Source organism: Macaca mulatta, chromosome 2 (assembly GCF_049350105.2).
Source record: "Macaca mulatta isolate MMU2019108-1 chromosome 2, T2T-MMU8v2.0, whole genome shotgun sequence".
In the NCBI taxonomy this organism is placed as follows: Eukaryota; Metazoa; Chordata; class Mammalia; order Primates; family Cercopithecidae; genus Macaca; species Macaca mulatta.
This window is the reverse complement of record NC_133407.1, coordinates 175,531,430-175,675,608: the sequence shown is the minus strand read 5'-3', so window position 1 is coordinate 175,675,608 and position 144,179 is coordinate 175,531,430. Positions and strand designations below refer to the sequence as shown.

Here is a 144,179-nt window from a genome sequence, read left to right as displayed (position 1 = left end):
TCTACTGCCAGTTTCATTACCAAGTCTCTCCCAATCTTCTTCCAATGTGTGATCCTTGTTTCCCCTCCTTTCCATACCAAACATCTCTCTCTGAAATGGAAGAGAAGAAACACCCCTTCAAGGTATACCGTAAGTAAAGCAGTGCTGTCCTGTGCCTTTAGATGTTTTTTGTTTGCATGTTTCTTTATTACTGCTGTTATTATATTTTGCTCTGTATCACAGAGCCGTTTCTCCTTATAACTCATGGAACTGGTCCAAATGAGGCTGGCTTGGTAGCCAATCTGGCATCTGCTATTGAACCTGCATACTTAAGGAAATTACTGCTTACCTCAACTCTCCTGCTCCTGCCTGGAGGGAACACTGCCTGGCCTGTACACTGCTGGAGGCTGGGTGAGGGGAGGGTGTTTAGAGGTAAACTTTGTTTTCCTCTGGCTTAAGGATTTTAGAGCCATGGCTCAGTGGTCATCCTCAAAATGTCCAGTCAATTTCCCATGCCGCGAGGCTCCTTGGTATCCCACCCGAATGATGGCTTGAAGTTTGCCCACAGGCCTAGTAGACATCCCTGAAGTTTCAACTTGTATAGACCGTAAGCCCTTCCTGGAGACTCAGTTATGGACCGTTCAATATAAAACATGTAGTGTGGTTTTGATGTTTAAACCCAATCCCTTCCTCCTAAGAAATAGTAAAACATCTCTTTTCCTATCTTTTCTTAGGGATTGTCACCCTGATTCTCTGTCTTTTGCTAATCCTTTTGCTTTTCATTCAGTTTGTTTCAAATTAGTCGTTTCCATTGGTCAATTCTGGGAATTTACATATATATATAAAATAAATATGTATATATAAAATAAATATGTATATATACATGTATATTACATTTACTGTTTTACTATAAAGGATGCTACATCTCTTCCTACATGAAGAGATGCATAGGGCGAGGTACAGGGAAGGGGTGTGGAGCTTCCATGCGTTTCCTGGGTCCACCACCTGCCAGGAACCTCCACATATTCAGCTATCCAGAAGCTCTAGGAATTTTTATATTAATTGCAAAAAGTTCTCAGTCTTTCTGTCTCTGAGCTTCAACTATCTGAATTCAGCAACATGTGAAAGGTTTTGATACCTCCTCCTTCACTGGCCGGAAGAGAGCAACTTGAAGGCCGAACACAGTCTGAAAAGAATTCCCTGTTGTTTAAAAATCATGGCCCTATGATGAACTCTGAGTCATAACATCAATCATTTCTCTAGGATGCAGCTCCCTAAAGATTTTACTAACTGAGCGAATTGTCAGGGAGATGTTCCCTATACCCCGGTCTTAGAAATTCTGGGTCTGGAATGATGACAGTCCAGCTGATAAGACAAATTGCTGTGATGTCCCTTTTGGGTTTTCAGTTTTCTTTTTTTTTAAAAGCCCATCCATGAAGGTAACCCATATAGGTCTCTTTCTTGCTAACTTAAAGACCCTACTTAATGGACTTGAGGATTAAATTAAGTTTATCTGTTTTTAATTTTTTCCTCATGTTATAAATGTAATTCAGATCTATTACAGGAAATTTTAAAAAATCAGTTAGCAAAAAATAAAATCAATAAAAAATTACCTGCAATTTACCAAGATAATTTTTGCATATATTCTGCCAGACATTATATATATATGTGTGAATATGTATATATATTTAAATGAAAATAGGATCCTATGGTTTGGTAATCCTTTTTCTTTTGTGTAAAGAGTAATGTCTGCTTTGGATTAACATTAAACCTGAAAGTGACAATTCTTCAATTTTCTCCATAGTGAATAGAGTTTTCTGAAAGTCAGGCAAGAACAAACCAAAAATAAATGCAATAGCTTATAAAATCTCTAGGTTGTGTGCATGTTGCACTTCTTCTCCTCATTTTTCTAGTACTGGAAAATAAAAGTAAAGACGAGATGACAGGGAAGAAAGGAACCTATACCCTGTCAGGTCATCATGCTACCTCTCTCTACACTGGGTCTTGGCTTATTTATTTTTGACCAAGAAAGGAGCCTCCTCTGGGTAGCATGACAGGCCTTTTGTAGCTTTGGGCTCTTAGGCAGGCACCAGTTAATCATCACATAATAACGGGAAGTGGGTCCTACGGCTGCCTCATGTCGGGGTGCCTTGTTTTCACTCAACTGGGTGTGGTTACAACATGGAAGTGATGACCAGAAGCTCCCACCAGAGTAGGGGTCCACCCTCTTGATCCCCTGACACAAATACTTCACCCACTTTGTATGTTGGAGTCCAAGACTTGACAGACCCTTTTAATTAAATATTTCAGTTATTTTAGTGAATGTTCTCTGCTATCATTTTAGGTGGTTTATAGAGGTGACCTTGCTACAACTTCCTACTTCATAATCATCACAATCCATATTAAAAAATATTTCCACAGCTGTATGCATGAGACACAGCTTACGAGTATTTTAAATACTAATATTTTGGGGTAAATTGTGACACTCAGACAAATATAAAATGAATATATGTTATTCATTTATTCGTTTTGTATTTATATTTATAAATAAGATTTTATTTATTTAGCTCTAACTAACGAATAAGCAGTAAGATGTTACAACTGGTTCCAAGAAGAAGCCATATATATATATATGGCTTCTCTCTCTCTCTCTCTCTACATATATATATACACACATACATATATATATATGCAGGAATGCTGAAATAAATAGGTAAAAAACTAATGAATATGCTCAGTGCAATAATCAATTGCATTTCAGCAGACACAATTCACTGCTTTCCTTTCTGTAGATAATAATATTTTAGATGATCAGTTTTCTATAACTTACAGAGTTGTAAAATAGCTCAAAGACAATGAAAATTAGAGATAACCCCTAGACAAGACACCCAGTGATCCTTTTTACCCATTTAAAAATCTTTCACATTTACATTGGAGTTTGTGCGCCCCTGCCTTAGCTGTAAGATTCTTTTCCATGTAGCTATTTGCCATTAAGCAATGTGAATGCAAGCAAGGGAGTAAATAGTACCCAATGGAGAAGCTGCTCTCATGCAAAAGTTTATTGCCACACCCTCTGGATCACCAGCTTGTCCCTGAGAGATTGGGTAGAAGAAACAGTAAGAGGCTGGCTTCTTGAGTGAATTCCCTTAATACCAGTGAAGTATCTGAGCAACCAATGGGATTCCAGATAACACAGGGATCAGAAAGCCTAACTCAGATCATCCTGATCCAAGAACCTCATTGTCATCAGGGTCGGAATCACTTTCCATGGAGTGAAGCTGTGAGGTCAGGTTGCCCTATTAGATTGAGCCAGAGGGTGACTACAGAGTGAAATCAACCAAATTCACACATCTTTTTAAATACACATTTTCCTACCACATAAACAATTTAAATATTTAAATCATTCCCATCAGCATCAGCTTCACTGGGATTGTTACTAATACATCTTCCAATTCTACTACTGCAATTAAAATGCATTAACATAACCTTCAAACAGGCCTGCCAATGCTCAATTTAAATCATCTCTTTAAAACTGTGTGTTTACAGAACTAGCCAGAGTAATGCATGGCCTCTGGAAACCAGCAAGGGGAAGCATTATGAAATTTTCTGTTGTTAGCAGCAGACCAGCTCTCCAGGGGATTTCCCAGACTGCCCAATAAAATCAGGCCTCCTGGACAGGAGGTGAAGTCCTCATAAAGTACAGTAGATACTTGTTTTGGCGACAGTCCAGATACCATGAATGGTTTTTTCTAAGTCAGTTTGATTCTAGCTTGACTGGGAGAAGACACCCTCCCTGTCTACTTTGCCTAAATGAAAGGCATGAAAGAGGTGGGGCAGAGGAGAGGCCTTCTATCATTCTCTAAGACCTAGAAATCTACTTTCACAGGAAGACACAGACTTCACAGAAGAATTGAGCAAGAGCCAGCATGGAAATATTGGACAGCTTCCCAGCAACTCTTGAGTCAGGTCATTATTGTGCAGTTTCATCACTTTGTTTGAAGGGAATTCCCAGGACTATAGGCGTATTCAGGTTCATATGTTATGCAGAAATGCATTCCAAAATTAAAAATACAGTTACTGTGATTTGGGACTTTCTACCCCTCTACTTCCTGCTATCCACTAATATAATTATGCATGTTTTATAATTAGAGTATGTTAGGATACACATTTGCATCTTGTATGTGGTTGGGAACACATTCTCAAATCTATTTGTGGGCCCAATAAGCCATGTGACCATGGCAAGTTTCCTCATGGCTCTGTATGTCAATGTTCTCATCTGTGAGCTAGAGGCAGGGGTGCCAGATGGTCTTTCAACTCCCTTTGACTCTGCACATACATTTCCATCTCCAAACTAAGTCTGAGTTCCTTTAGAAAAGGTGTCAAGAGATTTGTGCCTGGCCAAGACCTTGAAGGATGATGGTGTTGCACTTCGTCTAGTTATTCAAGTAAAAGTAATGACTACTTCTATATATTTTTAGGGTCTCTCTGCTAGGGTTAAGCTTCATGAAGACAGGGATGACATCTTTCTTGCTCAGCACTGTCTACCCAGTGCCTAACACAGTGCCTGGCACATACAAAGCACTTGGTAATTATATGTTGAATGAATGAAGGTCACCAGGGGCCTGGATTCTTGTCTGTTCAACCTAGGTGGTGAAGAAGCCTGGCAAGACTAGAATTGGGAAAGTTTCTCCAGCTGCTCTGAGTTTAAAGGCAACGGAAGAATCCAGACAATGGTGACCACCTTCCGGGGCCTCTTCTGGCAGCTGAGCCTGCAGGATCTGCAATGCCCAATCCCTAAACCTTCCTAGCCATGTCCTCACACTCCAGGACTCACAATATTAACACATCCCCTGCAGCTCTATGCTTGCCTGGTCTTTACCTGCAGAGATGGTGGGTGGGACCACGTATGTCAATGCTTAGGGGGTTCCTACATGATTTTGGTGCTGCCTCTCACCTCTGCAGTTTGAACCAGGCCTGCCAGACCAACTCTGGTTCCACTCACAGAGCTCCACATGCATCGCTGCAGCCCTGGGCACTCTCCTGCCAATCCCGATGCCACTCTGGCAAGTCCAAGTCACTGTAAGGATCACTGCAAGGACACTCAAGACAAGGAAACAAGTGACGCCTGGAACCCTGCTCAAATTCCCCTCCCTAGCAGTGAGCCCTGCCTGGCGTAAAGTTTTGCTCAGCAAAAGGAAAGGCAAACACGGAAGGGTGGGGTTAGAGAAAGCCGTAATCCAGATGAGTCACTTTTAATACTTTGCATATAGGCAGCCCTGCCAGAAGCATCTTTTTTTGGTTTTTCTTTTAAAAAAAATCTAAATAGTTAAGTGTCCAATATATGCTGGTGGGTCAATACATTTTATATCAAAGTGCAGGATTTGAGTATTTATGTAAAGTGCAGAGCTTGCTCTGTGTACCACCGCCATGTGGAAGCAGGGCTGGTCCATTCCCCCTTAGTTACGCTTGAAATTTCTTCATCCGGGCTCAACTCAGAGAAGGAGAAGCTGGGAGAAAGCTCTGTTTTCCCTGGCGTCTTGGGGCAGCCCTGTTTGCCTCGCAGACAGAGAAGAACCAAGCCCTGTATGAACACGCGTGGCCTCTCCCCAGCATACAAAGCAAGATATTTTCACCTAATGTGAAGCTGAATTTTGGTAACAGTATCAAGCTTTACAATGTTCCTTATGGCCTCCACATTTTGTGTCACTCTTTTGAAATCTGTGATCTCCACTAGAGATCTCTAAACATAACATTCAGAATTTGGAATATCAGCAATTGGAAGTCCCACTAGCATTGTGATTGAGTTGGGGCTGGGTGGCAGAGTGAGAGTTCAGTTGTACTTGGGCAGGCTCTCTGCTTGTCTACAGGGCTTTAAAATTTCCCAGGACTAAACCATTTGATCAGTATATGATTTTTCCATAAACATTGTCCATAGATTATGATCAAAAGTAATGTGCACTTAAACAAAGATATGTGAGAATGAACACACTTCTTTTCTCTCCTTTGCTGAGTCTTTCCTTAGGCTCACAATCCTAAGTCTTGGGGGATGTTTGACGATGTCAACATCCATTTTTAAATGTCCAGCAACTTCTACACATCATTCAGATGGGATGACAATTAACAAAATGAATCTGTTTTGCAAACTGCTGAATGGAAGATTTGTAATCATAAGATATCTGAAGTTCACGGGTTTTTTTTTTTTTTTTAATTTACTAAAAGTCTACAGGGAAAGGAAAACATTGAATTTTAAGTGTGTGTGCATGTTGTGTGTGTATGTGTATGTAAATTGTGCAAAGGATGGGGGAGGGCAAAAGAACAAGAGATGACTGAAAGTGCTTCTCTTTTAATAATAAGAAACAAATGGAAATGATTTGGTCTGGGAAGTCTCACTGTACTTCTGCAAAGTCATTTGTATATTGGCTAAGTGATTTGCATACTGCTGGGGCTACCGGCTCCCTGAACTGCATTCCCCCCAGGCCTCTCTTTTTGCTCCTGCTCCTGCCTTCTTCTTTCCACTAGGAATATGGTAATAATTAAGCTAGCAAGGAAACACGAGAACAAAAGACTCAGTGGCAGGCGTTCAAAGTCACCTCTTACTTTTAACTCCATAAAGATCTGGGGACAGATCTGCCCTGTCAGCTTCTCAGAAGAAGAGTCAGACATTAATTTCTCTCTTCTAGAAAGGAAACCCATTTGAGGGATTATGAATGTTACTCCCTGTCTGGGTCTGAAGTTTAAATCTTTCCAAGCATGCAATTATTAAGATGCCAAGTTGCCTCACTTAATTACAACCTTTATTATAGTATTGAATACTTTAAATGCACTATTTATCACACCTCAAGAGAAGAGCAGTGCTGCTTTAATGGACCACACCCAGTGGGCCATCTATTGATTATCTTCTCTACTGAATTAATTCCTAGTAATCGCCTAGTGAGCAGTCATTAAAGGAACGTCTTCCTGGGCATCCAGGGTTGGGGTGGATGGGGTCTGATGGGCCTTTCAGATGGTAGCAGCTTTTGTCCCCCTTACTGCAATTTTAGCCGTGCCCTTATTGAACTAAGTTCTTGAGACTACATGGTGTCTTCATGGTAGAAAGGCTTTGTTCATAGGGAGGCACCAGACAGAGCAGGACAAACCAATTCCTTCCCTGTGAGTGGCTTTTAAGCAAGCACACCTGCACTTCCCTTGCTCCCCACTGAAGATCGCTTCTGATATCAAAACAAGAGACTATTCTGTTGAAGAAAAGTCCAGCCCCAGTAGAAGGATAGTGCTTCGGGAGTTTTCATCGTGGGATGGGTGTTACCTGACATACGCGCTCTCATTTCACTGAATTTAATTCAATCATTGAATGAATTTCCTGTTCAGAATGTAAACTTCCAAGTATGTATGATGAGTCCAGTATTTAGTTGAGCTGCCTGAGGTCCGGAGAGGTTATAGATGTCGTCCAAACAAATAGGTGGTAGGTGGCAGCCCTGTCCAATTTCAAGGAGGAAACCGATTTAGAAAAGCAGCATGCTGAGTTTCAACAGGGACAAGGAAACGCAATCCAGAGCTGTGATTTTGCCTTTCGCTTGGGGAGGAAAGAGGTCCCTGCAGACCCATCATCTCCCAGGTGACCTCGGTTCTCTTGTCCTTTTATAAATCCCATTCAAGAGTCACTTTATAGCACTCAGCAGAGCCTGCTTGTCACAGACACTTCAGTCTTTTACAAATGAACTGCCTCCTCTAATTTAATTCCACTGCAATGCCCAGCGGCCAGTGTAGAGGTAGATTTGCAAAGCCAAATAATGAATAGTCTGGTTGGCTTTCTCTTTTCAGACTTCTCTTCCCTGTGCTGGACCCTAGGCCACCTGCTCCCTTCCCTGGCCTCCTCTTCCCGAGCCAGGCCACAGAGGGTGGCAGAATAGGGAGTGAGATGATTTTAGGCAAGCCACCAAGTCAGGGACTCTGCGGTCCCACAGGCGCCACACTCAGCCTAACACAGAAGTTGGTGGAGTTAGATTTGGCCCCCCAGAATGCCTCTAAGCTTGTGTTCATGACCTCCAATCTACTTCCATGCATCCTTTTCTTTCCTTGTGATATCTTATAATAGCAACAATAATGATACTTTTTCAAAATACCATTTATTAAATGCTTATTGAGAACCAAGCACTATGCTTAATGCATTACATGTATTACTTCATTTAATTCTGACAACAACCTAATGAGTTAGACATGGTTGTCTCATTACTAATGAGAGTCTATGACTGTCAGCCCTCGCCGTACATTATAATCACCCAAACAGTATTTTAAAATGTAGGCTGCCAGGCCTGCCCTGTAGAGGCTGTTTTAATTGCATGGGGGTAGAGCCTAAGAATAAATGCAGCTCCTAACAGGTGCTGCATATTGGAAACACCTGGAGAGCTTTAGCAACATACTGATCCCTGATCCCACTCCCACATAATTCTGATTTGGTTGAGCTGGGAGGAGGTTCAGGCACTGGGATTTTTAAAGTTTCCCCAGGTGTGTTTCATGTACAGTCAAGATGGAGCTCCCCTCTACTGGGTTGAATAATTGGCCTAGGATCTACAGACTCTGGGGAGTAAAGCTGGGATTAAGACTGGCCAGCCCCAATTTGTGTGTGATACCTGTCCCTTTCACTCATCATTACAACACCTATTATTAACCTCTACACCGATGAGTTCTTATTATTACACCCCTACACCCCTTTCCTATTTGTAGAAGGAAACCACTATATATATTATACTCCATGGAAATTATTTAAGGATCCTGGAAGCTGGTGGAAGCATTTTAGAGGTTAGAGGGAGCAGAGCCCTGCCCACTAAATTTCCACACCTGCCTTTACGCATAATACCAACGCAATGCATCCTAAGGGTCGCTGTGCTCAGTGGCTGCTAGGACCAGAGCAGAGACTACGTGTGCTTCAAGTCCAGGTAAAAATGTCCTCTGAGACCACCCTCCTGCTCCTCTCCTCCTGATATGATAGTTACTCTCACTTTGCAGCTTAATTCTCACTCAAGGAGGAAACAATTTTTAAAAAATTCTAATAGAGTGGGCCAGGCGCGGTGGCTCACCCCTGTAATTCCGGCACTTTCGGAGGCTGAGGCAGGCGGATCATGAGGTCAGGAGATCAAGACCATCCTGGCCAACATGGTGAACCCCGTCTCCACTAAAATTACAAAAAATTAGCCAGGTGTGGTGGCGTTCAGCTGTAGTCCCAGTTACTTGGGAGGCTGAGGCAGGAGAATAGCTTGAACCCGGGAGGTGGAGCTTGCAGTGAACCGAGATCGCGCCACTGCACTCCAGCCTAGCGACAGAGCAAGACTCCATCAAAGAAAAAACCAAAATCGAATAGAGTTAACAGTTGAAAAACTCTCATCTCAAACGTTTTAACCATTTGAAGTCTCCCACCCTTGATGTGGATCTCCACTATTGTTTTTGTCCCAAATTTAGCATATAGCACTTGTCACCCTGGCCGTACTTGGGGCTGTCCCAGCTGGGCATGGGCTGCCAATCCTATTCCAAGGTCTGGTGGGATGCCAGGTTCTCTGGAAGCCACTGCTTAATGGAAGACCTACATAGTCCCTGCTGCAGGCGTGGTTCCCACCAGGCATTTCTGGGAGTTCCCAGCAACTGTCCTGCATTTCCTCACAAAGGAACTCTGTCCAACCTGTTTTTCTTCTCCCCAGTCCTGTCCTTCTCTGTATACACCTGGCAGCCCCCAATAGGGTGGCGGGAGAGGATGAGGCACAGGCACTGGGACTCCCACGCAGTGTCATGGCTAGGTTCTGCTCAGGGCGGGGGCCCTGTAGAGATTTTAACAAACACTGCTCTCTTTCAGGTGTTATTCACATCATTCTTTCTCCCTGGGACCCAGAGAGAAGTCAGTAGAGCTCTGGGCTGGGGACAAACCCACGGACCAGGAGCTGCCTGTGCTGACTCGGCAAGTTCCCCACCCCTTCTGTTACTAATGACTAAGTAGTCATCAGTCTGGTGACTCTTACTCTCTTTTCCCTTGGGGAAAGTTCTCTTCTGGGAAAGGCTTCAGTTCCGCAGAAAGACTCCTAGGGCCCACGCCCTAGTCTTTGCCCCCCTCACCCTGTGCCTTGGGTGCACCAATTTGCTGAAGCTCATACTGATTGCAGCTTAGGCGTGCCCAGGGCCAGACCCTAGGGACACTTTTTAAAAAATACTTTCAGTTCTGGGGTACATGTGCAGAACGTGCAGGTTTGTTATATAGGTGTACACGTGCCATGGCACACTTTTGAAATTGCCCTGTGACTGAGAAAGACCCTGCCTGCATATTGGTTCACTGAGGCTGTATCTTTATAACTCTCAGAAAACTAATAGCTGAGAACTTTACTGAAAGAATAAATTAGATAAAACTGGGCACATCCGCTGCATTCTTCCAGTTGCCCATGATGCAAAACCTTAGCCTTACCCTTCCCTCCTCTCCCACCCCACATTCCACGGGCCAGCAAAACCTGAGAGTTGGTCCTTCAAATCACATCCAGAGTCTGACCATTTCTCACCACCTCCACTGCTTCCAACCTGGTCCAAAACACTATCTTCTCTTTCAACAGCTTCCAACATCTCCTTTCTTGCTCCACCTTTGCTGCTCTGTGGTCTAATCAATGCAGTAAATTGATGCTGCCAAAATTAAATCAGATCATGCCACTTCTCTGTTTAATACCCTCCCATCAATGGCTTTCCAGCTTGGCGGAGTAAGGTCAAAGTCTCTACAATGGACAATGGCTGCAAGGCCCTCTAAGGTCTGGCCTTCTGGAACCTCTCTGAATTCCTCTTCTGCTGCTGTTCTCTAACTCATTACATTTCAACCACAGGACCTCTGCACTAATTGCTGTGCCTGCAATGGTCCTCCCCAAAGTACAGACATGACTTGCTGCCTACTGGGCTTTATTCAAATAATTACTCCATTGCATTGCATTGAATTCTAAATCCGGGTATTTGACTTTAAGCTTTTGTTTCTCATTAATCAGTCAAACCTGTGTAAAAGACAGAGGAAAACTGCCCATAAATCTGCACAGGTAACTCCACTCCTCCCCTGCCCTCCTTGTTAAAGATTTTGCATTTGGCTACATGTGGTTTATATATTATGGCACATGGAAGAAATAGGTCCACTTGATAACAAGAATATCTCAAGGGATATCTGAATGAACCCTGGGCAAGTTCTGACAACCATTTTTGACCAACAAGAACTAACTGAAGTGTGAATTTATTTTGAAAAATGGCTATTAGTAATGAAAATGTCAAGCAAATTCTGACTTTCTATAACTGCAGTAGATGGATTCACCTTTTCACAAAGCTTCAGCAAGCAAAACAGGTTCTGATCTTTCACAAGGATAAAAACCTATTCAAGGCTATGGCTGGAAGCCCATGGCAGTAGTAGGAATTTAATGGTTTTTAAATTATGGTTTTGGATGCCTCTAAATTATTCTCAGAACCTGGGTAAGGCCAGCCTGACCACTTGAATGTATTCATTTTCAAGTTAGAATATTTCACAGATTGGCTGCAACATGGAGATACAAAATTCATACACATATGTGAAGTAAGGAATTCTGTGCCATCTCAATTTGTAACTGTCTATATTATATATGGTTAATCTATGATTAAGCAAGAAGAAATTTAGAAAATGCTGGCTCAATGCCAGCTTGAATTATAGACTCTAAGTTAAAACAGAGTTTAAAACTCAAAGTGTCTTGGACCTATCGTCCCACTCAGTAGTTGAGTATTTCTGCATATTTCCTCAAAATCTATACTCTAAGTCTTCAGAATCTGGCACCAGAATTTGAATCTATGATGGTTTCCTTTTATGTACCAGTTGAAATTCTTAAAACTAACAGTCTCAATTATAACCTGAGGCAATGAATAAACACTTGACTTCATTTATATTTACATAATGGTACCCTATAGTTAACCATGTAATTAATCAGTCTAACAGAACTGTACATTCAAAAGGAAGAAAACAGAAGTTTCCCGCATTTGTTTCATACCCTACCTATCACACAGACAATGTCCTCCTTTGACACAGCAGTCATGCTGCCAACAGAGAGTAGTTTGAGGAGGAAGGCATGCTGTCCTCTTTAGGATAAACTACGTCAAATGAAAGAACCAGCTGTTTGCCTCTGGCTGGGCTGAGGAGAGGGGAAGTTTAAATTGCAGTTATTTTTCTAGCTTCATCTGTCTCTCACCTCTTCTTTTTGTTCTTTACTTTTACCTTTTCCCTCTTCCAAATGGGGGTAAAAACGGGAAAGGCTTGAAATTAGCTGGAAAATCAAAGGTCTTGAAAAACTGAAACATCAAAAGAAAGGAAGATTCTACATGTCAATACTGCCTTTGAGGTTATTTCTAAATTACCTCTATGTCCATCTACTTGCTTTTCTTTCACATTCAATTAGTACCATCATTTCTATCACCTACCATGTGCTAGGCACAATGCCAGTCACTGGAGATGTTCCAAAAACCGAGACAGGACCAAGAGACGCATCATGATGTAGGGACACACATGTGAGCCATCATGACATCATGGGAAATCACCAAAGACACACAAAACTCAAAATCAGTCAAATTCCCATCGTTTTAAAAACATTATATAGTAAGAGGTAAAGTGAGCGTTTCAACCCACTACTGACAATTAAACATCTTCAACGGTTGTAGACGTTTTCCTGTGCCTCTGCATAAATAAAGCCATGTGTTCATGCATTAGGGGCCCTCAAGATCACTGCCAGTTTCTCTGATTCGCTAGAAGGACTAAAGGACTCAGCATATAGTTTTACTCCCGCTAAGATTTATTACAGTGAAAGGATACAGAATGAGATCAACAAAGGGAAAAGGTGTGTGGGGCAAAGGCTGAGAGAAACCAGACACAAGCTTCCAAGGTTCCTTGCCCAGTGGATTCACATGGAACATGCTTAATTCCCCAGGCAAGGAGTTGTGACACATGTTAAATGTCTACCAGGGAAGCTCCTTAGAAACTCAATGTCCAGCATTTTACTGGGGACTGGTCACACAGGCAGCCTCTAACTGGTATATATCAAAATTTCAGAATCTGCCACAGGAAAGCAGATGTTCAGCACAAACCACGTGGTTCCTATAAACAGTTTGGGCGCAGGGAGCCGCTTTTAACAGTTGGTAATGGCAGGAACTCTCCTAACTTCCAAGTTCCCAGATGCCAGCCAAGAACCTTTCAAAGGATAGCAGTCAGGCCTCCTGTGTTAACTCTTTCTTGCACAATTTATCTGTACATTTTATACAAAATGCCGTTATGTTCTGTCTACAAATTTTCTTTTAAAGATGACACAGATATCTTTCCACGTTAGTTCATATAGACCTTCCTAATTCTTTGTCATAGTTACATAATATTCCATTCATAGGCAATTTAAGCATTCTTTCATAGGTAGATATTTGGCTTGTTTCCAATTCTTAAGCTACAAATTATGATGCAATGAGCATCATTAGACATATATTCTTCATGTAGTCATGTTTATTGTTTCTGTTACATAGGCTTCTTGAAATGATACTCCTGATGTCATTCAATTTGTAAAGGAAGGCCACTGTATTGAAACTTTAGCATGTATAGGCCAGGCACAGTGGCTCATGCCTGTAATTCCAGAACTTTAGGAGGCCAAGGTGGGTGGATTATTTGAAGTCAGGAGTTTGAAACCAGCCTGGCCAACATGGTGAAACCCCGTCTTTACTAAAAATACAAAAATTAGCTGGGCATGGTGATGCATGCCTATAATCCCAACTACTCGGGGGGCTGAGGCAGGAGAATCACTTGAACTGGGGAGGTGGAGGTTGCAGTGAGCCGAGATTGTGCCACTGCACTCCAGTCTGGGTGACAGAGTGAGACCCTGTCTTAAAATAAAGTAAAATAAAAATAGAAATTTTAGCATATGTACTAGATGTAGACAGAATGTCAGAAAAGAGGACAGTGAGGAGGCTATTGAAATAATTTGGCGACAGTTGATCAGGGCCAACAGAAAGCTGTGGCAAAGAGCATGGTGAGGAGCAGAAATAGTGTAGATTTAGAAGCCAATATAACAGCCCCTGACAATGGATGAGAAGAGGAGAATGAGCAAGGAGGAATTAAGGGTGATTCCTAGTTATACCATCTGCTGGACAGCAGCTAGGTGAAATGCAAGGAGAGCAATTATGAAGCAGTTGGAATAATTTAGAGAAGAAATAGTGGGGGCTAAGATTAATTCCTCTCTGCTCACTCTCCTCTTCCTGTCCATCATCAGGGGCTATTGTATTGCCTTCTAACTAAGTCTACAGCATTTCTGCTTCCCCGCATGGTCCTTGCCACAGCTTAGTTCAGGCCCTGATCAACTGTCACCCAGATTATTTCAATTGTTCATTCATTCACCCATCCATTCATAATACGGAACATCTGTTGTGTGTCAGCCACTCTGTTAGTTGCTTATCACTGGCGCAATTTTTTTTTCTTTATTCTTCTTGCCAAAAACATTGAGATAGAAATTTGATGCAATATAGATTCCAAGTAACTTCCAACTAATTTGGCCATTAATTAACTTCACTGCAATTCTTTTGTGAATGGCACAAAGCTTAATAAAAGCTGCAGTGAGTGATGGTGCATTGGGTCCTAGATGCTTGAATAATTTGCACACACTTTGGAGTAAAAATATGAGAAGAGAGAGAAAAGGAATCAAGAAAGCAAATAAAATCTCTTTTATGTCTAGGTTTGAAGACAGACTCCCTCCCACGCATCCATTTCAAGCAAATGCCCTTAGCAAACGTGAGCAGGTGATCCACCTCCTTACTTCCACCAAAGAGTCTTCTCTCCTGCACAGTTCCAAGTATCACTTGTGTGGGCCTTCAGTGTGATGTGAAAGAGAAAAGTCAGGAATCAGTTCTCTTTATTTTTTTTTTTTTACTGACTTGCTGTGCCCAACACATTTGCCCTCCTTCTTACCACATGAACCTGAATGGCAACTTCCCATCATTTGAAGCCCAGAGTCATAAAATTGCAATTTGAATGATAAGGAGAGTTTTATTTTTATAGGATTTTATGTAGTGTTTAATAGAAATTCATGTGCTTTAATGCATTTTATTTCACAACTTGTTTGAGTTTATATTGGAATCTGCCTTTTGATTAAGTTTATTTGACTAGGCAGAGAAGTCCCAATCTGCATTTGTTCCTACCCAATTTATGTAAGGAATGTGATCTCACACATTCTTTACAAATTTTTTTTCATAATTTCTGAGGCCCCAATGGAATCACTTTTTCCCCTTCCTACAGACTTAAATTTCTTTCTTCTTTTTTTAATTCATGTAAAAAGTCAAGTTACATTTTCCCAAGAAGATATATAAATGGCCAATAAGCACATAAAAGGATGTTCAACATCACTCATCATTAGGGAAATGCAAATCAAAACTACAATGAGATACCACTTCACACCCATTAGAATGGCTATTATTTAAAAAGCAGAAAACAACACCTGTTGGTGAGGATGTGGAGAAATTGGAATCCTTGTGCATTGCTGGCGGGAATGTAAGATAGCACGGGTGCTATGGAAAGCAGTATGATAGTTCCTCAACAATTAAACCTAGAATTACCATGTGATTCAGCAATTCCACTTTCATGTAGAATTTTTTTACCCAAAAGAATTGAAATCAGAGACTTGAAAAGATATTTGTACATTAATGATCATAGTGTTACCAAACAGAACCTGGATCTGCCTGCCTGGTGCAGTAGAGTCAAACATCCACATGGAGGTTTGCAGCGAGAAGAAGGAGGGCATTCATTTGCAGGGCACCGTGCAGGGAGAACTGGGAATGTTTAAGACCTGACCTCCCTCATAGCCTACAAGCAAGGGTTTTTAAAGACAGGGCTACATTTTAGAAAAGCAAAAGTCACAGGCAGAATTGTAAATCAATACATGAGGGTCATATATTGGTTTGGCCCAGGAAGGCAGGCTACCTTGACGTGAGGGCTTACAGGTCATAGGTAGATTCAGAGATTATTTGATTTTCAATTGGTTAAGCAAATAAAGCCTTGTTTAAAACTTCAGGTCATCAGAAAGGAATGTTGAGGTTTGGCCTGTGGGCATGACTCTCCAGGCCCATTCTCTCCAGGGAGAAATTTAGAACAAAAAAATGGCACTCAGAGTTCAGTCCTCAGTGCCCTCTTACCTGAGGTCTATGTGACCGTGCTCAGCATTTTCCATCTGGTGGGGGTCCGGCTTTGTGAAAAACAACTCGGGGACATATGTCAAGATATAAAGTTAATTTCTTTATATCTTATAAGGAACCAAACAGCCTGTGGCTCTAACCTTTTTGGGTGACTATTGTTTTGTAATTACTAACCTTCATGCATATGAAGTTGCTCATTCCCTTCACAAGGCTAGTTAGGTCCCTGTAATTTCTCTTGAAGAAACTCAAGATTTTCCTTTATTTCCATCCTTGGGGTTGAGGAGGGAGTGGCTGGCAGGGCCCAAAGAGAGGTCCCTGCTCCGTCTCAACAGTGGCATTATTCACAATAGCCCAAAAGGTGGAAACAATTCAACTGTCCATTGATGAAAGAATAGAGAGAAAAAATATGGTATAAACACATAATGGAGTATTATGCAGCCTTAAAAAGGAATGAAATTCTGACACATGCTACAACATGGATGAACCTGGAAGACATTATGTTAAGTGAAATAAGCCAGACACAAAAGGACAAATTATTGTATGATTCCACTGATATCATGTTCCTAGACTAATTAAATTCATAGAGACAGACAGTGGAATGGTGGTTGTCAGGGGGTAGCGGGAGGGGAAAATGAGGAGTTACTGTATAAACAATGAAGAATTTCAGTTTGGAAATATGTTAAAGTTTTGGGGATGGATAGTGGTGATGGTTATACAATATGAATGTGCATAAGGCTACTGAACTATATACTTAAAATGGTGAAAATAACAAAATCTATGTTATGTATATTTTACAAAAATTTAAAACATTAAAAAAAGTCAAATTATAGTTAAAGCTGCCTGGGCAGGCCTGCACTTTTCTCCACTGATACTTTTTCCTCAAGCTGAGGGCTTTTCTCTCTTTACTGTTTCTCATTACAGCTTCCTCCTCCTGCCCTGTTGCTTTTAGCACCCTGTCCCCTCTTCCTCCTTGACACAGAAAACCTTCTCTAAGGACAGACTCTGATACAATCAAATGATTCCCGGTAAGTATCTGAGCAAATATGATAGCTATCCCTGGCACATTTTCATTTTAAGCTTATCTGTAATTGAGAATATAAGATTGTATTTTCTGGTGAAGATGGCCTTCTAGAGCTCCTAAAATCTCTATGCCGTGGCCTCTGTGCTTTGCAGAGGACTGATGTATTGGTTATGGATTCATTCAAGAAAATAAAAGTCTCTCTAGGTATTTCAAGCAAGGAGGGATTGAATATAGGGAGTGAAGTTCCCAAGTTGTTATAAGGAAAGGAGGAACACAAATGGGAGTGAGGGTAGTATTGCTGCCCGGAGATCAGGCCTGCAATTTACCTGTTTGATCCCTGTGTGAAGTCACTTGCCCCTGAGCTCATGGGACTCTGCATCCCTGCTGCCTGCTCAGCTGCTTCAGAAGCCAGCTGTCATCAGCCACGGCCTGGAGAATCATGCTGCTGCCACCACCCACTCTGCAGGAGCTGGCATTAGACTGTCACTGCCCAGGCTGCAGTCAGAATGAGAATCCCTCTGCCTGCCTCCTGCTCTCATGCCAGTGCTTTCCATAAGCAAAATCTAAACTGAAACCCTCTAGCAGAGAAGTCTGAGGAATGTAGTTTGCAGGTTTCTAGCCCTTGTGACTGGAGGATAATGCAGAAAAGTAGAGGTTTATACATGGCAGGTAATTTCCTGTGCAAATCAATGTTGTGTGGCCATGGAAATGAGCACCTTCTCAGAGATAGTCTGAGCCCTGCATGATGAGTCAGCCCCAGGCTCTAGAAGGATCACAGTTCCCAAGGCAGACAGGCTTGTCTTACCAGTCCTGTAATCTTGGGCAATAATAGCAATAGCCATTTCTCAAGCCCTGCCAGGGAGCCAAGTGCTCTGTGAAGTGCTGTGAACTTTACGCCAACAAGCTTGTGATGTAGGTTTTACAATTTCCATTTTACAGACAAGGAAACTGGAGTCAGAGAGGACAGGTCACATAGCAACTAAGTGGTGGAGCTAGGGTTTGAACGAGGGTCTGATCAACTCCTCGGCCATTTAACTCTGATCTTCAATTTCCAACTCACAAGGGGTGTGATGAGACCCTGGATATCCATCTACAGTTTTATGTTTCTGCTTCCTTATCCCTAGGAGTGTTGCACTTACCTCTTTCCACTGGCTCCTGATTTCAGCAAGCACCTCTATCCAGAGCATGCACTGTGTGGTCTCCTTCTCCTCTGAGATTCGGCACTGTCCTCTGCACAGATCAAGTGCCAGACAATACCATCGCCTTCCTTGTCTGACTTAAGAAAAGTCATAAGAGTCAAAAGACCTGGTCCTGGACTTAAGAAAAGTCATAAGATTCAGAGTTGCTTCTGCCACTGGGCAACTTCTTCGCATGACCACCTGTATTAGTTTCCAGTGGCTTCTGTAATAAATTACCATAAACTTAGTGGCTTTAAACAAAATCAGTGTGTTCTCTCCCAGTTCTGGAGGCCAAAAGTCCAGAATCCAGGTGTGAGCAGGGCCACATTCCCTCCAGAGGCTCTCGGAGAGAATCCTGCCTTGTCTCTTCCAGCTTCTGGTGACTCCAGCATTCCTTGGAGGTTCTGCCTCCATCTTCACATCGCTGGCTCCTTCTTTGTGTCTGTTAAATCTCCCCCGCCTTACTCTTCAAAGGCTACCAGTGATGACTTTTAGACCCTTTCCCCAAATAAGATACCATTCACAGCTTTCAGGGATTAGGAAGTGGTAGTGTCTGTGAGGATCCCATTCAGTCCGTGCCACCTTCTTGCGACCTGGAAGAAAAGAAAGGCTTTGTGTTTCTTCCTCCTACAGGAGCATCTCTTTAGATCTAGGTCTTTCCCCTTCATTCTGTAGTTTCTTTCCTTTCCTTCAGTATCTTCTAGGCATTGCCCCTGCAAAAATGAGAAACTGAGGCACACACTAAAAAGGTGGATATTTACCAACGCAGGTGTGTGGTCCTCTTTAGTTGGGTGAAGTTAATGAGCTCAGTCCAGGATTGTTTCCAATTCAGGCCAGACAACACTTCTAGGAGCTCCCTGATCTCGTGTCAGAAATCCCTACATGGTCCTCACCTCGGAGGAACTAACCAAATTAATCTTTCTTCTTTCTGGCACTCTGCTCTGGACAAAAATGCAAGAGAAGCCTCTCCAACTAACTATTTCCCTCTGGCTTCTTCATTCTAGACTCTATTTCACTAAAAACCGTTTCAGTGTTTTCTCGTCAGTTTCATCCTGCATGGAGCCCTGCATTCAAACTTTCTGTTTCCTCCCTTCCGCATCTCCATCCCCAGCCTCCAGTAGCAGAAAGCATTCACCGCATTTTTACTTCTTGTTCTCTTCCCAGGCTGTCATTAATAAAAGTGTGAAACACAAGCTTTGGGCAACTCAGTGACATTTTCTTGACCGAGGAAGAAGTGATTACTTTGGTTTCTCATGCAGAATTTGAGAGAAGGGGTTTCCGCTCTGAAACTTCAATGGCAAAATGATCGGCAGGCTCATCTCTCTGCTGTCTCTGCCCAGAAACACTAGCCGGAAGCACAAGGGTCATCTTTCCCTATACGGGGTCAATTCTATAAGAAATGAGATTTGCAGGCTCTCACACAATGTGGCTCCCAATCTGAGGGGGGGGTTTTGTGGGCTCCCTTTACCACTTGGTAGACGTTCCCATTCACTGTGACCTGGAGGCCTGGCCTTTTGATTCTCATCTATCCACATGACTTGTATAGACACAGCTCCTGTAAACACCATTAAAGGCCGAGTGTGGTGGCTCACACCTGTAATCCCAGCACTCTGGGAGGCTGAGGCAGGCAGATCATTTGAGCTCAGGAGTTCAAGACCAGCCTGGGCAACATGATGAAACCTTGTCTCTACTAAAAATATAAAAATTAGCCAGGCGTGCTGGTGCACACCTGTAGTCCCAGCTACTTGGGAAGCTGAGGTGAGGGACTCACCTGAGCCCAGAGAGGCTGAGACCCAAAGAGCTGTAATCCTGCCACTGCACTCCAGCCTAAGCAACAGAGCAAGAGCCTGTCTCAAAATTAAATTAAATTATTTTTTAAAACACTATTGAATAATAGCTTCCATTTGCAGACATTTTCACATATATTTTTATTTGATCCCGGAAACAAACCAGTGAAGCAGTTGGCTGGATCCCACTGATACACGAGCAGCGCGGTCAGGGAAGAGAAAGGCGGGTCCCTGGCTCGGGCTCCACCCTTGGGCCTATGCCGTGGACCTAGGTGAAGACAGGCACTCTTGCTTTCGTGCCCAAATGTTGCATTTTCCAAGACCACCCTGGCCCGGTACAACCCCATCATGTGCCTATAAAAACCCTGAGACCCCAGCGGGTAGACACACAAGCAGCTGGATGTCCAGAGAAACGCACCGGCGGAAGAAGGCACAAGTGGCTAGACGTCAAGAGGCGCGCGGCTGCGTAAGAGCACACCGACAGACCCACGGGCGGAATGAGCCAGAATTTGAACGGTGCTGTCAGAGAAGCCCCCAGGCCGCTGAGCAGCCTGACTCCAGGGGAAAACCACCTTTCTATTCCGTCTCCTTTCTAGCTCCCTCATCTGCTGAGAGCTACTTCCACTCAGTAAAACCTTGCACGCTTTCTCCAAGCCCACGTGTGAGCCGATCCTTCCTATACACCAGGGCAAGAAAGCCTGGAATACAGAAAGCCTTCTGTCCTTGTGATAAGTCAGGGGGTCTAATTGAGATGATAAACAGAAGCCGCCTACGGACGGCTAAACTAAAAGAGCACCGAGGTGTAACACATGCCCACTGGGGCCTCAGGAGCTGTGAGCATTCAGCCCTAGACACTGCTGTGGGATCGGAGCCCCACAGCTTGCCCGACTGCCTGCTCCCCCTAGGGGTTTTGAGCAGAGGGGCACCAAAGAAGCAACCACACCCTCATCGTGTGCCCTGCGAGGGGGATAAGGGAGCTCTTCCCATTTCATTACTAACCTCATTTTACAGATTAAGAAACTGTGGTTATATGATTTGTACCAAGTCACCAGCCTGTGTGTGGCAGAGCTGAGGCCCCAGGGCAGGAATTCCGGTTACACAGGCAGCTTGCTTTCTGCTCTTGGACTTGTCTTCTTGTTCCCTTTTTTTCTTTCTCTTTTCATTTTCTCTTTGCCCCCCAGACTCAGTTTCCTACCATGTAATCTTCCTCTCTATTCTAATTCTTTCTGCTATCATCCTATACTAGCTTCACTACTTAATAACTGTGTGACCTTGCACACATTTCTTAACCTCGCTGAGCTTCAGTCTCCTCATCTTAAAACAGGAATAATGTTGGCTTCTTCATAGGGTTGTGGTGGAGGTTTTATAAGATTATATATAGAAAGCCTGGTGCAGTGGCTCACGCCTGTAATCCCAGCACTTTGAGAGGCTGAGGGGAGTGGATTGGTTGAGCTCAACAGTTTGAGACCAGATTCAGCAACATGGCAAAGCCCCGTTTCTACAAAAAATACAAAAATTAGTGAGGTATGGTGATGCACACCTGTAGTCCCAGCTATTCAAAAAGCTAAGATGGGAGGATGGCTTGAGTCCAGGAGGCAGAGGCTGCAGTGAGCCAAGATTGTGCCACTGCACTCCAGCCGGGGCAATAGAGCCAGACTTTGTCTCAAAAAAAAAAAAAAAAGATTTTATGTATAGAGAGAGATAAAAAAGAATAAGATAGAAATGAGAGAGTGAGAGAAAGAGGCAGAGAGAGTAATTAATAGTCTCTGGCACTTGGTTAGCAATCCGCAAAAATTTTTGTCCTCCATTTTTTTAATGGCGTGGACTCATGGCTACACCTGTATGCTTTTGTCCTTCATTCACCTGTGTCATCCTTATCATAGAACTGTTGGATTTGATTTATCAGGAGACCCTGGTTGTGCCTCTGTGACTATGAGCCGTGGCCAAATGAGAGAAGCCTGATAGATGTGGTCGGAGTGATTAATAGCGACCTGTCTCCAGAGCTACGAGAGTGGTGAGTGAGACGCACTGCCCTGACTCCACTTCTCATTCTGTGTTGTTCTATGCGGCTGTTTGGCCAAGCAGAGGCCCCACACCCACAGCACGGTATCTGGCTACAAGCCCTGGATTTCCTGGGTCACCAAGATAGATTCTTTCCGTGGAAAAGAAAATGATCCGGGGCAATGGTATTTACCCAGAGCAGGGTGTGAGCACAGGGCGCATGTGCAGCTGCACTTCCATCCCTGACTGATTTCATCACTGGACAAAGTGTGAGCTGGAGAAGTCACAGCAAAGGCATGTTGGTGCAGGTTTCACCCCATTCCTGCAATGCCATTATCTGGTGCTTTCCCAGTGAGAAATTCATCAGTAGGACAGGATGCCCAGGAATGTGAGAGCTGAGTCCAGGGAAGTGGTGTCTGTTTTTAGACATTATAGTTGCTAATCTTCACCATCTTCTGCAAATAAAATAGCATTACTTTGCAAAGCCAGGTACTTACCTACTTCTGTTCTGCAGATATCTAAATGTCCTAGCATAAGGAGGATTAAACAGAAAAAAATCTCCGGATATATCATTGTGACTTACTAATGTTAGGATTTTCTTCCCCCAGCAACATGTCTTCAACATTGTCAGAGCACTTACTGATTGCATTCAAGGGAAAAAGCAATGGTGACTATATCTTCCTTCTCAAGCCAGTTACTAAATTCTTAAACAGAGCTTCCGGGACTGTCATCTGTCAGGAAAGGGGAAATCGAGGTCCTGGTGTGCTGGGCCAGCGGCCCTGATCTTAGCCTAGCAGTGGAATTGGAGACAACACCACAGTTCCTATTTGAAATTATACAGTTGGATGATGTTTTTCTTGGCTTCAACTATAAAAGCTGGTGCCCAGAGCCAATTTTTGGCAAAACTGAGAAGTATGAAGTTTTTTTTTCCTTCGAACATTCCCAGCATCCTTCTTTAGCACTTTTTGTCTTGATCTTCCTCCAAGTTCCCCAAGACTTCTTTCTTCCTTTACCTCATCCACATGTGAACAGTGAAGGCTCAGAAACATATTGTCTCTATCTGTAAGTGGTTGATAAAATCTGGAGCAGTGCTTCACAACTGGATGTAGGTATGAACCTCCTACTTTTTTTGTTTGTTTTTGTTATTTGTTTTTTTGAGATGGAGCCTTGCTCTGTTGCTCAGGCTGGAGTTCAGTGGTGCGATCTTGGCTCACTGCAAGTTCCACCTCCTGGGTTCAAGCTATTCTCCAGTCTCAGCTTCCCAAGTAGCTGGGACTACAGGTGCCTGCCACCATGCCCCGCTAATTTTTTTTTTTTTTTTTTTGTATTTTTAGTACAGACGGGGTTTCACCATGTTGGTCAGGTTGGTCTTGAACTGATGACCTCAAGTGATCCACCCGCCTTGGCCTCCCAACATACTGAGATTACAGGCATGAGTCACCGCATCCAGCTCCTATGTTTTTAAAATGCAAGTTCGGATCTGGGATTCTGGAGTGAGGTCTGACTGAAGGTCTGCCTTTCTAACCAGCTTCCAAGTGATGCTGATGTTGCTGGTTTGTGGACCACACTTTGAGTAGCAAAGCTTTAAACCAATCCTAAGGGGAAAAAATGGGAATGGGGAAGGTCCCTTTGTGGTTTAGGGAAGTACGTGTGCGTGTGTGTGTGTGTGTGTGTGTGTGTGTGTGGTGTGTGTGTGGTGTGTGTGTGGTGTGACTTTTTATCCTACTGACTAGTTATATCCTTGTTCTGTCTCTAGATCACACAGTATGATTGGTTTACTTGATCAAAATTTTAAATTAATTGCTTAGGTTTCAGTTCTCAATGCTGTGATAAATACAATGATCACTTTTTAGAAATGTGTTTTCCCTTGAAGAGAGACAAATCAAGAGATCTCAGACTTAAAAAGTTTCTTCCAAACCTTGTTTTCCTACTCTGTGTTTGGGGGTAGAGGTGAGTAGAGAGGAGTCCCTGGCTAAGGGTGAAAGGAAATGGCCCAGTTGATGCCTGAGCTTATGGACCGCTGCCATTCATTGCATCTAGTGAACTGCCAGAAGAAACAATTTGCCTGAGACACTGAAGAGCCTTCAGATGGAACTCATTTTGGAAAGCAGAAAGAATCCAGCCCACAAACCTGATCTAGGACCAAAGCCACAGTCCTCGGTGATACAGATTGATCCTCATCCCAGCCTTCCACTGACTCAATTATGCTGTTACAGGGAGAAAGAAGCCTGTGAACCAACACAAAAAGTTTTTTTTCATGATGATTCTGGCTTTAGTACCCTTTTACCAGAATGGAATGCATAAAAGAAGGAGGTCAACCTTAGACAGAGCCTTCCCATCTCCACGGCCTTAGCGGGGATACTCACTGCAGAAGGTGGCAGCAGACGTGCCCAGCAAAAGCAGTAGCAATGCCTGTTGGATTTACCAGCATAGACTCCACCCTGCATGGAGTCGAGAGGGCAACAAAGGCAGGGGAGATGGTGCTGTGTGGGGAGCTGGCCAATTTCATTCATGATCATAGGTGACAAATTCTCTGGAACCTTCCAAGAAGATTCGGGAAGAGGTGGCAGTGAAGGGGGATTTCGCAGGGACAGAGACCCCACGTTCACTATTAGGAATTAAAGGCTAGGGCTATGAACCCAATGTATTCAAAATCCCAGGTGGTGTATAAAACCAGAACATAGGCTGAAATCAGTGGTTTGAAGTCTACATATATGCTTTAGTCGGAGAAGCTCTGTTCTTTCTTATGGGACTTCCATGTATGATTCATTTGAGGAAAGCATTCCTAGGCTAAATACCCTGAGCAGGATGCTCTCCAAAGGTCCGTCCACCACTAGGACTCTATGACTCTCTTCCTCTATAAGTAAGGAAGCAGTGGGCTTGTCAGAGCCAGGGAACCAGGCCAGGAGAGATTATAGTTAAAGAGGCGATTCCCAGGGTCTGTGTTCAAAGAAGGGTTTTGTGGTCAAAGAGGAGATTCCAGAAGTCTGAGCCCTTCAAAGCTCAACAGCTCTAAGTGCTGATGAAGTCCAGTCCCCTGTAGACACAGAAGTCACCCAGGACCATTGTGGCACCATTTCGAACAGGGAGAGAATCTTCAGGACAGGGGCCAAAATCCCTGGAAACAATGGTGACGGGCAAGGCCCCAGGCCTTGCAGGCTATTTTAAGCCAGGAATTGAGAAGCTATGGCTCATACTCCTAGCTTTGCAGTATTCAAATTCAGGCCCCATCACCAGCTGGCTTCAGCCACTCTAAATGTCCCCAGGGAGAGAGGCCATTTCTAAATTAACCGGGACCCAGATCAGAGACCTCATTCCACTGTGATTGAAATGTTCCGAGTAATGGGATTGTTAATAAATTAGTTATTCATCATGGAAGAGGTATTATAGATAAATACCATACCTTATTGCTATTCCAATCTGTCTACCAGCCGTCTCTTTTAAGGAGAAAAATAGAGGAATTAATGTCTTTCCGAACAGTGATCTGCTTAATGATTTCAAGGTTTTTATCTGGAGAGGATTTCAATAAACTACTTTAAAAGAAGTGGAATGCAAAAAAAAAATTGTGTGAAGGGCTTGTATAATTGCTGAAAGGTTGGTTCTCTAGGGCTAGAAATCAACAAAAAGGGTGAATGTTATGGAAAGATTTTTAAGTACTTTTTCAGGAGAAACTAAATAGAAAATCAATCAGGAAAATAAAAAATTCATAAATCCAATTGCTTCTAATTGGCTCAGAACATAGTACAGAATTCGAAATGTTTGGCTGTGAACAGCTCAGTCTCTTGAAATTTTAACTCTTATCATAGGAGAGTACATTTGGGTTATGCTTTTTTTCCATCAAAGAAAACTCATCAAGGCCAGAGCAATCCTACAAATGGCTCAAGCTGAAAAACTCTTCATCTTGACTATTTATGGAGAAATTTCTACTAAAGATTTACTCAAACCAGGGGAGAACATATTCTTATTTCAAGTCTTTAAACATTGATTAAGCCCCTATCATGAACACAGCACTAGGCTGGGCCCTGTGGAAGGTACACAAACTAATGAGGTATGATTCCTGAGATTTCACAATTTAGAAGAGGAAATGAATGGGCAAATGTCTAATTAGTCTTAGGTAGGACGAGCACTAATGCAATCAGCCTTAATAATAGACATATCACTGTATAACATGAGAAGAGAGAGGGGGCACAGACTATTTCTGACTAAGGGGATCCGAGACGTTTTCTTGGAGGAGGTAAAATCTATTTCAAGGGGTAAGAAGATATTCCACATGGAGAAAAAACTTTGAGCAACTGTTCAGTGGAAACGTGAACTAGGCTCAGGGAATTCAGAATATTTTATAATAACTTAAAATAGTTGGTACAAGGTGAAATCCTGAAGAACGCGACATTTACATTCAGCACTGTAATCTCCGCCTCTCCATCTTCAGCTTTTGTGGGCATTTATCATTTGTGTACTGCGTTTGTTTCTCTTGTTGGGATGAAAATATCCCAGTAAGCATACACACCCTTAAGTGTTACTGACTCAATAGGTCACCCCTCCCAAGGAGTATTTGCTTTTTACAATCAAAAAACTTTTAAAATGTATTAGTTTAAGGTAAAGAAGATTCAAGATATAAAAGTATTCATAATTTAAACAGTAAGGACAGCTTTAAGAAGCTGCTGGTCCCCTTTTCTTTATTGTAAGCATTTTCAGCGTTTTGAAGCTTGCCCAGTGTTTGTTTTGATAATTACAACAGGGGCATGGGAAAAGAACCACGTTATTTTCTTCTTCTTTTTTCTTTTTCTTTTTAGTTTACTTTAAGTTATTGGAATACGTGTGCAGAATGTGCAGGTTTGTTACATATGTATTCATGTGCCATGGTGGTTTGCTGCACCTATCAACCCGTCATCTAGGTTTTAAGCCCTGCATGCATTAGGTATTTGTCCTAATGCTCTCCCTCCCCTTTCCCCCAACCCCCTGACAGGCCCTGGTGTGTGATGTTCCCCTCCCTGTGTCCATGTGTTCTCACTGTTCAGCTCCCACTTATGAGTGAGAACACGCAGTGCTTGGTTTTCTGTTCCTGTGTCAGCTTGCTGAGAATGATGGCTCCCAGCTTTATCCATGTCCCTGCAAAGGACAGGAACTCATTCTTTGTTATGGCTGCATAGTATTCCATGGCATATATGTGCCACATTTTCTTTATCCAGTCTATCACTGATAGGCATTTGGGTTGGTTCCAAGTCTTTGCTATTGTAAGTAGTGCTGCAATAAACATATGTGTGTATGTATCTTTATAGTAGAATGATTTATAATCCTTTGGGTATATACCCAGTAATGGGATTGCTAGGTCAAACAGTATTCCTGAACTATGTTATTTTCTAAGACCTAACCTTTCTGTGGTGGATGGGTTGCAGTCATCTGTGTAAAGATGGTATTTTCAGACAGGAAGTTTCACCTAAGAAAACCTCTAGGAGTTACCTTAGTCTTGAGGAAAAAGCACACGTTTCAGGGACAGACAATCCTGGGTTCTAATTCCAGCTCTGCCTCTCAGAGTGTTGAGTCTGGGGCAAGTTGCTCTGCTTCTCAGAGACTAGACCTCCACGTGTGCAAACTGGAAGTGATCACAGATGACCAAGACCAGAGTGTGGCACAAAATTCCCTCAACTCACAGCAGGATGTGGCAGCTGATTTCATCTCTAAGCAAAGCCACCCCTAGCACAGATGTAGTAGAAGAGATCTTCTGGAAGTGCCCAGGGCTACAGGCATCCCTCAGAGCAGCTGCAGGTTGAGGCCAGGAGCACGTGCTGCTTGAGTGCAAAAGAGCTCCCATACCCTTCTCCCACGGCCCCTGCTGGCCCCCACGCTCCCTCTTCCTAGCCTGTTTCTCCCAGCTGATCTGCTCATTTTTCATATCTCCAGGGATAATTCTTTCTTCCAGGGCACCTTCTCTCATTCTGCAGAAATGGGTTCGGTCTTATCTCTTCTTACTCCCATGGCAACTTCTAATTTACTAACACTCAATGTCTGTGTTCCTAGCTAGATTGTAAGAGTCACAAGAGTAAGTACCAACTCAGTATGGTTTACTGCCTGGCCTGTGGTAGATAGCCTTAAATATCCTTGAGTGAATTAATAAAGGAAAACAGAAATGAAGAAAGAAAGGGAGAGAAAGAGTAAAGGAGGGAAGGAGGGAAGGGGAGAGGAAGGAGGAAGGACCCTGTTAAAATTCATTCCATCATAACCAAATAGACCACGCAGAGAACTGAAGGATGGTGTGTTCAGAGTGCTGTGGCAGCCGCCGAGGAAGAATCAGAAGTCGTTCCCATTAATATGCTATGATCTTTTTGAAAGAACAAAAAGGCAGCACCGGGGCCCACTCATTCCTATATATGTCAGCTTTGCTTTCAGCGCTATTCTTGCTAAGGTTTAAATGCCAACATCATGACCCCAAGGCCCTAGGAACTCCATACAATAAATTCCCACGAACTGACACTCTGCTACTGTTCAAGAGTGAGCCTCAAAATATCGTTCACCTGCTTTGCAAATCGACCCTCTTTTACTAATTAGGGTAGATGAATATTTTAAAATAGTCTTTCAAGAAAATATAGCAGAGTATTCCATCAGAAAACATTCTGCTTCCGTTTGCAATTCAAAATATTTGATGGGATCTGGGAATGGAGAATTTGGTTGTTCTTTTCATTCTTATCTTGACTTCAGATGAGAAGTTCTAGCAAGGGGGAGAGTGAGGTTAGAGAAAGGTGAGGATGAGGTGATAGGAGATTAGCAATGGGATTTAGCATTCAATTCAATGCAAAGAACATCTATTAAGTGCTTATTGGGTTGAGTGGATTAAAATAATTCCAAGTGTCAGACACAATGTTAATAATAAAAATGTTTTATGCAATTATGGTGCCAGGTAATAAATGATCTCATTTAATCCTATCAGCTCTGTAGTTGGTATGGCACTACTGTTATCCCAACTTCCAGATGAGAAACCAGACACAGAGATTAATTTTAAAAGTGCAGAAAAAGCCCACAAAACTTCAGAACAACCTAACAAACAAAAAACACCATTTCCAGGGACTCTTACTTATTAAATGGTGAAGCTGAGAATCCAATGTGGGCATCTGACTCAGCCTGTGTTCTTGGCCACTGTGGGAAGGGGCAGGGCAGATGGAATGGGAGGACAAAGGAATATGGGTGTGAAAGGAAAGACAGACAGAGAAGGAAGAAGGAGTGAGCAAGGCTAGACAGAAACACGTTGTCTGATGATTTGGCACCCTTTAAAACTTTGTTCTTTAAATATTTATCCAACATTTGCTTAAATGAGAGGCTGAGCTCTGCCTGGGGAAAGGGCAGCAGACAGGCTGCACTCATTTGTGCCACTGTTCTAATTTAGCTCCAACCTCAAACATCATGGCCAACTCGGCAAAACAGAAGGTCTATGGGAAACAGGGTCTACCACCTCCAAGTTGTCCCTCTCAACCTACCTCACGCCTCACTCCAGCCACCATCTATTGTTCCTCCAGCATACCCCTTGGGTGTCTCATCCCCTCACCCATCCCCAAGTATCTTAAGCTTTCCAAAAACATGCAGAAATCTCTGAGAGGAGATATTTCTCTGCTAACAATTTGATGCCAGGTTACATTTGGTGTTTCTCAGAGAAGCTGCTCCAGTGGAATGGTTCCAAGCTTATCCTTGGCCTACTTCTGAGATGAGGACAGGTGAATTGCAGAGGGTCAAGTTCAAAATCACACAGGGCATTGGGAGTCACTGAAGGTTTTAAATGGAAGTGATCTGGAGACAGTTCACAGAATCCTGCATGGGGCATGATTGGTAGGTCTGGAGAGCTGAGGGCAAGAGAAGTGGAAAGAACAGTATTAGTATCTCCCAATCTCAAGGCTGCCTAAGTGCCTGACTCCTTTTCAAAAATAGCAATCATTTTTGTCACTGTGGTCACCACCATCATCATAATTTGCAGGACTCAGTACAAAATGAAAATGCAGACCCCTGAGAATTTCAAGCCAGCCACAGCAAGTGGTGGCATTTCTCAGCACAGGTCACATGCCCATGAAGCCAGTCCTTCTAGGAGTCATCTTTTCTCTGTCCTAGAATTTTCTTTCTTTCTTTTTTTTTCAGACTGAGTCTCATTCTGTCACCCAGGCTAGAGGGCAATGGCGCGATCTCGGCTCACTACAACCTCTAGCTCCCAGGTTCAAGTGATTCTCCTGCCTCAGCTTCCTGAGTATCTGGGATTACAGGCACACGCAGCCATGCTCAGCTAATTTTTGTATTTTTAGTAGAGACGAGGTTTCACCATGTTGGCCAGGCTGGTCTCGAACTCCTGACCTCAAGTAATCCTTCCAAAAGGCTGGGATTATAGGTGTGAGCCACCACACCTGACCATAATTTTCTGTAGTAACTCAGCCACTCCCTGTTTCAACTTCTTGTTTCACTGTTTGTTGACTTTACTCTGCTTTTTTCTGCTTTATAGTTTCTGCTCACTGCCTTCTTTCTGTATGTCACCTGGCCTCTGACCTTGCTATTGACTGATGATTGTCTCTGAATATCTCATTTTCAGACTCCACATAAAAGAGGGTCTGATACATTGAAATAGACACTCTAATCTAGTGGAGATCATTTTTGTTGGCAAGAGCTCTAGCAATATTTAATCTCAAGGTCACAGACTGACCTTGACTAAGGTGTCCACTCCTGGCCAGACTGGCAAGGCACCTGGGAAGATGGAGGTCCTGGGTAGGGCAGGCACAATTGTAGGAGCCTCTTCTCCAGTGAAAAATGTAGGAGTGAGTCCTCTTCCAGGCTTTAGAGCTATAAAGAACGAGAAAAACGTGGGGGCTGGGTGTGGTGGCTCAGGCCTGTAATCCTAAAACTGAGTACCCTATTTTGAAGGTTTCTTATTTTCTTTTCCTTCTGCAGCTCTTTGTATTAACCTTTTAGTAATGCAAATGTAATCTCTACCTTCCTTTCTTTCCACCAGGTACTCCCCTGCAAGGACTGCTAGCTTACCTAATTATATGTTTGCTTAGAAGTTCCAGGGACCAAATCTTAAGACAAACAAGGTACATTCAAAATTCTCCACCAGGAGACTGCCTCAAGACAATGATTAATTTACAACCTGGTCATGCCCACAATGGTGCCAGCCAGACCACCAGATGGCCTATCGCTCAAGATAAGTCCTCAGAGCAAATCTTCTAGGCGCCACACCTCCATGCCCTTCCTGCATGCCCTGCATACCAAAATGTCCCTTCTTAAGACCCTGCTTTCTGCCCAGAAATCTGAAGTGGTTCCTTTAGAGGTGAGTCTGGTCACCTCCCCACTGCTAAGCTCTGGAATAAAGTAGCTTTCTTTTTATTGAATCTCATCCTTGTCATTTGCTTGCAAAGCTGCAAGCGGCGAGCAGCCAAGCCTGCCCTTGATAACAATCTTAGTGCTTTGGGAGGCTGAGGAGGGAGGATCACTTGAGGCCAGGAGTTCAACAGTATTGCTCACTAGACAACAGACAAGAGATAACAGAGTGAGACCCCATCTCTACAAAATATAGGAAAAAAAAAAAAAAAAAAAAAACAATTAGCCGGGCATGGTGGCTCACTCCTATAGTTCTAACTACTCGGGAGGCTGAGGTGGAAGGATCGCTTGAGTCTGGGAGTAAGAGACTGCAATGAGATATGATCTCAGCACTGCACTCCACCAGCCTGGGTGACAGAGAGAGACCCAGTCAAAAAAAAAAAAAAAAAAGGAAGGAAGGAAAAGAAAAAGAAAAGAAACACTGTAAACACTGTAGTCTTTCTTCCTGCACTCACAGGGCTTATGCCCTTATTGGGGAGATAGGACATGGCTAAATCATGCTAGGAGGCATCAGGCAGAACAGAAATGAGAAATAAGAAAAGCAGCTCACTGGTTATCCCCACCCTTGAGGCCATACCCTCTCCTCCCGTGCTGGCCAGGAGGTCGGACAGCCCATGCCACCACATTCCTGCCCCACCACTTGATTGTGCTGTGTCTTGGGCATGTTCCTTCACATTTCTGTGCCTCAATGTTCTCATTTATGCAATATAAAATTAGGATATTAAGAGTACGGTCCTGATTTCACAGAGTTCTGTGAGGTTAAATGAGATAATCAGTTCCTAACTCAATAAGTGATTAGACCTAGCATTTTCTACCATAAGCCATTCTCTCTTCCTTTACTCATTTCTCCCACTGCTCTTGAAAGGGCAAATCTTACCTTTTTCCATCCAGAAGGTCGATGCTCCTTTCTGCTCCTGGGATTCTGCTCAGGGTTCATCTATCACCTAGTGTGTCCTCCCTTCTCTCAGCCCCCTTTTTAAGCGTGGTCTGTCTTCACAGCTCAATTTAAGTCCCAAGACTTTCATGAAACTTTCCTTGATTGTTTCAACCCACATACAAAGACTCATGGGGCAGGACGGGGTGTTGAAAGCACTGAGACCTCAGGGCACAGCCCCCCTTTGTAGCTCAGGAAATGGAGGCTGACAGCCTCACCTCTGTCTCTCCCCAAATCTCCTGCTTCCATCACTCATTTGTATCACCCATCACGGCATTTAATCATCCATTGCCTCGCTTCCTCCTTCTTCCTGTCATAAAAACTTCCCATCTTAGGCATCAGGCCTCAACTCAAATGACTCTCAACTAAGTCTTCCTCTCCCCAGAATAGATCAATATTACCAGTTATTCTTTCTCATCACCACCTGTTTTTCCCCTCAGCAGACTTCATCAAAAGGTGATTTAAGAATTACTGCTGTAATTAGTTGCCTAAGCTTTGGTTGTCGTTGTTTAAAAAATCAAACATTTACCAGATGCCTAGGTGCCCACTATGTGTGTGGCAGTGTGCCAACTGTGGGGATTTGATGGTGAACTGGACAGATCTGGTCCCTGCCTTCATGGATTTTATATATAGCTATGAAATTAAGAAGTGAGAATGAGCTCCTAAACCTTTTGGGAACCCTCATGGACTAGAAGGAGCTTTAAAAAAAAAAAAAAAAAGAATAGTACTGGGAATTTCCTCTACACTAACTTGAAGCCAAGTAGTGAAGTGATTTCTATAGTCAAACATAAGCTGATAGAAATATTAAGTGTTCCATGTAGCATAATAAAGAAAATGAAATACCATCTTCCTTAGTCTAGGGTCCTCTTTCAAAGGGCAAGAGTCAACATTTGTTTTAGTCTTACTTGTCTACACTGATGTAATGCTTTGTTTTTTTCCAATTATTTGTTTCACAAGAAACAATCTAGGTCTTCATTATGAAGGTGGCATGACCGCTGAACACCCAAGCAATTGTCTTCCTTTGTTAACTAATCTGAGTGCAAACAAAGCCCTTCATTTGAAGGTCAAGAGTTTCTTTTGCCCTTTATTTAAAGGAACTAACTCCATCTGAAATGGCACTAAATTATAAGCACCCGATCCATTTAGTGTGAGATTAGTAATTTTATAGGCTCCAAATTGTCCACTTATGGGGACCTCCACCTTCTGCTAGCCTGTTTGAAAATACCCTCCTTAGAGATTACAATGTTCACATCCTTCAAATGTTATGAGGTTCCAATTGCCTAAAGGGCATTTCTGCTTAGCTATCTCCACAGGCACTTCAATAACATGTCTCAAATAAATTACGATCTGGTTACTCTCTTTTTATTCTTAATATCTGTTAATGAAACCTCCCAACTAGCAATCCGAGATGCACTTTTGACTCCTTATTCAAATACAAAATCCTGCTGTTTTTACCTAAACATCTCTCACCTCCCAGCCCCTAAACTTCTCAGCCCCTTCCTTTCAACACTCTTTCCTCTCCTGCCATACCTCCTTCCCCTGCCCTGGCTGAGACTGTATTATCTCCATTACCCTTGAAAGTACTTGAACTGTGGCTTCCTAATTTTTCTCAAGCCTTCACTTCTGTCTCTCCAATCTCACACTCCCATTGCACCCGAATGATCGGTTCGCAATTCCTATCTTGTCACTTCTTTCTTTAAACCCCTTCGGTGGTTCCAATCATCACCCAGCAGTTTTTCTCAAGGGAATGGAGCTCTTTTATAATTTGGGGAGGGACAAGAACATCTTGCTTGTGCTGGACTGTCCATCACACTGAAAGACAGTAAGCTTGCCTGGCTGCAAGGCCACTAAATGCCGACACACAAATTTCCAAACATGCCCTACGCTGCCTCAGCTGATAATAATCTCTAAGAGAAAAGTGTGTGCTTCCTAATATAGCCTGCAAAGCCCTCCAACACCTGGCCCTTTTCTCAGCTTCCAGCCTTCCTCACTCTTGCCTCACACTGATTCCCTGTGAACAGTGGACTGCTGTGCTGTTCTCCCTGCCTGATGCCTCGTCCAGCTTCCTCCCCCAGATGATGTCTTCTCATTCTTCAAGACTCAGTTCTTGGTCTCCTTGAACAGGTTCCCTTTCCTTGTCTCCATGACTGCCCTTCCTCCCACTACCTGAGCACCGATTAGACAGGTGTGTCTCCCAGCTCATGCTAACTTCTAAATGCCTCTAAAGGTTCATGTTAACTAAACTCATAAGGCATTAATAAATATAAATCTGCATAGCTGTTTGTTAATTTTCATGAGAAATTAACATGAGAAACACCCCTCATGTCAAGTAACGATGCCCTGTTTATGCTTGAAGGGTCCACGGGTATTTCTGAGGAAAGTGTGGCAGAGGCAGATGCACTTTTCAGGTGTGGCATCAAGGAGGTACTTGCTGTCTGTATTAGCTTCCTAGGGCTTCCATAACAAATTAAAACAACCATAACGTATTCTGCACAGTTCTGGAGGCCAGAAGTTGGAAATCAGGGTTCAGCAGGGCTGTGCTTCCTTTACAGGCTCTAAGGGAGCATCTTCCCTTGCCTCTCCCAGCTTCGGTGGCTCCAGGCCCTTGGTTTATGGCTCTACAACTCCAATCTCTGTCTCCACATGACCTTCTTGCCTTCTCTGTGTCTTTTTTTTTCTTGTTTCTTATAAAGACATGTGTCACTGGATTTAGGGCCCACCCTGATGATGATCTCAACTCCAGATCCTTAATTATATCTGACAGGACCCTTTTTCCAAATAAGGTCACCACGACAGGTTCTGGGGGTTAGGAGGTGGATCTATCTTTTTTGGGGGGCACTATCCAATCCACTACAATCTCCAACACATTTGTGGGATCCTCTTCATAGCAGAGCTGTGTTAGACCAGGTGACCTGAATATTGGCTTGAATATTGGGATGGGTCACTGAGAATTAGGCTACCTTGTCACCTGGCAATGATTGGAAATACCCATGGCCAAGCTCTTTGTCTTTTACTTTACTTTCCCTATACTGGCACAGCTCACTTTCTCTCTGAGTATCCTTCAGTGTTAATTTATGGAGAGTCTTTTAAGCCTCTCCCTGAATGAGATGCTGAGGTTGCTATAGAAGAAGCCTAATGGATTTCCTCATCTTCCTGGGGCCAACCTTCCTCTTAAGAAAGATGATGATTACTTGTCATAATGAATGGTAAAGAAAAGTGGTGGCTTCAGAAAGGGAGCATGGCTAGGCTTTGTCAGACTCAATTTCCTGAGCGGTAAAGGGAGGCTGCACCCTGAGGTCTACATGTTTTCAACACCGGGTACTTCTCTGCAAGTCTCTCTGTGTGAATTGAAACAATCAAGGAAAAATTTCACGAAAGCCTTGGGTCTTAAGCTGAGTCATAGAGTTAGATCAGGCTTCAACAGGGAAGAAAGACAAGGAAAGCCAGTCCATCCAGCCTGAACAAACATATGGGGACAGGAGGGGGAGGGGTATCTAGAGGAAAAGGACTAGAATTCATCTGCTCTAGAGGAGGAGGCAGAACTGGTTTGGGAACAGAGGGGCAGGGTTAGGATATGAAACAGTAGGAGATAAGGATGGAAAAAACCACAGATGCGCAGGGCTTAGAGGCCAGTCTGCTGCAAATGTGGAGTCATAGAGCCATTGAAAGAGTTTCCAGACAGGAGGAGAAATAGGAGTCGAGGTTATTAAAGTGGTATTTGTTTCTTCAAAAAAGTATTTAAGGCACGAAGAAAGGGTGAGACCAGGAACGAGAAGCCAACTCAGGATACTGTGACAGTTGCCCAGGTGTATGACAGGGTGGGACTTGGAGTAAGGTAATGATAAGGCTAGAAACCTATGTGAGTTGTTGATTTATTAATTGGTCTCTTTAAAGAGAGAGAAATCTCAACTCGTGAGTTAGGAGGCTGAGGGACACCTAGAAATCGGGACATTTGGGAGTCGAACTTGAACGTGTTGAGTTGTGGTAATGTCAGGACATTCAAATAGAAATGTCCAGCTGTTTGTTAGAGACAGCTCATTGCTGCCCTGCCACTGCCACAGCAGTGTCCTGTCACAGTCTGTCCTGATGGGCTGTCTCTCCATTGCTCCTGGGAAGACAGCCTCCTGTTAACTCCACGAAGGCATTCTCTGTCTTATCTTGAATGTGACCTTTTCCTTAATTTATAATAGTGGCTCCTGAATCTTTTGTTGTGTTAGCATCCATTCTCCACTCTCTAGTGGTTGAAAAAGAGGCACAAGGGGAGGTCAGGGCAGCGTCCATTTATCTATTTGTTCAGCAGATATTTATTGAGTACTTCTTACTTTGTCTCAGGTACTATGATAATCACGGGGCATCTAAGAGTCAGTAAAACCAACCTGGCCCCCTTCAAGGTGGGGCAGATAGATGGCAAACAAGGGTGAAAAGTGCAAGAAAGGAAAGTGCAGGATTCTTAGAGCATAACACAAGGAAGCCAAATAACTCTGGAGTGGGGGGGCTCTTCACTCTGCAGGTGCCTGCTAAGGAAGCAGAATTTAAGTGGAGCCCTATGGAGTTATTCAGGGCAGGGCTGCAGGATGGCACAACTCCAGGGGGCACCTCATACATCACAGTCTGTCAATGGGCCCCTGGAGATGTGCAAGAAAATGGCCTAGAATAAGGGCTGGGAAATAAGGTGGGGCATGGGGCAGGGTTGGACTTTTTGACCAGAGGAGAATCTTGGGGAACTCATTGCAGCTCAAGTCTTACAGGGACCTCTAAGCTGATCAGAGTTGATACCAACTCGTGCTAACTAAACTCATAAGGCATTAATAAATATAAATCCGCATAGCTGTTTGTTAATTTTCATGAGAAATTAGAGTATATCTGTCATGCAGACCAGAGATTGACAGCTTTGAGGTGCTGACTCATACTAACTAAACTCCCAAGACATGAATATATGCAAACCAGCATGCTGGCTTGTTAATTTTCCATGAGAAACAGAGTCTATCTGTCAAGTAGACCAGAGATTGACAGCCCATCCTCTCCCTGTGTGAGGGGCTCCCTGGGAAGCCCAATTATCCCAGGGTTTCGTGGTGAGCCTGAAATCAGAGGAAAGAGCAGTTATTACACGACCTGAAGATTTACAAACCTAAGGTTCTGTGCCTGATGCATCCGCCGCCTGCTGGGGACAGGCTCAGGGGGCTTGTCAGGGGAAAGGGGCAATGTGGGGTCTCTGCTCACAGGAACCTCTTTGTGCCCCTCTGTGCCAAAGCTCATTTAGTCTCCTGATTCTCATACTCTTGAGACAGAGTAGGAACAAGACTTGGCCTTGTTACCGGTGGTGAATCCGACTGCTCTGCAGCAAACTCGATCCTTGCCTCCTCAGAGGAAGGAATTTGGCCAAGGGGCAGAAGTAGGTTTAAGGCAGAGGCAGAGACCGAGGCAAGTTTTAGAGTAGGAGTGAAAGTTTATTAAAGAGTTTAAGAGCAGGAACCAAAGGAAGTAAAGTACATTTGGAAGGGGGCCAAGTGGGTAACTTGAGAGATCCAAGTTCCCTGTTTGGCCCTTGACTTGGGGTTTCATACATTGACATGGTTCCAGGGTTTTCATTTCTCTTCCCTTGATTTTTCCCTCGGGATGGGCTGTCTGACTATGCAGAGGCCTGCCAGCACTTAGGAGGGGCCGCACATGCAGTGTGTTTACTGACACGCCCACTTGAGGTGCTTTTCCCTTAGCAGCTGAGCATTCCTAGAGGAAGGTCATAGACCAGTTAAATTCTGCCATTTTGCCTCTTAGTGCACATGCTTGAGCCCACTTGCCCAGCTCATGAGATCTTAGCAGGAAGCTGCTGATCGTGAGCATCAGGCATTTTCTATAGGGAGACTGTCTTTCCTTGTCACCAACTACCTGACCATCACCTGATGATCACCCAACATTCCTTGCGGTGGGGGCCTCTCCTGCCCTGCTCCTGTCTGCCTACCTACCTAGTCTAACAGCTTCAGGACACTTCCACTAGAGCATTCTTGCATGCATTCCCACTGACCACAAGCCCTACACCACTACCTCACTGCCTTTTACTTAAAGATGTCTGGGAACTGGCCTTAGGAAATCCAGATACACAAACCAAGGTTGTGTAATGTTTCACCTCAGAAAGGAATGCTGAACAACTTATTTACAGCCTTGTTGCTGCTGGCCAGACCATTGGGTGGCCCGTTACTCAAGATAACCATTGAAACCAAATATGGTGACCTGCATACCCTACCCTTCAGTGCTTTGCCCTTCCAAGTCCAGCCTGCATACTCTACTCCTGATGTCATTTCCTGTGTTTTGCCTAATAAAAAAGCCCAAGCATCTCTTTTTGGAGAGCCAGAGAATTCTCTCTCTCCTGTGCTGCCACCCTTATGTCCAGACATAAACTCCAATGAAGTCTTGTCTGAGAAAACTCTTTTGGCTTCATGTCAATTAGTGCACTGAGAGTCCAAGAACCCTCGTTAACACTCTTCTTTTCAATGTGTGGATGCTAACTGGAGCCTGGGATTAGCCTATTGACCTCACACAACTGTATAAAATCAATGTTTGTGTTGATTTTAAGAATTTAAAATTAACAGGGGCAACTCATTGTTCAGGTTCTTGGTGGCACCTTCCTGCTGTCCTCAGTCCTACCCACACTTACAAGCTAATTTGGTATCATGGATTGTCAGTAACAGCTTTATGGTTTTAGAGAACGCTGAATGCAAATCAGCCTGTAACCAGGTAAAATGCAGGGTAGCTTTGGCCATTGTGTAAGTCATTTTGCTAGGATTAGAACTCACACCTACAGACTTCCTGCCCCGCTCTGCTGGTGCTGTGAAGGCCTGACTAAACACTACCCTACTACTGTGGGGGCAGGGTGCCTAGGCTCTGGCCTGATCTACACTGGTCCCTCCTCAATCTGGATACTCAATGTGGTGGCAGAGTAACAGCCCCCCAAAGACCTCCACATGCTAATACGAACCTTATATGGCAAAAGGACCTTGCGGATGTCATTAGATTAATCAAGTCTTGAGATGGGGAGATGATTGTGGATTATATGGACCCAATGTAATCTCAAGGGTCCTTATAAGGGAGAGGAGTTAGATGAATGAAAGAATGAGATGTGAGGGTGAATGTCGAGGTCAGAGGTTTGAAGATGCTATTCTGCTGGCTCTGAAGATGGAAGAAAGGGCCATGAGCCAAGGAACATGGCAGCCTCTAGAAACTGGAAAAGGCAAGGATACAGATATTCCTCTAGAGCCTTCAGAAGAGACACAGCCCTTCTGATGTCTTGATTTTAGGACTTCTGACCTACAGAACTGCCAGATAATGAATTTGTGTTGTTTTACCCGCATCTCAACAATTGGAAATGGATACAGTTGGCTTCTCCTGTCTTCAGGACTTACCTAGCCATGTTCACCTTGCTCTTGAGAGCCCCATCACTCCATACACATGAGAGTCTGTTGGTGGGAGACAAGTCATCAGAATTTGTGCAGCGTGGAGAGTTACATTTCTCACAAGCTGTGCAGTGTTAAATGCCCCAGCTCATTGCTCCTCATGCATAAGTGGTGATTCCATGCCCTGGGCCAAAAATACAGTTCCATTGTCACCGCCTGTGTCCAACACAGCTCTCCTGGGGTGCTGATGAAGATGTTGGCTTTCTTTGAAGCTAGTCATTCAGATCAGCTCTATGGGGGCCGTATGCAAGATGAGAAATAGATCCAAGATCCTCATCATCATGCAGGTTTTGTATCAAAATGCACAATGAACTGACTGGAACAGGAAATAATTAATCAGGACATTACAGAGCAGTTAAGTATAATTAATTCATACAAAAGAATGTGAGTGTGCAGTTTTAGCTGCTAGAGTGATTTTATTTCCCTGCAAATTTAGTTCAAGATAAACAAACATCAGAATAGTCTTTTCAGGTTTTTCATGACTCATGGGTTATTTCCTCCTTTCTAGTTACCAAAAATATTATTAAACTTATACACTAGCACCGCCAAGTTGATCATATTTTAGAAAAAACTCCTTGCTCATAGTAAATGGGAAATTAACTCTATCATAGAAGTCACTTTCCACATATGTTAATATCTGTGTGAGTATGTGTGCGTGAGGCAGAAACCTAGCACTTACTGCAGAATAAAAACTGGAGGGAAATTTTGATTTCTGCCCAAATATCTTAAAATCTAAGCAGAATGCATAAAAAATTATGTTGTGAAAACACTATCTGAGAATGCAACTTAATCTCAAGGGTAAACTTTATTGATATTGTGTGGGTTTTCCTTTCCTCTTTTTTTTCTCTTCTTGGAGCTGGGAGCTCTTTATAAGAAGAGAGGTGAAAAATGTCAGGCAATATGGGTTGGTGATAGTAGCAGCATTATTGGTCTTCTACCAGTTCTCCTGTCATAGTCGGGACACTCAAAAAGCCAAAAAGACATGCCCTGTGAGCAGAACTTAATGTAGAGGTAGAAAAATTCATCATGCAGGAGTGTTGGAGGGAATATTTTCTTCTCTTTGTGGCTCCAGAGAACACAGTGTGTTCTGTCGAGCTAGAAAAAATAGAATTGGGCTGGTGTGATGGATGATGAGTGTTTGGAAGTGCCAATCCATCAAGGCCACAATAGAAAAGGCAGGGCTCCTGATGGCTTTCATCAGGCCAGTGTGCTTCTCTCCTCCAATGGATCACTGTAGGATATTGATTCACTTCCAAGATTAACCGGATCACACATTACAACCAAAGGGCTGTTTGACTACCTATGTCACATAATGTTTTATTATGTGACAAATATAGACATGCTCCAATTTCTGATCTAATTCACAGGGTAATGATGCTCCAGTTTCTTAAGCCATAATTCTTGTATTTGGAATCAGTCTAGTTCCCAAGAACTTCAGTTTGATGCTCTTCAAGTTCTACCTTCACTATAGGATGTGGTTTTCAAGATGAAAGTTATGACCCACCCATGGGTTTTGAAATAAATGTAGTAGGCTACAACCAGTATTTTTTTTAACAAAGGAATAGAATAGAAAAGAAAATATCAGGATATATAATACATGGAAAGCATGATAATATGTAAAACTTTGGTTTCAAAGATAATATGTGTGTCTATTTATATATCTATTTCATACCATACATGCTGACTACATACCTACATGTTTGTGTGTACTTGGTTATGATAAAAATTTATTAAATGATGGTAAAAACATGTTTGAAAAAACAAATAATTCAATCTAAAAATGAGAAAAGCATCTCAATAGACATTTCTCAAAAGAAGACATACAAATGGTCGACGAGAATATGAAAACATGTTCAACATCTCTATTAGGGAAATGTAAATCAAAATCACATGAAATATCATCCAACTCCCATTAGAATGGCTGCCATCAGAAAGACAAAACAACAACAGCAACAACAACAAAAACCAAGTGTCAGTAAGGATGTGGAGAGAAGGGAATTCTTATATTACATTTTTGGTAAGAATGTAAATTAGTACAGCCATTATAGAAAACAATATGGAGGTTTCTCAAAAACCTAAAAACATAACCGCCGTATGATTCAGCAATGCCACTACTTCCCCAAAGGGAAGGAAATCAGTAATGGAAAAGACATCTGCATTGCCATGTTTATTCCAGCACTATTCACAATAGCCAAGGTATGGAGTCAACCTCAATGTCCATCAACAGAAGAATGAATAAAGAAAATGTGGCATGTATACACAATGGAGTACTATTCAACCATATAAAAGGAATGAAACTGGGCGGGGCATGGTGGCTCACGCCTCTAATCTCAGCACTTTAGGAAGCCGAGGTGGGAGGATCACCTGAGGTCAGGAGTTCAAGACCAGCCTGACCAACATGGAGACACCCCATCTCTACTAAGAATATACAATTAGTCAGGCATGGTGGTGTATGCCTGTAATCCCAGCTACTCGGGAGGCTGAGGCGGGAGAATCGCTTGAACCCGGGAGGCAGAGGTTGCAGTGAGCCGAGATCGTACCACTGTACTCCAGCCTGGGCAAGAAGAGCAAAACTCCATCTCAGAAAAAAAAAAAAAAAGGAATGAAATCCTGAATCCTGTCATTTGTGACAACCTGGATGAGCTTGGAGGACATTATGTTAAGTGAAATAAACCAGGAACAGAAAATATATGTTCTCTCTCATACATGAGAGCTAAAAAAAGTTGGTGTCTTGGAAGTAGAGAGTAGACTAGTGGTTATTAGAGGCTGGGAAGCATAGTGGGAGAGGTTGGTTAACAGACACAAAATTACAGATAGATAGGGGAATAAGTTCTAAGTGTTCTATAGAACTGTAGAGTGAATATAGTTAACAATAATTTATTGTATATTTTTAAAAATCTAGAAGAGAGGATTTTGAATGTTACCAATACAAAGAAAAGATCAATGTTTTAGGTAATAGATACGTCAATTACCCTGATCTGGTTATTACACATTATATACATGTATTCAAATAGTGCTCTGTATCCCATAATATCTGCAATTATTATATGTCAACTAAAAATAAAAGGAAAAACATTTGAAGGCTTGCACTGTATGTTTTGAGCCATTCTAATGCCTGAATCACTTACAGAGAGATGCAGAATGTGATGAAGCTAGTCTGAACTGAGAAAAGAGATGGCTAGAGCCAAAAAAAGAAAGGGACATATGGAAGCATACTCACAGTGGCTACTCAGCTCCCTACCATTGCCTCTGACGAGTTGAGGTCCCCAGGAGGTCTCCTTATACACATCGTTCTTCCGTGATTGCCTGTGAGATACCTCTTTCCTTTCTTTCCTATCTGTATACACAGCATGAGTTTCCATATGCTAAATGGGACATAACATGATTGATTAACTAGGAGACATGTGTAGACCCTCTTATGACCCACACAGAAGTAGAGTGTGTGGGCAGAGAGAAAGGCCTGTTGCATAAGTGCCACAGCCTCTTTGTTGTGCTAAAAGTAATGGAAATGTCTAAGAAGTATTGTGATGGCCTCAGACATCATTCCTGAGCAAGAGCTAGATGGAATCACACTCCACATTTTTACGTTTACAATTCCAGTGTTCTAGCTATATACTTGAAACTATAAACAATGCTTTTGTTATAGAGATTCCTGCAGTCCCCCTGCCCCTCTTTTTTTTTTTTTTTTTTTTGGTTAACTGAAACAAAAGTGTGTATAATGCTGTTTTTGTTAAGGTAAGGTTGCCTGGGCACACCACCCTCACATCACTGCAGAACACACTATACTAGCGCCTACAGTCGTTTGGGCCAACCCAAGGGAATTGCTCTCCCTTGTAATCGTAATGACCTAAAAGTGAACAGGTAACATACCCAACATCTCAGATTCATTATTTTTAATGTGTTTTTTTTGGTAGCTTTAGTATGGGGCAGTCACATCAAAGGTGCTTGTTATAACCTAAGCAATCATCCTCAATAGCTGATAACATCCAAAGAGAGAGACAACCAGACATCATGTACCTCCTGATTACAGTACCAAAAAATGCAAACTAAGTCTGCACAACCTCCGGCTCTAAGTACCAATGCCCAGGAAACACAGGAGAAAAGGAAACGTCCTAAACAATGTTATTATGGGAATGCCATTAACCAAAGCCAACATGTGGGAGACTACCAGACAAGATTTAGTTCCTTTAACAACATTAACAACACAGCAAACAGGGAAAAAGAGGATGGAGCTTTCATGCCTCAGGGATACTGAGGCAAATAAACTGTCAGTAAAGAAAAGACAGCAAGGTAGAAAGAGGCTATCTATAGGATAATTAGGAAAATGTAAATACTAAATGAATATCTGACAATATTACAGAATTATTAATATTGGTTTTTAGGGAGCTGTGATGATTCTTAGAGAGCTGTCATGATGCTGTCATAGTTGCTTTTAAAAAGGCCACTCTTTGTCTTTTACAGATCCACACTGAAATGTTTACTGATGAAATGCTCTCTAACATCTGGGATTTCCTTCAAAATTATCTGGGGCAGAGAGGGAGTGGGTAGGGGCAGAGGAAATAAGATAGGACGTAAGTTGAAAATACTGAAGCTGAGTGAAGGGAGTTCATTGTAATACACTCCACACTTTGGTATATGTTTGAAGATTTCCCTAATAAAAAAAATTCAGTGTCTATTTTACAGATGTATTTGTCATTTCAACAAACATATATTGAAATCATGTTGCACACTACGGATTGGAGACATATAAACAAATTAGCATTCTGGCCAGACTGTTTATCATTACTTCTTATTTCCTCTTTGTAAGATGCCACTTGTCTGGGCAAGGTAGCACATGCCTGTAATCCCAGCTCTTTGGGAGGCTGCAGTGGGACCATCACTAGAGGTCAGCACTTGGAGACCAACCTGGGCAACACAGTGAGACACCATCTCTACAAAAAGTAAAAATAAAAAAATTAGCCAGGTATGGCATCATGTGCCTATAGACCCAGCTACTCAGGAGGCTGAGGTGGGAAGATAACCTAGTCCCAGGAGTTCGAGTCTGCAGTGAGCTAAGAAGATGCCACTGCACTCCTCCCTGGGTGACAGGGCGAGACCCTGTCTCTATAAAATAAAATAAAATGCCATTTATTTTAAGACACACAATTATATTAATTGCAGCTTTTGAAGTCTCCCGAAGGTCAATGCTCACTTAGAGTGGGAGAGGGGAAAAAAAGACCACCATGTTCAAATTAAACATTGATTTTAAGGCACATCCTAGTTTCAGACTATCCAAACTATGTATCTTGAGATCAAGGAAGAATGGTGATTCTCACTTTCTTTTGGATCTATAGTAAATATCTAGTTATAAAATCCAAGTGTATCCTAAGGGAAAATATTGTGTTCAGTGTAACTGGGGTTTTGATCCTATAGTTTTTTCTTTCTTCTTTTTTTTTTTTTTTTTTTTTCCAATGTGTCAGAATCTAGCTATCAAGTTGAAATAGGTTAATCTGAACTTATCACCAGCAGATGCATCTCAGTCATCTGGAAGAAAATGCTGTTATAAGAAGTAACTCTGGGTATGTGCTTCAAGAATGCAGTTGTGGAAACCATGTTTGCAGCTGTTTTAAACTGTTTCCCAGGAGTCAAGGAAAATTCAAGAGTCTGAGACCAAATGGTACCTTCAGCACAGTCTTCCTTGGCACAGCTGTGGAGAACAGGGCCAGGGCTTTGAGTCAGAGGAACTGGGTTGAAACCTGCGTGTATTGGTTGCCAACCTGGTGACCTTGGATATCCTTTTAATTCTCTGAACCTTATATTCCCCCTGGATAAAATATATCTGATGAAACCTGCTGTTGCGTGTTCTGGGATTTAAATGAGTAACACCATACCTAAAGCATTTGGTGCAGTGTTAGGACGTGTAGAAGCTTAAGTTGTTATTCTTCTTAACATTTTCCCGGAACCAGGGTGAGGCTCCCTGAGCATGTGACTTTTTAGCTCCATCTGATGACTGGTCCCTGCAGTTAACTGATCGTTCTACAAAGCAACCATTTGCTGAATTCATTGCCAAAGAATCGATACAGGTGAGATCTCAGCTCAAGCTGCTATATCAAAATACTATCGACTGAGTGGCTTAAACCACATTTATTTCTTACAGCTGTGGAGGCTGGGAAGCCCACGCTGAAAGTGCTGGCAGATCCTGTGTCTAGTGAGGGCTGTCTTCTTGCTGTATCCTCACATGGTGGAGAGAGAGGTCTCATGTTTTTCCATTTCTTTAATGAGGGCATTCATCCCGTCATGAGGGCCCCACCCTCACCCTCATCACTTAATCTAACCCGGTGACTCCCAAAGCCCCTACCTCCAAGTACCATGAGGATTAGGGTTTCTACATATGAACTGAGGGGAGGAAGACACAAACATTTAGTCTATAGCAGGTGAACTGGCTGCTTCCATCCTGGCTTGGAACTTCAGACACAGAAGCCTTGGGACTTTCTCAGGACTTTCTCCAGGTCTGACTCATGCTCAGCAAACAAGCATCTCTGTGGATCATGTGACCTTAGCCAGAGATGTTGGTGTAACTGTGTGTTGATCTAGGTACCTAGCCCATGCTAGGTGCTCATCAAGTAGCTTTAGTGAGTGACTGTGACTGAAAAGGCATCCTGGGCTGTGCTTTCACACCACCGGTGCCAATGCTGTGCATTTGTTCTTTTTCCAGGTTTTTTTTTTTTTTTTTTTTTTGAGATGGAATCTTGCTTTGTCTCCCGGGCTGGAGTGCAGTGGTGCGATCCTGGCTCACTGCAACCTCCGCCTCCCAAGTTCAAGCAATCCTCCTGCCTCAGCCTCCCAAGTAGCTGGGATTATAGACGTGCACTACCTTGCCCTGCTAATTTTTGTATTTTTGGTGGAGATGGGGTTTCTCCAGGTTGGCCAGGCTGGTCTTGAACTCCCGACCTTAGGTGATCTTCCTACCTCTGCCTCCCAAAGTGCTGGGATTACAGGTGTGAGCCACCATGCCTGGCCTCTAGGATGTTTATATGCTCTCTATGCACCATGATATTAGCGCCCTGGCAGAGCAGTCTCAGTTCCACTTCTGAGCTGGGATGAGTATTTAACTCCTTCCCCATCCCCTCCCTGAAGGGAACTAGGCAGCACTACAGGGCCAGAGGCAGAAAATGGGGAGGGCTTCTCACCTGTCCTTGTCCATGAATAGCCAATGCTCTGCTGAGGACTCCAGGAACCCACTCTTCATGATCAGCCTCAATTGGCAGTGGCCATCTCCTCTGGCAGCAAGCACCAGTGGATTTCTCTTCCTGCCCACATCTGCTAGATGAGGATGACCCCCTGGAGAGAGGCTGGGAGAAGCTAGCCAGCCTGTAACCAGTGAGCCAGTGTGTGTGCATATTGTATGCATGCTGGGGGCAGAATTGGGTGTGGGGAAGGGCACCTTGCTTTCCCCAGGTGAAGAAGCAAGGAAATGTGTCCTTCCCAACCTTCTTTCTAGACCAGCTAATACTCCACTTCCACCCTTTGGGCAAGACACTTATCTGTCTGAGCCTGAATTCCCTCATGTATATGAAAGATGGAGAAGACCATCATAGAAATTCATGTTTATTAGTATTCCAAGCAAAAGAGCTAAAGGTTAGTCTCTCAAATTCCTACCCCTTTGAAGACTGATGGATAAGAGTCTTTAAGTTTACTGCAGGTGATTAAGCATGTAAGGGCTAAAGACAGCAGAACTTTTGCCAAAGTAGGTGCCACGGTAATTCTGCCATGACCTATGTAACAGGAAATGGGTGGATTAATAGTTGCAGACTATCTACAGATTTCCATCCTCTAAGTCTTCCAGGCAGAGGCTACAAAATAAAATACGCTTAAGAGCCAGGCAGGTAATGAGAGTGAGTGGTGCATGCCAGGGGTTTGCATGGTAAATATTAGCACTATTCCTTGCTTCCACAAAGGCACTTTCTGCACTTGCTGGTAAAACACACAGTCCTCTGGGTATATGTTTTGTTTTCTCACATTTTGTAGATTCATGAGCACAGATAAATATTTCTCCACTACTAGCAAAACACTAAAATATAGGCTCAAGTAGCAACTGTGGAAGGAGCCCTGGAGAATTGGGAAGCATATGCACTCTACCCAAAGAGGACCGAAGCTGTGCAACTCTAGCTCACCGTTAGGGGAGGGGAGTAATGTGGGCCCAGTGTAGCCAGATCCTCTACTTCTTTATTAACAGAAACTGGAAATTCAGATTTTTTAAAATGTAGAGTCTCCTGCTTTTGCTGTTTTTCTTCTTTTTCCCTTTTAACGGTGCACATGTATTTTTTTAAAACTTTGTGCACACCAAATAAAACCCACCTGCCGGTGGCCTGTCAGCCTCTTACCTTCCACACAGCACACTGAATTTTGAAGGGTTCTTGCTGAATCGCTCTGAATCTGACATTCTGGGTAACCTCCTCATGCAACTGGGAGCCTTTGGAATCTTCACAACCAAGAGGGCCGTGTCTTTGACCTTGATTTAGGCCTCGTGTCTTCAGGGCATGCCAAGGGGCTGGTGCAGGCTGGACAGAGGTGTGATCTCCTTTTCTCAGCATAATAATTTCCTTCCTGGGGTTTTCATATCACTCTGAGGCAGGAGCTGGGGTGTTGGCTTCTTCTGAAGGTCACTTTCTGGCCTTTGCCTGGGTGGAGATTAGAGAAGAAAGGCAATCCTGGAAACCTGATCAGCTTCCCGGGAGAGATGATAGGCAAGTAGCGCTGGGCGAGCCATTGAGGCATCTGGGCCAAGTCCTTCATTTTACAGACAAACAAGCTGAGATGCAGGAAGCCACAGCATCTTCTCTGGGTCCCCAGTTCATCAGCAACAGCTAAGGGGTGAGATCCCGTGTTTCCCGCCCCACCACCCAGTGCTTCATCCACTGTGCTTTTTGGCCTCTGCCTCTACAAAGCACACTCAGCCCCTCCCAGCCATCTCTGGAGTTTAGTTGGGATTTGAACTGACTGAATGATGGGACTTCACTACTAAGCCTGGGGACCTAGGTAAGGCCAAAGGAAAAGTTGAGGAAGGGAGAGGAAGAAAGAATTGGAAACACTCGTTTTCCTCTGGCTGTGAGCAGAATTCACCTGAGATCCACCCAGAAAAGGGTCTGTTGCTTATTTTGTCACCAGGGTCTGGAGTCGCCCATGTCCAAAGTGCCTATCAGGTCATGAGGGACAGACCTGGCAGTGGCATTTCCATGGCTCTCCACCAATTTTCATTGGCCTGTTGCTTGATTCAAACGAGCACCTTTCTCCCTGCCAGCGAAGGGTCTGCTCCCCTCTGGCAGGTGTCCTGACAGAAAAAGCTTGGCTGAAAGAATTGTTTGTCCTGTGATTTCTGACATACGATTTGCTATTTAATCCTAAGTAGCTATTTTTTTTAATCAAAAGTTTCAGGTTTCTCCCAACACCACCCTTAAAAAAAAAAAACTCTTAAAAAATGGGGAAATGTATGGATTTAATATTTTTCTTTTCCTGCTTATGACTGGGGGAAAAAAAGTTTAACATTTGTTGAGCTCCTAGTTATATTCCACTAGGCTCTTTTATATACATTATTTTATGTAGTCTTCAAAATATTTCCAGGGCCAGGCATGGTGGCTCACACCTGTAATGCCAGCTGTTTGGGAGGCCAAAGCAGGAGGATTGCTAGAGCCCAGGAGTTTGAGGCCAGCATGGGCTACATAGTAAGACTCAGTCTCTATGTCTCTACAAAATGTTTTTTAAAAAATTAGCCAGTATACTGGTGCATGCCTGTAGTCCCAGCTACTTGGGAGGCTGAGGCAGGAGGATTGCTTGAGCCCAGGAGATCAAGGCTGCAGTGAGTCATGATCATGCTATTACACTCCAGCCTTGGTGACAGAGCAATACCCTGTTTCAGGAAAAAAAAAAAAAAAAAAAATCCAGAATGTATGTATCACTATTTAAAAAAATGTCCTATGTAATAAATGAGGGGATCAAAGTTCAGAGAAAGTAAAAAATGTACTAAATTTATATCTCCCATCTTGGAGGGACAGTGTCTGATCCTGACTGTCTTCTTAGGCCTTGCATAGTGCCCAGCACAGAATAAATGCTCAACAAATAGCTTCTGATAATGTTATTTCCAGGGTAAGAGAGTCAATAAATGATGAGCCTTTCATGAAAGATTAAAAAAAAAAACACACAAAAAAACCTTGTGAGATAAAGAAAAGAAAGACATTTGCATCATTACTAGTGAAATAAGAAATGACCGTGATTTGTGGACCATCACATCTTTCTTTCAAGGATTTGGCTTTATTTGACGTGGTATCTCACTTGTCTCTTTCACCAATCCTGGCAATATTCCTGACAAGTGAGAGGAAGTGAGACAAGAAATGATAGAGTAACGGCCAAGTATGCAACTCCAGGGCCAGGCATAGTCATTGTCTGTTTGGGCCCCAGCTCCTTCCTGCACCCCCGGGGTCATCAAAGCACACTGTCTCTTCAGATTCCTCTGGAGAGAGGGGTTTCTGCCTCTTACCCCATCCCCTTCACCTAGGAGAGAATGGTCATTAAACTCAGCAAGCAAGATTATCTTACCTTGGGTTTTTAGTTAATGGGGGCAGACACAAAACAACTAAGGAAATTGACTGTGGTAAGGTATTTAGACAAAGCAGGTAGAAACAACCCCTGCCCCCTAATCTGACTTCTGCACATCTGACATTTACTGTGTACTAAAATTTAGTTGAAAAGAAGCAAAATCCTAAGTCAACGTTTTGCTGAGCATTTATGTATTGCTTTTATTGCCAGAAAAAAATAACACCACACTGATACTTTTAGCTATAGCTCTAGATACAAGCTTTGCTTATATTAGCCCAACATGGTATCTTTTCATCAGAATCACAGAGTAAGTTATAGAAGTGGCTTTACAGTCACATTCTTCTAGAAGATTTCTATACTCCAACTGGAGATCTACAGACCTGTCCACTGCAGGGCAATGGGAAGTTTGCATGAGACTCCTGCTTACACTCCTACTGCTACCCATCTTAAAAGCTTGTGTGAGACACGGAAGTCTTGATTAAATGCAGACGACAGTGTCCTGAGTTGATTTTTCTCATTTGACATTAGACTGTCTCGATTTAAGTAGCTCGGTAAGAAGTGAGACATAATTGGGTCTTGCTTTTAATTAAACATAGACATATATTTATTTACTAGTACCACTGAGATACTGCTTAATTTTCATTAATGCTGTTGACTTTTTCCTCTCCTTAGAACAACATTCTTGTTAATCGTGCGGCTGCAATTAGTTGTCCTGTGTTTATCTTTCCGGTTCCACAGCTAATTCCAGTGTAGAACCAATTTATTTATAGTTTTCACTGCTCAGAACATCCTACCCACTAAAAATTCATTGATAATGCCATAACTGAGTGTCCTTTTATTTTTGGGTGGAAGGAAGCAGGGATTGGTTCGGAGGCAGAAGCAAGAGGGAGGTGTCAATAAGATCCTCTTCATTTGGTAGCATAGAATGGCAATGTTCCTAATGAAGGACACAAGCATACGCTTTCTGATATAATTACGGTGTTGAGATTGGCTCTTTGCATCACTTTCTGTTCCCTGAGAAGCAGACGACAGCCTAACAAAGAACTCTAGTATAGTTATTGCATTTCTAAACACCAAACAAACACAAACAGGGAAGCATCTTTTAATGGAATGTGACATATTGATTCACCACACATCTCTGGCCAAGTTGGGAGTCAGGAGCTAAAATGCCTTCATATTAGGACAGTTGAGTTCCCTCTATATGGAAAATATATACTTCTGTAGCATTAAAGGCTTAATAGAAAACCATGCCTTCAAATGGACTTGGAGCCTTTAATCAGGCTTTCTTAAAGCAAGTTTCTGTGCTCTACTCGAAGGACTTAGGCCAGTTAGCCCTGCATGGTGTTTTATTCCTGCTTGAACTGGGCACCATCCGTGGCCATATGAGTAGGTGGAGAAGAGGTAAATAGAAGCCACTTCCAAATCACAGCATGTCACCAACTGCCTTTTCTGCGTTCCACAGCCACTCAGGAGGACTGATGGAACAAGGACTCTAATCATTTTAGAGAAGAGAGCAGGCTGATTACAGTATAAACCTAAGCCTTATCAAAACCCCCAACTGAAATACTTCCATTTGCTAAATAATATTTACTAGGCCTCAATATTTTCAACATCCATCTTCACTCCCAAATACTTGGATTTAGTTTCTGCTGGTTATTAGCCTGAAGACAGCTCTAAGTTCCTAATCATATTCTTTCTGGTGTGATTGGAGAGCCTGCTCTTAACATATTTTCAGAGGTCTTGAGAATCTGTCACTGACATGAATAAATAAACGAATGAGTTGGCAGGAGGCGCCGGGTCCGAAAGCCTCTTCGTGTGCTACAGGAGCGGGCGCCTTTCCTTCCACCTTCTTTGCATTCCAGGAAAGGGCAAATAGGATTACCCAATGCCAAATGTCACTTTCTGTCCTCTGCTTTCACTAAGGGAACCAGAGGGTGGCCTAACGTGAATATTGTGCTTGGAGTGAACATGTCTGCAACTTAGCTGCACTTGTTATATTATTTTATATTCTCAGTCATTTTGTGTCCTGTTTGCTTCTTTGGCAATAATCTAGCATAGGAAAATACATATTCCAGCATATGTTATGTTCATTGTTAGACTGTGTCATGGTAAGCTTTTTCACCTTGGCTAAAATATAATAAGAGGACAAAGACAAACAGCTTACATGTATTGAGAGCTTACATTGAGCCAGGCACCATGCTACCCACCTGACATGCTTTCTCTAATTTAATCTTCACATTTAATCTCCATTTTACAAATGAAGACATTGAGGCACAGAGAAGTCAGGTTATGTGCACCAGGTCACACAGGTGGGGAAGTGCAGGCTGGGGCACTCAGCTCTGTGCAAACTGCCTCTCTTCTAAGCGCCTGCACCAACAGCCAATGTCTTTCATCAGGTGCTCAGAAGAGATGAAACCTGGGAGCACAGGAAGCACTTCTACTCCGTGGAAAAAGAAGCAATTATCAGAAAACATCGACGCTTCTGTGGCTGTCTCTCAAGGGCAAGAATAAATGTGCTGAACTATCCTCGAAGGCACTAATAACTGGGCTGCTGAACACCACCATGGCGATTATTGTTTTCCGGCTGACACTTGGCCAGTTCTTTCTCCTTTTTACTTTCAGGCTAATAATTAGATTTAAATCCCTGACAGGACTCTAACCATCTCCTCAGGGGGTTCTGGATTTCTTTACTATTGCTTGCAAAGATTTCATTTTTAAAAAGCCCTTTGAAACTATAAGTAAGTTACACTAGCAACAGCTTTTTAAAAAATCTATTATCTTATTGAGTCTTTTGAAGAACATATGCTGCTCTCCTCCTCCTAACCTTGAGAGACCAACCCTTATTTTTATCTCCAGTTTGAAGAATAAAAAATGCCCAGGAGGACGAGTAAAGGCAGACTCATAAAATGTGGTTTCCACCAGTGCTGGTGTCACTGCCAGGCTGATTTGGACAGCCCTTGGAATGTGTTGAATCAGGAATTTCGTTTCGTTTTTGATTAAAAAAATTTTTTCCGCCGGGCGCGGTGGCTCACGCCCGTAATCCCAGCACTTTGGGAGGCTGAGGTGGGTAGATCACGAGGTCAGGAGATCGAGACCATCCTGGCTAACACGTTGAAACTGTCTCTATTAAAAACACAAATAATTAGCCAGGCGAGGTGGCGGACGCCTGGTCCCAGCTACTCGGGAGGCTGAGGCAGGAGAATGGCGGGAACCCGGGAGGCGGAGCTTGCAGTGAGCAGAGATCCGGCCACTGCACTCCAGCCTGGGTGACAAAGCGAGACTCCGTCTTGGGAAAAAAGAAAAAAAAAAATTTCCTATAGATAGTGAAAATCATTATGGTGGCTTTGCTTCTCAGGGGTGGGGGAGAAAGAACTGTTCTTTCTATGAGTAAATGACACTCTGGACCTCTGCGGCGGGTTGCTTTGAGCAAGGCAGTTAGAGGCGAGGTTTCGCAGACAGCGTTTTACCCTCCACGGCCCTGCGCTCCTTGGACGCCCATACCGACGGCCGAGTGCACTCACCTGGCTGTGACCGTGGAACGCCGCTTTTCTCCCTGTGAAGACACCTGGCCCAAACAGGGCACTTTCAAGCCTTGAAGAGTAAGATGGAGTCATATAAATAAGTAACTGGGTCAGGTGAGGACCCACTGGCAACCTGGCCTCATTAGCACTGTTACAGCAACGGAGTGGCCTCCCTGGAGGCTCTGGCACACACGAAACATCTGTTCTGGGGCCTGTCACCTTATGACTACTCTGGAGAATCCCAGTTGCTTCTGAGGAGAAGGCGGAGAGCCTGTTGGTCTCTGTACTGAGTCTGATCTATCCACACAATAAAGAAAAGCGATTCTGCCCAGAAGGCCCAAGGATGAGCTATGGGAAACTAGTCCAGCCAAGCCCTTCAGCGAAGCTTTTTCCGGGAGAACGAATTTAATACCTTTCCAGAGACATAAAAATAATACAAGAATATTTAATTTTACTCGGCTGGGTGCGGTGACTTACGCCTGTAATCCCAGCGCTTTGGAAGGCCCAGGCAGGGGGATCACCTGAGGTCAGGAGTTCGAGACCAGCCTGGCCAACATGGTGAAACCGTGTCTCTACTAAAAACGCAAAAATTAACCGGGGGTGGTGGCGGGCACCTGTGATCCCACCTACTCAGGAGGCTGAGGCAGGAGAATCTCTTGAACCTGGGAGGCAGAGGTTGCAGTGAGCTGAGATCCTGCCATTGCACTCCAGCCTAGGGGACAAGAGTGAGACTTTGTCTCAAAAAAAAAAAAAAAAAAAAATTTAATTTTACTAGAGTGTTTTTGAAAAAAACTAAAAAAAAAATTTCGATATAACTTCAAGGATCATTCTTTTAGGCAATTAATAAATGCCCCATCTTCTATCATCATCAGCTTAAAGCAGAAAGGTTCTGTAATTTTCTGACCACTTTCCTTGAGCAGAAATGAGAAAAACTGATTTTTGTGGATGCTTTCAAACATATTCTCGCACAGGATCCATGGTCATCTTTTCTGTTCCCTGTGGTAATAGTTGTTAGCAGACAATTCCCACTGCCACTGATAGCTAGGCATATAGCTAAAGACAGGAAGAGACGTGGGCTCTACTGAATTCATGATAATCAAATTTAAAAATCTAAGATATGTACCTAACCAATTCAATTGTGAGAAGTGAATACTTGATAGTATTGCAATAAAGGTTTATTCGGGTTACCAAATATATACAACTTGCCCAAGTGACACTTATAAACATCACATTCCAAAAACATTAGGTTGAGCTGTGGATGAAAACTCTGCAGAGTATACGGAGCATTCCTAGAATGAGCTGCCTGGGAGGCAGGGGCTGAAGGCAGCCGACACAGGGCTCTCATCCCATATGGTGGGGCCGCTAGTCCTGCAACTGCTGGGGGAGGAGGCTGCAATGGTAGGGAGAGCAAAGGGTCTAGTTGTTCCCAGTTAGCATGCCAGAGACATATTTCCTCACAGAATCTGTGACATATATGATGATTGGTAGAGACACAGGGGTTCACTCTGCCCACAGTGCAGCTTAACCACAACACCCTTCACAAACAGTACTTTTAATAAAAATGAGTAAAAATTAGAGAGCTCCACAAAAGACATATTCCATGCTGTGTTATTTTAATTATTATTATTATTCTTTGAGACAGGGTCTCGCTCTGTCTCCCAGGCTGGAGTGCAGTGGTGTGATCATGGCTTCCTGCAGCCTCTATCCAGGGCTCAAGCGATCCTTCCACCTCAGCCTCTCAAGTAACTGAGACTACAGGTGCCCACCAGCACCCCCAGCTATCTTTTGTATTTTTTGTAGAGATAGGATTTTGCCATGTTGCCCAGGCTGGTCTCAAATTCCTGGCCTCAAGCAATCCACCTGCCTCAGCCTCCCTAAGTGCTGGGTGAGGCAGTGAGGCAGTGTCCGGCTTGTGTTATAAACAATATGTTTAAATTTTTTAAATAATCCATTTGTTTAGAAAGTCAAACCACTTACAGGCTGTTAATCTTGAAGAATTTCTTAGGCAACCCAGAGAAAAGTAGGAAGCAACATTATAGTTTTGCTTTTTATTAGGGGAGGCCTACGATCAGATAAGATTATTTTCAGTAGAGGCTTCCAGAAAGCCTGTCCATTAAGTGAGGAATGGTAGCAGTCTTGCAGTCTGGCTTCAAAACTGACATAAGACTGCCGTCTTTAGATTTACAAATCACTTCTCTCCAAACTGGACTTCTTACCAAGCATTTCTCATCATCCAGATTTGGAAAATATGCCTAGTCTTTCACAACTGGCTATCATCAGAGCTGAAAAGTTGCTGCCTGCTATTCAAGTGATTAAATACTTGCTAAGTACATAGAGTTCCAATCATTAGCCCCACTGTTCTATGTAGTCATAGATACATAAAATAACCAGGCCAATTATCCCTAACTTAGGAGTAAGTACTTCATTTCCCTCTGATTTGGTGAATGGGTACTTAGTGTGAAGCTTACAAAAGATAAAGATTACTTCTAACACCAAACACTGCCAATTGTGCTTAAATCTCTGAGCCACCGGTAAAATCATGTCTTACCTGCATAGTGTTACCGTAGCCATTATTTTCTAAAGCTATCAAAGCTAAGGCCTTGAGGTGGACAGGTGCTGCACCAAAATGAAATTCAGTTGCGTTTGGAAGCCTACCCCTCCGTGGGAGTTCAATCAAGTTGAGTACAGTTGTGTGCTGCACAGAGCAGCTTTCAGTGCAGGAGGCAGGCCATTAAATGCTTTCTGAACTCCATTAGTTACCCCTGCTGAGAGTGAAAAGTTCTCATAAGTGCATAAAATTTAAATTGCCTATGAGGTAAGGAATGAGACGGTATTTTGCTGCAAATATTACTTTCTGTTCAAATGGTCTACAATCACACATATAATGCAGAATCATAGAGTACAGACCTGAAGGAATGAAGCGTTGACTAGGAATACTGTGCCTCAAATCAAATCTCATCATCTGGAAAGACCCCCCGAGTTTGCTTCAGGTGAACTTCCCTCCGCCTGGCACCTCCAGCCAGGTACATGTGCTCCAATGGAGGCCAGAACTTCCACTCCAGTCTAGACTCAGGAGTCAGCCAGGCCCAATCAGAGCACCAGAGACGCTTGGCCTCAGTGACTGAAGGAGGCATGGCACATGACTCAGAGCACTGAGGTGAGGTGCAACCCAGGGTGGACAGGACTATTAAGAGAGAGAGACATGTGCTCTTTTTCACCCCTCTACTCTCCCTGAACCTGGGAGAAAATGGGTTTGGGACTGCCGCTGGCCATTTGCCATCACAGGAAACCTGGGAGAGTAAAGCCACATGAAGGACAGTAAAGCTGAGAGCTGGCAAGACATCGTGTCCTTATCACACTTTTCAGAGGCCCAGGATCCAGTTGCATGTCTGAATTTTCAGGTTACGTTAGCCAGCAGATCCCATTTTTCTTAGATTTAAGTTTTCTTTCACTTGTAATCAAAACAGTCCTAACTGATAATTAAAATGGAGAACCATACATTTCAGTCTTGAAGAGACTTATCTCATTCTACAGGTAGAGACAGACACTGAGATCCAGGGAAGTAGCTTTCCCAGGTCCTCTGCTAGCTGGTAGTGTAGCCAGGACTAGCACCCAGGTCTCCTGCTTTCTCATGTGATGTTTTCACTGTGCCATGGAGAAAATTAAAAAATAATTATGAAACACATTGGACTGGTTTAAAACTTTTAATTAAAACTCTGCTCTAATTAAAAGCTTATTGGATATTATACTCAAAAAATCCATAATTAATATTTTAAATCATTCTTTACATTGTTACCTAGAATATAAGCAACTTAAAAATACATTAATAAATTAAAATTTTCAGAAATGTGCTTGTGGTCTGCTGTAGCAGCAATAGAAATAGCCCAACAAAATAGCTTAAAATGTTTTATTAAGTATATATAATATTACAGGGTAATATTTACAAAGTTATGTTTTTTTTAAATAAAAAAGTACCTTGGCAAAGATTGCAGATATTCAAAGCTTCAAACAGTGATAAATTGATTTAATACATATAAAAAAAAAAAACCTTTAACGGTAACACAGCTGTTAAACAACTTTGGTCTTCAAATCACTGCAAAAAAATGGCTACTGACAAATAGCACACCTTTAATTGCTATGCAAAAAAGCTCTCTAGAGAGGATCTTGCACATAGCAACACTGGAGTTCTCTTTATTTAGAATGGTTAATAGATATTTATACGATGTGGGATCTAATTGTCAACAATGGCTTTTTGTAAATAATGCTCCATTTAATAAAAACAAAATGTTTTCTTCTCTCACCAGCCATGGTAACAACACTTTTAAGATTTAAGATGTTGTCTTACAGAGGAGCTTAGTACAAATGCTTTCTTTTTTTCAAAAAGAGAAATTTATGAGAAAGCTGGTTTTTGATGATCATAATTAAGAACTGTCAAAGTTAAAGGCAGAAAAACTTCCTGGTCACTCACTGCTCATCTCTTCAAAGTTACCTGGATTATCCCTATTAGTCACTGAAAATGACTTAACAAAGGACCCCCAGCAGGTGATGGCAGTTAGTAATTTTAAAATATGACACAAGTAAAACTGTTTATAAAAAAATCCCTCAACCAAATAAAATACAATAAAAGATAAACGGTTGCCCGACAATCATTTCTCCAGCTTCCAACAACAGGTAAATTAAGGAGTATGTGTTTCCACACACACACCACAGATCCCCCTTTTTGAATACCATTTTAAGACAAGAGAAACCTAGAAGGTTGATTACAGCTTAATTTTTATTATTGAGATGGAGGAGTAAACTTATCGTGTTTTGAGCTTTGTTAGTGCAAATAACAATTTGGTGGTCACTTACTAAATTGACTACAGCATCCGGAAAAAATAAATATTTCCAATTATGGGAAAGACCGTTATTTTAATTCTGACATTCTTAGGGATTTAAACAGAATGGACCTGGAGTTTCCAGGAGAAAAATAATCACCTCTGAAGGTTTTTAGAGCATGTGAAATTCGTCAAAAAAAAAAAAAAAAGACAAGAAAACTCTCAAGCTCATCCTATTAAAAAGTGATAAATCTAAATACAGCCAACTCTCAATCATTTAACTTATGTACCTAGCTTCTGATGTATGCAAAACACTGCAGGAAGAGAGAATGGAAGAAAGAAAAGCTCTAGCTATAGAAGGAATTTTAAAATCAAGGGAGAGGAGCAAGACCAAAAAACTAATAGAACTAAGCAAAGATGCATAAAGTACTGTAGGAATGGTAAGTTAAGAGATAAAAGAGCAGCTACACAGATGGAGAGAGACTGCAAAGGAGAGCTGGGGGAAGGGGCTGCAAGGCTGGAGAAGAATGTTTTGAAGGAGAAGACAAATAGAATTTGGCAAAAGCAGCTGGAAAGGTTGTTGCAGAAAAGGACAAATGGTGTCACTGTGAGAACAGACAATAAATAAAACTGAATGGAAGAGTCGACAGCAGAAACTGGGATCAGGGAGTAAAAAGCATATTATGGGACAAAACAGATACATAATGTGCAAAACATTGTCTGCAATTTAAATGTAATGCGATGGAATTTGGGAGCCATTACAAATCTGATTTAAAGAGAAGGAACTGGCCCAATGATGCCCAAGCAGGAGGACTCCTGCTGCTGTGGTCCCTTATCCAGAGAAGCTGACAACTAGTTAGAGCAAGAGTTGGTTTCATCTGGCATTTCCCCCACTACCTCTGGTGGCATTGTCTAGGGCAGTGAATGCCTCAAAAGGCAGGCAGCATTAAAGAGAACACAATGGATGGATGAGATCCAAGAGTGAACCCCAAATAAATGAGAGTTTACTACATAATAAAAGGTACAACTTTAGTTTATAAAAGATTTTACTATAAAGATTTTCATACGTTTCCTAATAGGAGTTTGGATGTTTTTCAAGTCCATCTGCTTTTCCCTCGTTTCATCAAAACTGATTTTTAAAGTAACAAACTATGTTAGCAAAGTGTAAATATTTTCAGAAGGAAAAAGTGCTGCAGGAGCCATCGGATTTGTATAAAGGAATACAGCTCCCTCTATATATGTTATTATTTTGGACAGCTACACAATCAGGGAATAATATACATGTGTGTATAGATATACGTATATATAGATATACGTATATATTTGTGTATACATTTCTTTTTTTCAAGAAGCGCTGTCTTGCTAGTATGTTCAGTTTTCCGAGAGGCTTCAGCAGGTCATAAATTTAGGTTTGCCGTCGGCAAACTACTTGGTCCCAACATGGAATATGACCATTAATTTGGCATAAAAGAGGCACACGGGAACATCTGATGGACTAAGAAATAACTATTATTAATGCAACTACAAATATGAATATCTCATTACACAAACAGGAAGAATTACGTATTTTTACAGGGTATTGGTGAGCAGTCAAAAAGCGTGGCGAATTACCTAGAAGTTTTAAAAGTTTTAAGTGATCAAATATTTGCATCAAATATAATTCCACCCAATAAAGAACTTTGTATTTAAATGTTTTTACTAAAAGCACAAAATTAACCTTTGCTCTCCTGTAGGTACCCCACCTTTGTCCATACAGAAGATGCATGTGCCCTTCTCATACATATGCACATACAAACACACACCCACAAACAGGTAAAAAAACGAGTGCTAAAAGTCTAAAAGTACTCCAGGCGATCACAACTGTCAGAACGTTAATTTTCTTCTAACCAGGATAGGAAATGTGGGTTTTGTTTACTTTTCAATCATAGGGGAAGGGGAGTACGAGGCAGGACTACAGGAGGAAGGTGATGAATGTTTATCATGCAACATAGATACAACAGTAATAAACCCCCATTCAAGGGCTGGCCCATTGGCCTGATGGTGACACACATTTTGTTGCCATGCAGGAGACTCATAGTTCAAATTTCAATCTTGCTTTTTCATGCCCCAGATCAGAAAAGAAGTGAAGAAACACTGTAGATTTTTGCCTTCAAATCAGAGGAAGGGAATACATATGTTACAACCATAGCTATTTTTGCTGAAAAGTGTGAACAAAGTGCTCTGAGAACACGTCTGGCTCCTTCCTGCAACTGGTGCTACCGTGTCACTAGACCATGTTCAAAGAGGAGAAAAGGTGCTACATCTTGTACAGCAGAAGCAAGTAACAGGAGGACAAGACAGAGTTTCAAGGGGTTATGTGAATAAAAGGAAAACATATCCATCAATAAAAGTACCCTAAATCTGGGAAGGACCTGTTACACTGTTTGTTGAAGGGGAAATGTGGGAATGGCAACCCCCAAGAATGAGGACCACTATCTCCATCAATATCACATCATATAGAGATGGCATACAAGATGCTCCCAACCAAATTCCTGCCTGTACTTAATTTATTATTCCCTTGACCCAGAAGTGGCGGACACATCTCGGCTAGTGCCATACTGCCATAACTGCCCAAAGCTGCTGTGAACCTGAGTTGGCAAAGGTTTGATGGAAGCCACTGGTTTTCATAGCTATCTCTGGGTAATCACCAGGGCAGTGCTAAGTAGTTATCACCCTGAACCAATTTAAACTGGTTACCTAGAGACCAGAGGCCCTAGGATCTGAAAGGCATCATTCTTGGAAATTGTCCATTTTACTTTTGCCCCTAATTGATGAAAAATAACAACAAAAAACTGGATCTCAATTGGGCAAACAACAAAGATCATAATTATTTTATTAACTAAATTACAGCTGCTTTGAATAAAAACTTAACTAACAATCACGTAAGGGTCTCATAGGTGACAACCAGTTACTTTTCTTGTTTCTTCTCCCCAACAGTGAATCATCAAGGCCATGGTGCTTAAACACAAGTGTATTCCTTTCACGTCTTACTACTCTCCAAATCGGAGTCCATCACTTCACTTCAGTTATTCTGGAAAATTGAAAAATGAACATATAATCACTATTCGTGTCTATTTTCTAGCCATTAAAAAGTTGATGCATTAAAAAATAGTTTCAGATATATAGTATCTAAAAATTAAGAAAATACATCTGCAAAGGTCAGAGACAGAAACCAGGCGGATCATTAGCCTTTTTAATTTCAGTAAGAAAAAGGCCAATGCCAAATCAAAGTGAAAAGTCAACACAGTCTGATTATCTCTGTTTGCTCGGTTGGCTGAGGAAAAGCCAAGAGATGTTGATTTTTCAAAGCAAAAGACATTGATCCTAGAATAATATTCTATAATATTCACTTTGGATCTCCACCATTCAGTTAATGTAAGTAAAATAAACATCTGATCAGCTGTAGATGAAAGAGAAAAACGGTACTGACTCTGATCCCTGGGAAGCACCTTGAACCTCATTCATTGACAAGGCAGACACACTGTGAGCACTGAGCAGCTGTCAGTGGGAAGCACCCGCCAGACAGACATTTTAAAAACAAATGCTGATCAGGTGAATATTAGCAAAATTAAGGGAATCTTGAAGATCATCGTAGATTTCATCACAAATATTCAAGGCAAAACTGATTTACAATATTTCCTGATGCAGTAGTTTAAAAAAGTCACATCTTAAGAGAAATTAACAAAGGAAGAGGCACTCAAGATTCTTAGATTGCTTTCCTGAAAATGGAGAAAAGTTTAGTTTCTTCATACAACTACAGAACAATGACACCACCAAGGAAAAGGAAAGGACATAGAAAAAAAAAAAAAAAAAAAAAAGGACATCAGACTGTAAACATTAACAAACCATGCCACAGTTACTGGAACAAACCATGCCACGCCACAGTTACTGGAACAAACCATGCCACAATTCCTGGTACCAGTTGTTTTTTGTTTTTTTAATATCTTTTAGTTTATTCCTGTGAATTTATTCCTTGAAGTCTTTTTTAGGAGGGTAATGGCTTACATAACAAAACATGCTTTTAAAGGCTGTGACACAAACGTACAAAAGTAGGATCATTCTGTGACTCCATTTTGAATATACATGGTTTTAAACTTTGTTCACCAATGCATGAAGTGTTTTTAATCTTATGCAAATATTAATGGTACTTGGGGGAATATAGCTTCCTGAGTTAAATGCTGCACTTTGCTACAGAAGTGGGCAGGTAACGTCACAGACTTTAAAACAGTAAAATATAAAGCAAACTATTTACATGACCGAGGAGTGATTATAAATATCAAAGGTAAGAAGATGTTTTTGATACTAAATGCCAACAAAACTGAGGAATCATAATATGTTAAGGTAAAACCAAAATGAACGCTTGTAGCACTCAATATCTCAAACCTATGTATCTTTAAGAACAAATATATATCTTTGAAATATTCTATAAAGATTAGAAGTTATTAGCCCAGAGTCCTTAAAAAAAAAAAAAAAAAAAAAAAAAGCAGCAGCATCAGCAGCAAAAGCTCAGGACAAAACATCTCTCTTTCTCTCTCTCTCGCTCTTTAATCATCTCCCAAAAGGTTAGAACCAAGCTCCTGATTGGAAAAGCAGAGATGTTAAGTCCCCATGGGTTAAAAGCAACAAAATCACCAACACAAGCAAAAAAGAAACTTTGTCAAAATGATAAAGATCTGTGGCAGATTATTTATGTGCCTTATAAAAGGCAGTTTACAGTCACCAGACACTGAATCTGAAAAACGTTTTACAAAAAGTGGTAATTTCTCTTTGCTGAGAGCCATATGACTGGAGTCTGATTCGTGACACCCTACAGCTTTTATAGTAGTAGTTTTGCAATTTTTAGCGAAGTAGATTTAAGTTATATACATCAAGAAATGTGAACCTTTATTATCTGACAGTGTCCCTTTTACTAAAAAAGAGCCACATTTTCAAGAAGCTTTTTTGTTTTTCAATGTCCGTGTTTTAACTGATCTATAATTATTAAGTGCAGTTTATACTTACCATCATTCATCATTCCTTTTGATTCTTTGAATGCTAGGGATTAGTAACAAGCCAAGCAGGCAGTTAGTAAGGTTCCACAATTGGAAATCATTTCTAAATCAACAAATATGCCATGATATGCTAACTAGTCTACAACTCTACAGCCAAATTAATTGTAAAGCTATCATTTTATTATGTAGCCTTTTTGTGGATCATACCCACAGCATTCACAAAGGAAACAGACTTAGCTGGGAAATCAGATCTAGGTTTACAAAGAAAGGAAATGAGATGTTTTGGTCTCACTCTGTGGCAACAGCGTGTATCTTTCTAAAACGTGTAAATCAGAAATTGGAAGTAATTGGGATCCTTCTCTACTAGGGGGTGTCACACTTCATCTGAGCCAGTACCAAAAGGCAACGATCTCCTTGCCCATATAGCACTTGGCTAAGGTAAGCAACTACTTAGACACAGAATGTGCATTTTTCCCACAGGTGAGAATATTATAAAATATTCATAATTCTTTTTTTTTTTTTTTGAGATGGAGTCTTGCTCTGTCGCCAGGCTGGAGTGCAGTGGCACGATCTCGACTCAATGCAACCTCCACATTCTGGGTTCAAGCAATTCTCCTGCCTCGGCCTCCCGAGTAGCTGGGAATACAGGCATGCACCACCACGCCCAGCTAATTTTTGTATTTTCAGTAGAGACAGGGTTTCAACATGTTGGCCAGGATGGTCTCAATCTGTTGAACTCATGATCTGCTTGCCTCGGCCTCCCAAGGTGCTGGGATTACAGGTGTGAGCCACAGTGCCCAGCCAATAATTCTTGATGAATAATCAAGAGTAGAGATGCCAAGGCAAGAGGAAAAGAGGAAAAAACTCTATATTCTTCCTAAGGCATAGACGGGGCATTCTACAGTTTTGCGGGCCAGTTCAAATTATGATCTGGTAAGGGATTAAGAGTGAAATAACCACATACCATTAAGGGGTTCCTCTACAGCTTTCTGAAAAATATTTAAAATATATTTACATAAAAATATAATTTGTCATGTCCTTTTATAGTAAAACTTATATATGCTAATATTTAAACTATGTAGTAAGCAGTAAATCCTACAGTCCAAAAAAAAAAAAAAACCATGAAATAAGGCTATAAATGTTAAAGCAAAGCTTGCCAAGTCTGGTTAATAGTTTAGTAATAATTGCATTATTCTCTTAATATTATTTTTCTCAACAGAATTTCCCACTTCACCACTCTCAGCTCAAGAAATTCTAACTTCTAAAAATATTAAAGTGCAAGCATAAATAGCAACAACAGAATAAATAATACAGTGAAGAGGTGGAAGCAAAACAGAATCATCTTTAAGTATCGCAAAATTGCGCTCAGTAACCAGGAAAGAAAATGTGTTAGGATTTACAGGTCTGGTTAAGTTGCTGGCCTCTTGTGACCAACGTAGCTATGGCACCAATCTTTCTAGAATATACTCCTGTGGTCGACACACATACCCGCCCCACCTGCCCTTTAAGCACACTGAGGCTTGTCAGAAGCATATGTGACCTCTACCTCCGGCCACAGACAGAAGACTCTCTTTGGCATTCCAGATAAATCTATCATCACTCCGTAAAAGGAAGCTAAGTACAATATAATCCTTTCCAGAGCTTATCTCCACAAAATAGCCGTTGGGCCTGTCACCGTGATAAGTCTATGTTTATAAACATGCTTTTCTCTTCATTTATGCCCTCCTAAAATTACTCCTTTCTTGGAATTTTCTCAGATGGCTTAATAAGGTATCTAAGGTACAATGAAACCTTAAGCACAGTTTTAAGGGAAAAAATGTGTAAAACATTTGTATGGGAGGGGATCGAATCATAACTCCGAATAGATGTTTTCAGCAATATTTACATTTGTTTTTATAATTATCATTTTTAATGATGTCAATTTAGTATGAATTTCTCCTCATTTTTAAGCCTGAAATTGTCATTCTGTGTATGCATATCCAATGAATCCAAGAGGTGAGGCGATATATTGGAATCAGCTTCCTTCTGATTGCAGAGATAATATAGCCATTATTCCTACTTTGCAGTTCTGGGTGTGAGAAGTCAGTACAATCTTAAGAAATCATGTATTCCATCCCATTGATACTAAAATGACCAAACACAGGTTTTAAAATAGAACTGGGCCCATTCATGCAAAGGTCATGCAATGACTTCAAACTTCTCTTAATTTGATGTGACACTAAACAGATAGCAAAATATATCAATTACCAATTTCCTCAGTCTAATCCCTCAAATGATCATTCACAATTCATTTAATAAACTTTAACTTACCCTAGGAGGTTGTATAGTCTTCTGATTGGAAGCTGATATAAATAACAAATAAGAATATAAATTTAATAAATGAAATAAACTAAGGCATTTGGTAATGTTTAATTTTAAGATAAAATGTTCAGGGCTAAAACTAAAGGTGCCAGAGATGTTAATGAAAGAGTTCCAGCTCTGTCTATTCAAACATGCTGAATATTCTTGATTATATATACTGATTTGAAAAATGAAGCAAATAACCCACCTACATCAAATAATAAACACATTCTCTCATTTGTTAAGCTCATCTTTCCCCCAAATCAGCCACTTGTTACACTGGTTGGTGGGAAAACGCTGTCACCAACATACCCCCACTGTGGGTGCTCCATCCTCCCTCCTCTGTCTACCCAGAGTGTGGACAGAATGTGCCAGAATTTGTCCCCACTACTCCATCTCCCTTAGCTCACTGTTCCTGTTTCTTACTGCTCAGTCTCTTTCTTCACACCACTCCCTGGGTCTTTCCAGTTTCAAAGCTCCAAAGAGCTAACAAACTAAAGAAAATACTCAGATCGCTCTGAGTATTCCTGCAGGTATTTCTTTTTAGCTTTCGGACTCGCCTTCTTCACTGCTTCTAAATGGATCCATTAATGAAGCTGAAGGAATATAGGACATGAGCAAAGTGGCGAAAGGGAAAAGAAAACCCTTAGTTGGGTAGGGAAGAAGAGATAGCTTCCTTATAAAAAACAAATGAGAAGGCCGGCCGTGGTGGCTGACACCTGTAATCCCAGCACTTTGGGAGGCCAAGGCAAATAGATTGCTTGAGCTCAGGTGTTCAAGACCAGCCTGGGCAACACGATGAAACCCTGTCTCTACCAAAAATACAAAAATTAGCTGGCATGGTGGTGCATGCCTATAGCCCCAGCTGCGTGGGAGGCTGAGGTGGGAGGATCTCCCTCGGCCTGGCAGGCAGAGGCTGCAGAGAGTTGGGGTCACGCCACTGCACTCCAGCCTGGGTGACAGAGCGAGACTCTGTCTCAAAAAATAAAAGAACCCAAAAAACCAAATAAATACAGAATTAGAATCCTACAGATGGAAAAGCATCGAACAGAAACATGCCATGAACCACGCAGCAGGAGGGGGATCCTACTGAACAGAGAGGTCCATTCCACTGAGACCTGGGCTGGATGACAGCATTGGATTTTCTCATCAGCAGATCGAGGCACACCTCTAGGACTGCTCTGTGTTCCTTACTATTTATTTACCACCACTGCACACCTGCACTCTGTTAAGCTTCTGAAGCTGGCAGGGAAAAGGGCAGGTCCTGACCCAAGGAAAGCCAATCTGTGAGCCAGCCAAAAGCTGACGAGTCTTTCTCCAACAGGAAAAATGGCAAAGGACTGGACTGACAAGTTTCTCCCCACCACTGGACTCTAAGGAGAAACAGAAAAAAGACCAGAAAGTTGGTGATGGGAAGGGAAAGTGAAAAAGAAACAGAAAGGAGGCAAGGACGAGCTCAAAGCTGTAGGTAAGAAAAGCTGTCTGTGAGAAGGCATGAAGAGGATAAAAAACGGGGGCATAAAGGAGAGGGTGAGCTAGCTGGCTAACAGGCAAAGAATCAAAGACAGAGGAACTCAGGAACTATAACCGACAGGAGCATCACCTTACTCTCGCGGCTGAGAGGGCAACACGATGCTTCAGCTCTTTGAGATGGAATGGATCCTTCCAATTCCTAGACTACATACTGTCCCACCCCTGTGAGGCCCAGTTATGTATCTGAACTCATAGGAGTCCAGTCTCTGTTAGTGCCATGGGTGGCTTTAAATAGACCTCCCTTACTGTGGAGGAACCTGGGGGAGTGATCTGGTCCTTGCATCCAAACAAGAAGCCAACCTCTTTTTAAAGTAGAACGGGGTAAAATGGGTTGGGATGCACTACATTTAGCAGCTTCCCCAATAAACCAAGCAGAAATATAGAGCTTTATTTGGCAACATCAAGATAGCTACATGTATATACAACTGAACTTCAATGAAACCATGCCTTATATCTATGTTCTACAAAGAAAAAGAGAACTAAACAGCTACCTAAATTTCTGATGATAATATATAAGGTCAGAGATACGGTTTTAGAGTTACATTTTTGAGCTCATAAATTTACTTATCAGAATAAACATTGCCAGGTGTGGTGGCACATGCCTGTAGTCCCAGCTACTTGGGAGGCTGAGGTGGGAGCATAGATTGAGCCCAGGAGCTTAAGGCCAGCCTGGTCAACATAATGAGACCCTGTCTCTAAAAACAAAACAAAACAAAATAGAATATTGCTAACTGCCAAGTAACTCATTTTCTTCCCTAATAATGTGTAAAGAATAGTTTCTAGTTCTAAATCTCACATCCAAGGGATGTCACATTTGGCTGTCCCATTCTGAAAAAAGAGATTTATGAAGAACGGTACTTCAAAGGGACATCAGTCAGTTGTGATCCCTCTAAATATTATAAAACCAAATAGTGTAGAAGTTAATTTCACCTGAGTTAATTCTCTCCAATATGGATATAACCCATGTGACAAAAGAATTATTATGATTCAGCTGCTGCTATCATAAGCCTAAGACATTGACAGCCATATACATATATTTTTTTTAACCACAAGCCTTAAGCATTCCATACGAGCTTACTTGCAGAGCTTTTTGATTTGTTCTTCTCTCCCTGAAACATCTGACTCCATGCCATAAATGTATTTCCAGGGTTTAAATTTTTCAAAAACATTTTTTCTACTGATACCAAATTTACCTCTCAAATTGAACAAGAAAATATCTGAATTTATACCTATACATACATATAAATTCTACATATACATTCTGCATCTGCATCATTCTAAAATATCTGGGATGTTGTGGTAAATATGGTTCTTACTGCTACTAGATTGATTTGTATCAAAACACTATATGCCCTTATATTGAACTAACTGGTAATAGCTTTAAAAATGAGAAAGTATTGACCCTTATAATCATATAAACGTTCTCTACAAACAACAAGCCCAACTTTAGTGAGTTTGGTTAGTTGCTTGTAATCTTTTCTATGCTTTCACATTAAGTTATTGTGCCCAGTCCTTTGTCTCATCTTATAAAACTAAAATGCTTCCAATAAAAGAAAAAAAAATACAACAGTTTAAAAAATTAAAAAATAGAAAGTGAAAGTCACTTTCACAGAAAGTTGTAGAAAGTGAAAGGCCTACTCTTTAAAATAACAATTAAGGCTACAAATTTAAAGTTGGAAATAATAAAAATTATAAAAGTTAAAAATCTCATCGTGACATTAACTTCTTCTTGAAGAGAAAGCTTGGATTTTTAACTATCTGAGGATTTTATTGCATTTAAATCAAAGCACAATCATTAGAGTTTTCTAAAATAGAACACATGCAATGAGTAAAAATTGTTTTGGAGACACTTAAAATTTTAACTTCCTAATACAAACGCTCAAATTTGCAACCTTAATGTAACATAGATTCAGATTTACACAGTCAGATTATATAAGCAAACCATATTAATGTTCCTCCTAGTCTACCACATTATCTAAAGAGCAACTTTCCTGTACCTTGTCTCTTCTTGCCTTTCAACTGACCGTAGGTGTCCCTCTGAACTCTGGCATCAGACAAGTTGATTTAAAAAGTTAACTTAGGATACTATCAATAAAATTAGGACACTATCAATAAAATTGCACTAAATTTTAAACATATAGCATAAACTTTAGCATATAGTATACTTATATGCTAATCTATGACAAAGAAAAAATAATTTGGGGTACTTGTCAGGATTTCAGTCATTTTAATTTTAATGTCAGAACAGTGACAGGTACAGTAGAGTGGTTTCACAGGCTTGGAGGAATGTAAGTGATGGAGAAGGCAGGAGAGTGAGGTTAAGGAGGTGGCAGATAGACAATGCTTAGTTCCACTTGAGGCATTGTCACCAGACCTGCTAGCAACTGTACTGAAGATCATTCTATGCTAGATATGGAAGGTATGGGGTGGCATGGGAGTAAAAGGGAGGACAACCCAGATAGTGAGGAAAAAATAAGAGCATGCTGCCCATCAGCCAAAGGTATCTAATACTAATTAACCAGAGTTGTATGGATACTGCAAATCACATACTATTCTCAGGCATTCGTGGGGAGCAACAAAACCAGGAGTGTCATCTTCCAGAACCAGACACATGGTGATTGGAAGATGTAGCAAAAATAGAATATGCACCAACATTCAAGATGTTCACTGTAGCTACCACATGGATTCCATTCTGCTTTAGATGTCTCCATTGTATTTTATGGCATTATGTGGTATAAAATTAGAAAATTTCATTGAGCAACAACTAAGACTTATGAACTCATATGCTAAAGATAGGTAGATTTTGGTTAAGTATTTTAATTATCTAATAAGCATTAATTAAAGAAAGACACAGAATATATGACAGAATTGAATTCAATTACCAAGAACCAAAAGTTCAGAAATAAAGGTAAAATTTTTTCGAAACTATTATGTGAGTCATATGGGAAATTATTCGACTGTAACAATTCAAGTTTTGTATTAGTTTTTAGAAACACATACAGCAAAGTTTACCTACAACAAAGCAGAAACACTATTTTTTTACTCCATTAATTTATAACTTTGGATTATTAAGAGTATGTTTTATTTCATAAAAAATATAATTTTTTTTTTTTTTGAGACGGAGTCTCACTCTGTCGCCCAGGCTGGAGTGCAGTGGTGCGATCTCGGCTCACTGCAAGCTCCGCCTCCCAGGTTCACGCCATTCTCCTGCCTCAGCCTCCCGAGTAGCTGGGACTACAGGCGCCCACTACCGCGCCCGGCTAATTTTTTGTATTTTTAGTAGAGACGGGGTTTCACCGTGGTCTCGATCTCCTGACCTTGTGATCCGCCCGCCTCGGCCTCCCAAAGTGCTGGGATTACAGGCGTGAGCCACCGCGCCCGGCAAAAATATAATTTTTTTAAAAAGGGAAACTAATATAAATGACATTATCGGGAATATCTTGAGCTTAGGTAAGATGACATTAGTTTCAGGCACAATTAAAAATATCTCTCTGTGTGCACATATCTCAATAAAAATAAGAATTTATGCAGAAACACTACTTGAAAATTGGCAGATTAAATATAAAAGTTAGAAACAATGAAGTAAATTCCATACTTAATAATTGATTTTAAAAGGAGTAAGTCTACATTTTGAAACTCAATGTTTTCATAATTTGGTTTTAACTAGAACTGTTTTAAAGTCATGCATTAGAGGTCACTGTTCTTTAAATGAACAAAACGGATAGATTGTGAATCTTCATTCCTGTCTAGGGGTGTCTATGTCTGCAAGAAAAAGAGCAAGTGATAAACAAACAGGTCTCTGCAGGAGAGCTCTACACAGAAACACTGCAACAATTACAACTCCTATTCTATTACTTAACATGGATCCTCAAAGATAGCTCCCCTTTTACTTAGTATAAAAAGATACACATTCTAATAGGTAAAGCCATTTTCTTTAAACTAGTTTGAAAACCAAACTTTTCATTAATCCTATATGTCTTCCACCCTCTTTAATTACCCTCAAATCATTCCAATTGTATTTTCTGATTTTTGGTCTTAAACTGGAAGAACAAACTAAAAAGCATTTTCTAAGTGTTATATCTGAAATTACTGGCATAGGTTAATGAAAATAAGATTGACTTACCCACAAATTTCATATAAACTAGTCCAAGTAATTGTGCTAGAGCTAAGATACTCAAACCTGAAATCAGAAGAGGGCCATGCATTGGTATACACGCTGTAAAAAAAAAATACAATTCTGTATTAGAAAAGCATATGAAACAACTTACTAAAAAACAGTAATGATCCCAAGTTTTAAGAGTTATTCTAATGATCAAAAAACAAAAAGTATCCATATATGTTTATTAACTTAACCAGTAAAATGACTCAAAATTATTATAAGAACAAAGCCCTCCTTTGCATAACACATACCTTATCATATCAAGAAATGGGAACCAGTGTTTCAAGTCTAAGGCTCCAACCAATTTGAGCCCAGTTATTTTAAAAGTTCTTCCATAAATACAGGCATATCAGTTTGGGTGCTAGAACAATCAGCCACAAAGTCATAAATACAGCTAATATCTTTGTAGCAAGGAGGAAAGCACTATTACCACTGGGGTAAATTGGAAGTTTAAAAAGAAAAGCTCAGAATGCTAAATGCTGTCAAGTATATGAATAAACAAAAACTCTTATTTATTGGTGGTGATAATACAAAATGGTACAGCCATTTTGATACAGAGAGTTTGGCAGTTTATTACAACATACTCTTAACATACAGTCCAGTAATTGCACTCCTTGGTATTTGCTCAAACAGAACTGAAAACTTATGTCCACACAAAAATATGTATTTGAATGTACTTTCCACTCAATTTTGCCATGAACCAAAAACCGCAATAAAAAAAAAAATCAAGTCTATATATTTTTAAAACGAGAGAAAGAAAAAGAAGAAAAAGGAAGAAGAGCTCTGTCCAAGAGTAACCCAAATTAGGTCTACAGAAAGATGACTCTTACCCGCAATACAGAGACTCAGTCCAACCACAGCGAGGATATAGGCTATCACCTGAATAACCAATATGGCAATGACGAAGGAGGTTAATCCAATCGCTGGAGGAAGGAAAAGGATGTAACAGAAGCGTGTCAAGAGTATTTAAAAAGCAATCACCTCCACTTGCATTTGGTATAATCAGGGATCTCCTAAGACCAAAGACTGTTCATTGTCTTTGGTCTTAGGACCAAAGAGTTCATTGTCTGATGGTAGATGTTAGCTCAGTGATCTAACCATTCCACACAAGTAGTCAGCTCCAAATTCACACATTCAGCAGCCTTTAATTTTCACAGTCAGCTAAGCTGGACTGGAAGTTTTTACCCTAAATCTTAGAACAATGCTGCTTTTACCACACTCGTGCATTTTACAATATGAATGGCTATTATGAATGGCTTCTCCACATGCACACAGAATTGCTCTTGCTGAGAGAACCATTATGCAAATCCGTGACTGTAAACATCATGCTCTCTATCTCTAGATCTGTCATTTTATAACAAACTAATACCTTTCCAATGTACAACAAGCCAGAGATAGGCTCTAAGACCAAGTGTTAAATGTGACTCTTTAATCGTAATAACTAAATATGGTAGTGATCTACTTTCAAAATGCAGTGTAAATGATACTGATTATAGTTTGGATATCCATACCATCTTTTAAAACTACAGTATTAAGGTTTGCTAATAATTAAAACAAGTATGTTTCTACTATTTGTGATTCATAATTCCATTTCATAGAACCAGTCTTCTTAATACAGAAGCAGAAGCTTAGCAAAAGAAGAGAAAGACTGTTTAGCATCCACTTATAACTTCAAAAAACTGAAATTAGAATATGAAAATAATCATTAAGAAATGATATGGCATAATTTAAAATTATGCTGATTGGCATCAAATACATACGAAAATCACTTTTTACAAAATAGCTAACCTAGAATAAACTTAAAGTTAATATGAATGGGAAAATGTCACTAAGAATAGCATGAAAAATCTTTTAATAAACCAACTCTTATTGAGTTGTAAAAAAACTATGAGTATTTTCACCAAAACTACTGTTTTGTAAATGAAAAAGGTAGGCAAAGTCATACTGTAACAACAAATACTCACCTGTACTAAACACATAGTAGTGAAGTAATATTAATATCCCTGTAGAAGTCACAATTAAACCAAGGCCAGTAGCATTCTTTAATGAATATTCACCTGTCAATAAATAAAAACATTTAAAATATTTTCCTGCATACTTTTTAAATGTACTAATCTAAATTCTACGCTTAACAACTGTGAAAATTTAAAAAATATACGTTTCCCTGAAAACCTCATACAAAATTAGTGACTATTTTTTCATTAAGACCAAACTTAAAACATCTAAATCTCAACACTGAAGTTTCAACATGCTGAAACCATGAATTGGCTCTGCCTCCTTCTTAACTAGCTTACAGAATTCCAGATGAGAAACTGGTATTCATCATTCACCGTTCCCTTCAATTGCTGTGTTCAGTATGTCCCAAAGTCAACTCAACTGTTCTTTCAAGTTGTCTTCTGAATCCACCTCCTTCCTCCCGTTGTCTTCACTAACTTCAGATACCAACAGAGCTGCCAAGCCCATGTTCCTAAGCATTACATCTGTACTGCATTCTTCTCCAGAAACGATGGTGTGCTATAGTTATCAGGTTGAGTCCCAGCTTTCCTTTGCTTTTCTTGTGCTACATATCCTCATTTCCCACTCACATTCCCATTCTCCAAATGCAACTGCCAATTTCCACCTTCATTCCACTTTCATGTCTTGGCCAATGGAGTTTGCCTCTGTAGTGAGTTGAATGATGGCCCTAAAGTTATTTCTACCTCCTAATCCCCAAAACCTGTGAATATTACCTAATAAAGCAAAAGAGTGAATACTGCATTATATGGCAAAAGATATGATGAAGTTAAGGATGTGGAAGGAGGAGCTTACCCTGGATTATATGAGTGGGCTCTAATTCCAATGACAAATGTGCTCGTAAGAGAGAGGCTGAGGGAGATTTAACAAAAACACACAGGCAAAGACATAGAGGAAGGAGAAGGCAATGTGACCAGAGAGGCAGAGGGTGGAGTTATGCTGTCACAACTAAGGAATGATAAACACTGTCATTCGTTAGCAAATTCCAGAAGCTAGAAGAGGCAAAAAATGGATTATTCCCTAGAGCCTTGAGAGGGAGTATGGCCCTGATGACATCCTGATTTCAGACTTATGGCCTCCAGCGTGGAGAGGGAATTGCTATTGTTTAAGCCACCCAGTTTGCAGTCATTTGTTCCAACAGCCCTAGGAAACTAATGCAGCCCTCCTCACCTTGGCATGCACTCATCTACCGCCTGTGTTCCTGCCTAGGAACTGCACATCTTACCTGGGACGAAAAGAATGGCTCCAACAATGACAATGACAGTGATCATCAGTCCAGCAACAAGTAAAGCAATCGTTTTCTCATCCATACCACCGGATCTATATTTAAGTGCTTAAAAAAGAAAAACAAAGAATTACATGAACTCAATCACAAGTGAAGCCATTTTAATAACTTATACAGAGACAAAGTGACAAAAGTACTATAACGTAATAACTTCTGAGGAACAACTCCTTCATATCATCAAGTCACCTCACATCTCTTTCACAAGCAAATGGATACTGTCACGGCATATAAATATGGATGGTGAATTTATAGGTGACACTTTATTTTCCTACACTAACAAATGAGGTTCTATACATCAGTCTTTCTCGGTTGATGTATTACTAATATCTTGAGCTAGATAAGTTTTCTGGGGGAGGGGGGACACTGCTCTGCATAATACAGAATGTTTAGGAGCATCCTTGGCCTGTACATACTAGATGCTAGTAACTAGATGCCAGTTATGTCAATCAAACTGTTTTCAGACATTGTCAATATCCCCTGACGAGCAAAACCACTCCAGACTGAAAACACAGCACTGAGGTACGTAATACTAATGGGAAACAACAGGTTAATTAACAATATTGAGAAAAAGAGAATTTTGTTCCACCTTATATAAAATTAGTAAACCATCTGGAAATCTGGTTATTTTGTTTTGAAAAAAATGACAGAATAAAACTGGGCAAATTACACCCTTGTGAAATCCTGATGAAGAAAAAAAGCTTAAATTGTTCAACTGAAATATTTTAATAAAAACAAACTGCAAAGACTCAACAGGAATCATCATACATGTTATTGTTTCTGCTGCTAGCTCTACTGTCATGTATCTCGTACCTCCTCTGAAAGACAAATGGCATAGATCAATCTGCAAATATTAGTTCTTTTACTATATATGAATCTTTGAAATTTTGGTTAACACTGAAGTTGATTTTTTCACTAAGGAAGTCGTTTAAGGTAACCTAAAAGCAAACTGAGTAGCAGAAAGAAACAGTGTGTGACTGAAATGCTTCTGTGTGTTATCCACATAGAGATATTCTCCATGCCAGTAATCAATGGGTGACTGTCATGAAGGGAAAAATATTTTAAATGTTATATTTAGCATTTAGGTTTTTTTTCTTCTGCAGTGACAAACATTAAATAAAGTAAAAGCAATAAATAAGCCCCTAAATGATCATGATAAAAATCTATGTTTAAGGTATATGACACAGGTACCTAAATATTTTTGGAATTTCTATCTACCTATACTTTATAACCTCAATTTTAGTCTCTTTACAGGGAGATAAGTCCTAAGCAATAAATAAGCAATAAATAACCAATTTATTAATGTGGATACTCAGAGTAACTGAAATCCACATTAATAAGAGAAGAGAATCCATATTAATCAGAAAACATCCAATAGCAAGTTCCCCAAGTTTTTATTTGATTCGTTACTTCCGCCCAGCCCTGGGATTTATGTGCCTAATAGTCATAGCCTTGCCTTCTTATAAGGCACAGAGTTTTTACAGCTTCCCTATTTTCTAGGCTAAAATGCTGGCTAGAATGAAACTGAGTGTGTAAGTCACAAAAGGCACACACACAGAAAAAGGAACTTTCTCTAGATATATGTCACATTTTCCATTTTAATCCCATATATATTGTGATCTAAATAGAGCTTGAAGGTTCTGCAAAGGGTTATAAAATAGAAGCTGTTTCAAACGCACCTCACGATCAATCAAACATTCATAAGAAACTCTTCCAGGTTTAAGTCAATGCATAAAAGAGCTACTAAGATCAAGCAACAAGAATTTGCCTTAGAGTACAGTATAATTTCATAGAAAAAGGTTGACTTACGTTCTTCTTCTATTTTCTTTCTTTTTTTTTTTTTTTGAGACAGAGTCTCTTGCTCTGTTACTGAGGCTGGAATGCAGTGGCACAATCTCGGCTCACTGCAACCTCTGCCTCCCAGGTTCAAGTGACTCTCCTGCCTCTGCCTCCCGAGTAGCTAGGACTACAGGCACGTGTCACCACGCCCGGCTAATTTTTGAATTTTTTTTTTTTTTTTAGCAGAGACGGGGTTTCACCATGTTGGCCAGGCTGATCTCCAGCTCCTGACCTCATGATCCGCCCGCCTCAGCCTCCCGAAGTGCTGGGATTACAGGCATGAGTCACTGCTCCCAGTAACTTACATCCTTCTTAATAAAAATAAGAGTTTGAATCTCATATAAAATTTATCCTCTTCAGGCTTAGAAGAGCTGTTATAGGAGAAAACAGTGTGAACAATAACAACAAAAATAAAACACCACAAAATACTACCATAGACAGGGTTCTATCCTAAAATGGTCTGTCTCCCTTTGAATATAAGTACACTATATATTGGAAGTAGCTTTGGTTCCTGTTGATTAGTTCAACTACCACTTGTTTTCCAGGCCACCTTAACCTTTTCCTTAAATTAAGCGGCCATTTCCAACAAATACACACGTTGAGGATCCCAAGTGTGAAAAAATCTGAAATCCAAAACACTCTGGTCCCAGGACGGACACTCCACTGGTCTCTGTGGGGTCTACCTAATAACCACAGGCAATGAAAGAGTATCTCCAGGTTTTCTTCAGTGAATCTTCAGAAAGAGTTTCTTTTGGCTCATTTTCTTTGCTAGCATAGCCACATTTCAGCAGGTACCATGGCAAATGTGGAGTAGGTATCTTGTTGCTAGCCCAGTCGTCAAATTTCTCAGTGTAGCGAAAGGGCAAGGAATTTGATACAACAGATACCATAGAACCCAATAACCTCAAGGATCTTACTGATCTTTCTTATCCTTCAATAAGTGGATTTATCCTTATTTACTGTATGTATCAAAACATTAAATGCAACAAAAAAATAAATTGAAGTAATTCTCCACTTAGTATTAAGACAAAAATAACTTAATGTGTTCTTAACAGCAGGCTCTTATCAAATTTCCTAGTATGATTTTCAGACTGCTTGGCAAGGCAATCTATGTAATTTTTAAAATCTGTGTGCTCTTAAGGATTCCCTCAGCTACAACTACTGAAATCAATACACAAAATAAAGTACATGAGAAATAATAGTAGTTACACGCTTAACAAAAAATTTATAACCTTAGTGCTTAGCCTGACACAGGAAAACCAAGTATCAGGGGAGGCAATATAACATTTTTGTGAACAAATTACGTATTCTAAAATTTTCTTTTATATGTTCTATAAAATAATCAGTAACCAAAAGCAGGCTACTTCTCAGAAATCTGTTGGGTTGGTTCATTCATTTGTTCTACAAATATTTACTGTGTACCTACAATGTACCAGCCCCTTCTGCTAGTCTACATCAAGGAACAAGTAGAAGATTACTTAATTTGACAATAATTGATTGAGCACTATCAATCTGTATGACAATCACTATTCTAAATGCTGACGGTGAACATAAAAAGCAAACACAAGGCCTGCTCCAAGGCCCTTACATTCTAATGGGTGAGTGTGTGTGTTTGAGGGCAGGAGAGGGTGAGTGATGAGTATGTTACTCCCAAAACTTCTTTCCCAGTTAAACAGATGGTGAAGGCCTACTCTAGTCTAAGAAAATTCCTTTATGCATTTAATCTTTCGAATTCACGCAGATGAAGCAATGACATGTCCCTCTAGCCGCCTGAGAAAACAGCTAATGTTATGGATGGACAAGAAGGTGTTCTGATTTTATGACTGATAGACAGCACATATAAGATAAAATGCAGGTTGTGACTGATGAAATCTAATGAAATTACCAAGTCAACTTGGGGATAAAATCAAGTCTATCATGTTAAGTTTCCATGACACCCCAAAGACTGGAGCTGACACACCCATATAGGCTCACACAGACTGCAGTCCATCCAAGGAAACCCAAAACCCAGGAATTTAATGCCTGCCCAAAGACGTGACATTTGGAGTGATTGGTAAGTAAGGAGAGAGACAGGAAGGCTTACCAGGCTGATGCGTATCAGACTAAGAATAAATCATAAAGAAAGATGGGTTTGATTTCATTATTATAGTGCTGTTTTCTGATAACTCTAGGAAAGTAATTTTAGAATCTTTTTCGTATCTGTTGAGCTGTAAATGAATATTGTTTTCAGTGCAGAATAAAGCGCATCTGACACCTTTACACATAAAATTACTATTTCATTTTTTAAATTATTTAAATTTAAATTACTATTTTTCAAATATCTAATACACCTATTTAACACACACAAGCACACACAAATGAAAGCTTCTGAAACTGGTACTGGAAAAAAAAAAGAACATTAATACCAATTATAAACTGGTTACTTGACAGAAGGCAAGTTAAATAATTTTATAATAAACTCCATACACTATCCAACTTGCTCTGATGAAACAATTTTGTCACAATGAATACTGACTAGACATCAGCCTATAGGATAGAGATAAAAGAGCCCAGGCTTTGTGCATCAAGTACTTTGAACATAAAAGATGAAAGAAGAGGATGTCCAACAGACCAAACTTCCTTTTTTTTATTATCAACTTTCCCTGCCTTGTGGATTTCACAATTTTAGAGTGTATGGAGAAAGTTGTGATGTCCGGATTTGGAAAAGGTCAAGGGATTTCTACAAAAGAGTAAAATGCTGAGCTATAGATTTGTTCAATTCCTCCTACAATAAAATCAGCACATAATCACATTAATAACAGAACGTGCTCATTATATGGACAGGACCAAGGGAAAGCACTGGGAGTTCAAGATTATTGAATAGAATTCACAGTAAGGGGCCAGGCACGTGGCTCACGACTGTAATCCCAACACTTTGGGAGGCCAAGGCAGACGGATCATGAGGTCGGGAGTTCAAGACCAGCCTGGTCAATATGGTGAAACCCAGTCTCTACTAAAAATACAAAAATTAGCCAGGAATAGTGGTGCACACCAGTAGCCTGTAGCTACTTGGGAGGCTAAGACAGAAGAAATGCTTGAACCCGGGAGGCGGAGGTTGCAGTGTGCCAAGACCACGCCACTGCACTCCAGCCTGGGCGACAGAGAGAGACTCTATCTCAAAAAAATAAAATAAAAAGAATTCACAGTAAACATAATAACAAAGTCTTATTATCAGGGGCCATCAACCAGGTCACAGAATGATTCTTTGTGATAATATTTATTGTATATTTTACTTTCTTGGATGGAAATTTCCTAGTCCAAGTTAGGATATGTCTTCACTTTTTCAGAGTATTTTCTAATCTATGAAGAGATTTCCTGTTCCATTACTTATTTTAAATATGCTTTCATGGCCGAATTACTTTCATTATTAAGCTGTCCTCAAGTCAAAACTCAAGGACTTAATAGGATCTCAAGGTAGTATAATGAGAACTTTTTTCCTTGAATTTTCTAACAATGATTCTACAGGAACATCTACTCAAAGACATCTGAGCCATAACCAAAATCTCTGTGGAATAATTTTGAGTAGGGAGGGGAAAGTTGAAAAAAAATTAAAGATGCCTAGAATACACAATTTTAAATTTGGAATCAATTACAGCAGTCCTCACTTTGCACTATTCTGATAGGAATTCCAGTTACCATGGTTTAATCAAATAAATTCCTCACAAATAGTCCAAATTTCAATTACCACAATATATTAACTGAGTAACTGCATGAAGTACAACTTCACTGCTATTTCTTCAGTTCAAAAATAACTATGTAAACAGCAGATGCCCCATCATGATCAGTGGTCAATCATGTCACTTCTTTTGAAGACTGTTGGTGACTAGTCACTGTACATCTGACATTTCGGTCATGCACAGACAGCAAAGTATGGAGTTTTGTTACCTCCTTGTTTCCCAGTGATAAACCCATGTGACATTTTATAATGGAGAAATCAAAAGAGGAAACTAGGCAAGAAACATGAAAGAGTAAAGAAATAAAAACTGACAAATGCTGGGAGTGAAATTTGAATAGACCATAAACAGAATAAGAGAAGAAATAGCTGACTGTGGGAATGTTGACATTACTGCAATGCAAGAAACTCTAGAGACGAAGCCAGAAGAACTCAGCGAAGGTGGACTTACTGATATAAATGAGGAAAGTGAGGAGGATGTAACAAAAAGAATAAAGCTGTCCCAAAGGAAGTGACTGGCAATAAAATAAACTTTAAACATTCAAAAACATTAAAGGAATTCTTTCATGACATTGAGAGTGCAAAGGATAAAACGGTAGAAACTGATCCAAACTTAGAAAGGGGTATGACAATTCACCAAGCCACAGAGAAGACGCTTGCTCTGTATCCAAAGTTATACAAGAAGAACACACAAGTGTTGTTCAAACTACTCTTGATAACACACTTTCATTCTCAATGTTTCTAATGGTTTAATTTACCACATACTAAATACTAGCTTTACTATTTTTCATTTCTCAATGTCATTGTTATTGATAATAACAGAGTTTTTAAGGTTTTAACAAAAAAAATTTTTAAGGTCATGGAACAATACAATAATAGTTTTTCCCATTCATCGTGAAGATTGTTTTGCAGAATTTCAGCTTACACGGTCATGTTTATGGTCTTGAAGCAAGTATTGCCTGTATAAGACACAGTTATAAAGGCAAAGAAAGAACAGACAGACCTATCTCAAAGAATTTCAAAATGTTAGCCAGTTCTTTACATACAGCTGGACCTTAATCCTGCAGGAACTGGAGCTGTAGGTGGACAGAACTTAAAATGATATCAAAGAGTGAGAAAGAAGAATCCTGAAAATCAGCCAGGAACTTAATTGTCAGTAGAGTGGCAAACTGAGTTGGCGTAGTTTTCAGAACACAAACAAAGCGTGTTAAATGCAACACTATCAGTTAAGGCTTGGTGTCTGATTCTAGCAATCTCAGAGTCGTTTGCTAAGCATAGAGATTCTGCTTAAAAGTTCCTCAGTTAAAGCTAAGCTAAAGATGAAGGTATTCAGGAACATTTCCCTATGAGAGGCCTTTATCTTTGACACATGGTCCAGGGCTCACCAAGTCCTGGCTGGGCTCTGGGAGTTTAAGAGTCTTCTCGGGCTTCTTCCTCAGGAGGACCAATGGCATCCTGAGATACCATTCAAGATACAGCTCTGGTATAAAGAAACTCTTTCTCCGCAGTGAGCAAATGAGGGCATAACCTGCTGTCTTTACTGAAAGTTTAGCCTGGTAAAGGTCCAGGTTTTGTCTTGGATCACAAAGTCTCACATGCAGGGCTGGAAAAACCACTGAGAGAAATCCCCTGTAGCCAAGTACAGACCACAAATGGTAATCAGGAAAAGTGAAAGAGAACTAGAAATCTATAAAATAAAAGTCATGGGTCTGAGTTATTATGAATGCTTTAGGGGCTTTACCATACTGGATTCTAAAAAACATACATCGAAGCAGGTGGAAAATAGAGGTGCTTTCTGTTTCTATTTGGTGGAATGCTCAGGCCATCAACAGGAGGCACTAACAGAAAAGTCAGATTTGGATCCATGACTATCTCGAAGATGTGACAAAGCACAGGATGCACATACATACATGCCTCCCTGGCTGCAATGACTTAAATGTGGGTGCTACAAAGCCAGGGCAATATGCACGTCATACCCACATTTCAGGCATGTAGCTAGCTCAGTGCCCAGCAATCAGCAGGCATCCCATCACTAGGTATTTGCGAGTAAGTAAACAAATTAGGTCAACATTCTGCTCTCCTAATAAGTTTTAACTACTCACTATTATGTGCTTAGGTACAGGTTCACCCTTCATGGAAAGAAAATCCTCAAAATAAATGCAAAATGGGGAGGCAGCAGTACAGTGCAGAGGTACACAGTACTAGTTCAAATCCTAGTACTACCAGGAAACGGCTGGGGGATTGCGGGCAAATTGCCTCATCTATCTGTGCCTGTTTCTTATCTACAAAATGGGAATAACAACAGTGCCTACGCCCATAGAGTTCCTGGGAGAAATAAATGTCATTTCAGATACAGAGTACTTTGCACAGAGCCTGTCATGCAGAGCAAGAGCTCCACAAATGGCTAGCTACTATCATCATCAACACCTTTAAACGTGAGCACAGGCTGGGTGAATCGTGCATAGACATACCTCTTCCATGCACATACACACACATCTACCTGTTTCAAGATGAGCCAAAACAAAAAATTCCCACCAAAATACTTCTTTAGGTTTATAAGCACGTTCCTTAAAATATGACCAGTATAAAAAATATAAAAAAAGAACATTCCACCTTACTAACACAAAAATTTCAATTAAAATAAGATGCTTTTTCACCCATCGAATTAGCAGAGATTTTAGAGTTATAATATCAGAATTATAACTGAGGTGAAAGACAGGTATTCTCATCTGCAATAGTAGTTGATACAAACGTTTCTGGAAAACATTTTGGCAGTATGTATCTAGAGTCTTAAAATATCTCTGCCATTTCCAGGCTTCATATCTTTAGCAGAGTTATTTTCATAGTATCAAAAAAATTGGAAACATCCTTAAAATCCATCAAGATGAGAGTTAAGTAAATTATAGTGCATTCACGAAAGTAGAACACAGGCAGCTATAACAAGATTTCTGAAGACACGGGGGAAAATCAGAATGTACAAGCGTATAAGCTGTATGAGTCCATTTATGGTTACCTTTTTAAAAAAAACATAACAAAAATGAATAGAAAAAGACAGAAAGGGAAATAGGAAATTCACTAGAATATACCAATAGTTTATTTCTAGGTTTGGGGACTACAGATGAGTTTTTTTTTTTTTTCAATAACTTCCTACTTTGTATGAGGTGTTCTAAAGTGACATGTATTTTTTTTTAAGTCAGAAAAAATATTGTAAAGCTCATTTTGTAAAAATACAGCCAACAGTGCACAAACTCACTCCTGGTATTTCACTAAAAATAATGTCACCAATGATAACATCTGGATCAGCAAACATCCATCAAGCCAAACTCAAAAAATCGCACTATGTGAAATAATTTCATGATCTTTAAAAAACGCTGTTCCCTGCCCACATCATATGATTTAGCGCTTAAAAAGCCTGGCTCTACCAATATGGTTAAAAGCTTTCCCTAATATCACTGATGTCAGAATAGGTCTTAATGCTATGCCAGTCCTTTTCTTGATATAAAAAACTAAGAAATTCTAGGGAAATTTCAAAAAGAAGTCTAGGGACTATCTTGAAAGTAAAAGTTATTAAATGTCTTGACAATTGCCACTGCCACTCCTTTCTCCCCCTTTTTCCCTTTCAGACAAAAGTTGAGAACATTTCTGAAATCACTGAGCATTTCCAGAATGCCATACTTTGAGAAAAGTGCTTAAAACATATAATCAATCAGTCATCTCCCTTCCATGTTTATATATCACCATAGATATACACAGCTTAAACTGCTGAGTAAAAGTAAAATTCATAAAATATACAACTGGGCAATCCACTGCAATATTTTGCTAGCTTTTGTATGTTTAAAGGTTGCAGAATAAATTAAAGAAGCAGTATTTATTCCTTGCCTATATAAATGTTTACTGGTCTTCAGGATGCTACAAGGAAAGAAGGAATAAATCTTGTATTTAAAAAGCTTAAAAGTTTAGACTGTCACCTCTGAACTTCATTAATTTTGTAAATTTTCTTTACCAAAATATGAAAATATGGTTGATTAAACATTAACCATAATACATATTACCTATCTGCCTAGTAATGACAATTCTATATTGTTGAAGCTAAATCTAGTGCAGCATCAAGATCTGCCCTAGGAAGTCTGGTTATGTTACTATTATAGGAAAGCAAGATCAGAGAACATAACTCTCTGGTAGCTGCTTCTTTAGAGGCTGCAGAACTGCACAGAGAGGAGGACAAAACATGGTTCCACGGGACTTTTCCAAGGGTGAACACATGTACACAGAGAAATTCAAACTGGGAAAATAAAAAGAGGGGAATCTAAATGCTCCAAAGTATAACATCCTATCTCAAAACTAATGCAGGCTGTCACCACCTGTTTACCAAATAACATAGTGTGTGTGTGTAGATGTTCTGTGACTATTAAAATGTGACATGGGTTTCAGGTGTTGTTACTAATATTCCCACTATCCATTCTTAAGAGATTAAAAAAAAAAAAAACACCAAATGAAAACCACCTTCTTAGGAATTAAAAGTGAACTACAGCAAAACGTGGGTGACAACATATACTTCAAGGAGACTAGCAGTATTCAAATTACATACTCATATTTATCATAATAGCACTTTTCCTAGTACAACTTTAAATATTTCACTGATAATGTCTCCTAGAAATAACTATATCATCACTGAAGCATAAATGAAAAGTAGAAATAATACTTACTTTTAATACCAAACTGTCCCCAAAACAGGAGTATAGCAAAAATTGGGAAAATAACAATGAGAATATTTTCATTTGGAGAAAACCACGAAACTGGGGAAAAAGAAAACAAAAGTCACAATTAATATTTACTGTAACACTTTAAATCCTGCTAATGGTCTATAATACATGCTTTATTATGGAGATGGAAAAAAATTAAAACGGTGGCCTTATTTTTACATATATTTATTTATATACACACATATATTTTATGTATACACACATATAGGTAAAACAAATCACATATACAAGGTACTTACGTAAATTTTATTTATGAAAAAATACTACACTTACTTAAGCGTTTCTTACATTTTTTCCTATGTTTCACGGAAGGAGGTAGTGCAGTGCAGTGGCTGAGAACAAGGCTCTGTGGCCACACTGCCAGGGTTTGAACCCAACTCTAACTTAACAGTCTGTGGAACCGTGACCACCACTTGACACCTCTTTGTTCTTCGGTGTCCTCAACTGTTACACCAGTATAGCACAGTACATGTATCTTGAAGGACTGTTGTAACTACTAACAAAGTCAATAAAGTACATGCAAAGGGCTTAAAACAAAGCTTAGCACTCACCAGTACTCAGTTAACTAAAATTAGTATGTGTTCATGTGCTGAGTAGCTGTGTATGTGAAGTCCCAAGAATGCACCTTCAAGTAACAATGAAGCATTCCTGTAAAGACAGACTCAGGGAACCTAAGCGAGGAAGACGCACCACTAGGTACTCGCTTCTCACTGTGGCTAAGATGGAGAGCGATGTGCCCGGTTGGTCTTTTCTCAAACTCACTCTGCAATTATCCATGCACAATTAGGCTTCAGAAGGACTGTTTATATGTAAAGTAACATGAGTGGCTTTAGGGTATTAACGAAGCTGTTATTAAGTGGGTCACATGTTACTTTTATCATAAAAATATATCCACATATCCTATATAAAGGAAATTAAGATATTAAGACTTCAAATAAGATTTGTGAGAACTTTTAAAAATTAAGTTTAATTGCCTCTTATAAACCCCTAAGACCATAATTTTAGCCATGAAATTTCTGCTCTAACAATAAAGCCAAGTAAATGGACTGAAAGTATTCCGGAGTTTGCCTGTACAAGGGGCCGTGCGGCTGGAAGAGTACTTCTGATACTGCCTTAAGCAAGCACTGGCATTCCTCTGAAATCAACATTTCTTTCGAATTCAACCATGCACTACCCCTCAGGTCAACAGGTGAGGAATTTTCCAACCTTTTACTCCATAATGATAGCCACATGTTTCTTGTGTTAAGCTTATAATGCTATAATAAATCCTGGTAAAATGCTTATATCAATCCCCAGAATACAACAACATTACAAACTCTGCTTTACAGATACTAGCTTTTCAGAATCCAGCATTTTGTTCTATTCGTAGTAGAGACTCAATATGTTTGCTGTTGAAGGTTACAATAGTCATAAGACAGTTTCATGAGTGAATGGAAGACCTTTTTTTTTTATGCTTCTTTGGTTGTAGATCTCTACTGAGAGATGTTTTTGGATACTCTGAATCAATACCTTAATTTCCAATTGTATAACTGAGTATCTTCTTATACCAAAGAAAAGTCACTTCAGTATAGCCTAAATCCCTACCAGGAAAAAATTTTGGAGATCATGCTTGGATTTTTGTACCTAATCCCCAATGGATTTGGTAAAGCTGTATGATCTAATAGCCATGCTTAATCGATGTACTTTTCCTTACTTCCTCTGTGCTTTTGTTTTTAATTGTGTACCTAAACTCAAGTCCTCACAATTATCATGTGAGAAATTATTAACCCCTCCTTATAGTCATAGAAACTGAGGAACAGTGAATTCAGGCTCTTCAGTTATCTTAACTGGTCAAGTTCCACACTGAATCCTGGTATTGCCCTCAGCCCATCCTCCACAAACTCCCCCTCTCATTTTCCTCATTTCAGTCGTGGTGACCCTATCTCTCCAGTTGCTTGAGGCTGAAAACCTTGGAGTTATACCTGACTCCTTCATTTCTCCCACATCTCACTCTAGTTTTAAACAGCAAATCCTGCTGGCCAATATCTGATCTCATATTCAAGATGAGCTGACAATGAAATGTTCTTTCATTGGTCTCTGCCCCTGTACACACAAAAAATTTAGAATATATTAATAGACTATTAATATACGAATATTAATTTGAATATATTAATAAAAGTAAGAGGTGCCTTCGACCCTGGAGTGACCACTCATTTTTCACTTATTCCACGAACACTTATTGAAAGTCCACCATGGAGAGGAACTCCTCTATGCTCTTGAAGGCCAGCAGTGAACAATGCAGGGGACCCTGAGTGTACAGAGTGGGAGAAGCTGAGGCAGTAAGGAAAGGCCTCTAGGGAGAGGAACAAAACTAAGCCTAGGATGGAAAGGAGCCTACATTGTGAAGACAGAGAGGAAGAGATGCCAAAGTAACAGCAAGTTTGAGAAACCAAAGGATGGCCACTGTGGCTGGAATTCAGTGATGAAATCAGATGGGAAGAGTTTGCTGGGGCAAGACCATGTAGAGTCTTAACAGCTTGTTGGGAGAGTTTGGATTTTATTCTAAGAGCAATGACAAGCGGCTGGAAGGCTTTAAACAGGGAAGAAAAATAACCTGACTTATTTCAAATCTTCTTTGGCAGCCACATGGAGAATGGATTACAGGGAAGCAGGACCTGTCAGAAAGTTACAGCAGCAGTAATTTGGAAGGGAGAAGAGTGTGACCAACAAATGCAGTCCTGAACTCAGTTTTACTCATCACATTTGAAGATATAACAGGGAATTGCTCCAAAGGAAGATGACTAGAATGGGGATCCTGAAACCATGAGCAATGGCTAAAAGAACAGAGATTTTCATCACAGAGAGGAATACATTTGAGAGAAATACTACAGCCCTCCCAGTGAGTGAGAATAGCAGCAAGTTTTAGCTTGACTTAAGGAAGAACTGAAACTGCCTGAAAACAGACCAAGATCCTCTGGGAAGTAACAATGTCTCATCACGTCAAGTTTTTGGTAAAAAATCTGAATCGCCAGCTACTTGGGATGTGATAGAAATAATTCGTAAATTAGATGATGATATAGACTAGATGACTACTGAATGACTCCCAGATTCTACGTGAAAACAAGAAATATGAGACATTTCAACGACAGAGAGGAAGATTATAGAACAAAAAATACTGTCTAAATGATTCTTTTTTTTTTCTTTTGAGATGGAGTCTCACTCTGTTGCCCAGGCTGGAGTGCAGTGGTGCGGTCTCAGCTCACTCAACCTCCACCTAGCGGGTTCAAGCAATTCTCCTGTTTCAGTCTCCCAAGTAGCTGGGATTATAGGCAGGCGCCACCATGCCCAGCTAATTTTTGTAATTTTGGTAGAGACAGGGTTTTGTCATGTTGGCCAGGCTGGTCTCAAACTCCTGACCTAAGGTGATCCACCTGCCTCAGCCTTCCAAAGTGCTGGGATTACAGGCGTGGGCTGCCACACCCACCCTAAGTGATTCTTAACTGGAACTTATCAGTTTGTCACTCTCCCTTCTCACTATTGTGCCAGGATTTTAAATTGTTCCCTGGTGTGTGTGGGGGATGGGGAGGGCAATCTATGGAGAAGGGCATCCATAATTCTCTGTTTGAAATCACTGTTGCACATTTCTGCTGGATTTGAGCTACAGTCACTGATGAACATGTTCCTCCTCTAATTTGTTACAGTGGGAAAAGTTTGAGGATCACTGAATTAGATATTTAAGAACCAACTGAGATGCTGGGAGAAAAAAACCAACATTTTATATAAAGACACTTGCATGCCTGTTAATCTATTGATTTGTTATGGTAGTATTGTCAGATGACGTTAACTCTTGTTCCTCAAGGGGAGAGTGAGACATGATACTTCTTTCAGCTCTGAATTTCTATGCCACTAAGAACATAAATTAAGCTTAAAATGGACTAAGAACAATGTCAGATATTTTTCCATCACAAGATTAATAAAGGTAAGCCAAGAACATTCACATCCTTATTCTACCCAAGCTATGGCTGACAACTGTGTCTATCATTCTCCACCAATTCCTGGACAGGCAGAATGGCTTTCACAAAAATGAACTTCTTGCTAGTAGAAAGGCAAAGAAGTGATATTACAAGGGTGTAGTCTACGAACGAGTGTCTAATTTTTACTTCCAAGCTTAAGTGTTATTAAAACCCAGAAACCCAGGACCTCATTTGTCTTACCACCGTACAAAAATGAGACAACCTAAAAAAGTGAAGACACCATTTCTATCAACAAAGTGTCTCCTTCAAACCTCCACAAACACAGGGAACACCAGGTTACACACACACCCCACAGTAACATTTACAATACTAAAATGCAAACTAAATTTTTACTTGATGTTTCAGGATTGTGATGGCTTTTTTTGATGTGTTGACTTGCTAGGCTACAGTCCCATTATTTATTTAATCAAACCCAGAATTCTAAGGTGGTCCCAAAACCACTGCCCTAGCCATGCATCTTTTATACTTCCCTCCCCTTGTGTGTGGGAGACTGAGACTGTGGATGTATTGGATTTCATTTCCGTGCTTATACCACCTCGCAAAAGGGAGTCTGCTGACGTAATTAAGATCCTGAATCAGCTGACTTTAAGAAAGAGAGATTATTTTTGAGGGAGAGCGAGCTGACCTAATCAAGTGGTCTCTTAAAAGGGTCTGGGTTCTTCCTGGCAAAATAAACTCAGTATGTGAGAGGGATTCAACAAGAGGAAGATTCTCCTTTGCTGGCTTTAAATATGCAAGGGGCCAGGGGGCAAGCAATGAGGGCAATCTCTAGGAGCTGCTAGAATTCCCTGGCAGATATTTAGCAAAGAAACAGGGACCTCAGTCTTACAATCACAAGGAATTGAATTCTGCCATAATTATGTGAGCCTAGAACAAGACCCCAAACTCCAAATGAAAGTATGCCCTGGGCAACACCTTGATTTTAGTCTTTTAAGACCTTGATCAGAGAACCCAGTCACGCCATGACCAGGCTTGCCACTTACAAAACTGTGAACTAAAAAATGAGTATTGTTTCAAGCTGCTGTATTTGTAGTTGTTATGCAGCACTAGAAAATTAACACAAAGATCTTGCAATGCCTTCATGTCTTCATCATGAACAGACCGTATGTCCTGTTGATAATAACGGAACTGGCAACTCTGTGGAACTTGAACTGACCTTTCTAAACAAAACTCTAATAGCTTAGAGAAAAATAAATTTTACGTTTTCAAGTTTTGGTATTGCTAATAGAATAGAAATATTAACGACAAATTTTATGGTTACTATTACTTGCATTTAGTATTTAGTTATTTACAAGCTGTTGTCACATGAACCACATACTATGGTGGTAAAAATACTGGGTTTTGATGCCAAAGAGATCTAGTGTAATTCCTGGCTATTACTCTGACCTTGAACAACCTTGAATCTCTTTTGCTTCCCTGTTTGTTAAATGGTAAGACCTCCATCTATCTCCTAGAGTTCTTGAGAGGATAACAGGACACGACTTACATAAAGTATGTGGCACATGTGCAAATAAATGTTAGGTCACTTTACATATTTGTACTGCAACTACTTCCTTGAAATCAGCAATGATGTCTTCTTCATCACGGAATCTGTGATGCCTAGCATGGTACCTGACACATGGTAGGCACTTAGTAAAATTTTGTTAAGTAAGAGAGATATTATTTATATCTCAAACATTTCCATGATGGTGATGGCATCTTTATTGTACTAAGAAAAATTTGAGGGCCAGATAGGTTGAGTTTCTTATCTAACTTTTTTTAAAGCTATTAAACAGTAAAGTCTAGAAAACAGTGAAGTCTAGAAAACAGTGAAGTCTAGAAAACAGCTTTGTAAATTCAAGTCCAGTGCTCCTTCCAATGGACTACACTATACATAGGCACAGAGGTATATAAAACTGTATCTTACAGTGTTTCCATGTATTCAGTCCTAGTCCTCTAAAAAATAAAAAAAGGCACAAAGAATGGTCACTATTATCTGCGTTCTATTAAGTATAATTCACTTCTCTATTGAGCAAATTCTGTTTCTCATTTATGCCTGTATTTGCAAAAATCACAACATAGTAAAAATGGTTTCTAATGCCTAAATCCTCAAAGTCCATAACAGGTAAGTATTCTTACTAGAAAAAACTTATTCTCCATAGTAAGAGTCCTGCCCCATTTAACCTTTTTGTGCAGATAAGTTTTTAACTGTTTTTTGTTTGTTTGCTTGCTTGCTTTTTTTTTTTCAGTTAAAAATGGTTACAACATAGTGGTACCAGATACTGCTGAGGATGTGGAGAAACTAGATCACTCTTACAATGTTGATGGAAATGTAAAATGAAATAGCCACTCTGGAAAAGTCTGGCAGTTTCTTTAAAAACTAAGCATATACTTACCATATAGCCCAGTAACCATACTTCTGAGCATTTATCCCAGAGAAATGAAAACTGTGTCTACACAAGAAACTGTACACAATTGTGCACAGCAGTTTCATTTGTAACAACCCAAACTTGGAAACAACCAAAACGTCCTACTGTAGGTAAATGATTAAAAAACTGCAATATATTCATACTAGGGACTACTACTCAGCAAAAAAAGAAAGGAAAAAAAAAAACTATTGATAGATGCAATCACTTGAATAGATCTCAAGGGCACTGTGCTGAGTGAAAAAGCCCTCAAAACGTCACATCCTGTATCATTCCATTTATATAGTATTGCTGAAATGACAAAATCATAGATATGGAGGGCAAATTGGTGCTTGCCAGGTTAGGGACAGTGGGAGGTGGTGGTATGACTAGCAAGAATAAGCATGAGGGAGATGTTTGTGATGATGGATAGGTCTATGTCCTGATTGTGTAGGTAGTTATGCAAATATACACATGATAAAACGAGAGAGAACCATTCACACACTGCACCATTGTGAATTTCCTGATTTTCATATTGTGTTATTGTCACCTAAGAGGAAACCACTGGGGGGACCAGGTGAAGGGCACATGGAACCTATCTTTGAATCATCCTGTAAATCAATAATTATTTCAAAAAATTAAAATGGATGCAAAGCCAAATGTCTCAAACCTCTGGTAGAATTTTCTACATTCTCTATAATAAAACAACACTTTCTCCTTTTAATGGCCCCCAAAATAAGTCTAGTTCTTATTTTTATAGGATATTTTGAAAACAAAGAAAGATAAAACAATCTTTCAATCACATGCAAAATAATAAACTGCTTTCTTCTCAGATCCTGGCACTCCTTTCTCTTCCATCTTCATTTCATCTTCTGGCCTTTCGAATCTCGCATCTTGAGTTTTCCAGTATACCTCTCAGATGATCTAACTCCAGTTAGCTGCAGTGCATATGACTGACTGATTACACCCTTCCTGAAAGGTATACTTAACAACAACAAAAAAAGCTCCTTTGCCCAAATAAATATCAATAGTAAAAGCTACAATGTAAGAGAGAGTTCTTAGCAGAAAGACCTTTCAAATTCTCCTTGCCTACTCGGAGCCATTCCCTGCCCATTCCTCACTGCACACAAATCCCTCTCACAATGCTCCAGGCTAACTTCAACAACTTGATACCTTCCTTCACAAAATAAACATCCCAGGAAAACAACTAATGTTTACAACACACTTTGGTTTACAAAAAAACATGTTTACACGGGATCTCATTTGATGCTCATTAGACTATAGAATACATAAAAGCAAGTATCTATTGTAATCTCTTGGACATGAGGTCACTTGGACTCGGTTAAGTACCTTCTCAAGATCACACAGGTGAATAGTAAGTTGCTGAACAGGGGCTGTAACTCAGACCTCCTGATTCTCAATCCTAAGTAATGTCCAAACATTTCATCAAACCAAACACCCCATTCCTAATCTGGTAGCAGATTATTTTACAAAAGCTAGGCAAATAGTTGATCCAACTGAACAGAACTGAAGCTACCAGAGTTAAGGTTCACAGAATGTGGTTAACCCATGATGGGTAATATGACAGGTAATTTTATTTTATTTTTTTGAGATTTTTTTTTAATTTTTAAATTATTATTATTATACTTTAAGTTCTAGGGTACATGTGCATAACATGCAGGTTTGTTACATATGTATACTTGTGCCACGTTGGTGTGCTGCACCCATCAACTCGTCAGCACCCATCAACTCGTCATTTACATCAGGTATAACTCCCAATGCAATCCCTCCCGCCCCCCCATGATAGGCCCCGGTGTGTGATGTTCCCCTTCCCGAGTCCAAGTGATCTCATTGTTCAGTTCCCACCTATGAGTGAGAACATGCGGTGTTTGGTTTTCTGTTCTTGCAATACTTTGCTGAGAATGATGGTTTCCAGCTGCATCCATGTCCCTACAAAGGACATAAACTCATCCTTTTTTATGGTTGCATAGTATTCCATGGTGTATATGTGCCACATTTTCTTAATCCAGTCTGTCACTGATGGACATTTGGGTTGATTCCAAGTCTTTGCTATTGTGAATAGTGCCGCAATAAACATACGTGTGCATGTGTCTTTATAGCAGCATGATTTATAATGCTTTGGGTATATACCCAGTAATGGGATGGCTGCGTCATATGGTACTTCTAGTTCTAGATCCTTGAGGAATTGCCATACTGTTTTCCATAATGGTTGAACTAGTTTACAATCCCACCAACAGTGTAAAAGTGTTCCTATTTCTCCACATCCTCTCCAGCACCTGTTGTTTCCTGACTTTTCAATGATTGCCATTCTAACTGGTGCGAGATGGTATCTCATTGTGGTTTTGATTTGCATTTCTCTGATGGCCAGTGATGATGAGTATTTTTTCATGTGTCTGTTGGCTGTATGAATGTCTTCTTTTGAGAAATGTCTGTTCATATCCTTTGCCCACTTTTTGATGGGGTTGTTTGTTTTTTTCTTGTAAATTTGTTTGAGTTCTTTGTAGGTTCTGGATATTAGCCCTTTGTCAGATGAGTAGATTGCAAAAATTTTCTCCCATTCTGTAGGCTGCCTGTTCACTCTGATGGTAGTTTCTTTTGCTGTGCAGAAGCTCTTTAGTTTAATTAGATCCCATTTGTATGACAGGTAATTTTAAATAGAGATTTCAAAACAGAAAGAACAGACTCATATGGGGCTGAAGAACTCAGCTAGCACAGCAGGAAAGAGCAAAGAGAGGAGACTATTCAGCTAATTTTACTACCTTCTACACCTCACCAACCCAAGTTTGTGACAAAAAGGGCAGAATCATGGTGCTATAATCAAGTCTGAATTTGAATAAATTAATTTGAATCCCTAGCTCTCTCATATTTTGGCCGAGAAAAAGAAGACCAAAGTAAGGCTAAGCACAGAAAATCTGAAGAAATCATCCATGATAATGTGATTTAATCTCCTGATTCTCCTCTACTATCTCCAGAGGAAGCATGGCTGGGACTTGCCAACCCTTGGTCAAAGTGTAAGGTTAAAAAAAAAAATACCAGAAGGCTGAATAATTGGAAAGAGACTTTAAAATTAGTCACAGGAAAGAAAGTATTTGGATGGCAGCAAACAGAAATGAAGAGTACATTACCCCAGGACCAATCACCCAAATAGAATGGTCCTTAGACCAAAAGTTTGAGAACCACACAACATACAAATTAACAAGTAATACAAATTAAATAGTAAATGTGTTTTACTGTGAAGAGTAGACTAACAAATAGGATAGAAATCACAACCTTAAACCTGCTAAACATTACATCAACATTTATTATTAATAGCCTGCTTTTTGATTCAAAGGAGTACCTATCCCCATTTGGCCTCCTCTCGAAAGAGGATCAGGTTGTACCAGGACAAATAAAAAAAAAGAGCTTTCATAGAAGTCTTACCAACACGATATTTTAGCTCAATGATCGTTTCACCTTCTCTGGTTAATTCTGTTACTTCACAAGTGTAGTTTCCTGTGTGTGAGACAGCATCACTCTTATCCATCTTCAAAGAGGCATCTCCTTTTAGTAATTGTGAGACTTCAATTTTTGCACTACTAAAGTTAGCGGGGGCAGTGGACTTGTTTAGAGCTCCATCAAACGTGTAAATATCTCTTCCTTTAAATTTCCACTTTACATATACTTCGGTAGTGTTTTGTGCCTCCATATTAGTAACAAAGCATGGAATGACGACAGTGTCATTACAGAACGTGAATTCTACAGATTTTGTTTTATTAAATAGTAGCTGAGCTGATCCTGGAAAGGAAAAAGAAAAATATTTCATTAGTTATAGAAGTCTGTACTGTAAGATCTTAAGTTACAAATCCTTAGGATAAACAGCAACATTTCCATTGTTCACTTAAGTAAACAGTATAGCAATGAAGAAGACCTATTAGGTGAAACACGGAAACAAATTATATTTTAATATTAACTTGCACAGCTGGAAGGCATCATTATGACTTTTCTTTATTCATTCTCAATAATATAAAGTATACATTACATGCATCTTGGGAATAAATTCAGCAACTATGTTAGAACATGCAGGTGTAGTATCTGGCTTGCAAAGCTTTGAAGTAATCATTACTGCCTAGTGATATATGTAGAAAAACATTGTACTTATCAAGGTAAAATTTTGAACAGAAAATCAAACCAAATATTTTATTCAGTTTCAACTTCAATACACTGCTAAACAGAACTTGCTGAACTGATATGAAATTTATCTTTACCCTTATGCTGCATTTCCAAAAAAAGTGGCAGGTTCTACTGTACTTTAATATACAAAGTAAATAGGATGAATCAAATCATATCTTTCCACTAGGATGGAAAATCCTAAAATACTAATGAGGAAAAAAACCCAATATCTGTGGCTACTTTCCCATTGCAAAATATAGGCAGCAATAGACATTTTGTATGGGAGTCTTGAATGACATTTTTCCACCCCTACATTTCATTGACACTACAGAACAACAATCTCCAAATGTGTATTACAGGTATTCTTCCTCCAAGAAACCACAAAACAGTGAAAAAGCTAAGTAAGATACAAGCTGAAACCAAGAGCAGTTACTGCTAACAAGCATCCTTTCAACACTTCTCAATAGGATAAACTACCAGTTGTTGCCTTATAGAAGAGGGACTGGGTAAATAAATGTAATCACTCATTGTTCAACTAAAACGTACAAGAATGTGTAGGAATTATAGTTATCTTCCATATTCTTCAGCCACTCAGCAATTCTTTTATCTAAGTAGCTACTTGGCCTTCCCCTCAAAATATAAACAAAAACAAAACACAAATTACTAACAAATATAAATAAAACATCAACTTTGTTAATAGTTCACAATTAGGATTTCCTTCTACATAAACTGGAATAAAAATCAGAGGCATAGAATGTTTCTATTGTAAGAACACAATGTTTATTCAATAAATACCCCATGAATTGAATGCAAGGATGCATAGTGGAATATGTACTGGATAATGTTCAAAACACCTGAGTAAAAATTCTATTTCTACCTCTTTTTAATATGCTGCCTTAAGCAACTCACTTTTCTATGCCTTGATTTACTCTCTAAAATAGGCGGATCTCTTAAATAGGAGGATCAAAAACAAACACTGGGCTACTTCACAGAACTGTGTTGAGCATTAACATGGAAAATACAGCAGCAAGTACTCTCTAAACAATACTATGCTGTAAAAACGTAGGGCGATACTATAAAAACTAGATAATCTGGCATTTTAATGTAATGATATGGACCTTCTTTGACTAGTCCAAATGGTTATATTTCTGGGAAACTGCAGTCTGAACCTACATTGTGGGCATCCACAGCTCACCTCTTCCCAGTTTTCTACATTTCTAGCTGCCCAAGTATGAGGAAGCCCAAGGCAAAACCTGGACTTCTGTTGCATTCTTTAAAACTTTGGAATTGTGAATTCTTTCCCCTGAGAGAGAAACACTGAGGGAGAGAGAACGTAGTATACAAGAGAAGAAAAAGGGGGTGAAGATGTTCAAATTACAAAGGAAGGCAAGTATCAGAAAATATGGTCAAGATTTTGAAAGGGATACAAAGATTACTGGGTATTCTTTCAGCGAAGTGCTGGGCAATGTCTAACAGACCCTGTGGAATTACCTGACTCTATAGAAGCCTGCGTCTTTCACTGACTTTGACTGGGCTGTTTTACAGTTTCCTAAGTTGTAGAAAACTGAAGGTAATTCAAATGGATTGGTGTCCCTAGAGATAAAAATAAATCATGTTCTGCAATTGATTTCCACCTGGTGGAAGAGAGGACTCCAAAAGATTACATTTTACTGCCCTGAGGATATTGACCAATTTGGAATTTATTAGCAAATTCACTTAGGCATTCTTGATTACCTATAAAAGTGTCTGTTTTTCCAATTTTCTTTTAAAAGGCTTTTGCCTTCTTGCTGGTTTGCTTGTTAATTAATGAGTAAAATAAAATCTTTGACATATTTTCATTTTATATTTGCATGAATCATGGTTTGACTTTTTAGAGATTATTCTTAAAAAAAAAAAAAGAGGTACAAATGAACTCAGTCATCCTATGAAACTTTTTGCAAAGGCTTTAATTAAGTAAGTAAGAAGTAGTTGGTAAACAATCCACAATTTCATAAATGTTTAGAGAATGAATTTTCAAAGGAATACAGAAAGCAATAATTGCACTGCATTATGTTATAATAAAAACATTTTATAGCTGAAGCAATTTAAGTAGAATAAATGCTACTAGTAAAAATAACAGTAAAGTTGACCTGGATAAACCATAATTTGAATAACCTTTGCACTAGTAATTAATAAATAAGGGCAGGCCAAAAATATCACTCTAGCTGTTAACTACAACTTCAATCTCTATACTAAGATGCATTAAAAAACTATTAAGCAGTAAAACTGTCTGATTTGGGGTTTCTTCCTTTTGCCTACTGCCTTCTCATAAAACAGCAAAGTGAAGAAACTATTTAAAATGTAGAGAGCAAATAAAGAAACACAGATAATTAACATGAATAAGAAAACTCTGAATAAACAAAATAATGCTTATAGCAGTCTAAATCAGATAGAAGTAGACAAATGTAACCAAGAGTAATGCCAGAGTTATAGATAAATTAGCAAATAAAATGGGAAAATAATTTTATATCAAATGCCAAAAGTATTAGACTTGAAACCTTCACTGGAACTGTACAAGTACTGGTGAATATAGACTATCAGCCCAAACCATCTCAGATCACAGTCTAGAAAACAGCTTTTTAGTGGCAGAGAAGACTCAATCCATGGTGGTCACAGCACACAAGTTCAGGTTAGAAATTTTAAAAATGCAACCAACATTTGTCGAGAATTACCTGTGATGAAATATTGTGACAGGATGTGGGGATACAGCAATGAAAAAATATAGTTATTATCTTTTACGAGCTTACAATTCTCATATGGGCGATGATAAGTACTTTATGTTTTTTGTTTTTGTTTTTGTTTTTGTTTTTTTTGAGACGGAGTCTTGCTCTGTCGCCCAAGCTGGAGTGCAGTGGCGCGATCCTGGCTCACTGCAAGCTCCGCCTCCTGGGTTCACGCCATTCTCCTGCCCCAGCCTCCCGAGTAGCTGGGACTACAGGCGCCCGCCATTGCGCCCGGCTCATTTTTTGTATTTTTAGTAGAGACGGGGTTTCACCGTGGTCTCGATCTCCTGACCTTGTGATCCGCCCGCCTCGGCCTCCCAAAGTGCTGGGATTACAGGCGTGAGCCACCGCGCCCGGCTGTCGATAAGTACTTTATGTAATACAAGGTTACAAGTGTTATCTTCTCTGTATGGATAACGTCCTTATGGATGGGCAGAAGAGTAATCGGTCTTACAGATTTCTAAGAAAATTTGTGTTGCTACTAGGCAAAAATAGAAGAATGTCATAGTCCCTGCTCCTCCAGGCCTTCAATCTTTATCCTTTTACATGTTTCATGTAAATGTTCTCTTCTTTTTAACAACTCTTAAATTACTCCCTTTTGCCTTTTATCCCACACTCTCCAACAGTCCTGTCTCCCTATTTCTTAATACAAACTGAATCCTTCAGAGGAGAATCCTGAAGCTTCCAATACTCCTTCCCTATAAACTTACCTGCAACCCCAACTATCCACACTGTTTTTTGTTTTTGTTTTTTTTTTTTTTTTTTGCTTCCTTTTCAGAAATAAATCCCATCACCTGAGAGCTAGTTTCCATTTCTGCATCAGTCTCCTCAAGGACTTCCCTTAGTTGATTATCAGCCTCCCACATCCCCCATTCCATTTACAAGGTGTTTTGTGTGTGTCTTTAAAAATTGCTTGAATATTCGCCAATTTAAAAAAAAAATCCCTCATACTTGTCTCTCTCTTCCCTAGCATCCCAAATTAACAATCTAAAGCATTTCCTCACTTCCAATTCAATCCTTAAATCTGTTACCGGCCTCCACCCATTCACCCCTATTTCTTTACTACTACAGCTCTTGCCAAAGTCACCATCAATCCCTTGTGAAAAATCAAATATGCATGGTTCACTTTCTGTCTTGTCTTTTCCACAGTTCTTGAGCCAGTGGGTGGTTTCTTTCTTGCTCTTCTCTCTTGGCCTCCATGGTATCTCTTGATTATGAATTTCCTCCTGCTTGGTCCATCCCATGCTAGTTTGCTTTCTTTGTTGAAATCTATTCCTTGACTCACACTAAATGTTAGTGTCCCTAAGGGCTTCCGATTCAGCACCCTCTGCCCCCCAGTATTTTCCCTGACTCCCATGGTTTTCTTCACCTGCAAACTTTTAAATAAAAAACTTAATCATGCACTGCCTTTCTTCTAAACTGCAGATGTTGGACAGCCAACTGCCTGCTGCGCACTTCCACTTGGATATAATACAGTTACGTCAAAGTCAGTATGTCCAAAAACTTATGTACCCCCTCAGCCTAAATCACTTTGCTAAAGCATTTTCTATCATCTACCAGTGAACCAGACCTGGACCTAAGAATCACGTTAGATTCCTCCCTCTCCTTAGCCATGGAGAATTCTTAGTAGGTTCAACCTAATTAATAATTCCTAAATCCAATGTCTGTTGAATGAATGAATTAGACACTTATCCTCTCCCTCGAACTACTGCCATACCCTCCTAACCAGCTCCCTGCCTCCATCCTCAAGGTTTCTCCATCCTGGCCCTGACGTATTTTCTACAGTTCCCAAAATAACTGTTCTAAATGCAAATGTGCACTCCTTTGCCTAAGATACTTTAACAACACCCTCAACCCTTTTCAGGCTAAATTCTAAGTACATTAGCATGGAATACAAACGAGGTCCTTCAAGATCCTTTCCAGCCCCACCTCCTGTACTCCCTCATTTCCACACTAAGCTCCGATCATAATGACCTTACTGCAATTCCATGACTATGCAAATGCACTCTCACCCCCATGCCTTAGCACATACTGTTCCTCAAACCTAAATAGCCTCTTAACTATTATACACTATTACCCCACTGAGTATATAGGGTGTATAATAGTTAAGAGCACACATTTAGGGGTCAGACCCTGGTTTAAGGCTCAGTTCATGCACTTCTTAGCTGTATAACCTTGGGTAAGTTACTTACCTCTGCCTCTCGGTTTCCTCATCTATAAAATGTGAATACTGGTGGTATATACCTCATAGAGATATTGTTAAGATTTAATAAGATAATGAACATGTTCTTGTACCACCTTTCACATATACAGCAAGTATTCAATAAATGGCAGCTACAGTTGCTAACTTTTGCTCTTCTTACAAAGGCGCAGTTGAGTTGTTCAGTCTTGTTTCCCTTCCCTACCATTACTCAAATGTATTCTTCCCCTCCTTATTGCTCCCACTGCCTTGTGTTCAAATGTTGTCACTGTACCTACTACTGTATAATTACTATTTTACTTAACTGATCTCTCCAGGCTCAGAAAGTAAGACATTGTCTTCATTTGGTATCCCAAGAATCTAACACAGGGTCCAGAAAGTAGGATTCAGTACATTCCTTGTGAATGTAAACAGTTTAAAGTACAAATTCCATAGAAGAAAAATCTAAAAGTCATGTGGGAGAAGATACACTTTTCTTCCATATTTCAAGAGAACCTGCCACTGCTTCTCACTTGTATAGACTTGATTATGAAATCATGAAGCTGCATATTTTCATGGAAAATCTCAAGTCACTTGTATGGTTGGATAGAAAAGTTCCTTAAAAATCACAAGAATGTGTCTTCCTAGAGGGTGAATGATCTTCCTAGAGGGTGATGTTTAAACTGGGTCTTAAAGGATGAATAACAATGTTATGGGAAAGAAGGGGCTTTCTAGGCAGAGTAACGTGTACAGCCAGAAAGTGAAGAACTGAAAGCAGAGAATTATTTAGGTGAGCTCTAGGAAATGAGGTTGGAAAAGATGATTAAGAAAAATTCTAAAGGGCTTCCTTGAATGTCATGCTGAGTTTAGACTTGATAACATAAACAATCGTAAACCACTCGGATTTAATTTCATTAAAAAAAAAAAATAACATTGACAGCAGTGCAAAGGAAGGACTGAGGGCAGCAAGGGAAAAGAGAAAGGGAGATCCATTAAGAGACTATTGCAATAGTCCAGGTAAAGAACAACTGGAGAGAAGACCTAAAACTTACAGTAATCAACAGAAGTTAGTTGTGGAAAGCAGGTGAGATAAAGAGGGGAAAATTGAAATTGTTAACCAAAATGGTATGCATAGCTAGTTGAATGGTAGGTTAATTATAGAGAAAAGATGCTTAAATATTCGTGGGGAATATCTTTCCATCTGTTAACGGACTACTGAGATCTGATGTACACTATGTTTGAGAAATGAAAGAGAAAGAAGATGGCTTTATCAAGCACTTAAAATATATTAAGTGGCAGTGATTCTTTTACAATAAATTTGGCAGTGTAAGAAAGTAGAGAAGGCAACAACTGACAATGTGGAAGCAGGGACAAGGGCAAGGACATTTTGGTTCTTGAGGTTTTTTATTTTTAAATATGGGGTAAATTTGATCACGTGTGCAAGCTAAGGGGAAGGAGTCAATGGAGAGGGATGGATCTAAGATGCAAGACTGAAGAATTAAGCTGACTGAGCAGGTCTCCAAGATGGTATAAGTGAAAAGATGGTAGACAGGTTGTCCTTTCCTTGGAAAGGTGAGTAGGTTTTCTTCTGAAGCTGGATGAGGGAAGAGAATGAGATGAAGGTTATCTAAGACGTTATAGATCAGTTTAGTAATGGTGGGAGGGAAGCTGAGGGAGTCCAAACCACACACCACTATTTTTTGCGGTAGAGTAGGAAGTTAATTATCTGCTGGGAATGGATGTTCAGGAATAGGGTAAGAAGTCTCAGCAGCCTCTAAGGTAAAGAAGCAAAGATCACCAGTAAAGATACATGCCAGAAAGGAATTCTACCTACTTTTGCCCTTAGAACTAGCGTCTGGCTTGAATAACTGGAGTCTCTAACTAAATTGGGTTATGTACAGAAAGGATGAAGGCAGATCTCTCCTCAATGAATGCTAAAATAAAGGTCTGGGGGTAGAGTGGAGTGTCCACAAGTTGTACTTAGTTCTGACCCAAAGCAATCCCCCTAACGAATTTAAAAGTAGCCTTGGCTGGGTGCGGTGGCTCACGCCTGTAATCCCAGCACTTTGGGAGGCCCAGGCGGGAGGATCACGAGGTCAGGAGATCGAGACCACGGCGAAACCCCGTCTCTACTAAAAATACAAAAAATTAGCCGGGCATGGTGGCGGGCGCCTGTAGTCCCAGCTACTTGGGGGAGGCTGAGTCAAGAGAATGGTGTGAACCCGGGAGGCGGAGCTTGCAGTGAGCCAAGATTGAGCCACTGCACTCCAGCCTGGGCGACAGAGCGAGACTCTGTCTCAAGAAAAAAAAAAAAAAAAAGGTGGCCTTATAAGAATAGAAGAGGCCAACTTAGAATTACAAGGGGCAGGGCAGTTTAAAGTCAATAACATCCAGAATTATGGCCTTATCAAGCACCTAAGTACCATCAGGGGATAAAAACAGATATCCCTATGGTCTATATACTACATTTTAAGTCATTAAGAGACATACTGTCTGAAATTTGTCTATATGCCAAACAGGGCTTTGCAAACTGCTTGGTGCATAGCATAGGCCCATACTTGCTTGAAATGGAAAAAGTGGTTTTGACAGACCTTGAACTTGCCAAACCCCTTGCTTTACCTTTTAACCTACAGGTGTGATATATATTCAAATATGCACATTAATTCTCCTAATCTGAATCTCAAACCATAAGACTGACCAGATTCTGACTCTTATGCAACTGCTCCATGGATTTGGAATGAAATATTCAGAGGTGGGTATAGCTTGATTTCTGTTTCAACACTGTATAATCATGAAGAGGAAAACCCCAGATTCTATTGTCTTAGTCTAGATATATCAGAATCAAATTTCCTGGGTGCTCTGTATTTTCTACTTCAGTACTACAATGAGTTTAACAAAACTGATCCTACACTATTATTGTTGCTCTTTTTATCACAGAAGAATTATCTACACCAGTATACAAAGTGAAAGTAACTTCATGATAACCCAAGACAATATTATTAAAATCAGACTGAGATATAAGATATGAAAATAGAAATGTTTATCTTGTATAAAAAGGTAGGCAGAAACCTAAAAGACAGGGAAAGTGATTGAAAATTATGTCACAAAAAGAACATTACTATATTAAAAACAATGCCTATATACTAGCTATAGCTGAATTCGTATTATGAAATGTAAATCTAGTTTTGCTAACATGCGTGATTATTTTGGATTTAGAATATGCAACAATTTGGGGGAAAGTCATCTATCTCTCATCTTTAGAACCTGGCCTTTCAAATCTCCATGAACAACTCAGTGGCAAAGATAAAACATCTGCCAAAACACAGATGACAGCATGAGCAAGTGTCCTAATGGTAGGCATTTAGTGTAATGCTTTAAAAAACACTGCCTCTAGACTGCTGGGGCGGCCCCATAAATACGTACTTTTAAATAGGCGTTTACTTCCTTAAAATGGCAACTTGTATTTAAAAATAATATATTCTTTAAGAGAAAACATTTTTATTTAAACAAGCCGAATTACTACTAGACTTAGACAATGGAAAAAAATTTTATTTAATCATATGTGCCCTGATTTAAAAAAAAAAAAAAAAAAAAAAACCTCATTTTGTACAAAGAGAAATCATTCAACCACTAAAAAGACAGTTCACAACACCATCATTATTTATTTAAGGTTTTATTTGCTAGCTAATAAATACCACTGAAACTATGCACTTTTAAACAAAGTATAATTGGACATGAGTGGGGGCAGAGTGGAACGCAACATAGTAATTCATTCCACATCTCGCAAACCATTAAGGTGCCTTGCAGTTTGCCTGTAATTGCATGAAATGAGTATCTGAGATAACTTCTTTCACCACAAAGGCCACTAGCACTGTAGAGGGTGCCAGGAAAGGTCCCTGATTCCTGGGGCTTAATTAATGAAACTGAAAACAAAATCAAACTTCAACAGAAATGAATGTACAGATCCATGACTTTCTTACTCATTCTAGATTCTAAAGTCAGTCTCTCAAACCCTTGGTTTGCTGAGACATCTTCATACATGTCCCTTTCGAAGCTATATATTAAACACATACAAAAACATATTTTATAACAAATACTATCACTTCCTGTTTTACAGTCCACACTTAAATCATACATAATGCCTGTATTTTGCGGGTTTTTTTCAGGTTAATATTAACTAAGTACAATAAAATACTATAAATTCTGAATTCTATGACTCTAGGGATTCGAACACATTAAAATTGTGTGTAAACGAATGCTAATTACATGATATTAACTATTACTAAAGAAGGCCTAACATAAATCCTATCAAAGTACCATTCCAACAGTTCTAATCTACTTGATTTAAATCTAACCTACCTGTTTTAAAAATAGTATACGGTTTATACTTTTTACTATTTAGGCAATTTGAATAAGTGATACTGTATCACTTCATATCTGGATCAAAATGAAAGCGTTCTGAAATTATTATGCGATTATACAACACATCTCTGAAAGCAGTTTTGGCAATAATAATAGTAAAGGCAACAAGCATACTAAACGTGATGACAGGAAACACTAACATCAACCATTTAGATAACGGAGATGTTGATTCAAGTGGTCAGCAGAGACTTAAGGGCATCTTGGAAATAGCTAAAGTCACAAGCCTTTAGGAATGGCACACTGAGGCTAATAATCAGTTTAAAATTGAATTAATTTAGCATTCTAGGATAAATGTAACAATTGCTGTTACTGGTACTCAAGCTGAATTCTGAATCTTACAAAAGTTCACAAAAGGCTCTATAGATGTGAAGTGTGACAGGCACTCACTGTAGAGCTACGAATGTTTCTATTCCTCGCTCAGTTTTTACAGACGAAGCACACGTTTTACAAAAGCGAAATGGATTCCAAAAGCTCGGGGTGGGGGGTGGCGGGGGGGAGGTTCTTTGGCGTCGAAAGACACCAAATCCCATTCTGTTGCACATGTTTTGACTGGAGGTTACTGTCTTCCTATTTCAGGCGAAATCCAGATTACTTTTAAAACGGTTCCCCCAAATAAAGTGGGAAAAACTTCAACGTACAATTTAGAATGTATGCAAGTGGCTGATGGGGCGTGGGGGTCACGAGAAAGAAAGAGTTTCCAGCAAGCTTATTTTTAGGATTAAAAACTACAGCAAAAATTACACGGCCGGAAGATTCTTCTGATTGAACGCTGAGTTGAAAATGAAACTTAATTGTGTCCTTTACGTCCTCTTCGCTCCTATGTTCATGTGGGAGGCAAACGGCAGAAACCCCTTCTCACCGACTTCGCCAAAATGCGCACTTCCATCGCAAGAGGCCCGGGCCCTCCCACTCCCTCCCTCAACCCCAAATGCGTCTAAGCACTGAGAAGGGAGAGGGGTGCGAAAGAAGGGGATCCCTGGCAGCTGCAGCCCCTCGCCTCCGATCGCGCCCTTTCTTTCTAGTTAATTTTTGCGCGAGGTGCGCGGTTTAGAGTCTTCCTCTGCGTGTGCATTTGGAGATGGAGAACCGGGGGGAGGAGATGAGCCCCGCTCTCACCCAGGGGGAAGACGACGACCAGGGAAAGGAAGGGAGGAAGAAAGGGGGCGCCCGATTCCCCGCGGGGCCCTCCCACGTCTGCACTTCGGGCGCTCGGGGCCCGAGCGTTCTGCGACCCGGCCACCCTCTTTTCAGGGCGCCGCCGGGCTGGCTGGGGCGCAGCCCACACACCCGCGGGGGCGAAGCGACAGCAGCCGCAGGGCTGGGAGCGAGGAGCCACTCACCGCAGCACGCCGAGCCCAGCAACAGCGCCGCTACCAGGGGCCACATCTCTGCGCCCGCCGCGGGGTCGCCGCCGCCGCCGCCGCCGGTGTCTGGAGCAGCAGCCGCCGCCGCCGTTACAGGCAGGACCGACCGCCGCCGCCCGTCACAGGCAGGACCCACTGCCCAGGCTGCCCGGCCGCGCGCACGCGCGCTCCCACCGCTTCCCGCCCGCTCCCCCGCCTGCTCCCCGCCCGCGAGAGCCGCGCACGCGCACTCGGCCCCGCCCCGCAACCGCGGCTGTTGACGCGGCGCCCTCCCCAGTCAAAGGCTCCAGACCCGGGGCCCGCCTGCCCGCTCCACGAAGACCAGATGCCTGCTCTAGGGCGGTGGCACGCGCCGCGCTTCCGGGTCACGTCCTGTCGCACCCGCCCGCCCCTGGGGTCCGCGTGCTCTCCCGCCGCAGGAGGCTGAACCCTGTGTTCCCACGCTCGCCGTGGACCTCCTTGCACCCGTCCCTCTCCGCGGGTCTGTTCCTGCCTTTCGCGCGGCGCTGGGCCCCACTGTCCTCTCTCTCTACTTTTTCCCTCTTTGCTTTCACTCTCACCCTCGCGCTTCAGGGACCCGGCCCCGCCCGCCCGGCCGCAGCCCTAGTCTCTCCCTGGACCCGACGTCCGGCTGCGCGCGTGGACCCGGACGCCTTCTAGGCTTTCACCAGCACCCACTTCCACCGAACGCGGCCGTCTGGTCCCGAAGCGCACTCGGCGTGGGGGTGTCTCGCTGCTTCCAGCGCGTCCTTGAGCCCGAGGCCGCCACGCCCAGGGCAGGGCGGCGGCCCGGTCCTTGCCCGCAGGGAGCTTCCACTCGCTCCTGGCGGGCTCTGCGTTCCGCTCGTCCACTCGCTCTGCTGTTTCCTATGCGGTTCTCTTCCGTCTTTCTCACTTGGTTCTTTAGTGTTTTCATCCTCTGATCAGGGTTAATCAAACAAATTCCATTCACGGTGGTAAACATTGTTACCTGCGAACACCGCCACCACCGGGACTAGCGAGTATTGTCGCAAACAGGCATTAGCAGCGTATCCAACACATCCCCACCAGCAAGGTTATTCAGCTTGGTTTGTGACTGCCCCGTGTGCAGCCCTCTGCGCTGCGCTTGGGTTTAACATGCTTGAAAAATGGGTTCGAAATGTGGCCGCAAGCCACAATAGGGACAAGGCTTCCTAATTTATCGCTGAATCACACAGGCCACATCATTCATCCTGAAGCAAAAATACTTTTAACAGTATTTTTACTTTTGAAGATACTTTTAACAGTTGTTCTAACTGATGTACTCTCATCAAAAAGTCAGGCTCTGGTGGCTGCTGTAATGGGGTGCCCATCCTGTCCACCTCCTTGATTGTTTTTCTCCTACCTGCTGGGAAAGAAAGCAATTTCCCACCACAATACCCCACTTCTCCAAATCCTCTACCCAGTGCGGCTCCTCCCAAGCACCCCATTGCCACAGAAATAAAACCCAGCATATGAAAGTGGCACTGTCTATGACACTCTGTGCCAGTGTATTGTGTACTATCGAGCTTCTTCCTGTAATTGTTTTTTTGTGTGAACCTCTTCCCCACAGCATTATCAATTCTTTTAAATCCGAGAGCATTTAAAGTATTCCCTCCTCCAAGACTTTCCATTGAGCTCGGCAAACAGAAGGGGTTTAATAAATGTGTTGATGCAACTTGAGGCAAGCTTTGCTCTAGTGAAATTTGATTGCTTTTTTAATGATTAAAAAATAAAGAAAAACAATTGTCTGGCAGACATCTCACTAAAACAATGGTTAATAATTATGGTGGTAATGATTTGAATGGCAGCCTTGACACCCCGAGGCAACCAAAGGGACTCATCGATTCTCCTCCAACTGCTGCTTATGTGGATACAAAAGAATCATCCACCAGACTTTGAGCATTAGGGACATTGTGTATCACAGAGCAGCTGGTTGGCTAAATAAGGCTGTCAGCTGTCCCTGATATCAACCAACCCCCCTAAAGCTGAAGAGTGGCTAGAAAGGACTGTCCCCAACCTTCAGAGGTAGAGATCGGGTGATGTTCTGTTTTACACTGGGAGCTACTGAGCTATATGTTTAATGTCTTTTTGTGCAGAAAACGGGATGAGAGGCCACCTGGGTGACCACTGCTGCTCTTGGGAATCTAGCTGGGGTATGTTTTGGTGGTGAGGGAAGAGCAGGCCTCTCTCAGGAGAGACAGTCCAAAGCAGCCTGCCTAGGTTTGATTATCCTCTCCCTGAGATAACCTTAAGCTCTTTTCAGTATTTAATCATTTTAAAGGTTTCCCTTTTAACTTTTCGAAGCATTTTAATTTAGATGTTGAGCTCATCTGTATGTAAGGAGTTTCTTGGGTGGAGAGGGAGGGAATAATACATATTAGAATGTTTTGAACACAGGAAGTACACATTAGCTATATCACCTAAGTTAATCTTCATAACAACCTCAGAAAGCATAAATGTTATGATATCCCTTTTTGAGATGAGGAAACAAAGGGAAAGAGGCATGGTGAGCGCTTTGCCCACAGTTATACGTGACACTGCTCTCTCTCTCGTCTCTCTCCCTTGTTCTCATGTTCATCTTTTTTCTTTTGACCCTGTAATATCAAAGTTGTTGCAGTTTCCCCTTTACAGATAAATAAACTTACAAAAATCACTCTTGTCATCTTTATAGATAAGGAAAGTGAGGCTTGGTCACAAGCTCAGGGTGGACTGAAGTCTCCCTGACTTCACGGCCAGCGAAAAAATTCACAAACTTCCTCTCTCAATGCATAAAAATTTCCCTTTCCCTCATTTCTGTCTCAAGGATACATCAGGCCGGGCGCGGTGGCTCAAGCCTGTAATCCCAGCACTTTGGGAGGCCGAGACGGGCGGATCACGACGTCAGGAGATCGAGACCATCCTGGCTAACCCGGTGAAACCCCGTCTCTACTAAAAAAAAAAATACAAAAAACTAGCCGGGCGAGGTGGCGGGTGCCTGTAGTCCCAGCTACTCGGGAGGCTGAGGCAGGAGAATGGCGCAAACCCGGGAGGCGGAGCTTGCAGTGAGCTGAGATCAGGCCACTGCACTCTAGCCCGGGTGACAAAGCAAGACTCCGTCTCAAAAAAAAAAAAAAAAGGATACATCTACTTTTATCTTCCTCCCCACACAACATCAAGATCCTACCACATAGTAGGTATGGATATGATAGTATCTTTAAACGTTTACGTAGATACAATTGTATCCTTATTGTAACTTTTCATTCAGCAAATGTTTTGCGCCATACTGGTGTGTCATGCAACGACATGAGACAGTGCTGTCTCCTGGTACCCCCAGGGGTTAGCTTAGAACTGTATGTGCCTACCTACTCATATTCTGTGTTTTGTGTAGGGCCAGATGCATCTTTCAACATAAGGGAACATAACAGCAAAGGATCCCACAGTAAATCAGGGTCCAAGATAATGCCAGTATAAGTTAACTGCTCTTCTCTGTGTTTTAGTCTCACTTTGGTGCATATCAGTTACCATCTTTTGTTGAAATTATCTGTTTATATAGTTGTCTTCCTGTTCAGTAGCCTGGCACATAGTATGTACTCAACAAATGGTTGTTAAAAGAATAAATAGAATGAAGAAATGAATGACTGAATGAGTAAATAAAGCTCTCAGGGTCAGGAACCGTATCTTCCATCAGTGTCTGACAAAGCACCCAGCATTAAAGGGTGTTGTGTAAACATATGTGAATGAAACTATTGAACTAACCTTGGAGCTGACCTGACATATTAGAGGTTCTTAGCGTCATTAAGTTCCTATTTTTGACTTATCAGTCATCAGCTAGTTGTAGTTTCTGAGTATTACCTCTTTCTTCTTAGTGTCTCTGAATATGTGCTTTCTTTTGTAATTAAGATTCTTCACTTGGTAATAATTCTGGCCAATGGAATGCAAACTAACATCTGTTGCATGGCCAGGCAACACTAGCAACACTGGATTATTCCATGCCTGGACTATGCAACTTTCAGGCTTTTGTGCTTCAATTACACTGTTTGCTCTGCTTCTCATAATTCTCCCTCATGTTTTCTTCTCTGCTCCTCAACTCAAAGAATTCCAACTCATTCTTCAAGGCCAAGATCAAATATCACTTCCTCAAAGAAGCCTTTCTCAACCCTACTTTTTTCTTTGCCATGATTCTCTATCATTTCATAGTTCTAGTTATCTCTCCCATGATGTTTTGTTCATACACTAACAAAATGTGTCAGTAGATATTTGTTTCTATGAAATAGTTTCCTCTTCTATCACGTTAGCTTGGAGAAAATGAAATTTGTCCTGAGTATATTTGCATGTCTGTATTAGGGTTCTCTAGAGGTACAGAACTAATAGGATAGAGAGATAGGTGGATTGGCTCATGTGATTAAAGAGGCTGAGACATTCATCGATAGACCATCTGTAAGCCTGGAGACCCAGGAATGCCAGTAGCATGGTTGTCCAAACTGGAGGGCCTCAGAACCAGAGGAAGCCCTTGGTGCACCTCTCATTCTGAGGCTGAAGACCTAAGAAGCCAGGAGGCCACTGGTGCAAGTCTCAGAGTTCAAAGGTTGGAGAACCTAGAGTTCCGATGGCCAACGACAGGATAAGAAGAGTGTCTCAGCTCCAGTAGAAAGAGCAAGAGAGCCTTTCCTCCGCTTTTTACTCTATCCACGCCCCCAGCTGATTAGATGGTGCCCACCCACGTGGAAGGAGGATCTCCCCAACTCAGTCCACTAACTCACATGCCAATATCCTCTGGAAATAACCCCATAGACACACCCAGAAATAATGGTTTAACACCTATCTCTTAATCCAGTCAAGTTAATACCTAAAATTAACCATCACAATCTCCAAAGTCAAACATAGTGCCTGGTTGGAGACCTACATGTGTCGAATCAATCAAGAAAACTCACAGTGTGGTGTGTAGTATACAGAGTTACTTTAACCTAGGTCTGAGTTATAGCTCAAGCCACTTACTACCTGTTAACCTTGGACACATTATTTAACCTTTCTGAACCCTTGTTTTCTCATTTGTAAAGCAAGGATGATAAAAATAATATAAATTAACTTTTGAACATGGCTTGAGAATTTAATGAGTTAACACCTTTACAGTTATGTAGAGCAGTGCCCGAGGCACAGTAGGCACACAATAAATATTAGCCCTTATTTTAATAATCATCTTATGTCGTGAGATTGGTCTCCAAGAAGGGCAGTGAAAATATTATCAAAAGAATCACCAATTGCTGCTCAGGAGCATTGAAGGAGCACTTTGAGTTGGAAAAGTGTCAACAATTTTCATTGAAGCTAGATGCGCATGTCTATGCCTAGTGGGTAGCCCTTAATTTGCTTTTTCTTCACATTTCTTGGCGATTCAATGCTGAGGGACCCATGTCTCTGATACCTGGCTCAGAGCCCAGTCTCCAAGGATGCTATTTCAACTTGACCCAGCTATAAAAGCATAGGAGCCCCAGTCATCAAATAAAGCAGCAGAGCAACGAAGGTCTGTGCTGTCTGGTCAAGGGTTAGATTTGGATGGTTAGGGAGCTGGAAGATATTGGTATGGGATTGTGGGGTTGGAGAGATGGATTTGGCTTAGGAGAACGGAAGGAAGCCTCCAGCAGCAGGAAATCATTTTCTTGCTAGCCTGTGTTTCAGTTAGGGGCAAATATTAGAAGCAGGAACTGCCTCAAGGTAGGAGATAATAGGACTGAGGGTTTTAGGTAAGGGATATCCTGCTACAGAGATGATAACGTGATCTGGTATGTGTTTTTCTCTGCATGTCAAATGAATAACAAGGATTCATTTGCTTTTGCCACAAGATGCACAACATTCTCTACTCCTCCCTCTGCGGTTGCTGCTGGAGGCCACTCATGTAGGGCACCCATATTCATGACAGCTTGAAAGCACCAGAGACAGCCAGCTTCTATGTTACATTGTAAAATTGCAGCAGGCTTATTTCTTTGAGAGCACGTACTGTTTTGAGTCCTGAGAAGACCCCTTTGTATCTTGCCTACCTCTCCTCTTTGAGAGCCTGTAACATACGTGCAGTGGGCATAGAGCATGCACCAAGACTGCGCTGTGCTAGTGGATTTACTTTCGATTGCTAGTATAACAAATTACTACCAATTTAGGGGCTTAAAACAGCACCCATTTATTATCTCACAGTTCTGTAGGTCAGAAGTCCAGTAGGCTCAGATGGTTTCTCTGTTTCAAGTCTCACAAGACTGACATCAAGGCATTCGCTGAGCCGCTTTCCCTTCCGGAGGCTCTAGGGGAGAGTCCATTTCCAGGTTAATCCAGGTAGTGGGCAGAAATCACTGTCTGTAGGATTGAGGTCTGTTTCCTTGCTGGTTGCCATCTGGGCATCTCCCTTGGTATTTAGAGGCCTCTTTTGAGTCATTGTAGGTAGTCTCTGCACACCCAGAGCTAGGAATGGCATATTAAATTCTTCTCACCCTGGATTTCTTCTGTCTCTGCTTCTTGTGCTGCGTCTCTATGACAAACTCTTCTGCCTTCCACTTCTGCTTTTAAGTGCTCAAGTGATTAGATGGGGCCCCCTTGATAATCCACGATAATCTTCCTATTTTAAGGTCTGTAATCTCAATCATATCCACATTGTCTCTCTTGCCATGTAAAGTAACGTATTCACAAGTTCCCAGAGATTAGGGCTTGGAAATCTTTGGGGGACATTATTCTGCCTATCATAGCTAGGTTCTTTTCATATTTTTCTCCCATAATCCACATAACAGCCTTGTAAAGGAAGCATTGTTATACCCACGATACACGTATAGTAGCTGAGGTTCAGAGAGGTTCCTATTACAGCTGATAAACGGGGAAGCCAGAGTTTGAATCTTGCTTCAGAGCTCACACTTCTTCCTCTGTCAGAGAGGGAGGGGTGGAAGCAAAGCCATCGTTTGACCTGCCACTCTCATTGCATTTCCCACGATTGTTTCACTAGAGCTGCTTCTCAATTTAGCAAGGTCGTCACTGTGTCCACCAAAGATTTCTAAGGCTCCTCCTGGGTGCATGGTATGTGTGTCTGCTGGGTCTCAGCAGAAAACAGATGGCATGCTCAAATGAAGTTATTGAGAAGAGATTAATAAAAGGACTGTTTACAAGGCTGTGAGTGGGGCAATGGGAAACCAACCAGGAATGACAGAGCACGTTGGCTAACAACAGCTGTTGCACCCCGCGCCTAGAGGAGCATGGGGAAGAAACAAGTTACTAGAACCCCGAGAGAAAGGAGAAACTGAAGGAGGAGCTGCCTGGCTGGAGCTGTGGCCTTCCATAGTGGAACACCGCTACAACCAGCCTGGCAGGGAAGTAGGTGGCAAACTAGATGACTTCACTCTCCTCACTCCCTCTGAACTCCCACTATTGGCAAATCTTAACCAGGAGCCAGAGGAAAGGGGAGTCTGTTTATGCAGTTCTTGAATTTTAACTTTCCAGGCTCAGAGCAGAGTATAGAAAGGTAGAGGGTGGATCTGAGAGAGACTATCCAGCACTGTGAGACTGTCCTTCCCTGTGCCGTTGAAATCGGGTATGGCAGTGGGACTCACTCAGGCCGGTATGTTAGTTTCCTAGGATGACCATAGCAAATTACCATAAACAGAAGGCTTAAAACAAGAGAAGTTTATTCTCTCACTATTCTGAGGGCCACGCCCTCTCCAAAGGCTCCTGAGAAGACTGCTGCCTTCCTAGCCTGGCAGCCTTTGGCATTCCTTAACTTGAGCTGCATCACTCCAGGCTCTGCTGCTGTCTTCGCGGGGTCTTCTCTGTCTCCGTGTGCTCTCCTGTTCGTATAAGGACATCCATCATTAGATTTAGGGACCATCATTAGATTTAGGGATCATCTTGAGATCCTTAACTAAATATACCTGCAAAGACCCTATTTCTAAATAAAGATCACATTCTAAAGTTTGGGGTGAACATGAATTTGTGGAGGGAGGTGGGGTGGATAATATTCAACTCACAAGGCCGGGCACTGTGGCTCACACCTGTAATCACAGCATTTTGGGAGGCCGAGGCAGGCGGATCATGAGGTCAAGAGATTGAGACCATCCTGGCCAACATGATGAAGCCCTGTCTCTACTAAAAATACAAAAATTAGCTGGGTGTAGTGGTGCACACCTGTAGTCCCAGCTACTCAGGAAGCTGAGGCACGAGAATCGCTTGAACCCAGGAGGCAGAGGTTGCACTGAGCCGAGATGGCACCACTGCACTCTAGCCTGGCAATAGAGCGAAAGACTCCGTCTAAAAAAAAACCAAACAAACAAAAAAACAGAATGAATGAATGAATAAATAAATAAATAAAATTCAACTTACAATAACCATGTACATCTGGACCAAAGTTTTTAGGCCTAGCTTGCAATTTTTTTCTTTTTTCTTTCCCTCTGCCATGGCAATCAGCAATGCTCAGACAGCAGCTGCCCGCGCAGCCTGGGTCCTAGAGTGAGGATGAGGCAGAGCAGAGCCCTGGGTGACCTACAAAGGAAACATAACATAAATAGAGATAAATGTGTCATCTGTCCTGAAGTATGCCACGTATGTACGGTAGTTAATGACCACAGCCCATCCCTTCAGAGATACTGCCGGCAGCCACGGTAACTCCCTACTTCCTTCCTTTCACACAAACACCCTTGAATTGACCGAAACCATTCTATAGACTCATTGTTTCTTTTAATCCCAACCCCATTGGCAACATTTTCCTGCACTGGAATTCCTCTTTGGGGCCAAGGCATAGAAAGAAATAGATCTCCAAGGACTGCCTTTTGTATCCTTAGAGGGAGAAGTTTTGTAGGAAAAGAAAATGAAGGCTAGAGTACATGGGTGTTCTCTGAAATGAGCTGCAGAGTAGCTGTCTGCATTGCAGACTGACAATTTCAAATGAATCCTCCACCAGAAGCAGCCAGGAATGTCTGTTGAGAAAACTGTTTTCTGCCTACACAGGGCTCTCTAGGTGCACCCTTCTCTGCCCTGCTATGACCACTTGTGCAAAACCGCTGGAGAAACTGTGCCTCATGAAGTTTGCTTATTGATGCTACTACATGAGCTCTCTGAGTTCCATCTGTCAATCTTCTTTTCTCTAATACTGACCTCATTGCTATGGGTGTGGGCCAATGGACTCGAACTATCTTTAGGGGGCCTTAAAAGTGAAATGGATAAACTGGGTTTGAACAGACGAGACAGACAGACATGTCTGGAATCATGAGAAAGGTTGCCTGATTCCAGGCCCCGCCCACCTCACTAATCCGTCTTGAACAGCCTCTGAGTTTGACTGCTCCCACATACTAACTGCTGCTGCAGAAGCTGCAACTTCCCTCATCTCTTCACCAACCACAAGCCCTGGGAACCACAAACGGTAGCAAGAAAGAAAGATGTTATACCAACACTGAGCTTAGAGGGGTGGTTCTGAAAGGGTGCTACTTGGATTTACAGCATCTGCAGCACCGGGAAACTTGGAAATGCAAATTCTTGGGCCCAGCCCTAAACCTACTAAAGGAGACACACTGGAGTGTGGCCGAGCAATCTGTGTTTTATCAAGTTTTCCAGGTGATTCTGGGGCATGCTAAAGTTTGTGAGCCACTGGCTTAGTGTCCGACCTCAGAAGACAAGCAGCCTGCCTGTTCCATGATTTATCTTGGTAAAAGTATCACCAGTTCCTCTGTCCCCTTTGCTTGGTCAGGAGGGATCCACCTGTAGTAGAGTGGAGAATCCCTGTGAACCCAAGTTGTATCCTGGCCTCCTGGGTGTTTTGTATTAGCTTCAGGTCACAAGTGCTAGTCGGGGTTGTGTAGCACCCAGGAGACAGGAACAAGTCAGCTACAAGTGAAGCCTCTCATGTGGACAGCAGGATCTCTAACATCTGTTAAAGCAGCACATGTTCTACCTTTGTTCTGATAGAAACCAATGTGTACTTCAAAGTGGCTTGAGGATCTCTTTAATTCTATATTTGGTGAGTTTAGAAATACTTTAAGAAACTGGTTTCACTGTAGTTTACAAAATGCCCTTTTTGTGTGTCTATCAAAGTACTTTGTATCTGAAATCTTTGCTAATCTCTTGTGAGTTTCCATTTACAAGATGCCATTTTGATAAAATGCAGGAAGTGTCCATACGGTTATGCAATTGTATCTCTTTGTCTGGAGAATGAAGGAAACGAAACTGGGGGATCCCCTGGAGGAATGACAGATCAATAACCCATTTCACCAGGTGGCAAATTCAGTGGGTCCCATGAGGCAGTGTGTGGAGTAGGGGAGAAATGAGTCATACTCTATAATTCAAAAGAAAATGATACGTTCATTTTTGACAGCCATCTGGGCTAGACCACCTGGAGCTGTTTCTGGCGCACTAAGGTAAAGAGCTCATCCTAACCTGCCCTGTCCTCGAAAGCAGCGTTCTCTACACAGGACTTGCATCAGTGCTGCACTGGGCTCCTGGCAGACAAATCAGTCAGACCTAACCGATGAACTCCGCTTCTTCAGTAGTTTGGATAATTCTCTTAATTTTGTCTGATAGTACTGAATTGCCTGAGAAAACTCACTGGTTTCTTGCACAGCGCAGTCTGTGAATCAGGATTTTTTTTTTGTCCTTTTTATGTGAAAAAGTTGTACTTCTTAATCTTGTCCTCCTCTCCACCTTCAGAGCTCTCACTGTGTTTTGGAGTGTGGTAAGTATGGCCCCAGGAGGCCAATAGAATCCTGTGATTTGTGCTCTAATAATCTGTATCCTGCCTGCCTTTTTGGGGTCTATTAGTCCATTTTCACACTGCTGTAAAGACATACCCGAGACTGGGTAATTTATAAAGAAAAGAGGTTTAATTAACTCACAGTTCTGCATGACTGGGGAGGCCTCAGGAAACTTACAATCAAGACAGAAAGGGAAGAGACACATCTGACGTGGCGGCAGGCAAGAGGGACAAAAGTGAGTAGTGAAGAGCGAAGAGCCTCTTATAAAACCATCAAATCTTGTGAGAACTAAGTCATTATCATGAGAACATCATGGAGAAACCACTCCCGTGATCCAATCACCTCCCACCAGGTCTCTCCCTAGACATGTGGTGATTATGGGGATTAAAAGATGAAATCTGGATGGGACATAGCCAAACCGTATCAGAGTCTGAGCCTTATGCCTATCTGCCTTCATTTTTCTTCCAAGAAATGCTTTGTGTTAATGGGACTGTAAGCTAGGCAAAAAGGTATCAAAGGGCTAAGGGAAATAGTATATGTAAGTGAGCATGCATATCACAAGTGACAGCTTTTTTCCATGGAAGTTAAGATGGTCTCAGTGTCCCTAATTGGCACCTGCATATCTGTGTGCATGCACACTCTGAGGGGGTCATACATGGCTGAATCCACCCTACAGAGCCCGAGTGGACAGTTGTCCACGGGCTGTGATTGAATTTTGCTTCAGGGACCTCTTGATGACTACCCCAGCTGGTCCAGGCCAAGTGCCTGTTGGAAATTCCCACAATCTTTGAAAGTTGGACTTAGGCATTGAAAGTTGTTTAAATGCAAATTACTTTCCACAAGGTAGAGACATTATTATTCATTAATATTTGGGCTTTAATGAATCTATCAACTTAGAAGAGAATGTGCCAGGGTCCTCATTTGGCCATGCAAGTCAAAGAGAGGTGTTTTAATAATGACAGTTCAAAGAGGAAAGAGTAAGTTCTGAAACGTTGTAGAAACTAAAGCCACAGACTTAAGGAGTAGTATGAGGACACTAGTGATTGGTAAGACATGAAATGAAAAAAGGGAAGTGGGAAAGTGGAAGATAAAATGCCTTCATAAGTCCACAGGTCATTTCTGCCTATGGCTCCTAGTGACTGTCCTAAGCACAACTGTTTGTGGAAACCCTTGCTGAGACACTGATACATTTTACCTCTGCTGTAGCGTTATTGCTTCAAAGAATTTATTCATTTATTAAACACCTGGAGCATGCCTATACACTGTGGGCGTATCAGGAAAACAAAACAGGCAAAATCCTCTGCCCTCATGGAGCTTGCATTTTAGTGGTGAGATGGGGAGAGACAACAGACACAATGAATAAGGAAAATGTGGTGTTAAATGGTGTTAGATGCTATGGAGAAAAGTAAAGCAGTGAGGGGGTGCTGTTTTAAATAAGGTGGTCAGAGAAAGCTCACTAGGAGATAGCATTTGAGTATAAAGTGAGTAAAGGGTGAGCAAGCCAGGCAGATGTCAATGTAGAGATCGTTTCAGACAGAGGGGAAGGTCCATGCAAGGCCCTGCAACAGGAGCATGCCTGGCTTATAGAGGAAGATCAGGGGCTCGGGGAGTGGTCAGTTTGGCCAGCCCCAAGTGAGAAAGGAAAACAGCAGCAGATGAGATCAGAGAGATCATGGTGCAGGGACGGGAAGGGAGGTGGGGATGGGGAAGTTCAGATCATACAGGGCCTTAGAAGACTTTAACGCTGAATGAGGGAGTTTTGAGCAGGACAATAATATTATTCAACTTACAATTTAAATAGGCTATCACAGGGGTTAGCAAACTTTTTCCGTAAAAGGGAAGAGATGGTAAATATTTTTTCAGGCCGTGAGATCTCTTGCAACTCACTGACTCTGCCATTATAGCATGAAAGAACCACAGACAAGGTAAACTAATGAGTAGGGCTGTGTTCCAATACAACTTTATTTACCAAAGCAGTTCATAGGACAGATTTTGCCCATGTTGACCCTTAGGCTATTGCAATAATCTGGAGGAGAGATGAAGGTGTTTTGGATCAGAATTGTAATAGTAGTAGAAAAAAGAAGGGGTCAGATACTGGCTGTATTTTCAAGGTAGAGCCAGCAGGATTTGCTGTCAGACCAAATACTCCAAGGTTTGTGGTCTGAGCAACTAGAGTCACACTGTTGAAATGGGGAAAACCAAAAGGGGAGGTGGGTAGGAGGAGAGGTATAAGGAATCCATTTGGGACATGAACATTTGAGATTCCTTTAGGATAAAAGAATTGGATTCAATGTTCTGTAACTCCCCTTCTAGCTCTAATATTCTATGACTCTACAACTGTGAGAGAATGACGTCTACCCCAGTGGCTTCTGCTGTGATCGTGTTCTTCAGGGAGACCTTCCACACTGCATTACTCCATCCTTCCCAAATGCAATTGGTGATTATGTTGGCTAGAGATAAGTTGCTGGAAGGAAGAAATGCTGAAAGGGAGGCAACTTCCAGCTGAAACTAGCAGGGGGACTTGGAAGAGTGTCATAAACAGTATATGTGCCGGAGGAGGTTTTGAGGGCTGGAGGCAAGTTCCTGTGTATCTTAGTTTCTGGGGGGTTACTAGTAATGGAGTGTTGTCAGTGGAGCAGGCTAATTTTTAACATGTTTTCAGAAAAGAGCAATGCAACTTCTTAAACTTCACATTTACTCCATGGTCAAAATGGCCAGACTTCAGTTGTGCTCACCCTCTGTAGAGATGCCCTGGAGCCCTATGTGGATTCCGATGGCCTCTATACGCCTGCAGGACACAGCCGTGGTCTTTGTCACTAGCTTCCCAGGCAATTTCGTCTGTCTTCTCTCTCATCTCTCGTCACTGGGAGATATGTCTTCTGTCTGCCCAAATTCTTTCCACCCAAAAAGTGGCTGTGTGCCAGTGGGATTGTTTGCTATATGGAGAGCCGGCAAACCACTTTGGGAGTGAGCTGATAGCAATATATTTAAAATATGAGCATTTATCAGAAGCAGCAGATGAAGGCAGCAGAGTGGAGCTCCCAGAACTGAGGGCAGGGAGTGTTTCATTCAAGTGTAAAGGCACACCATCTAGACTCAGCTGGCACCAGCTCATGAAACCAGTGAAGAGAAGGAGGGGAAAAAAAGGCCACCTTTGTGCTAGGTTCGGAAGGTCACAGCGTTCCCTGACCTTGAGTCCTCGGTGCCTCAAAGACAGCATTCACTCTACGACTGGAAAAAACAAAAACCTTCCCGGTTGCTCTCTTTAATATTTTTTACTTCCTTAAAGCCTAGTAAATAGAACAAAAATCCTGAAGCTCAGAACAAATGGAAATATAGCCCATTTCATTTATGCATGCGTGCATTAATTCATTGGAAAAATGTTTGTTACATGGCTCGGACATGGCAGAATCTATGGAATACTCTGGGGCAGAGAACAGCAAGGCAGAGAGATATGTTGTAATTATTAAAGATTAAACATGTTGAAAGTATTTTAATTTTAATTTTTTATCACTGTCTCCTAACCCACCCCTAAAAATAAAAATATATTCACAGCCTCTTCTACTATTTGAACTAAAAGAAGTATATGTTTCAGTTGTAAATTTCCTCAGGGTACAAGTAACAAACTCAATGTATTAGTGGGAATAGGGCAACAATATTAATTTCAAATCACCAGTTTGAGAAGAGTACCATGATGGTGACATCCACTTGGAAAGGTCAGTTTTAACAGCTGATGTCAGGTCTGCAGATGAAGGTGTTTTGGATCAGAATTGTAGTAGTAGTGGAAGCAAGAAGGGGTCAGATACTGGCTGTATTTTGAAGGTAGAGCCAGTAGGATTTGGGCCCCAAGGAAAAGGCCTGAAGTCACCCAACAGAGGGCTTATACATTATACCCAAAACAAGGAACCTTTGGGGAAATGCTTGCCTTCAGTTCTTTTTGAGAGACTTTGAAAAGTGCCATTAGTGAATAAATCACGTATTTCTTCATATTGCCTTTATATGAGAGTTTCAAAATATGAATCTTTTCAAAATATGGAAGGTGTGGATCTTTGGAACTGTGTAGAACTGTCTTTTGAAAAGTTCTCCCCAAATCCCCTGGTCAAAATTAATCACTCCTTCCCTTGGTGCCATCAGGGAGGCATAAAGTCACATTTAACGTTACCAAGTTATGTATGTAGCTGTTTCTCATGATGCATTGTGAATTTGCCAAAAGAATCTGTCGCTCAGTGCTTGGCACACAATTGACACTCGAGTATGTTGAATAAAGGAGCAGAGATTGCAGAAATTGTTTCCGTTATAATGAGGGAAAAATGAAAGATTACCAAATGTCCATTTTTATCATACTATCTTCAGGGTAAAATAGATATATTAGAAAACATTCCACTTTAATGGATGCCAATATCATATTTACATAATCTCACAGTTTTTCTTTTTACTTTTTTTAAAAGTCATTTATTCCACAATTTTTGTTACACATTTACTCAGTCTCAGATTGTGATGTCCTGGGGGGTACAAAGGTAATTAAAAAGCATTCCTGATGTAGTTAGTAAAGTTAAGAAGAGAAGGTCATATTGAAGTGGGGTTGGCCAGTATGATGGGTGTCCAGTATGACGGGTGTCCTTATAAGAAGAGGACAGACAGAGATGAGGAAAAAATGTCATGTGAAGATAGAGGAATAGAGTGATGCATCTACAAGCCAAGGAATACCTGAGATCACCAAAAGCTAAGAGAGAGGCATAGAACATCAGCTTCTTCCCTAGAGCCTTCAGAGGGAACGTGGCCCTGCCAGTACCTTGATTTCGGACTTCTGGCCTCCACAACTGCGAGACAACAAATTTCTCTTTTTTCAAACCAGAGAGAGGGAAACTCTTGCTAACAGCTGAGTACACTAAAAAGGACTGGGTTAGAACTACATTTCGGGGAGCTGGGAGAGCGCCATGGAAGGAAAGAACCAGGAAATCACCAGAGACGGAGAGAGAAACTGTGTCACTCTCAATTGACTTCCTTCCTTCCACTGAGGCTTGAAGGAAGCTTTAGAGTGTGTCAGGTTGTCTTAGTTCATTTGTGTTGCTATAAAGGAATACCCAAGGCTGGGTAAATTATAAAGAAAGGAATTTTATTTGGTTCATGGTTCTGCAGGCTGCATAAGAAGCATGGTGCCAGCATCCGCTTCTGGTGAAGGCTTCAAGCCACTTGCACTCATGGTGGAAGGCAAAAGGGAGCTGATGTGTGCAGAGATCACGTGGCAAAAGGGAGGAAGCAAGAGGGAGGATGCAAGAGAGAGGGGAGGGGGATACCAGGCTCTTTGTAACAACCAGATCTCTCAGGAACTAATACCAAGAGCTCACTTACCCCTCCTCCCCTAGGAAGGCCATTCAGCTATTCATCAGGAATGAGCCCCCATGACCAAAATAATTACCAGTAGGCCCCACCTCCAAAATTGGGGGTCAAATTTCAACATGAGGTTTAGAGGGTCGAGTATCCAAACTATGTACAGGCAGACCAATATTCTCAGTAGGAAAGGCATTGGCCTCTCGGGGAGTTTGGAAATTTTAGGAGTCATTACTGGTGGTCACTGATGGCAGGACAGCTCTGGCATATGGTGGATGAAGGCCAGATATGCTAGATGTCCTGCTGTGCTATGGTTTAATCTTTTTTTTTTTTTTTTATTTATTTATTTATTTATTTATTTATTTATTTATTTATTTTTTAAATTTATTTATTATTATTATACTTATGGTTTAATCTTACACGACAAAGATTCATCCTGTATCCAGCATGATGTTTGAATGTCTCACAAGATATCCATGTAGGTGAAAATGTGGTTATAATTATCTGAACCTAAAACCTAACTCATGTCACATGTACACAAAGCATACTTTACACAATTTTAATGAAAGCTGCATTTTGCAGAAATATGAATCCCTTATGAATCAAAGGAATATTTTGTTTTGCTATCTTTGGAACTTTGCCAAAAGCAGTTCACCGTCTTGGAAAACCACATCACCGACTATCTCATCGCTCATGGTATTTGTATGTCCAATGTAATACACCTGAATCAGTCTTGTATCTGTCAATCCCCAGTGATCCTAAGCAAACATCTCATTACTTTTTTATGTCTTTGAGTATAGTCATACCAACACATTTAAATAGAGAAATAGGGAGGGATAGCATTAGGACAAATACCCAATGCATGCGGGGCTTAAAACCTAGATGATGGGTTGATGGGTGCAGTAAACCACCATGGCACATATATACCTATGTAACAAACCTGCATGTTCTGCACATGTATCCCAGAACTTAAAGTATAATTAAAAATAATAGAGAAATAGATATTTTATTTCATATTACTTGTCTTTTTCAACATTATAGTGAAAGCATTATATTGAATTTTTTAAATTATGAGTATAGATCATATATGATATCCATAACATTTATTCCAAGATTGTAAAGGGCAGGTTAATGTCATTTAATATATGCCAAGGGGAGCAATGGATCTCTAAGGACAAGAACCAGTGAGATGGGCAAAGTAGGAAGGAAGAACATTTTAGGCAGCACTTTAAAACCTTAACGTGCACATGAATCACCAGGGGATCTTGTTCCAATGTGGCTACTGCTTCAGTGGTTCTGAGGTGAGGCCTGAGAGTCTGCATTTCCAACAAGCCCCCAGATGACGCTGATGCTGCTGGCCCATGGGTCACATTTTCAGTAGCAAAGTTCTAGACAGAGGGGATTGAAGGTGCTAAGGTTTGAAGGTTTGGAAGAGTTTTTCTGGGAAACAATCAGTGACTTGGTATAATCAGAGCACAAAATGCAGAGCATTACATGATGGTTGATGAGACAGTCAAGGCAAGCAGGGTCAGAGCACGCAGGACCTGATTCCTGTGTTTGGGCTTCATTTTGTAGGCAATGGAGGATCCTGAAATGATTATAAGCAGAGTTCTATAATTTAGATCTCCCTGCCACCACGTGGAATGGCTCTGCTGGACACAGAGAGTCCAGTGAAGATGCTTTTCCAATTATGTTGCCAAGAAGTAATAAGGACCTGAACTGAAGAAGCCACAGTAAGAAAGGAAGGAAGAAGACAAGCTCGTTTTTTTAGAGTTAGATTTCCTGAGCCTTGGTGATTGATTGAGTGTGAACTGTAAAGAGGAGGGAGGTCGAGGATGACTTGTAAGATCCTGACTTGTGCTCTGGGTGTATGATGATGCCATTGGCCAGCACAGGGAGCACAGAAGGAGATGCAAGCTTGGGAGACAAAGTTCGGGGGGACTAGCTTTCAGACATGTGAATTTGAGATGCTGTCTTATCAAAAACCAGAAAGATATCTGTTTGAACTTTGATGTTAAGACTTTTATTAAAAGTGTATTGAGTTTCATCATAACAGGCATCACTCATATAGGTGTGTTCATTTGCCAGGCTTCTGTGGATTTCTGAGAGTGGAGGGGGAGCATGTACAATCACCACAAGCTCCATGGCTGACCAGCACAGACATTAGGGTGAGAAGAAAAGGGGCACTACTAACTTTTCCGTACGTTAAGTATTCACTTGGGGAAGCTGAGGCGAGAGGATCACCTGAGATCAGGAATTCCAGACTAGTATGGTCAACATGGTGAAACCCCGTGTCTACTAAAAATACAAAAATTAGCTGGGTGTGATGGTGCATGCCTGTAATCCCAGCTACTTGGATGGCTGAGGCAGGAGAATTGCTTGAACCCGGAAGGCACAGGCTGCAGCTAGCCGAGATTGCACCACTGCACTCCAACCTGGGCCACAGAGCGAGACTCCGTCTCAAAAAAAAAAAAAAAAAAAAAAAAGAAAGAAAGAAAGAAAGAAAAATATGTAAAGTATCTAATCAGCATGGTGTCAGAAAGTAGGAAACACAGTTGGAATCCTGCTTCCCAGGGTTGGTCTTTCTATCTCTGTCTTTTTGTCTGTCTCACTCACACAACACACACCCCACCTACACTACTGTCTTTACTATACCACTGGTTCACAGATGTTTGCAGGGTGGTGAGTTTGAGGTGGTCCTATGAGACGACAGGCCTGGTGTCCCCATTTCGTGTACTTAACCATGTCAAACTCCACCAAGACCGTGCTGCTAGTCTTCAGTGAGTGCTAGGGGCCAGGTCTTTGTCCATAATCATAAACAACATAGCTCTAGGAAGAAATTTTATAAATAAGTAAATGGAAGCTTATGGAGACCAGATAATTTGCCTCAGGTCACACAGAGAGAAGAAAAGGTGAATCTAGCCTGATCCCATTTCTTTTCTCACTAAGGCTACAATTCATTTCCTCTAACCTCTCCCAGTCCTACCGAAGTAAAACTGTCTCTCAAACACAGCATGCTGGTTCACATCTCTGCACCTCAGAGTATTTCTGCTTGGAATCCTCCTGTCTGATATTTAACTGTCAAAGTCCTACCTAGTAATCTGTCAAAATCCTACCCAGTGATCACCACATCTGTGAAGACTCTTCTAAGCCTTCTGATTTGATGCCCAGTGCATATTTCCTGTCTTGCACGTTTCATGCTGCACTGTAACTGTGTGTTTACAAGTCCCTTTCTCTCTCAAGGCTGTGGGCTCCTAAAGGGCAGGGACCGTGTCTTAGTCCTCTTCCATCGTTGTGTCTGTTCCCGTAAAGACTTTTGAAGTGAACTAGTGTGCATAGTCATTAGAGGGTTCTCTGTAAATTTCATGGATTGTAATAATGCCTGGAAAGTATAAGCCAGTTTCTAAAGAAAGCAGATATTAGCAATGGACAAAAAAAGTGGCTTGGAAAATCATAATCTTTTAACACATTATTTACATACACAATTTTCTATAAAAAATCGGTTTCACAATGGACTCTCTTCCTCCTCCCTCCTGTCATCCCTCACCAGTAACATTAGGCTTAATTATTTAAATTAATTTAGTGGGAGTCAATAGTTCATTTAAAGTCTAATTCTTATTAGGATTTTAATAAATAACATTTAATAACTACCAATGACACTTCAGCATACAAGAATGCTTAATTCTTAACATTATTAATTTTTAAATAGACTCTAATGGAAACAATTACTCCACACGGAAGTCTATACCTTGACCAAGTTTGAATTCTAAGTCTTATCCTTGGTTCTCTTTGTGTTGCTCATGTCTGTTGCTTTCTCTCTCTCTTTTCCTATTATTTCTTGAGTGGGTTTTATGTGAAAGAAGATGGACTTCCTTCAGGCCTACAATAAAGTGAAGTGACACTGACTTAAGAAAAACAAAATATCATTTATGTTTATATACAAGAAGATATAAAATGTCTACAAATTAGCGGATTTGGGTTTGAACATTAAACTTCATCATTCGCATGCTGCATTATTCTGTAGCATGTGTTTAATTTTGTCATAAATTATCAAGTACTTTAAAAAACATGTAAAATGCTGTTTTCTGACTTTTGTAATTCAGATAACATTCTAGAATGGGACATACACACACACACACACACACACACATACACTCTTATATCTCCCTAAAACCACTACATTAGTTAGGATCTTAAGGGAACAGTCACCCAGATAACATAAAGTAATATAAGTTTATTGTAAGATCATATGTCTCAAACTGAGGTAGCCATGTCTCAAGGGATTACATGGCATTAGCCAAAAATTATGGGAAGTAACTGAAACAAAAAAATACGTCATGTCTCTCTAAATTATCCATTTTAAATGAATGCAACATTTTTAATAAAAAATAATACCAGTCTCTCAAGGAGGAAAATGTAAATGGAATTTTGAAGATGAAAACAACATGAGACGGCAAAGAAATGCTAAGCTCGTGATAAGCCTCTTGGGCTGTGCCCCAGACAGCTAGCAGTACTAGCATCTCCTTTTCTTTTCTTTTCTTTTGTTTAGTAGAAAAGTCAGAAAAGTGTTGTATAAGATTCACGTAGAAATAAGGACAATAACAAGAGCTGCACAAGAGTTGATACTGGAGACTGGAATACTACTCAAAGAACAGAATTCCCCCAAACATGCAAGACGACCCGTAGCAACTGAATTATCTTGACATCACCTCAGCAGTAGAGTGCTGTTAGGTAACTCTGGCAAAGGTATACATATAATCTGCTTCAACAGTCCTTATTTCCACCAACCCACTACCCTTCTTGCCCTTTGTTTATCTTTTGGTTACAGCTTTCTTATAGCTGTTGCCGACTTCTAATTTCAGTATACCCAATGGCTTTTCACAATATGTACAGCTGACTTTCTCTCTGGGTATCTTCTGCTTCCACTCCATCTTCCAAATGCTCAAACCAATTTGTGCATTAAATGTTAAAAAAAAAAAATCACCCAAAGAAGCATATCATTCCTTCAATTAATCACCATCATCCCCATTTTGACAAAGATTTTGTGCCATGCTGCCCGTAGCGCACCGGCCAGTCTACATGTTGTTTGCCTTTGAGTTCACTTCCCACTTTTGGCAAGGCTGGCTGTTGTTCTGTAGCAAGGTAACACAGGCTAAGAATTGAGATATGTCAACTTAATGATTCGCCGTGGTCAGGTTTCCTCCGCAGAAGACCATGGAAGTGTGTCATGGGCATTCTGACTCTTGCCCTCTTCAAAATAGCCCCGCTAACAGGTGTCAGAAACTGATTCCTTTGGTAGGATAAACAAATGGTATCACCAGATAAGGCTTTGAAGGCTTTGCAATGAACCCCAATTTGTAAGTAGTTGCACAGAAATTTAAAGAACGGAATCTCTGTTTGGATAGATGTCCTATATAATGCAGGTATCCTTTTTTATTTATTTTCCTTTCCATTTTTTTAAGTTTTGTATTTCAGCCACAGTGGTTTCAGTTAATCATACTTCTTAGTTCCTATTCCACCATTACTACTGGTTCATCACCTCCTTAGTCCTTTAGTGCTACTGTAACAAAATGTCAGTGGCTAGGTAATTTATAAAGAACATAATTTTATTTCTCTCAGTTCTGGAGGCTGGGAGTACAGAATAGAGATGCCAGCAGGTTTGGTGTCTGGTAAGAACCTGGTCTCTGTTTCCAAGATGGTGCCTGTTGCTTTATCCTCTGGAGCGGGGTAATGCAGTGTCCTCACATGGTGGAAGGGATGGGAGGGCAAAAGGGTGCTTCCTCCAACCTTGAGGTCTAAAGGGCATAATGCTAATACTGTTTTTTAAGATGAAGCCCTCGTGACTTAACTACATCTTAGAGGCCACACTTCTTAATACTGTTGCATTGGGCGGACAAAAACATTGAAGCCCTAGCACCTCTGTTGATTGGTTGGTTGATTGGAATCCTTTTCACAATCTCTGACAGGGATTTTAACCTACTGCTGGAACTTACTATCTCATAAGGGCAACAGCTTATTTCATATATTGAACTTGCTAATTATCAGTTAATTCTTTCATACATTAAACCAAAAATAACTTTCCCTTAACTTTGCCCTAATGTCCTCAGTTCTTTCTTGTAGAACCATATAGAAAATGTCTATTTCTTCCCCCAACACAATAGCCTTTCAACCCTACAAGGTTGGCTATTAACATACCTGAGTCTTCACCTTTCTATGTGAAACATAGTCTGTTGTTTCATCAATTCTTCATATGATGTGGGTTTAAGGCACTTTACTACCTAGTCACTTTCCCTTGGACACACTCTAACTTGATAATGTCTTTTTTAAATATATATATACATTTAAAAATAGATATGCTCTGCCATTGAAGAACATGGTGGGTACAACCTTGCCCCTCCCATCTCTAGTTTTGGTTTTTATTAATGCATCCCAAAATTTTTATCAGTTTTTTTGGAAATAATATCACATTTTTGACTCTCATTGAACTTTAAATTTTTTTCAAGTGAACTGCTGTCAATTCAGAGCTTTCCTACCTTATATTTAAGTAGTTGATTCTTTGAACTTAGACGCAGAACTTAACATTTAACCCTATTAAATTGTATATTGTTAATTTCATTCCATCCTTCTCCTTTTCCAAGGTCTTTTTCAAATTTGATTCTTTAATATTGTCTATCAGCTTTACCTCCAACTTTCAGCCATCTACAAACTTGATAGGCAAAGTTTTTTATTGAAATTCACCCAATTCACTGATTAAAATGTTTAGAATTTCAGAATAGAAGACAAAGAATCACTTTTAGTAGTGGTTCTAAAATTTTAGTGTGCAAAATAATTACCCAGGACATTTGCTAAACTTGCAGATCCCCAAGTCCCATTTCCAGAAATTTTGATTTAATAAGTCTGGGATGTGGTTCCAGGAATGCACATTTTTAACTAGCACCACATTTGATTCTGATGCTTTTTGTCCTGGACTACACCTTTAGACATATCTTCAAAATTTTCCTTTTGGTCTAAATTGACATTAACATGTTCATTAATTTTAATAGGGTGCTTTTTTTTTTAGTACAGTGTTGGACACATGATTAATACTGAATGAATGACTGAACAAAAGAAAGAATGAAGGGTGGAAGCAGTGCTCAACTAATAATTCAGCTACATTTCTTCGTTTTAGTCACAAAGTCAATATGATCAGCTTTTTCAAATGTTTTGTTGTAATTGAATTATATTATGTCTTTGATGTTTCCCACCGAGGGAAAAAAAGAGATGTATTTTGCATGACCTTTTCTTAATGAACATATGTTTTCTCTTAGTGATCATTGCTTTCCTTTCTAAGTGCTCACAAATCATGTATTTAACTCTTCTGTCTACAATTTCATTGGAAATTAAAAGTGTGTTATATTTAAACCTGGAAATCTCCCGTTATGAATTCTTGCTTTACTTTTAAGAAATTAGGGCATAGGTGTAGTGTTTTACTTATTTGCTATGCTTTAGGCCATGTTAGTTGTCCTTTATGTCTTAATATGTTTGCAGATAAATAAGAACTCAAGTACTGGACACTTCGGCAAAAAGAAATGTCTTACTTTTTCCTAGAATTCATATTTACAAAAACTTTCAAAATCTGCAGAAAGACTCAAAGAATATTACAATGTTCTTAATCTAGAGCAACAATTGTTAGCAGTTTGCTATATTTGTTTTTTTTTTTTTTTTTTTTTTTTTTTTGAGATGGAGTCTCGCTCTGTCGCCCAGGCTGGAGTGCAGTGGCCGGATCTCAGCTCACTGCAAGCTCCGCCTCCCGGGTTTACGCCGTTCTCCTGCCTCAGCCTCCGGAGTAGCTGGGACCACAGGCGCCGCCACCTCGCCCGGCTAGTTTTTTGTATTTTTTAGTAGAGACGGGGTTTCACCGTGTTAGCCAGGATGGTCTTAATTTCCTGACCTCGTGATCCACCCGTCTCGGCCTCCCAAAGTGCTGGGATTACAGGCTTGAGCCACCGCGCCCGGCTATATTTGTTTTTTTATATCTAGCAAGATATATAGCTAGCTAGATTTTCCCTTCCCCGCCTCATGAACCAGTTGGCTGCCATGTTATTTAATCTCCTTTGGTCTAGAACAATTTCTCTGCACTGCTTTCTGCCTTTCAGAATGGATGCCTGAATTCTCTGATTATACTTCTTGGTTTTCTCTGTTTAGTTGAGTTTTGGCTTTTGAGCCATGTGAAGTTTTATACGTTCAAAATAAAATTAAAGAGGATTAAAAATAGCAAATTTTAAAATTTTTTCCTAAAGGGGAACTGGGGTGGCACATTACCATGTTCATCATCAATTTTAGGGAAGCCAGAGAAGGCTGATCCAAAGTACGGAAGAGAGGGAAGGGAGGCTGGGCGGAAGAATACTCGACCGCTATGAAGGCTCGGAAACATTCAGCAAGGTCATCGGGGATTTCCCCAGATAAAAATCAGCTATCACATCAGTCGCCTGCTCCCAGCAAGGGGCCTGCCTCAGTATCCCCGCTGGCTCTGTTATCGGCTGGGAGCATCCAGGGCAAGGCGCGGCCTGCGCGGTGCAATGCAGCCATGGATTTCAGATCTCAGTCCGGAGGGCTGTGGGAGGAAACCTGAGGTGACTCTCAGGGTTGCCAAGTCAAGGCCCAGCCCCTTTCGAGGGGTGGCTGGGTGATTGATTGCAGGGATATCAAGGACCCATCTCTAGCCCCAAGTCAGGGAAGATGTGGTGGTCCCCACTGAGGCTCTGTCAAGATTTCATCGCAGCTCGACCTTTTGCTCTGCTCTGCTCAATCCTGTTTCCTTCCCTTCGCTGCCCGTGGGGCTGATTTTACGTGCACCCCCTAATAAACCGCCTGCGTGCCCATCTGCAAGCATTGCTCCAAGCTCTTATTACCCTGTTAACACGTATGTAATCCTCACAACGCTGAGGTGGGTGCTGTTAGCATCTTCATTTTATGCATGAGGAAACTAAGGAACAGAGACTGGCTAAGTGGCTGCCCAGAGGAATGCATGCTCCTGGGAGGTAGCAAAGGCTTGCCTCAAACATAGACATGGTGACTCCCTGCCGCCCCCTTATCTGCCACTCACTGCTCTTCTCTGTGACATAGAGATTGCTGTTAGCATACCCAGTATCGTAGTCCTATTATATTTCCCAGATGCTTTCCTAAGCAGAAATGTAGAAAAACTTCCTGGAGACTTAGCGTAGGAGGAGATGTGCCCTGATTGTGTGAAGGCAGTTCCAACCTCAATCTATTCATCCGCAGGGCTTTAGCTCCAACCTGGAGAACTAACTTCACCCTGTAAGTTGCATTCCCCAGCACTCAGCTTTCCTCTGGCAACGTGATACACCTGCCACTCCCGTTCTGCAAAAGGAAAGACTATGTACAGCACAAATACCGAAATGGGAGATAAATACTCTCCTCTTCCCTAAGACAAGAGCTAGTTCTTGTTTCCTGACCTATTTGACTGCACATTCAGAGCTTGTATAACGCAGCTAAACTAGCCTACTTAGCATTTATGCAATCTGCTCTGTTTTCCACAAGCTCTTTAAGATGTGACTTTAAAAAATCTTCTAAAAAAATAACGGCAAGGTCACAATAGCCATTTGTATAGGGAGACTGAGGAATGATCAAGACTCCGGTTGCAATTTAGGGTGGGGAAATCTTTCCACTCCGATGAGCTTCTCAGGTGTTGGAAGGGTCATCAGTTGTCCCAGTTTTCCCTGGGGCTGATAGGTTTCCCAGGACATGGGACTTTCCTCTCTGAAACTGGGAGAGTCACAGGTAAACTGCGACAATCAGTCACCCTACAATGCACACTTTAAGGCCTAGCATTGCTATGTTACAGAAATATCTGCCCCTCTACGGTAACTACTTTGTATTATTTCAAAAAAATACTGATTTTTTTTTTTTATTGGCCTAGGAAATTCCCTATAGAAACTATGGAGATAAACAAAGAGAAAACCAAAAACCATTCAGTAGCTCATTATGCAGAAGTCAATGTTTAAACCTTTCAGCATCTTCTGTGTTTTTCTTTGCGTGTGTGTGTACACATATCTTTTATACATCTAAAATTGTGCAGTAAGAACAATTCTGTACGCTGATTTTCACTTAGTCTAAGCATTTTCCCCTATCAGTAAGTATTTTTTGAAAACACCATTGCTATTGATTGCATAATTTCCACTGAGGATGTACTACATTTTATTTAATCATTCTCTTATTGTTCAGCATTTAAACTAATTTTTGCTGTTAACGATAATTTTGCTGTGAAGATCTTTGGGTTTCTAATGGTTTCTTTTGGAGTGGTTTCTAGCACTTTACTGGATGAAAAGTTATGGGCTTAGTTAAAGCTACTGAATCCTGTTTCTAAAATGCTTCTGGAAAAGGCAGTAAGTCAGCAGTGTTAATGCCCACTCCACTGAACTCCTGCCAACACTGAGAGTTTTTTCAATCTTCACTCACTTATAGATTTTTTTTTTTAAAGTTATACTAGACAATCTTCATTTCTTTGTTTACTAATGAAGTCCAAACCTCTTTCATATCTTTCTCATTTGAATTTTCCTGGGAAATTGTTTGTGCATATATTTTTCCAGATAATTTATTGAGTTGTCATGTCTTCTCAATTTATATGAACTCTTTACAGACTAACTACAATAAGTCTTTTTAGGTCATAATTGTTTCAAATACATTTTTGACTCACTGTTTGACAGATGTCTTAAAATACCCTAAAACCATTTAAATGTTTATGCTCTTTAAGCAGTATTTTAAGCCCTGCACTCATATACATACGCACTTGGTGGAGGTTTATGCTTTCCTTTAAAAGTCTCTGATTTTTTTCACTTTTAGCCCATCTCTGCTGATTTAAAACTATTTGGTAATATTTGAAAAGAATATGTGTAATGCATATGTAATCATAAAGATAAAAGGTAAAGCAAAATTACATGAGTCCACCACCCAACTTAAGGAGTGGAACATACCTAGTTCACACACTAGAACATATACCCTGTGTTCCTCCCCAATCTCAGATCCCTAATTTTCCCAAGATGGAATTGTCATCCTGCTTTTGCCTTTGTTATTTGATTGCTTTTAAAAAACTAGTTTTATTATATATATGTTTGTGCCTCTAAGCATATGTTTAGTTTTAATATTTTTGAGCTTTACAAAACTAGATTCTTCTTTTATCTCTTCATCTCAGTCTTGCTTTTTTCAGTAAGTACTGTGTATGTTTATCCATATTTTATGAGAAGATGTAGTTCATTCATTTTCAGCACTGGATAATATTTCATTTCATTTCTCATCTATATGTATGTAAGTATTCATGGTGCATATGTACAATAATTTCTCCTAGAGAAATATTATATTATATTATATTCTTATTACATATACTATGTGGGAGTGGAATTGCTGGGTTGAAGTCGAAGTGCATGTTCAATTTTACAAGCCATTGCTAAATTGTTTTCCTGAATGGCTGTACTAATTACATTCCCAACTGTAGAATATAAGATTCCTGTTGCTTGACTTTCTTGCCAATACTTTGATATTTTCAAGTATTGAAATCTGGTAGCCATTTTTCACCCAGTAGAATTGCCCTCACTTTTAAGGCTTATTGGTACAAGTTCTTAAAGACTGAAAAGGAGTTCTCAGAAACAAATCAAACCTCTTTTATGTGGGTTTCTCGTTTCTCCTTGGGGTCAGACACTTAACAAGCTGTTCATAATATGCCATGCTGGGCCTAATGTTCAGCCCTTAGAAGAAAAGGCCGTATCAGCTGGGACAAGTGAACAGCAGACAGAGTTAGGAATTAGGAAGCTTGGACTCTAACCTGCTTCTGTCACTGAAGCTTTGCAGGGCCCACGTATGAGTCATGTCCCCGCTCCGCATCCTATCTGCTCACTAGGCATAACAGAACTGACCTTCCTCCCAGCCCCGCCGTGAGGATGAAATCCTGTGTGGAGCACTTTGAAATCTTTGGATGAAAAGCGCGACAGAAGTGCCAAGTATGATTGTTACCCGTGCCAGCCACACTAGAAGACAGCATAAAAATAGGAAGCAAAGAAAATTTCATTTTACAAAAGCTTCAGTGAGAAAATTGGCTGGTCAGAATGTCATTCCCTGGTTTTGATTCACATACACGTTGTCTTTTATAAAATTAGAAGAAAAAAATAATTGTACACATTTTTAACTTTGCCGGGGAGAAGCCCTTTGATCACCGCCATCCCTGTGATGCCAGGTGAGTCCCTGATGCAGAAGGAAGATCGATACATGAGGAGACCATGTGGAATCAGTTCTTTGTAGTTGCTCACCAATTTCTGTTTTTCATTGCAAGGAATCGAAGCCATAAAGTCTGAGGGGATGTTACAGGTTGAGGATTAGGGAGTGTCTAAACCTTGACGTCGTCACAACATAGGATCCGAGATACCTCCGGCTGAAAAGGAGACTGCTTTCAGAACTGGCCCAGCACCCGGTCTCTACTCCAATGCTCTCAGGATCTGGCCCTTAATAGGAGAACATGAGAGTTGCAGATTAAAAAACCCAAGAGGGAACTTTGCAACAACCTTTGTCATTTTAGGAATCCCAAAATAAGGTGAGTCATGCCCGTTAGTGTGCACCTTCGTCCTAAAAATGACTTAGCTGTAGTTTTAATAGCTTCTGTCCATCTTGGTATAATGCTGTAAGTGAGTTGTGATAAGCTGTAATCACCTTTGCTTATAAATTGGATAGACTGTGGAAACAGTTGCAAACCACGGAAAAGACTTCAAACTCTGAGCTTCCTGCCTGATATGACACGCAGAGAATTTAGAATAGGAGTTTTGGATGCTGTTGCCACGTCTTTACTGCCTGTCTTTTACACTGGAGTTTTAAAAAGTCAAAACCCGACAGGGTGGTTTGGTTGCTGCATCCCACTGAGAAGTTGAGAAAGTAAAAGGTAAGGGGGCGTAGCCATGGGCTTGTCAGGGGGACGTGAGTGACACGAGTCCACCCACAACAACTGTTCCATGAAGGTATGAATCATATTGTACTCGACCTGTAATTTCCACCCAGGAAGGGAAAGCTACTGAGCACTATTGAAATGTTTTGTTCAGAAGTTTCTCAGAAGGAGGGTCTTCATAGTGTTTTATGGAATAATTTGCATTCTAATCGGCATAATTGAATTATTGCCATAGAATTTGCATGGTATGGCTCCAGTAGAAATACTTTCCATTAAGAAATAAATACTTTTTAGAGGGGAAAAAATGTCCATCAACTGTAGTAGCCAATCACACGACAATCTCTATTTATTCCTCTTCATAACCCCATGAGAAGGGTCATCCTCACTGGATTTTCAATTTCTTAACTGAAGAAATTAGTTGAAAAGTGGAAATCCAACCTGCTGATAGTTTCTTTATCTGTCCACACCTCATAATGGGTTTGACTGATTCTTCTATTTAAATTGACAGATTATTTACACCTCTGTGAATTACAGTGTTGCTATGGTCTTTCTTTCCTTTACATTTGTGTGTGTGCATGTGTGTAGAACGTCTGTAGTCAGGCTAAAATTCAGATCCCATCTTTATAATTCTTGTTTGTGTAATACGAATTTATCACAACGGCAAGATAGTGGATTATCATACAGCCTTGAAATATCACACTGATTAAGACAGTGGAGAGCCATAGGGAAATGATGGCATGTTAAGTGGAAAAGAATATGAAATTATATCTTTACCAAGCTTTTAAGTACTTAAATTGTGCATATAGAAACATGAGCTGAAAAAGAAATATGGAAAAAAGAAACAGATGGTTGGTTGAAATTATGGGATTATGAGAGTTCCCTCTCCACCTTTTTATTCTTTTGTTTTCCATTAACACTCTTACAACATTGCCTGTGTAATAAACATGGTATTAAAATTATTCAGCTGGGTGATTAACAATAGCCGAGATATGCAATCTACTTAAGTGTCCATCAACAGATGAATGGATAAAGAACATGTGGTATATATATACAATGGAATATTATTCAGCCATAAAAAAGAATGAAACCTGTCATTTGCAGTAACATGAATGAGCCTGGGGGCCATTCTGTTAAGTGAAATAAACCATGCACAGAAAGACAAATACCACATTATCTCACTCATATGTGGAATCCAAAAAGTAAAAGGTAAGGAGGTGTAGCCATGGGCTTGTCAGGGGGACTTGAGTGATACGAGTCCACCCACAGCAACTGGAAGTTGCTGGAAGTAGAGTAGACTAGTGGTTACCAGAGGCTGGGAAGAGTGGGGCGGGGAGTGGGGAGAAGTTGGTGAAAGGGTACAAAGTTACAGTAAGGCAGGAGGAAGTTAGATAGGAGTGACATAGCAGTTACAGTCTGGGGGTGGTGGCTCACACCTATAATCCTAGAACTTCAGGTGGCTGAGGTGGGCAGATGGCCTGAGCCCAGGAGTCTGAGACCAGCCTGGGCAACATAGCAAAATCCCATCTCTACAAAAATTAAAAAAAAATTAGCCAAGCATGGTGGCACGTGCCTGTGGTCCCAGCTACTCAGGTGACTGAGCTGGGAGGATCACCCGAGCCTGGGAAGGTCCGGGCTGCGGTTAGCCGTGATCACACACTGCACTCCAGCCTGGATGATAGGCTTAAACATTTTTGAAACCCCATCTCAGAAAAATGAAAATAAAAAATAAGAATAGTTACAGTTAGGTAAGTTCTAGTGTTCCATTGCACAGTAGTGTGACTATAGTTAATAAAAATTTATTGTGTATTTCAAAGCAGCTAGAAGAGAGGAATTTGAATGTTCTCAACACAAAGAAATGATAAATGTTTGAGATGATGGATATGCTAAATATACTTATTTGATCATTAAACATCATATACAGGTATGGAAATATCACATGTACCCCATATATATGTACAATTATTATGTATTGATTAAAAATAAAATATTAAAATTGTATTTCAAAAAAGTACTTGGTTACAAGAGAAGATCTATCATAAAACGAATAAAGTTTAATAAACAAAGGACCTGAGTTACAGGTCCTTTCCCATGCAGGGCCCCTGTGAGAGCCTGGGTTGCTAAGAGTGATAGAGTTCCAGGTGGAGAGAGGAAGCCGGGTTACAATCAGGAAACATTTCTATGTCAGCATTTCGGGTAAATTGCTTAAAGCGATCTCGGAAGAAAAGGAACTAATTCTCCAGCACTCCTGTAATTTGTCATGATATAATTTCTCATTCTAAGTAAATATTCGCTTTCATGCCTAATTTTGTATTTGCAATTTTGCATTCTTCTTCTTAAAGAGGGCTCCCATAATTGTATAAGCCTCATGCCTCACAAAACCTGAAGGTGCCTTTGGTGAGGTGGATCATCAGAACACCAGCTGAGCACCTTGAAGTGTGAAATCTAGCATTGGATTCCATCCCTGACTTTTCCTAAGAATCACTGTGAATGCGCTGGACAAACTGCTGCTGCGCCGGGTGCTCCCTGTGTCATCACACTTCCTCATTGTACTTCTGGGTCCTCTGAAGCTGTTCCCAGTGCTTAATCATAAGAAAAGCAGCTCCAAATACTAGTTCAGAAACTCCGGTAGAAAGAGATCTTAAAGGTCATGTCCAGTCACTCTTCTGATGCTTGGGTCTTCTCTTCAGGAGGCATCTGGGCCTGGGCTTGGACCTCTTGCCTCAGTCAACCTACTAGAAAGGTCTTTCCTTGTCTTGAGTCAAAACCAGTCCACTGCTACTGGCATTGCTCTGTACTTCCACGCTCTATAAAAGGTGTCTAACCTTTCAGATGAGAATGGCAGAGGAAAGCGAGAAGAAATTTTAGTTGTTCTTCAACTTCCCAATTAGGCACGCCGTTAGGGATTTTTAATACGGTGCTTGATTTAATCTTCTCATTAACTTTCTGATGTAAGTATTATTATTTTATTCTAGGGGTCCCAGATGTAGCAAATAAAAATAGAGGATGTCCAGTTATATCCGAATTTCAGATCAAAACAAATGATTTTTAAAAAACGTACACTCTCAAAAGTGTGAAATTAATTTGTCCTTGGACAAGAGATATGTAAATGTCATGTATTTTACCTGGAAATCCTGTTACTATGCCCATTTTTGGAGCTGAGGAAACTAAAGGTCGGAGCCTAGGTAAGTAGTGGAGCTGGAATCTAAGCCCAGGTCCTTGATTTCAAAGCACCACCCCATGGCCCACAATATCATACACTGATTTAGTATCTGCCTCCTACCTACCCCCAAGAAAAATGTGAAATTAATTTGTCTTTAGATAAGAGCTACCAAAGTTATAAAAACAAAAGAAAACAAATGTATTCACAACTAAGAGAAGACAATCTCCAGGAAACTACTGCTTCATTTATTTGATACTGGGCAGAATTTTTGATGAGAAATCAGCAAGATCATAGCCTGGAGTGAACACTGGAGGCATGAGATGTCCTAGAGAAAGAGGCTAGAACAGAGGGTGGAACACCTCTTCTATTAAAGCGGCTGTTTTCCAGAGTCTCTGGAAGGCTCCCTCCTTTGTCGTGGCAGTGGTGGGGAAGGGCAGGCTGGGACCCTAATGCATGACTTTCCACCTGGGTGTTACTGGCACCTGATGTCCTAATCATATTTCCCTGTCACCTCTCAGTGCTGATTTACTTTCTCCTCCCATTCTACACGCTGCAGAACTAATTGCCTGCCTAATTGCCAAAACTAATTGCTGTGACATTCGTTGTTCATCTGCTCCTTTCTCCGGCTTGAGCTCGGGCAGGTGGCTCCCATGAAGGCAAGGGTGGAATTATTCCTGCTTTGGGGCCAGGATGCTTCAGAGTGATGGCCCAACACTTATCTTCCTCATGGAGGCGGACCAAGGAATCACCTTCCTCACTGAGCAAGGGACAATAATTCTTGGCAGGGGTTCACCTTCTTCTGGTGTGAGATTGGGTAGCTTTGACAGATTGTGAGTCAATTAAATTGTACTTTTCAGGGAGTTCCTCTCTCCCATGTAGAGATTAGGATTAGATTTGTTCGTGAGGAAATTGACCCAGAGAGGTGAGACAGCTCCTTGCTGGCCACATAGCTCATTCATGGTGAAGTTGAAACTGGGGCTCAGATATCCCAATTCATAGCCCAGAATAATTTCTACTGCACCACACCACAACTGTTGCAGTTGCAATAATTACAGTTTTATATTTCCTAATAAACTTTTATTAAACCACTGTCGAGTAGTATGTCCTCATTGGTAGCAAGAATAATAAATATTTATTGAGTTGTTATGAATATTAAGCCCACTTTTTTTTCATGTAATCCTGAAAAAAGACAACATGACACAGATGCTCTCCGTATCCTTATTTTATATCAGGGAAAATGGAGGCAGAGGGAGGATGATAACTTGCCCAGGTCTGACGCCAGATCCCATCCTCTTACCCCCACAAGGCCACGTGCAGACTCCTCCTGACAGCTTTTGGATTCTGATACACGAAAGAACTTGTGAAGATGACTTGAAGGTTGGAACTGGAGCAACATGAAACTAATCAACCAGATTATGCAAATTATTATGTAAACTCCTATTATTGAGCCAGGATTCATGATAGTCCCTCTCTTCCAACACGGCTGAGACAAAAGCAAATGGATTGCAACACTAGCTTGGGATGAATTCAGGGAGCTTGGAAAGAATTCCTGGGATTTTCTGGGCAGTGGAAAAGACAGTGGGTTGGGAGTCAGGAACCTGAAGTTTAGTTCTAGGTCTGGCACTAGGTAGCTGCGTGGCCCTGGGAGGACCTAGTGCCTCAGTTTCTTCAACTGTGAAATGAGATAAGACTCCATGCTCTGAAGACCCCTGCCATTCTAGGCATCTCGGATGGCATGTCCAAGATGGAAGCACACAATGACAGAGGCTTGTAGTGACCTTCAGGACAGCTTTCCAGTAGCTGTAAATAAAAGTCTTATTGTTTGGTTCTTGGTCTTTCCCCCCTGTCAGTGACAGGAAGAATAATAAAAGCAATGGCACTATTGTGTGAAATAAGTGTTTTCTCATCCAAAAGAAAACATGACATATACAATAGCAAACCATTTGCAAGCTGAAAAAGTAATTAATTGTATAAGTCATTGAACATGATAGGAAAAGTGAATTATGATAAGGGAGGACTGAAAGTTAACAAATGAAAATTTTATTTAAAAGTTTAAAAAGACAGTTTTTTTTAAAAGGAGAGCATTGAAAGGTGATTAACCTACAGAAAGAAAGAACTATTTCAAACACATTTAAAAAGGCACAATTAGAAGAATACTGGAAAAATAAAAAGAAAAAATCAGTTTGATCTGAGGAGGGGGAAAAAAGCTGTCTTCATGAAAAACAGATTTTGAAGTACTTTTGTCATCAGTTTCCTTTCAATTCTTCTGGTTAATTTCATGAAGGCTGTGCGAACTCTCAACTTCCCAGTGTTTGTAGGAGGGGAGGGTGGTAAGGTGTGAGTGGAAAAAAAATGAATTTTCAAGGTATGGGATTTTATAGTAGAGACTTCCTTAGCAGGATGGACCGTAACAGGGTGTTAGTGATGGAGACCTTGGGAGGAGCAGGCAGAAGATATGGATTTGAGGCCTTGACGTACTCTGCCTGCTGTATGATCTTGGACAAGTTCGACCCCTCTCAGGGCTTCAATATCTTCTTACCTACATGAAGCGATGGGATTGAACACCTCTGTGGCCCTCTCTAGTCTATATGTTTGCATTTCTAACAGTATAGCATGATTAAAAAAAAATAGAAAGTCAGTGGTCTTTAGGTTACTAGTCAGGATGAAACTCAAAAAATCTATTTTTAAAATTGTGAGTATTGGGTGTGGTGAAAATATTCATATTTGGGGTCAGAGAGTTTTTCTAATAGAATCAACTCTGGAGTATTCAGACTTGCTCTCACTCCAAAGAGGAAGTGAAGGCAAGCTCTGCTTTCTCCTCTGCTGCTTTCTTTGTTCATGGGAGTGTGCAAATTTTTCTGGCAACACAGAAGACTGAACACAGGAAGCCTGAACCCCGTGAAGCCATAAGGCTTAGCATGGGCGTGGGGGGTGATCAGCCCTTCATCTGTCATTCAGAACTCCATGCTGCAACACAGAGGGGGTAAAAAACCTTCTGCTCTCTGTTTCAACCTCAAGGGCAGAGCACACAGGCCGAGTTGCTGTTCTTGTCTCACAATCTGGAGGCCAGAAGTCTGAAATCAAGGTGTCGGCAGGGTTGGCTCCTTCTGGGAGCTGTGAGGGAAGTATCTGTTCCCGGCCTCTCTCCTTGGCTTACAGATGGCTGTTGATATGGTTTGGCTGTGTCCCCACCCAAATCCCATCTTGAATTGTAGTTCCCATAGTCCCCACGTGTCATGGAAGGGACCTGGGGAGAGGTAATTTAATCATGGGGGCAGTTACCTTCATGCTGTTCTCGTGAAAGTGAGTGAGTTCTCAGGAGATCTGATAAGGGGACTTTCCCCGTTTTACTCACTCAGTTCTCTTCCTGCCACCACTTGAAGAAGGACATGTTTGCTTCCCCTTCTGTAAGTTTCCTGAGGCCTCCCCAGCCATGCTGAACTATGAGTCAATTACACCTCTTGCCTTTATAAATTACCCAGTCTTGAGTATGTCCTTATAGCAGCATGAGAATGGAAATACAGCCATCTTCTCCGTGTGTCTCTTTGCATTGTCTTCCCTCTATACATGTCTGTTTCTGTGTCCAAACTTCACCTTGTTATAAGACACTAGTCTTATTGGATTAGAGACTCTAATGACCTCATTTAAATTTGATTACCTTGGTAAACACACTGTCTCCAAATAAGGTCACATTCTGAAACATTCGGGGTTGGGACTCCAGTAATATCTTTTTGCGGGGAGACACACTTTAATGCATAACATACTACAAGAGAAGGGAGCTGCTTATCATTGTCCATTACCTGGAATCGGTTCAGACAACCATCATCTTCCTACATGCAAAGGAGAAAACAGTTCACCTGGTCATTTTTGCTATGGCAGGAGGAAATGTCAATACCAAACCATTGGAGAAGGTTGCTGAGTCATTCAGTTGTGGCAGCAACCACCTTTCTTCCCTGCACCCCCTGGCTAGGCTGCTCCATGTTGAGAGGCAGGGTGTTCAGTACAGCCACCGTGAGCTGAGTGAGGGCTTCAGCTGCAGGCTGGAGTGACCCAGGGAGGAACTGCCGCCTATCAAACGGAAACACCTGCCACGGAAGGTTCACTGAAGCCCAAGAAAATAAAGGTCAACAGCTCTGGGTTGTGCCGCCACCAGTCTCCACCACTATTCTGGGGCAGAATACACCTATTGGCTCACAATGCTGTGAAAGAAAACAAGAAAGTCATGATGGTGAGCACTGCCCTACAGAGATAATGAGCCACTGGAGTAGTTCTGAGGCAGGAGCCAGAGGAGCTGCGATTCAGAGGCAGTCAGGGAGTGGGACTGGGGTCATGGGAGAGACTGGACCCAGTGGTCTAGTGGGTCATCTCATTCCAGATATGTGACCTAAGACCTGCATGTGTGTGCCTGTGCATGTGTGTGGTGTGTGCCTGTGCATGTGTGTGGTGTGTGCCTATGTGTATGTGGACGTGTGGATACATATATGTGTGTGCATGTGAGTATGCATGCATGTGCATGTGGGGGGTATGGGTGACTAGATAGGGGGAGCATGGGGAAAGGAAGGGAAAAGAGAGGGTTAAAACCATGACAGGATAATAAGCATCTGAAATACTTAACTACAACAAAATGTTCTGAGGCTTTGTACAGCCATATTTTCCAAACTGCAGGTTGTGGCTCAGCAGTCAGCTGGGAAATCAATTTACCCATGCAGAGGTTCTTAACCTGGGGTCTGTGGACACTGCCCTCTCCCCACAAGAGGCCCAAGGATAGAATTGTATTTCAATATCATTGATTTCCTTTGTAAGCCTACGAGTTTTGCTTTATGCCTTTAAAAACACTCCAAGAAAGGATCCATAGACCTCATCACATGGGGTAGAAATGGCACGCACACACACACACACAAGCGCATACACACACACAGATACACACACACACACACACAAACACATACACACATACACACACACACACACACACACAAGATTAAAAATCTCTAGGTCAAAACCAGCATTTTAAAAAGTTGTTAAGATAAATAGATTATAAAGAAATTAAAAAATTTGAGCTATGCATGTAATGAGGGTATTGTTTTGTGAAACTTTTGTTTTAGATATACAAATACTTGTGTATGTAAAATATACATATGTATATGTGTGTATACATATTTATGCACACACATATTTATTTATTTATTTTGTGATGGAGTCTTGTTCTGTCACCCAGGCTAGAGTGCAGTGGCATGATCTCAGCTCACTGCAACCTCTGTCTCCCAGGTTCAAGCGATTCTCCTGCCTCAGCCTCCTGAGTAGCTGGAACTATAGGCGTGCACCACCATGCCCAAT

General features: G+C 41.0%; 2 protein-coding genes and 2 long non-coding RNA genes across 7 annotated transcripts; 1 reads left to right on the top strand and 3 right to left on the bottom strand.

Moving 5' to 3' along the window:
* Positions 1 to 29,751: 29,751 nt before the first annotated feature.
* Positions 29,752 to 40,185, bottom strand: LOC114676440 (uncharacterized). Its single transcript, XR_003727491.2, has 3 exons — positions 39,819 to 40,185; positions 30,814 to 30,950; positions 29,752 to 29,971 (listed from the first exon to the last, which is right to left on the bottom strand). It is a non-coding gene; the product is annotated as an uncharacterized LOC114676440 (long non-coding RNA).
* A 19,111-nt stretch (positions 40,186 to 59,296) lies between these two features.
* Positions 59,297 to 106,890, bottom strand: CD47 (CD47 molecule). 4 transcript variants are annotated; one of them, NM_001266517.1, is given in 11 exon segments: positions 59,297 to 61,849; positions 63,820 to 63,852; positions 64,774 to 64,798; positions 66,120 to 66,151; positions 71,806 to 71,898; positions 72,672 to 72,764; positions 73,806 to 73,898; positions 75,080 to 75,187; positions 85,394 to 85,483; positions 95,289 to 95,642; positions 106,721 to 106,827. In NM_001266517.1, coding segments are annotated over 11 exon segments (972 nt in total). In that variant the 5' UTR covers positions 106,767 to 106,827; the 3' UTR covers positions 59,297 to 61,844.
* LOC144339419 (uncharacterized) lies at positions 104,092 to 109,394 on the top strand. Its single transcript, XM_077993959.1, has 2 exons — positions 104,092 to 106,418; positions 106,632 to 109,394. Exons 1-2 carry the CDS (start codon positions 106,309 to 106,311, stop codon positions 107,002 to 107,004), a joined length of 483 nt encoding a protein of 160 aa, XP_077850085.1. The 5' UTR covers positions 104,092 to 106,308; the 3' UTR covers positions 107,005 to 109,394.
* A 2,415-nt stretch (positions 109,395 to 111,809) lies between these two features.
* LOC114676439 (uncharacterized) lies at positions 111,810 to 115,204 on the bottom strand. Its single transcript, XR_003727490.2, has 2 exons — positions 115,067 to 115,204; positions 111,810 to 114,534 (listed from the first exon to the last, which is right to left on the bottom strand). It is a non-coding gene; the product is annotated as an uncharacterized LOC114676439 (long non-coding RNA).
* Between the last annotated feature and the right edge of the window lie 28,975 nt (positions 115,205 to 144,179).

What these genes read in the sequence shown, in the direction of transcription:
- CD47 (XM_015129736.3), bottom strand. Translation starts at nt 106,766, where the DNA reads ATGTGGCCCCTGGTAGCGGCGCTGTTGCTGGGCTCGGCGTGCTGCG. An exon ending in ACTGAGTCTCTGTATTGCGG is followed by an intron (nt 71,899 to 72,671) that starts GTAAGAGTCATC and finishes TTTTTTTTACAG; the next exon opens with CGTGTATACCAATGCATGGC. An exon ending in AGTTTATATGAAATTTGTGG is followed by an intron (nt 66,152 to 71,805) that starts GTAAGTCAATCT and finishes TATTTATATCAG; the next exon opens with CTTCCAATCAGAAGACTATA.
- LOC144339419 (XM_077993959.1), top strand. Translation starts at nt 106,309, where the DNA reads ATGCGTCTAAGCACTGAGAAGGGAGAGGGGTGCGAAAGAAGGGGATCC. An exon ending in CTAGTTAATTTTTGCGCGAG is followed by an intron (nt 106,419 to 106,631) that starts GTGCGCGGTTTA and finishes CCCTCTTTTCAG; the next exon opens with GGCGCCGCCGGGCTGGCTGG.